Genomic DNA, 127542 nt, shown 5'->3' on the forward strand with positions numbered 1-127542 from the left:
TATGTGCTAACCAGCAGCACCCTCTGACTTTGCACCAAAATGGCTGCCGTCACCTATTACCTGGCTACATCCATGATATATAAACCTAAATCAAACCAGGTTTGATCATGTTCAATTACATAAGTCAGAGTCTGTCCATCCCTCTTTGAGTGTCAAGCACTCCTGGATCCTACTTCAGGGAAACAGTTGAGGTGAAACCAGTACATTTCCTTCCAACTGCATTTTGTTGCACTTTTACATATTGCATATCTCCAGTTTTTCTGTAAAAATGCAATGTTTGTTAAAAAACCTTTCTAATAAACATAGAATTCTGCATTAACACCAACCACATCTGTTTAATTTTGCTTTGACGGTTAACAATACGGAAACAAGGTTTGGCCGGAAAATGCATGTTTCTAATGTTCTAACCTCATTCCGGAGGACATACTGTCAACAAAGGGTGGCTTCACGTGTTTGTGGAAAATTGGAAATTGTTAACTGGAAAGTGATGATTCCAGAATGATTGGGAGCCAGTTTTTTAGAAGTGATAAAAAATCTTCAACCAATAAAATTTTTGCTAAATAAGTTTCATTGGTAATTCTAGTAAAATAGCTAGCTTAACACAGTAAGAATATGTTCAGAGAAGCAACATTTTGAAACAGATAAGATTGTTATTGTCAAAAAAAAGATTTTCTGTCATATTTTGTTTAAAGGTCAGTGGTGAAACGTTACAACTCTAGATCTCATGTAAACTGTAATTCCATCATATGTTGACATGTTTTACTTGGAACTAGGGTCTTCTGATACGTTTGATAGCCCATGAACATGCCAAAGTATGACACAAAAATATTTTATCATGTCACAGATATACAAAATGACAAGTGAAAGGATATAGGGGATTGCATTCAACATTCACAATGTTATTGGTTAAATCAGTGGCAAACACTGACCAATAGAATGGGATAACATGGTGGACTGATTAATGTCATACAGCATAAATGATATTACTTGACATTTAATCCTATCCAATTGCAGAAATACAATCAGATTACTTGTAAACAACTGGGCCCAGGGCACACCTGACTCAATTTTGAGGGGGAATTTTTGTGTTAACAAAGATGTCACTCAAATTGTGGAAACATTAATACATCTATTTTTACGTTTTTGGAAAATGGCAGTAATCCCACTTGTTTTGGATGAAGGATGGGACTGGGGAAATCTAACTGTTCATACAGGACTACAGCTACATATTTAGACAAGATTGCAGCTACAGCTTGTGAAGCCCACAAGACAATTTTAAACATATTTTGAAGCTATTATCAGATTTTAGCCTAGTCCAATATTGTGTAGATTAAGACCACCAAGACACACATTAACTTACTATATTCTTCTCTTTCAGTTTACATCTAATTTGTTCATTCATGTCCCAATTACATATAATTTACCATGCTGATTTAAATATAAACACAATATCTCCTACACATCAGCTAGAAAGATGGGCGACTATTGTACGTGTTTGTAAACAAGGCCCTGTTGGCAGCACTTTATTTTCGAGCAATTCAAATCAGAACTGCATTTTACACGAAATTCCTAACACAATAATAGGGCTTGGTAAGAGGGCTTTAACTTCCCATGATTATGGAACATTTGACAAAATATTTAAAAATGCATTATTGGATCGGTTCACTCTATTTATGCACTGATATAAATTATTTCTATTATTTCAATGGTATATGTTGAAACAACAGCGGGTATGTTAGATACAATAAACCCAGACTGCTTGATTGGCAAGGGCTCATTTGAATTAAAGATGTAAATATAGTATATGTCAGAAAGAAATGCTCCTAACATCACGATTGGCTGAAAATTCAAGCGAACGATTAAAAAAGCATTACTACAATTGGTGACATCCTTTTTGTCCCGCCTCTATCTAAACTGCTGTTGGTGTAAGCCAACTCACAGATAGAAGAGTCGAATAGGCGGTGCCTAAGAAATACAGGAGGCTAGAAAACTGCTGTTGACGCTGTATCAAGTGCATCACCTTCAGTTTCGTCGTGTTTCCTGACGGTTATTCATCATGTCGTCCAGAAAATTTTTCGTCGGAGGAAACTGGAAGATGAACGGTGACAAGAAGAGTCTGGGTGATCTCATAACGACCCTAAACACAGCGAGTCTACACGATGAAACCGGTACGACTATATTAATGCTCATTTTGTCTCTTCAGATCTCTTATATAAGTCTGAACTTTGGAACATAATATGATTCGACATACAATAATTACTAATGGCAATTTCCAATACTTGCATGTAAACATAAATGTTAAGGTATTTCCAGCACTAAACATACAGAGCTTTGGGGTTGTGTTGCGTCAAATGGCACCATGACATTGAAGTCACGTGAATCTTTTAACCGCTCCATCCATGCAGGGCTGCTGGCCTAGTGGCATCAGAAAGATGGAGGACGCTTCTCTGTGTATAGTATTTTCCAGTAGCTTCTGTTTTTCTGTCAGCAGCACACAATGGGAAAAAGTCCCAAAGCCTTTTTGCTATGGTACCTTTTACTGGAAATTAAATGTTTTTCCTCCATTGTAGCGCCCAACCCTTATTATGGACCACTGCAATCCAGTAGGTTTTCTCTCCAATCTCAATCCAGCCCACTTGACAGTAATAATTATCTGAATGCAAAGCAAAACTTGGTTAGTCGCAGCTGGAGTTGTAGGATGAAGGTTTTCAATGCAACCCCTAATTTGGAGTCTATTGAGCCTTCTTCCACTGTACTGATTTTTGGAGCCATGTGACCAACCTTACGCTGACAAAAGGCATCAGCAAGGAAAACCTGGCACCTAAACACACTGTCCTAGCTTTAGATTTCCATCGCAGGCACTTAAATGCCATATCCCTCCTCACCTATCCTCTGCGCGCGTGTTGACTGTTTTGCCACCAATTGGTCACTTGGAATTACCCAGGTGCTTTGAACCTTGAATGCTGATCATATACCAGGGTATTACCGTCCGCCTGGTGGTTTTCCGTTCTACCTCATTATTAATTGCACCAACTTCGTGTCCCAGGTGTAAATAAATCCCAGGGTTCCAATGAAAAAGAGTGGAACCAGAGGCGTTGCTAGGATCACAATACATTCGGGGCTCAGCCCACCCTCCCTCCCCGCCTGGGACAGAAAGTATAGGGTTTTGAATGTAGACGCTAGCTAGCGGCCCACACGTCTACATTGTCATAATGCGCCATTGGAATTATAGATGAGTAGATCAGGGGCTATTTTTTTATTATTATTATTTTTGTTCCATTTGAGATCCGGGGCTATTCATAAAAGAATAGCCCCAGAAGCCCAGGGCTAACGACGCCACTGAGTGGAACTAAACTTCTAGGGCTAGAGTAGGTATTACAGCCGTGGTATATTGGCCGTACACCACAACCCCTCGTGCCTTATTGCTTCAGTATATACTCCAAATCTGCCCAATTGCAGTAGTAGTTCTCACTTTCTGTCCGTCTTTCACTTACACAGAGGTGGTGTGTGGTGCTCCCAGCATCTACCTAGAGTTTGCCCGCTCCAACCTGGATGCCAGGATCGGAGTGGCGGCACAGAACTGCTACAAAGTGGCGAAGGGAGCATTTACCGGTGAGATCAGGTGAGGCTTCGCTCTAGCACACAAGGGCTCGTCTTCTGCATGTGTTCAGTGAATCCTAGTCAACAACGGTCTCCTTATTAAAATGGTCTGTGAATTCCATTGAAACAATTAGTGTTGTCCTCTTTCACAGCCCTGCCATGATTAAGGACAGCGGTGTTGAGTGGGTGATTCTGGGCCACTCGGAGAGGCGTCACGTGTTCGGTGAGAACGACGAGCTGATTGGTCAGAAAGTGGCGCACGCCCTGGAGAGCGACCTGGGGGTGATCGCCTGCATCGGGGAGAAGCTGGAGGAGCGCGAGGCCGGAACCACGGAGGAAGTGGTGTATGCCCAGACCCAGGCCATAGCAGGTAACAGGCGGATTCAAACCTGTTTGGGTCTTCTGGGCATCGCAGGACGAATTGCCCTGTCTCCTGAAGCTTTCTCATCATACAAGTTTAATTCACCCGAACTGTACATTTATAAACTATTAATTCAGTACTGAAATATTCAATGGGGAAATTAATAACAAATGGGAAGTTAGCCTTCCACCATCTCTAGTTCAGCATTGCTCTGTTGCAGCCTTTCCAAAAGTTGTATTTTTATTTTTGTATTTTCTTCTGCAAGTATTTGGTTTCAGTGGAAAATGTGGCCCCTGAATGGCTGTGGATGTTTCCTTGGGGACTTTTGTAGCCTTCATTCAGGAGGTATTCAAAGGGGATGAGGCAGTTCACAGAACTGGTCTTGCATAATGAGAAACCTTGCCTGAGATTAAATAAAACCATTTGGTCCACTCAACATAGAATCTTTTTTATTACACTTGCAATTACGGCAACCGTACTTAAACATTGTCTATGGTACTGTTCATTATCTTAACAATAGAATGTTGTGTTGTAGATAATGTAAAGGACTGGAGCAAAGTTGTGCTGGCTTATGAGCCTGTGTGGGCAATCGGTACCGGAAAGACAGCCTCTCCTGAACAGGTAAGACTCATCATAATAAATCTTAGTCATTTAACTGGCGCTCAGAGCAACCAAAGTATATTAGTGACAAACAAATTCATGTAATTGTAGTTCCTAGCAGATTTGTGGGAAAAGGAATGTTGGTTTTCTTTATCGAATACATAGAAAAAGTTATAAAGACCGCCGTCTGTACGTGGGACTGCAGTTGTTTAGTTGGAAACCTTTGCTAAGCCCTGTTACGTGAAAGGAACCAATTGTGTGTTGGTATTTTGGCATGGCCGACTGCTGTTGTGCTTTAGGCCACAGCACGTTGAGGTCTGAGGCACACTCACTGGAAACTAATTTGTCTGTTATGCAGATGTCAATGTAGCAAAGAGCTAACTTAACATTCTCACATACTACTGTTATTTGACAAGTTATGGAGGTATGCCTCAAGTCTTATTTCCGAGAACGTTCTGTGTACGAATGTACATCCATTTACTGTAAACCTCTCTGGTGTCATCTCAGGCCCAGGAGGTACATGAGAAGCTGAGGGAGTGGATGAGGACCAACGTCTCAGAAGCTGTGGCTGACTCAGTCCGCATCATCTACGGAGGTCAGTAGGGGACAATTTTCATTTAAGACACTTCTGCCCCCAAATGCGTCACGTCTGGTGGTACAAATGTCTCAAATTTGGCATTCTTCTACACAACGAGAAAGCTGTAAGAAATTCCTGGGGTCAAAGTCATTGGCCTATTCAGTTACCAACAAAAAATCCTCTGTCTTTCCCAAGATGTGTTTCTGTACCATTGTGTATGCTGTAGAAAGCATGTAGTGTCAGTAGACCGACAGACCATATTTGGCTAATCATCCAGATATTAAACTTATGAACCCTCACCTCAGGAGTGTTGACAAAATAAAGGCTTTTTTTTTTCTCAACAGAACTACATTGACATTTTAGTGATTTGGATTCCTCAAAAAGACAAAGTGGTTCCTCACACACTTGATGCATGTCAGAACTACCCACAGGATTGCAAAATATATACAGGTGCTGGTCATATTATTAGAATATCATCAAAAAGTTTATTTATTTCAGTAATTCCATTCAAAAAGTGAAACTTGTATAATGTATACATTCATTCCACACAGACTGATATATTTGAGGTGTTTATTTCTTTTAATTTCGATGATTATAACTGACAACTAATGAAAACCCCAAATTCAGTATCTCAGAAAATTTTAATATTGTGAATAGGTTCAATATTGAAGACACCTGGTGCCACACTATAATCAGCTAATTAACTCAAAACACCTGCAAAGGCCTTTAAATGGTCACTCAGTCTAGTTCTGTAGGCTACACAATCATGGGGAAGACTGCTGACTTGACAGCTGTCCAAAAGACGACCATTGACACCTTGCACAAGGAGGGCAAGACACAAATGGTCATTGCTAAAGAGGCTGGCTATTCACAGAGCTCTTTGTCCAAGCACATTAATAAAGAGGCGAAGGGAAGGAAAAGATGTGGTAGAAAAAAGTGTACAAGCAATAGGGATAACCACACCCTGGAGAGGATTGTGAAACAAAACCCATTCAAAAACGTGGGGGAGATTCACAAAGAGTGGACTGCAGCTGGAGTCAGTGCTTCAAGAACCACCACGCACAGACGTATGCAAGACATGGGTTTCAGCTGTGGCATTCCTTGTGTCTAGCCACTCTTGAACAAGACACAGCGTCAGAAGCATCTCGCCTGGGCTAAAGACAAAAAGGACTGGACTGCTGCTGAGTTATGTTCTCTGATGAATGTACATTTTGCATTTCCTTTGGAAATCAAGGTCTCAGAGTCTGGAAGAAGAGAGGAGAGGCACAGAATCCACGTTGCTTGAAGTCCAGTGTAAAGTTTCCACAGTCAGTGATGGTTTGGGGTGCCATGTCATCTGCTGGTGTTGCTCCACTGTGTTTTCTGAGGTCCAAGGTCAACGCAGCCGTCGACCAAGTAGTTTTAGAGCACTTCATGCTTCCTGCTGCTGACCAACTTCATGGAGGTGCAGATTTTCATTTTCCAACAAGACTTGACACCTGCACACAGTGCCAAAGGTACTAGTACCTGGTTTAAGGACCATAGTATCCCTGTTCTTAATTGGCAAGCAAACTCGTTTGACCTTAACCCTATAGAAAATCTATGGGGTATTGTGAAGAGGAAGATGCGATACGCCAAACCCAACAATGCAGAAGAGCTGAAGGCCACTATCAGAGCAACCTGGGCTCTCATAACACCTGAGCAGTGCCACAGACTGATCGACTCCACGCCACGCCACATTACTGCAGTAATTCAGGCAAAAGAAGCCCCAACTATTGAAGTATTGAATGCTGTACATGCTCATATATTTCATGTTCATACTTTTTCAGTTGCCCCACATTTAAAACATTTTTTTTTTTGTATTGGTCTTAAGTAATATTCCAATTTTCAGAGTTGCGGAATTTGGGATTTTCATTAGTTGTCAGTTATAATCATCACATTTAAAATAAATAAACATTTGAAATATATCAGTCTGTGTGTAATGAATATACTATACAAGTTTCACATTTTGAATGGAATTACTGAAATCAACTTTTTGATGATATTCTAATTATATGACCAGCACCTGTATATAATGGTGTGGGGGCAGCAGGGGGGGATATTTGGAGTTTGTCCCACGTTGAATATCTCTTGGGGCAAAATGCTCTATTCTTTTTCTCCAAATTGCTCAAGCTCTGTAAACTTGGATGGGAGTCGTTTAAAAGACCGCAGTGTTTTAAACCCTGTCCTGTTCAAGCGATTCTTTATCAGGATTAAGAATATACTCGTCTGGTAGGTTCAACCTCTCTTAGGAAGCCATTCTCGCTGGGCACTTATGTCCTTTGGTATCTTAGTTAAACAGTGATGTTAAAATTTATTTCCACAAAAAATAGTTGGAAATGGCACACTGAAATTATAAAAATCTATATTGTGCCCTTTTTGCATAACCACTTTATGAAAATCCCACCAGGAATCAGGTCTGTATGTTTTGCAAGTGTCTTAATTGTCTCCTAACTCCCACACAGTCTGACGGAGCATTCCAAGGCCCTACGGAGACTCCGGACAGCTCATTAATTGCTAAATAAACACACGCACACAGCGTTTCATTAGACACAAATTGATGTCTCTACAGAATCCCAGTGACGGGACCACTTAGGGATTTGAACTGTGGAGAAGAGTATTAAATACTTGAAAGGTATTGCACACACCTCCATGCGGTTTTTTCTGTAACACTCCCCTCTTTCTCCAGGCTCTGTGACTGGGGCGAACTGTAATGAGCTGGGCTCACAAAAGGACGTGGATGGCTTCCTGGTGGGCGGAGCCTCCCTCAAGCCAGAGTTTGTTGACATCATCAACGCACGTGCCTAGAGGGTTACAAAGGCAATCTAACTTGCTGCTATTATTGTTCTGTGACTGTCCCTATTCCCAGAATGTCTGTGTGACAATGGCTTACCTGTGTTTGTGTGTGTCAATAAGGGACTGTTTGACCTCACTTTGTGTTGCACTGTTGTTGCTGGGCCTTCCACAGTAAAAGCCCCACACTGACAATACATGTCCGTCAAGATCATTTCTTAATTGACACAATGCCCTGTGTACTATGGGTGGGACTTTTATTATGAAAATGCCCTTTGGATATAAGTTCCCTAACTGTTATAAACTAAATTCAATCAAAAATATATATTTCTGATTTAATGTGCTGATGTACTACTGTAAAAGGACCATTACAAGTCTCATTGTCAAGAAGCAAATGCTTGGTTTACCCCATCCCATTCTCTCCTATTGTTTGAATCACATGTCGGTTACATCTTTCAGTAAATCTGTGTCAAGACAAACCCACATGGCTAGACACTACTTGAATAAATGGTTTGGTCTGTGCTGTAAACTTGGCTGTGTTATCTTTCTGTCTCTAACCCAGAGATGTTGCATCTGTTTTTTTTTTTTGTTTTTTTGAACCAGCTGAATGTATTCTTCAGTAACTGTATGACTAACAAGACTATGGCACCTTTCACCCACCCAAAATGGATAATACTTTTTCTCTTGAACAGAATTATATGGATGTCGAACTCCTAAATGGTAACCATGTGGTGTAATCAAGTCACTCAACAAAACCGTGTGACTGCAAGTTTCTGTCATCTGTTGGAGCAGTATGCTTATTGGAATGGTCCAATAAGCATACTGCAGCTCTCATGTGGCTGAAATGTAGAACTACAAGCGGAGCACAATGTGCATGGGTTGAAGCAGAAGTGTAGACATTCATTCAACTCATCTCAATACAAACTTTTGAGTTCCATTTGTGGGTTGGTGATATGTAGGATGTATGAATAGATTCTATTGTCTTCCTGATATCATAGTTGCAAGACTGAGGATGTCCTGTTTATTCCCTATTGATTCTGGTAACAATCAAACTTGGATTCAGGAATTCTGTAACTTCAGTGAGCAGGTCATAAAGTACCAGTCAATAATTTGGACACACAAATTCACTTAAATGTGTGTGTCCAAACATTTGACTAGACTTGTATTTGTACAACACTCGTACACAAAAAACCCCCACAAAGACAATCGCTGAAACTAAATTACCATATTTTTATTTAACACTTAATGTTTTTTTCATGATAGGCGTTCTGTCTTTAAACACAGCAATTCAACTGACAGAAAACCCGAAACGAAGTAGAGAGAGGTCAAACAGGGGCTTAAAGCAGCGAAGGGAACAGGCTTAGTTCTGCAATCACAGCAACACCAGGAGAGGGAGTGAGGAGATAACCAATAAACAACGAGAACAGTGTCCAACCGCAGAGTAAGGGAGGGAGAGCGGGATGAAGGGAGAGTGCCATTTTGTGTCATCGGTGAGTAAGAACAATGACTGTGCGACACAATGTGAGTTTGGAATCGCTTTTTTCCTCAGTAAGCTTGTAGTTAGTCGGTCCACGTCAGCCATCAGTTGGAGCTTTTGTATGCATCTTTTTATTTCTTTGAAACTGGCTTAGTTGTGCTTCTGGCCTTATACATATGGCTGTGTCTAAGTGCATGGTATTTGTCTTGAATCAGAGAAACTATCTTCAATATAACCTTGTAGTTCTCTGCATCGCACATTGTTTGTCATTGTCTGTGTCTCTCTCTTGCTGGCTGGTCTCACAGGGCGGTGGGGTTTCTGAAGTTGTATCCTGCAAAGCGAGCTTGATCCCCCAACTCCTCCTCGATCCTAAAGAGAGCAACAGAACGGGACGAAACATAGGCGTGTTCAGTAACACAGCTAACAGGTGAATGCATCCGAGCAGAATTTGCATCTGAAACCTACAGGCTCAAGGTTAAAGCCCAGGCGATATGTGGATCAGTTACTGTCAGATGTGCATCTATTAGACCCAGTGATCTTCAGGACTTCTAGGCCCTAAATCCGTGCAGCCTCTACCTGGAACTGTTAAGACAGCGCTCAGGGGGTTACAGTGGTTGTTATAGGTTTATGCCACTGTGATTGGGTTAGACGCCCTCCCTCCCGTCCCCTGCTAAGAGCCCAATGAGATTACCTTGAGCGGATCCCAGGTGCTTGCCGCGTTCTGACTGGCTGTCACACGTGGGGTGACACTGGCTTGCATTAGCATGCATGTCAGCAATTAGCTCAGTGACGCTCATTTACGACTTGGGAAGTGCCTTCTTGGCTACGCTTTTGGCTCCCGTCGTGCTCAGGGTGAAAGTTGGACATATAGCTATGCTCAAACCCAGGTTCATATAGCAACCAAATGCTGTCGTAACCTTCGACCAATCGGGGGAGGTAAAATGGACGTCAAATAATTCAGTAGATGCGACTTCTACTCTGTTACTGTGGGATTGTTGACCACAGCAGGATGTTGTTCACTACATAATTTAAACATACATATGTTTATATGAAAAGCATATACTTGCAATAATGCAAGATTGGGTATCGATTGATTTACAAAGTCATTCTGAAGCTATTATAATGGATACGATTATTAATGCTTTTTCGTTGAGCCACTGGGTTGCATTCACAGGGATAGCTCAAGACGACAAGGTTTGACAACTGACCGCATAAGCTGGTTGTACTTGGCTAGCCTCTCAGATCTGCATGGCGCTCCTGTCTTAATCTGAGGGAAAGAGGAGTGAAGGGGAGATAGAAAATAGTGAAAGGTTAGGAGTGTAAGTGATACAATGTTTCCAGATTGGTATCATTGACCAGGTTGTGGGTTGCCTATGGGAGCAAACGTATGCACCTGTCCAGTGCAGAGCCCCACTACCAGGTCAGCGATGAAAGTGTCCTCGGTCTCTCCCGAACGATGACTAACCATCACCCCCCAGCCATTGGCCTGCGCTAGCTTACACCTGACAGACAGACAGACAGACAAAGAGAGAGAAAGTGTCAGGTAGAAGCATATACAGGAAAACAAACTGAGATGAATATACTGTAGAAGTAGATGGAGACAAAGAGAATAAAATTAAGACCAAGCCATAGAAAGACAGCAGGTGGGTTGAGGGTAATAAAGACTATGAGGCAGAGACACTAACAGGAGAGTTAATGTGGTGGATGTCTATATTAATGCATTTTGATTGTCTGACTGTTTGCAGTACTTACAGTTAAGGTTAATGACAACAGCCATTATGATAGATAGTTATATAAATACCAGTGATTGGTGGCTATAACATAACATTGTGCATACATTATTTACAGAGGGAAATAAAGTGTGGGCTATATAAACATGATAGGTGACATGAATGTTTTCTGTCATTTTCTATTTGTGCAGCCAAGTGCCCTAGAGATTGAAGCCTATTTCTTACGGTCGTCCGACCTCATCAGAACGAACACTGTCTCAATGATGGACGGCTACTTACGTAGGCTTGACTGATGTTCCGACACGTTTGAACCCCCACCTACATCAGAGCTCTACGTAAAAACCCATTTCATAGCATCATAAAGCAGTCCTCAAATATGTGAGGTGGTCGGGTGACCTTCTAGCCTGGCCCAGTGACTATGAGTACGTCAACATGATTGGTTTGACAGGTCATGTGATGTGGGTGCTTTACGCCTGGATGGCTTCGGTGACGGAGCCGATCTGGTTGACTTTGAGAAGTAGGCAGTTGCAGGCCCGCTCCTCGGCGGCCTTCTCTATCCTCTTGGGATTGGTCACCGTCAGGTCGTCCCCGACGACCTGGATACCCACAGAAGCGGTGAGCCGGGTCCACGCGGCCCAGTCGTCCTGGTCAAACGGGTCCTCGATGGACACCACTACGAAGCAGAGGAAGGGAGGAAGGTTTAGTGGGGTGAGCGGTGTCCCGGGGTCTTTGTCTTTGATTGTGACCTTTACATCTCATCGCCGGCTTTCATAGGGTTGAACGTTAAGGGTAGGCACTTGTCGCTGAAAATGGAGTAAAACCGATTGAACACAATCAAAGTCATGTCAGACTGACCTACTATCTACACGTGGTCAGACATCCGTGGTCCTACCTGGGTAGTCGTTGACGAAACTTTGATAAATGTCTGACAGCTCCTCTCCACTGATGTGTCTGTCAGCGTCAGGAGGAGACTTGAAGTCCAGGTCGTACTTCCCCTCACGGTAGAACTCGGACGCCGCCACGTCCATCCCAATCACCACCTTATCAGTGAACCCCGCTTTCTCTATGGCAGTCTTTATCAGCTCCAGCGCTGGAGGGGAGAAAAGGAAGAGGGATGGAGGGTGTAAGAGTAGACTCTACCTAGCCTGTGAAGACAGTTGGTTTCTGCTTAAGTCTGTTCTGCTAATGCTGCTGTATTGCTGAATGCAGAACTAGTAAAGCTAGAGGGGGTTTGAGAATAAGGCAGAAGGTTTAGAAAATGATTCCATTACAGATGCTACACAGAGATACTAGTCTGCATAGACCAACATTTATCTATTCTAAGACGCGACAGCTGGCACTCCTTCAGGCTTTTCACACTTAGTTTTTTTTTTATCTTGTCAGGTTTTGGACTTTATATACCAGCTACCACTTCTTCACATTGGAGGAAGGCATTGGAAATATCAACAGGAGCCTTCAGTCACTCCAAAGTCCATACGTATTGCCTGGGGTTAAGGGGTATGTGTGAAAACCAAGCCTTAAAGGAGCAACATTGTGTCAGACCAAAAGACTATGCGTTTGGCAGGAACTGTCAAAGAGGCAGGCTAGAAACACATCAAAGGGAAGCGCCTTAGATTTACGATGTCAACCATAGCACCATGTTAGATTCATGGTGGCTGTTTTTTGTAGGAAACTGTGGCCAATTTTAAGGATGGGAAGATTAAATATGTTTATTACTGTGAATGCCCGTAAAGAATGTAACCCAACATCCAAGTCTTGAAGATATTAAAATTGGTACAGTCCAGAATTTGTCCCCTGCATATCCTAGAACAGTTAAATCCTTGCCAGAGATTTGGTGATTGGGGCATGTAGCTTGTCCAGACTACTTTCTTCCATGGATATCCTATGGTATTGCAGATGTTTTGTTCATGAACCCAGCACCTTAACCGTTATCTGAAGGAAACGTTCCCGTTGTCAGGCTGATAATAAACGCTTACAGTTCTGATGCAGGGAGACCGCTCACAGGGGTGTAACTCTACTCGACTCCGCTACGCTCACCCTCACTGTTCTCCAGGATGTTGGGGGCAAACCCCCCCTCGTCGCCCACGTTGGTGGCGTCCTGGCCATACTTCTCCTGGATCACCCCCCTCAAGGTGTGGTACAGCTCGGAGCCCACCCGCAAGGCGTCCCTGAAAGACTCCGCCCCTACGGGTAGCACCATGAACTCCTGCATGGCTAGCTTGTTGCCCGCGTGCGAGCCACCGTTGATCACGTTGAATGCCTGGGAAGGAGATGAAAGGGGACAGGGGAGATTAGCAGCAATTAGCGACAAGTGGCCCATGTTCAGCGGGTGTTGTATAGCACATTCTAGTGCCAGATGTTACAAGTATATGGTCTTTTAGCGATGCTCTGCCATATGAAATAGATATTTACACATGGTCTGTTTCACTGGTGTTTTGTGATTATTATTTTTATGCTACACATCTCTGATAGTACTCCACTCAGATGTCGTGTCTTACTGGAACTGGCAGCACCAGCTCTGTGTTTCCCGCCAGGTCGGCAATGTGACGGTATAGGGGGACCTCTTTCTCAGCTGCGCCAGCCTTGCAAATGGCCAGTGAGACTCCAAGGATAGCATTAGCGCCAAACTGAGCTGTCGACAGGAAAGGAAATGTGAAACATTTCAATAGTACTAGAGACACCCGGGTTCAGCCGAAAGGCTAATTATTTTTGGTTAACGGTGGACCTCAACCAGTTGAGGGACACATCATCACACTCCAGAGACTTACACTTGTTCTCTGTGCCGTCCATTTCGATCATTGTGTTGTCCAGTTGCTCCTGCTCCACAACACTGATACCCTATGGAACACATAACATTTTCTCATTTAGAAGCGTACAATGGTTATTTTATTATTTTCCCCGGGGAAGACCTAGGACACGCTGGAGGGACTATGTCTCCCGGCGAGCCTGGGAACGCCTCAGTGTCCCCCCGGAAGAGCTGGAGGAAGTGTCTGGGGAGAGGGAAGTCTGGGCATCCCTGCTTAGACTGCTGCCCCCGCGACCCGGCCCCGGATAAGCGGAAGATGATGGATGGATGGATGGAATTCATTCATTTGATATATTACTTAAAAAATCATTGATGACCAATTTGATAGCACAACAAACAGAGAAATAGACCACAACAAACTGTGGCTAACAACACACAAAGCAAATCTAATATTGGCCAACACCTTTTAACAAGACTTTCTCTCTAATCTGGGAAGTACCACATAAGATAGATGTATAAGATCTGCTTCTTCATTGACTTGTGAGATATAAGCCTCATAATAAGTTATATTTTCTCAGGCCTTTTTATGCTTTATTTGACAGGAAAGTGTGGAAGGAATCTCATATAAGTTGCATCTTTCCTGCCTGACTGAATCCTAAGGAGTATTTCCACTAACATCTGCTCATTTTAATTCTCTCTGTGGCACAGATGTCTAAATCCAATACAAACACGTGCATACGAAATGTATACATGCATATATATATATACATACATACATCTCCGGAAAAAAAAAAAGAGACCACTGCACCTTTTTCTTTCCTTTTCAAAAAAGTTGAAAAAGAAGGTTTTGAGTGAGGAACAGAAGCGTTCAATTTGCAGGGGTCTTTTAATTTTAACCCTTCTGTTCCTAACTCAAAACCTTCCTTCCTTTTTTGGAAAGGAAAGAAAAAGGTGTAGTGGTATCTTAATTTTTTCCGGAGCATACATACAGTATCTCACAAAAGTGAGTACACCCTCACATTTTTGTAAATATTTGATTATATTTTTCATGTGACAACACTGAAGAAATGACAGTGTAAATTAGTGTACACCTTGTATAATAGTATACATTTGCTGTCCCCTCAAAATAACACAACACACAGCCATTAATGTCATAACCACTGGCAACTAAAGTGAGTACACCCCTAAATGAAAATGTCCAAATTGGCCCCAAAATGTCAATATTTTGTGTGAACACCATTATTTTTCAGCACTACCTTAACCCTCTTGGGCATGGAGTTCACCAGAGCTTCACAGGTTGCCACTGGAGTCCTCTTCCACTCCTCCATGACGACATCACGGAGCTGGTGGATGTTAGAGACCTTGCACTCCTCCACCTTCCGTTTGAGGATGTCCCACAGATGCTCAATAGGGTTTAGGTCTGGAGACATGCTTGGCCAGTCCATCACCTCTAACCTCAGCTTCTTTAGCAAGGAAGTGGTCATCTTGGAGGTGAGTTTGGGGTCGTTATCATGTTGGAATACTTCCCTGCGGCCCAGTCTCCGAAGGGAAGGGATCATGCTATGCTTCAGTATGTCACAGTACATGCTGGCATTCATGGTTCCCTTAATGAACTGTAGTTCCCCAGTGACGGCAACACTCAGGCAGCTCCAGACCATGACACTCCCACCACACACGCTTGACACCATCAGAACCAAATAAGTTTATCTTGGTCTCATCAGACCACAGGACATGGTTCCAGTAATCCATGTCCTTAGTCTGCTTGTCTTCAGCAAACTGTTTGCGTGCTTTCTTGTGCATCATCTTTAGAAGAGGGTTCCTTCTGGGACGACAGCCATGCAGACCAATTTGATGCAGTGTGCGGCGTATGGTCTGAGCACTGACAGGCTGACCCTCCACCCCTTCAACCTCTGCAGCAATGCTGGCAGCACTCATATGTCTATTTCCCAAAGAAAACCTCTGGATATGATGCTGAGCATGTGCACTCAATTTCTTTGATCGACCATGGTGAGGCCTGTTCTCAGTGGAACCTGTCCTGTTAAACTGCTGTATGGTGTTGGCCACCGTGCTGCATCTCAGTTTCAGGGTCTTGGCAATCTTCTTTTAGCCTTGGCCATTTTTTTCCAGATCCTCAGAGAGTACTTTGCCATGAGGTGCCATGTTGAATTTCCACTGACCAGTATGAGGGAGTGTGAGAGCGATAACCTAAAATGTAACATATCTGCTCCCCATTCACACCTGAGACCTTGTAACATTAACGAGTCACATGACACCAGGGAGGGAAAATGGCTAATTGGGCTCAATGTGGACATTTTCACTTAGGGGTGTACTCACTTTTGTTGCCAGCGGTTTAGGCATTAATGGCTGTACACTCACTACTTTACATTGTAGCAAAGTGTCATTTCTTCAGTGTTGTCACATGAAAAGATATAATCAAATATTTGCCAAAATGTGAGGGATGTACTCACTTTCGTGAGATACTGTACATACACACACACTGTATACATATATACAGACACACAAACCTGCATGGAGCCACACAGAACCTCCATTAGAATTAGTTGCACCAACACACAATTCCTGTGCACACTGTCCTTGGTCCATCTTCACACATTCCAACAATTTACTCCTATCGGCACAGGTTCATCTCATCCGCTCAGCTAACTGAAAGCCTATCTGGAAGGCGATAGTTGATTGTAGATAATCGTCGCCTGTTATAATATATCTGTCGCTTAGCTAGTTGACGAAACCAAATCGGAGAGCAGCCAACTCACCGATGCTATGAGGGCGGGAGCCAGGGTGTCGTTGATGTGGCCCACTGCCTTGAGGACACCTGGAGAATGCAGTCGGAAACAAAACGAGAGTGAAGTATGGGTGAAAGAGGATTCTGTTTATCAAGCATAAAGACACACACACACGCACGCCCACTTGTGTGTACACACAAACGCGCACACAAACCAACCTTTGCCCTTGTAGCGGCTCTTGTCTCCATCTCTCAGCTCAAGTGCTTCATAGATGCCTGTGGATGCTCCACTAGGCACTGCAGCCCTGAAAAGACCTGGGAGGGTCGAGAGACAATGGGAGAGAAAGGGAGGGGAGACAGAAATGAGAAAGAGAATGGGGAGAGGGGAGAGGGGTATACAGATTGCAATAGCAAGACGAACATTAGAAGAGAGTGATCCGAAAATAGAAAAAGAGAACAGGCCATGGACGCGGTTGCTTTCAACATTTTCCTCGTGGCTCGTTAGCTCGTTATACAACAGTATTTTGTATAGTCTTTAGAGACAGGCATGAGTCAGGTTACCTTTCTCTGTACGCAGGTCCACCTCCACAGTGGGGTTCCCCCGGGAGTCCAGGATCTCCCTTGCAACAATGCTCACGATCGACATCCTGTGATGGGCAAGAGAGAAGAGGGAGAGGGAAGAGAGAACTTAAGTATCCATTCTCACAACCGCGCTCGCACACAAGGTGTTGCATAATGGAAGAGTCCTTAAAATGTGTAGTGATGTTACGTTCGCTATATCCTAACCCATCGGCATTTGTAGAGTTCCACCACTCAAGTTCGCAAGCAGAGTGAATTATATTTAACAAGGCATTGTCTACCAGAAGGGGCTACTAACCTGGTTAAGTAACTGACCAAATTACAATATATTTCCATGACCCTTCCACATTTTGTACTGTTACCAGGCCTCCGGCAGGCCTAAGAGCCATGGTACACTGATCTGTGGATGATCAGTGACTCGGGGTGACAACGGCTCGATGGGGCACAAGGAATCCATCAGTGCCACTGGTCCAGATTGGACTGTCAGCACCCAGGCCACCATGACAAGCATTTCCCGTAAATACACAGGCCAAAATCAATGCTACGTAAGGTGAATGGAAATAGACACGCCCTATCGTGAAGCTATCCTGATTCGTCTCTGTGTTGTACCTTTTTACGCCATATGTATTTCCCTCAACAACTGGGCCCTTTGCGAGTCATTGCTAATAGCTGGCTTTTTTTCTTTTATTATCAAGAAAAAATATAGACTTGCAGGGTTGTTGTTTTTCTTCTAGATGGCCTTTTATATAACTGGGAAATAGAACTTCTTTTTTTATGTCATGTATTTTCCATTGGATTCCAACTGTATCATTGGGTGAGCTTTACTGTAAAATCCCCAATATCTTAATGCTTTTAGTTTTTAGTGGACCTGGGCATTTTTATCATGTCACAAAGTGTTATTCATTAACTTCTTGAAGATCTGCAAGACCTAAAAATACACGATATTCAAAATCCCTTTTCATAATTTTAAAACCCTACTTAAAATGTTCTCATATCAAAGATTTATCATAATGTATTATAATTGCTTTTAAGATTTGTCCCTAATTTCACTTTTCACCCTACATCAGCTACATTTCAATCAGAGTTTAATTTAGGCACCAAATTTCAACCCTTAGATTCCATCCTTTAATGGTAACATAATAACTCTACAGGATTTTGCATCTAAAATTAATTTCAAAGCCTTTGTTTGGCCAATATGGTTTTCAGAAAGTCAATCATGTACATTTTCTTTGAAGAGAATTCAAAAAGAAAAATTTTTTTAAATCACCACAGGATCTGAGGTTAAAAAAAAAATGCATAAGAAGAATGGCCCAAACCCAGGAACCTTATGTTACCTCCTGTCTTCACTGAAACACCGAAATATTACAGCAACTCTAATGACAACCTAAATGTTGTGCTGTGAATACCGTGCTACACAAGTACATCAATCATCTCCCCACCCCTTAGTTCTATCAGACACTGACATCAATAAATAAATGTATGAATGTCAGGGCATGTTCTTCATTGAAATGATTTGGGTGCAGAAATATACATTACATTCCTCTACACTTTGACGCGCATACATTTTGGTAACTCTTCATTTATTAAATCACACCATCGACGAAATGCTTGTAATTTAATGGTGCCACAAAATGCATAAATCCCTATCCACTTTCAGCCAATCAGGCCATTACTCTATCGTGACTCATACAGTATATATGAATGCAGCTGTAAGTTACATAAGCCCCCCCCACACACACACACCACTCCTACAGGGAGACTGCAGCGCTCAGCACAAATACCCAGAGAGAGTGTGATGGAGGGAGAGAAGGAGCGATTGTATAGGAAGGGAGGGCTTGGGTGAAGAGGGACAGGGTGAGCTGAGATGGACAGAATAAATAGATAAATAATTCAAGAAGAGAGGAGATTCAGAGATGAAAAGAGGGAGGAGGAGGAGAATGAGAGATGGAAGCAGAGGGCTTATTTTCGCATGACTGGCAGGGACTGGACAGTGGACACATGCTGACACAGATGCATGGGGAGCACTCTAAAGCACACACACACAAACACACACACACACACACAGTGCTAAATACTCACACACACACACACACAGGTGAATACACACATTGCTGAATGCGAACACTAACCCATACTATCGCAGACAAAGTGCACATATTGATACAGACATTCCAGGCTCACACCCTCCCCTTAACTGTCTTTCAGACACACATGCCCAAAAATACACTCTATCAAACAGCAATCACACAGCGAGCCACTGTCAACGAAAGCAGAAACTTTGCAAATACTCAAACCTTTACAAACATACACACAAACACAATGAATCAAACAAGCACCCCGAAACCATGGCATTATTCAGCATACACAACGGTAACACCTCCAATACAGAACAAGGCAAGCCACGGCATCCAACACAACCTCCTTCCTCTCCGCTACTGGGATGCAATCAATACAAGGTGCACAAATAGGACAGGGGATGACTGAAAACAAAGACAATGACAAAAAAAAAAGAGAGAAAGGGGGAGAAGGAAATTTGGATTTTCCGTCTTTACCTGTTTTCTGTGTGTCCGCCTAATAGGGCCAGCTAGAAAATACTGGATAGACAGTGTGGGAGAGGGAGAGTCGGAGTGAGGGAGAGAAACCGGGAGAGGGAGGGAGAGAGGGAGCGGGGAGGACAACAGGGGGAGGGGGTAAAGTGTGTGACAGAAGGGGGAGGGGATGAAGGCATGACTCACAGAAAGATGCTGAGAAAAGAGGAGAAAGCAAGGGAAGAGTGTGAGGAGGAGGAGGTGAAGGGGATTGATTAATTAGAGGTAAAGAGCATCAGAGGAGAGGGGGAGCAGGGACAGAAAGATAGGGAGCTGTGTTCTGAACTGCAAATCAGGGGTAAAAATAGAGACGGGTAGGAAGAAGTGGAAAGAGTCTGTCTACTCCATCATCTTTCTCTTGTTTCTCCTGTTTTTTCGCCTTTTACTGTTCTAGCTCACTTCTCTCTTTTCTAGAATCATCTCTCCCTCATCTGGCTCCATCTCAGTCTCATTTAGCTCCATCTCTCATCTAGCTCCATCTCGCGTTTAGCTCCATCTCCATTTCTCTGACTCTCACTCTCATCTAGCACAAGTATATCTTTTTCCCTCTGTCTCATCTTGCTCTATTGCTTTCAGGCTTTCATGAGACAGTAAAGGCTTTGGTAGTGCTGCTTTTATTATAGATGGCATCACCCCTGCTGTTAAAACTATTACATCATCCTATAATAAACACAGGCACAGAAACACCACTATTTTAAAATGAAAACTCTAAGCTGAGTAGATATTATAATGGACCAATATTCAAACAGTTTACTCTCTCCAGCTCAATAATTATCACCTCACTAAAAGCCATACTGTTCAGTGGGAGCTTTGAGAATTCCTAAAATTATGGATAGAAGGCTATATTTGCAAATGGTCTTTGATACCCTATTCAGTATAGTATACATATAAATTATGACTACACTCGTTTGAATACTGTGTTAATAAACGAGTTTCCATGCATGAAAAATACAGAAACATTTCAAATGCTATTGTGCTTTAACATGTCCTTATGCAAAACCATCCTTGAAATGTCATGCCTTTGCCGTTCCAGAAAAACATGGTTATAAATGGCAACATGCTGAATGTTACTGGAAGGGTTTTATGGTTTCAGACTACTTGACGGTTACTCAGATGGACAGGAGGTGAGGGTGAAAGCGACTGGTTGTAGTGTGTGTGTGTATTCCAGTGTCTGTGTGTGCTTGCTTATGTGTGTTAGTGGGAGTGTGCATTTCTGAGCATGCGTGTATTTGTGTGTGTGTGTGTGTGTCTGTTCCTGAAAAGCTAACATCCTGTACTGAATGTTTCCAGTGAAACCCTACTCTAGTGCACATGATTCTAATAAGTAGCTGATTGATAAGCGGGATCAGGTAAGTTATTACTTGGGTAGGAGCCATAACCTACAAGCTTTCTGTGCACAGAAGGATGAATCTCCAAGAACAGAACTGAGTTCAAACCTATTAATGGATAGCTCCCCATGGTCAGGATTTTAGTTATACAGGAGGGTAGATCTCTAAGGTCAGGGTTTTAATTATACAGGAAGTTAGATCTCCAGGGTCAGGGTTTTAGTTATAACATACAGGAGGGTTGATCTCCAGGGTCAGGGTTTTAGTTTTAACATACAAGAGGATAGATCTTCAAGGTCAAGGTTTTAGTTATAACATATAAGTGGATATATATTCAGGGTCTGGGTTTTAGTTATAACATACAAGAGGGTAGATCTTCAGGGTCAGGGTTGTAGTTATAACATATAAGAGGATAGATCTCTAGGAACAGGTTTGGAGTTAAAACCTGCAGATGGGAATCTCTCCGGGAACAGGTTTGGAGACCACTGGCCTAGATAGAGGAGTGAGAGAGATCAAATCTAATATTCTGTTACTAAATGGACACATTTAATATGATTATGTTCAGAGTAGAAGCACAACAACGTTCTTGATGCCCAAGCAGCTCTCAGAAAGAGGTTGAGAGAGAGGAGACAGATGCGGAAGATAAGAAGACAGTTTGATTTTCTTTTAGACATTTTGCCATTCACTATTTTATTTTCCAATTGCTTTGGAAGCCCTTTAAATGGAAAATTGTATTGGAAGTGAAAGAGAATAAAAACGGGCGTAGAGCAAACAGAATGAGAGAAAGAGAGATGGTGTTGTATTGCAGTTAGGTGGTTTTCTGCTGCGTTAAATCTGAAGGTTGCTTGACCTTTCTGTCCACAGGCCCTCCTTCCCTTCTGAAGCCAGTCCAGATAATTCCATAAAGAGAAATATGCAGCCTGAAAGCAATGATAACAGCTACTTTGTATGTGCCTTTATCCAACTGCTATTTTAATCATGGTTGACTGACGGTACATTCTCAGTCCCCTGGACATACGCCGGGTCCACCACCATCATTCAGCCAGCACAGCTGCTCCTGTCCTCCTCTTTCTCCTTCCCTCTCGTGTCCTCATTTCCTTGTGTAGTCAGCGTCTATGTGAGTCTGTGTTATTTGGGGGGTGAGAGGAAGCTAGAGGAGGTACAGATGTCAGAGGAGGCACGGGGGCCGCTGGATGAAGAGCTGGTATGACAGCTAGAGTCCAATACTCTCCTAAGGCTGTGGGTGTGTGTGTGTGTGTGTGAACAGGTTTTACTATATAAATGGGGACAAACATACGCCTAAACTCTGGATAAAATCAGGAGGACATCACTTTTTTGGTTTAGGTGTTAGGGTAAACATTACAATTGAGTTTAAAATTACAGTCAGGCATTAGAGGTTAGATTTAGGATTAGTGTTAAGAGTTAGGTTACATTAAGGTTATGGTTAGATTTTGGGGGGTTGATTTGGGATTGAATTAGTGTTAGTAAAAATCTGGTTAAGGGGAATCGGTTGTTATATTCTCAACTATATAGCAAAAATAGACATGTTTTTGTGTTTCTGTTTTATTATCTTTATAGTAGTGAAACAAAGAATATCATGCCAAGAAGGGACATTTGACCCATCCTCACTTTGATAAGAAGCTTTAACTTGGGGTTATGTTTAGGGGTATAGGGGCTAGGGAAAATGTAGTAAAACAACATATAAGTGTGTCTAAGTGTGTGTGTGTGTCTGTCTGTCCATGCACATGCTCACAGCTGCACAAATGAGAGGGAAGGATGGAGATTGAACAAGCCAGAGAAACTGGAAAGAGAGAGATTGCAAAGAAGATCAAGAGAACAAATTAATGTCAGTGTAGCGAGACAAAAATAAATTGTTAGAGAGACTCCAAATTGTATTCATAAGAATAATTTAATGCTCTTCTGTAGATTCTAATTTCCTTGTATTTTATCCAGAACATTTCATAAGAGTTGCTTAAAATAGTTCAAAACCCAATTGTCTCATCATAATTTCTTCTTATCAGTGGTCAGTGGGAGCTTTCTCCATCTCTGTCCTTTGTTTTGGTCTGGAAGTTGGATAGATAAAACAATAAGGTCGACCTAGTTTATGAGCCTTTGACTAGTGCTGTTTGTTAGTTCTTTAAAAAGCAGTGCAGATATAGATAATGTGTCAACAGTTTACATTTTCACACATATTTGCTGACTGACAGTTAATGCATTCAACCTGAGACAGCCACAGTAGGTAGGAAACCACACAACCCAGTTTCCAGTAAGAAGCCATTAGCAAAGTTAGTGCTGGAAGGAATAGAAAGTCAAATAATAAAAATAACAAGTATTAGTTCATGAAGGTAACTGTGAAGTTACTGTGGATTTATTAAATGGTTGAGTTTCAGACAGGTTTTACACATTATAAGTAAACAGGCAGGGGTTCTGCTGTCCTAGCTTTAAGAGGAAGCTGGTTCCATCAGTGGCCTTCCTGGACAGAGAATATCTTTGACTGGCCTGAACTGGAGAGGCCCTTCTATAGGGCTGGGACAACCAAGAGATCAGAGGTGTCAGAGTTTGTAGCTCAGGTGGGAAAGCATGGTTTTAACATTGCTCTGTAGACAAGAACCATGGACCCCACTACACAGGCTATTGAGTGTGTCTATAACCAAGCAGCTTCACATACTTCAGTGCCCTCTTGTGGTCATCTTCCAATAGTTGAATTCGGGTGTCCAACTTCTAGGGTTGAAGAATTCAGGGATTGTTTTATAAATTACCACTTTTTTCCATAAATCCTAGTTGGAGTATTTCAGTATCAGAAGCAAATTACCAGGAAGTCTGCAATCTGTCATTTATCTTTGCTTGTTTGAGGTGTTCTTGCCATAATATGGACTACTACAGGACAGACATTGTGATGTTCTTCTGTATGTTAACCCTACCTTGTCTTTCAACCAGCCACACCTGTTAGTCAAAATGCATTCCAGGTGACTACCTGATAAAGCTGGATGACTGAATGCAGAGAGTGTGCAAAGCTGTCATTACGATAAACGTTGGCTACTTTGAAGAATCTGCCTTACGAAATGTATTTTGATTTGTTTAACACTTTTTTGGTTACAACATGATTCCTTGTGTTATTTCATAGTTTTGATGTCTTCAGCATCATTATACAAAGTGGATAATTGTAAAAACATTGAAATACCCTTGAATTAGTTAGTTTGACTGGTTCAGTATATTGGGTTACAGCTGAAGGAATGCCTTACCACTGCCCAGTGGAAACGTCTCTCTAAAGGATTTCTCAGACACAAAAACTACAAATCATTTCTTTGATCCCATAAACTGATGACTCAACAAGCAGTTCAAGCATCTTAACTTCAAACATACAAACTCAATGTTTGCCACTGATCAGTAAATCTAATTATGCAAATTGATTTTTTTTAAATGGTGCAGCCAATGTCAAACTGAAGATCACCTGCCTTGCCTAATTGAAGGTATTTTATTGTCTTGCAAGTTGCAAAGGATGAGCTAAATGTGAATAATATGATAAAATAACGGGAAAAGAAAAATGACTAAGTGGTTTGACAGACTATCCATTTATTCCTGCCGTTCTTACTTTTGCTCTATAGATTTGCTTATATTAGTATGGGAGATCAGTAAAAAATTATAAGATGAACTCTCTCAATGACAATGATATGATTATGAGCCTGAGGATTCAATATCCTGAACATTGCCTGTTATGACACGCCTCTTTTCGAGTTTCGCAAGTGAAGCGACGCCCGGATGAAACAACGCCTGTGTGGTGGACTGATAAGGTAAGCTTTCGCTCTCTGTCTGTGATTTTATATTTAAAAAAGGCCATTAAGTGTACAGTAGGTTAAACAGTAAGGATTTACATCTCTTAACATTAATGTTTTACATTTGGGACAACATTGCTATATGGAACGTATTCCTTATAAAACCACCGCACTGCGAGTTGACAGATTGTAGCTAGCTGTCTTAACGTTGGAGGTAACAACCCTTTGTAGCTACTAATAGCTTGTTAGCTAGCTAGAAAGTAGATTGATACGTTCTGTTTTGTTTATTTTTGCTATTATGTGTTTAGAGTCCATTTAATAACATTGAGAAACTAGCGTGAGTTAATTAGTTTTTGCCCGTATCTCTTTTATTTCAGTGGCTTTACACTGCCAATGAAAATTAAGTTGCATGTAATACAGGCCTTGTCTGGAATTTAGCTAACGTAGTTAGCTTAGCGAACTGATGGGTTTAACGTTCACAAGCTAGCTGGGTAGCTAGCAAAGAGAAAACATTCTTGATCAAACTGTTATTTAGTCGGGTTTGCTAGCGCCGCACTTAAACCAATTCGCTTTGAACACTCGAATCGCGTTACGGTATGAGCTAGGATTCGCTATTTCTGGTGTTGAGTTGGTATTGTTTTGATAACCACGGTTACATTTGAAATTCTGACTTGTAAAAACCACAATTGTTTTACATTGCTTCCATCTAGTCAGCTACCTCACCCTTGTATGCGGAAGTGACAGCCGGCAGATACCTTACTGTGTGAATAAGGCTAATATGCTGGCTGTGATTGTTTCCATTATATTCATGCTTGTATGCAGACAGCTAGTATATTAAATCATTAAGGCACAAGGGGGTGTGGTATTCGATATACCACGGTTAAGATATGTTCTTAGGCACGATGCATCAGAGTGCATGGACACTGCTTAGCTGTGCTATATTGGCAATACACCACAATTACCCCCCCCCCCATGCATCATTATCATTTTAAGCCATGTGGTGTGAGGATTTAAAATGACCAGTTTAATTAATTACTTTTCTTACCTCTATCCCCCCTCCACTATTCAAAATCACGAGACCCTTGCTTACTAACGTATGGGTCATGGGACCTTGTGCTGTAAACAGTGCATAACACAGTCACTGCTGTTTGGGCTATCTGACAGCCTATTGTGTGTACTAGAGCTATCAAGATGTGACATTCTTACCACTTGTTTTTCACTAACAATGTCAGGGCTGTGGATGAGGGGTCGTACAATGGGGGTGTCTTCTGTCGCTCACGCTGTCATGTGTAGTCTCTTGTTTTTCTTCTATTGTCTTTCTTCGTTGGTTTGATAAACCAGTGGTGATGCACACCTCTTCCCTAAGTTCAATCTTTTTTAATTCCACAGTCGTCATCGTCCCCGCCCCCCCCCCCCCTTGTGTCAGAATCATAAACTCCGGTCTGTCTATTTTCCTCCTCCTTCCTACGTCCAGATGCAGACCATTAAGTGTGTGGTGGTGGGTGACGGTGCTGTTGGGAAGACCTGCCTGTTGATCTCCTACACCACCAACAAGTTCCCCTCGGAGTACGTCCCCACGGTGAGTGGGGCAGGTTGGGTGGTGTCGTCAAGAAAGGTCTCGAAGCCTGGCGTGGCCAAGTGATGTACCGCCAGTCGCCGTAGTTTGTACAGTTCATTGTTCAAGCCAGGTTTTAACACATCTGTCATTCAACATCGATTTTAGACCAAGGTTTAATGAATCTATGGGTTGTTAATGCTGGACAGGAATTTAAATCCTTAGCCAATTTCTGTAATTCTTAATATTTCTAGTTGCTAGTGAGTTTCTGGGGGATAATCTCAAATACATACATTGGGTTTGGAAGAGATTATTTGCTTTTATCTGAAAAAGAGGAACTTCTGGAGGAATAGCTGAAATCACATGGAAGTGGTAATCTGAACCAAAAGGCCTGAGTCAGGCTACAGACCATTTCACATGTTCTCCTCTTGGTCAAATGTGGAAGAAGAAAACCGAAAATCTTAGTCCAACTTAAACTGAACAGAGAGTCTAATCTTATAGCTCACTGGCTCGGGATGCACTGGCTTGCTGCTGCCTGTGTGATGAGCAGGCCTAGCATCACCATGGAGCCCATCTCTCTCTGGCACTCTCCAGCACTGTGGCGGTATTTGTGCCAGTCAGGCTGAACTGGGAGTGTTCATGTTGTTGGCTTGTAAAAGAGACCTGACTCCAGTGGGTTTGTGTGTGTCTCAGCACTCAGCACAGTGCAGTAGTGTGCTCCTTCTCATGGGGATCCCATGCGTGCTGGTTTTGATTGGAAGCAGATGACTCTCCAAATCTTGAGAAGCAGAGCACAGGGTGTTTACAACTGGTGGTTGATTTAATACCGTGTTGTAATGCACTTATGTAGATTCAGCTGAGACCCCTCTAATGGCCTGATGAAGCTACAGGGACAATCAGAAGTATTCACCCCCATTTCACATGGCCACATTTAGTGTTACAACATGAAATCAAAATTGATTTAATAAGGTGGGGTTTTTTTTGCCACTGATCAACACAAACAAGTCCGTAATGTTTACATTTGAATTGTTCTAAATTCATAACAGAAAATAATTTCTCGCATTCTTATTGAGGCCCCCCCCCCCCCCCCCCCCCCCCCCAATAAAAGCCATGAGTCAATTTGGAGATTTGGTAGAGATTTGGAAGTCTACCAGCTTTGCACATCTGGACACAACATTCTTCTTTGTAATAATAAAAGATTAAGGTCCGGGCTTTGACTGGGCCACTCCAGGACATTGATCTTTTTGTTTTTAAGACACAGCGTGGTTTATGTCTGGGGTCATTGTCTTGTTGGAAGATTTATCTTCTCCCAAGTCCCAGGTCTCTTGCAGGTTTTCTTTCATGATGTCTTTGGATTTAGTCTATTTCCACTGATCAAGTTTCATAATGTTAAAGTGAAAAATAATCTGCAAAGTGTTTGAAATTAATTACAAATAAAAAAACAGAAAATAATTGTTAATAATGAAAGATAATAACAGAAGGATTAACTCCATTGCTATGACACCAGAATTAGCTGTGTTGCAACGGCTGAATTGAGTGCACCTGTGCATAGTCATGGTGTTTCACATGATTTCAGGTTCAATTCACCTTGCTCTGCCAGGTCCCACTGTTGTTTAGTACACATTCCTAACAAAAACCACATAATGAAGACCGAAACATTCAAAGCTAATCTGGAATAAGGTTCTTTATAAGCACCAGTCAGTGTAGGATATTGGATCATTTCCAAGGCATTGAATGTCACCCAGGGCAGAGTAAATTATATTAGAAAGAAATGAGAATAAGGCACAACTCTGTCTGTTTAAAATCTGTTTACAACAAGTCATTCTCAAAAACCGAGTATCCCAGCAAGAATGGCACGAATCAGTGAGACCACCAAGGGGCCGATGGGAACTCTAAAGGAGCTAGTCTTTCAAGGCTGAGCTAGAAGACACTGCATACCGTAACGATAGCCCGGGTGCTTCACAAAAGTGGCCTTCATTAGGGAATGGCGAAAAAGGAAAGCCATTGTTGAAAACAACTCACATTAAATCTCAGCTAGGTTTTGCCAAAAGGCATGTGGCAGACACTGAAACCAGGTGGAAAAAGATTCTCAGCTTTTTCGGCCTCAACGTTAAATTCTGTGTTTGCCTAGCTCTGTCCAAACACGGCATCATCATGATATTGATGACTGCTCGGATGCTGGTCAATGTGGTGCCGTCTGTCTTCCCTCCTTTCCTGACTGTTTGCCTCGGCAAGTCCCTGTCTGAAATTTAACTGCCAGAAGAGGCCGTGCCAACATTGTTTCTCCAACCCAATTGAGAGCGAGACTTTACTCTCTTGATCAGAAAGATGACTAGCATTCTTCCCTGATATATCAACACGTGAGTAGGTGATGCCAAGGCCTATGATAGACGGCTGAAGTACCGTCATTTCCCATTTATAAACCGCGGCTTATACCCGTTTTTTTCCCCCCCTTCAAACACAGCAGTTAATACGTGGGTGTGGCTAATATGCAAGGTAACATTTTTAAAACCGTTTTCACCAGCAAACTTTTTCACATGATTGCTTGATGACATACAGGTCTGTCATTTAGCAAACATGATACAATGGGCGTTACAGAGTTTTACATTCCATTCTTCAACAAATTTTGGTAGCGCCGTATGACAGATGTTTAATGTTCAAGTCATAATTCTCCATGCGAATGCGTTTTATACATGGGTGCGGTTAATACTGGGGTCTGTATACACACAAAGCTATAAAATGAATGCTGTTTATACACCGTGTGGTCTATAAACGGGAATTACAGTAATAGTAGTCATAACTGTTACACATTCCGAGATGACAACCTTACCGTACTATCTAAATAGAATACTTATTAGTGTTTCACACTAGTCATTTTCAGAGCTGGGAAGCCAAAACACAAGTTATCAAGTACTACCTACAGCATTTCTTGTCACATTTTGCGCCCACCTAAGTGATGGTTATAGGATCACTGATTTGGCTGAGTAGAATGTTTTGCAAGCACAAGGTTAGGAATGTTCTTTAAAGGACACCTAATAACAAGCTTAGAATTGGTACTCCCCGTGACCCTGCCCCACGCAGTATTGCATTACGGAGACATAAGGTGACAAATGGCAATGCCATTCAGCCGCATTTGGACAAAGCGTAGAACTTTTCAGCAGCACATATACATGAGCTGAGTCAAACAGTTTCACATTCCTGCTGAACAGTAGGCAGCTTCATTGTCTCTACGGGGAGGCACCTTAAAAGAAACAAGAACGCTGTGAGACCCTGGCTGCTTAAATTATACCCTCTGCGCTCAACAAGAGCATTGCATTTTTAAATCGAATTAGGAATTGTTGGGCGGAACTGGTCGTTTCTGCATAGTTTTGTTACACAGCACCATTGTGCATAGCTATTTACAGCTTTTCCTGTGTACATAGGGTATAAACCCGACCTTTTTGACAACCACTCTTAATTTCTACCATTCTTAATTGTCATTAGGAAACCACACTCTGGGGTTTTCATGTTATATGTGATGACATACAGGCATAGGTTCTGAAACTGACGCTATCCACTGTGTGACCACATTGTATGCTGGAGGCCTATGGTAACTGGCACCCTGTTGAAATAAATGGTCCAAAAAGGAAACCATTTTCATTGTGTTAAAGGTACTGTACAGTAATCATTTAAAAACGACTCAAAAAAAGGAAGAGAAATGGAAGCCCAGTTTCAAAGTGCTTTCGTTTTTTTTAGGACATTTAGGCTTCAGTATAGTACAAGACTGTATTATTGGTTTGGAATGAGGTAAAACCTGTCCCCAACTCATCTGCTATCTAATAGTGAAAGATGACACTTAACAGAGGGACTGCCGGCTGTGTAGGAACATCAAATAGAAAGTATTGAAACACTTTTTCAGCAAAGCTCCCATCTCTGTTCATCAGACGGGACAAGTAACATATTACTTGGAAATTCCAAATGATTACAATCTTTTTCTGCTTTGTTTCTCCCCACTCAAGGTGTTTGATAACTATGCAGTTACAGTGATGATTGGAGGCGAACCCTACACTCTGGGGTTGTTTGACACTGCAGGTAAAATAAAAGGGCTGCCTTCTAGCTTCATTCGTAGTTTTTCCTACAGAGAAAGATGTAGGACGCTTTGGGTGCACAGAGGGCATCATTTGAGGGCTTTCACCATTTTAATATACTCTGGGAGAGACTTAAATTCCTTGGCTGGTCCCTTCCCGAGGACACAGTTTGCCATCAACAAGTCATGGCTCAACCCTTCAGTTAGGAAGAACTTTAACAGATGAACGGAGCACTTATCTGGGAAAATTTATTCAACCATGCATCTGTATGGAATCAGCCAGGGAAGCTGAAGGTTCTGCCAAGTTTACAACATTAAAATAGCTAGGGCTTTTATCATGTTTGAATAGAATTTCTCCCAGATAAGTCCTCTGTCCATCTTTTTAAGTTCTTCCTAAATCCTAAGGTTGAGCTATGACTTGTAATGCCTTGTATAAATAAACCCTGGCCTGCATACATTCCTTTGCTTACATGAGGATAGCTGTGAAGGTGTTTATCTTTGCATGGGTAACTCACCTCAGGTTCTGTACTGATGGCATGTACCATGGGGTCCAAACATGTTTTCGCATGTTTGTCTTTGTCTACTGATGTTAGTCCACAGGGCTCAAAGCCTAGTGATGGGTGTGGCATATGGAAGGTAATCTTGACAAATGTTAAAGATGTCGCTGTCTCTCTCTGTTGCCCTCCCCAGGTCAGGAGGACTACGATAGGCTGCGGCCGCTCAGCTACCCCCAGACAGATGTCTTCCTTGTGTGTTTCTCCGTCGTATCACCTTCCTCCTTTGAGAACGTCCGTGAGAAGGTGTGTGTGTTTGTGTAACAGACTTTCTATCCCAGTGTGTGTGGGACTGACAATTCAGTTGATGCGCTGTGTCTCATCTTGTTGAATTTTTTGTCCATGGTGTATTAGTCCAGAGAGAGGTGCCAGTCAGACCGAGGTCTTGCCCGTCTGATTTGCACACATTTCAGAACTAATCCAGTGCATGTTAGAACATTTTTGCTTTCTTTCTCCCGGACAGCAACAGAGTGGGGGAATGTTTGCCCAACAAAGTCTCAAAAATTAGACAGAATAACTTATCCATGGCTGAACGGGTGTCAAAGAATCTCACGCAAACTCCTCACTCTCAGAGTTTAAGATGAGCCAATTTTATCTATGCCGTAAAACTGAAACCAAAACTAAACTGGTGCCCCACACCCCAGCGACCGTGGCAGCCTCAGTACATGTCTGTCCACCTGACAATCAGGGTAAATAAAAAGTTAAGCCATGGCACCGCTGACATCAAGGCCTATTTTCCTGCATTCTAGAGCACTTTTAGTGTCTGCGTGTTAAAATGTAATTGTAGACCTTTGAAAGCTATCGCAACCCCAGGCCTTTTCTTATTAAAACAAGGAGTGTCTATGTACAGTGCTCTCTGTAATTCTTTGAAAAGTTCTTTATAGGTACTTTTCGGCAAACTAACTTTTTGGCTCTTGAAGCCGACTAGCAGTTTGCATCTAGTGTACTCTTTGAAGTGTACTGTTTTGCTTGTGGTAGTGTTTGGCACTTCAGTGTACCTGTGGTGTTCCGAAACTGTTGGAGTGCTGGGTGTTTTTCTTTCTGGATATTATTCAGTCATCACGCTACCTCACCAGTGCTGCTTCTTAATGTAACAATGAGTTGATTTCAGGACACGTATCATTTTGGCTATGTCTCTTGTTAATTTATTCTGATTTATCTGCATCATGACAGCTAGCTTGACTTGCATTGACGCTTCTTTGGTCGTCATGTTTTCAGACACCAGAAACAGACTTCAAAAGCAAAGCCTGTCATTTCTAAATGGTTAAAATATTTGGATAAAAATACTACAATATTTATTTTTCAAAACTGACAGTCTGCACTTTAAACCTATAGTCATTGTATCCAAAGTGATGAAATACATAACCAATGTTGGGTGAAAGTGATGTGTTACGGTAATAAAATTGCTTTTTCAGTAACAAGTTATATAATGGAGTACGGTTCCAGTTTTAGTATAACATTAGTTACCGATCAAAGATTGTTAATGTTACTTCATGGCTGCCTGAATTTTTGTTTATCCAAAAACTTCTCTCTTGCTAAACTAGTCCCTAGCTTATTGCACATCGCAATTGGTCAAAAGTGTCTGGGAACAAGATTACTGTGCTGCATTATTCTACCTATAATACTGCTTCCACAACATGTATTTTACTCAAGTTTGCATGTTGTTGTACAGGGGTGTGTACTGTTTGCATGCTTCTGCTGTTCATACAAGCTATCCTAGTCGCATAGGTGAAGAAATACTGAAAGTCAAACTAAGGCCTTTTATTTGGGTAGTAGGTTTTCATTTAAAAAAACAAAATACATTAATATACTTTTTTAAATTTTGAATGAACACTTACTATCCAAATATGACTTTAATTTGACTTTCAGGTGCTTAAGATGTTTGCACAGTACTGTATATAGCGGAAGTAAATCGCAACCTCTCCAAGGTAGAGCTTTTCAACTCGCTTAAACCATCAAAGGCAAATACAATATTATTTTACAACTCCTAGAGTTACTGATAGTTAAACTCATCTTGACGAGTCCTGTACTTGAACCTTTATTGTTGCCTAATTTCTGTCAAGTTTGGATTATTGGACTGGTATTGTTGTCCGAGTTCAGCGGGTCTGGACTATGGTTGCCTAAAACAAGCTTTTTATTAAGGGTGTTTTGGATATGACATTTTCACAAAATCTGAAAAAATTGCCTTAAAGAAATGACAAAGGATATATGAACATTTGTATGTATATTTTTGTACAGCCCTACTGTGGAAGTGTTAGTGGACCAACAAAACTTGTGTTATTGATGTGATGGAGAGCAGAAACATTGACAAATGTCAATGAATTTGTAATTGTTGAGTGTGAAGTTTTGGGGTATGTAACAATTTCTCCAATTGGATGTAAAGTAACCAGGAAGTAATTTAGTTACTTTTGGAGTATATAACATGACATATCTTTGAGGAACAAACCCAACACTATTTAGCTATATCCTGAACAAATCCTAATATCCACCAGAACTGTTTTATTTTATTATGTATCCCTATTACGTAGCTACTTAAAGTTGTAGCCAGCAAAGTATATTTTCTGTCCTGAACCTTAGGCATAATGCGTTTTGACTGTTACGGGAGGCGAATGTGGGACCTGCTGTTCCGGAGCCCGCGTCTTTAACCACTACGCTATTTAACAAGAGTCAGGCAGGCAGGCACATTTGCTCTTCTAGGCCTGCTCCACTTATGCGGTCCAACAAAAATAGAAAATGTTCACCCCTACTTCCGATTCCAAGAGTAACTCTCTAACCCCTGTCCCACAGTGGGTCCCCGAGATCTCCCACCACTGTCCGCGTACGCCCTTCCTGCTTGTGGGTACCCAGATGGACCTGAGGGATGACAGCAACACTGTGGAGAAGCTGGCTAAGAACAAGCAACGGCCCCTTGCCCCTGAGAGCGGAGACAAGCTTGCCAGGGACCTCCGGGCTGTGAAATACGTGGAATGCTCTGCCCTCACCCAGGTGTGTATTTGAAATACAATCTCTGTCGACTTTACCACTCTCACAGGTAAACAGGAAATGGTGTGTGAACCTTGTAAGCTTTCTAAGAAGTAACTTCCTCCAGCTCTGTCTTCAGACACATCATACTCTAAGGCATTAGCTGCTGATTGTTAGTGCCAAGCATTTCATTGTGCCATGTTGTCTGCGTAAAACTAGGATTGTGAGAAGCTTTGGATTTAAGGAAAAAAGGCGACTAGTAAGTTGACTAAATCCTCTCTGCCTTTTCCATTTTTCCCTTCTCGCTCTCAACCTTTCTATTTTTATCTCTCAGCGAGGTCTGAAGAATGTGTTTGACGAAGCCATCCTGGCCGCGCTGGAGCCACCAGAGACCAAGCCCAAGAAGCGCTGTGCACTCTTATAGGGCCGGGGATAAGGCACGAGAAATATAGAGAGGGGAACAGGTGGACACGGGGGACAGATAGACCAAACCGGTAGGACGTTAGAGGGAGGGAGGGGGGGAGCAAGAGAAGACTAGCGAGACATTTGTTTAACAGTGCCTTGAGCTATAAAAATTGGGCCGGGGCAACGTCAGTAGGGGTGGTAAAAAACAGCCGTAGAAATACATGTGATAGATGTGTAAATCTATGGTTCTGCCACCAAGCTTATGCATTCTCTTCCTAATCTGTAAGTAGTACTTCTTTAAAGGGCAGCATAGCAATAGGGAACAGGTAAAGGTTTTGTCTTACAGTACAAACAAAATGGGTTACACAAACACAGGGAGACGGTGTGGCATCTATTTTGCGTTTTGATCCTGACTGGAAATATTTGCTTGCTGCACAGTCTAGACGCACACGCCCAGTGCTTGACTGCCTTCGACCTTCTCCCGCTTTCTCCTGCAAACAGCCTGCCGTAGTTGTAAAAAAACCAGCTTCTTCCCAGATCAACTCTTCTGCTCCTGCCATCTGCCATCGCCGCTCCAATGGAAACTACAAGTGCTTCTTACTTCCTCTGGTTTTTCACCGCCCCCTGATGGCAATAACATGAACTGAATTTTCCCTTCCTTTTTGCCATTGTTTTTGAGATTAATGGTGTATTAATGATGATTATAAATGAGTATTATATATTTTGTGGCTTTTATTTTTTGGGATTACCCCTAGAGGTTAGCAGTTTGGACTCTAGTTGTTTTTTAAAAATATATATTTTTATTTTTTTGATGGTTGCGTGCCAATGTGTTGTCACTGGTTTCATTTGACAACAACCATAATATGCCTCTAATGACTATGTGGCTGGTCGTGATATCAGTAGTAATAACAGCAAAAAGCAATAATGGTTATAAGTAACAATAATGGCTCAATCGAAGCATCCTCATCCGGTTCTTGGAAATCAAGGGTTATTTGAAATAAAAAAACTTGAATTTGAAATTGTCTAACTTTGAACTCTTCATTTCCTCATGAAGCATGGAACAGAGTAATAAATAATATCACATCATAAAGAAAATGTTCTGGGGTAGGGAAATATTGTTATACTAATGCTGTTTAAAGATCAACAAAGTAAATATACTGTGCCAGCCATGTTTGCAGGCTTTACTGACAGGCTTTAACTGTTTGGTTTGACTTTATTTTTCACAATATTGCTACAAAAATGATGGAACTGCATGGCGATTGCAGTTTTTCACATAGTTATTTTGTGACATGTTTTTAGGTAAACCCTCCAGTTCCATCTATTGAAAAGGTGGAACTTTTCCGAAAAGGTATTAGGTGAGAAATAGCTAAAGTAGGATAGGAGCATTTAGTCAGAGACACATGTTGAAAAGATGAACTGCTTAGAAACCACCATTTGATCAGTGTACTTTTGCTTTGTTTTTACCTCATTAAGTGAAAATGCTAAATAGAATTACTGGGTTAGTAATGATCTACTCCCTAGTTCTAAGAGCAGTGGCCCTTTTACAACTACAGCCATTCTAATTGTGTAACTATGGCCAAATCCAGAGAAATCGAAACGGTTGTGAAAAACCGATGCATTATCTTTCAATATATCTGAAGCTGGACTGCTGTAAAATGTCTTTATATTGTTCAAAAAGTAAAAAATAAGCCTAAAAGTATGTGGCAAATACTGGAGATTTTAGAGTTTGTAATACATATGTATGATTGTATTAAGAAAAAATGAAAACAACTGTAATACAAGTACCATTTTCTCCTAGAGGTTAGCAGAGCTGATGTAATTTCATTTAACCAGTAGAACCAGTTTTTAAAATGTATGAAAAAGGGAATACTACTTGTACACTAGTAACCCATCAAGGTGGATGAGGTAATGGTTCATTTATTACAGCTTATTTCCACAAGGGGGAGATATGCCATGTGTTTTGAGTGGAGCTTATCATCACTCAAGTCCCATTTTGATTGGTGATCTAAAATGGATCTCATTCCATTGAAATGGATGTGATGAATTGGCTTTAGTGTCTATGAGGAAAATGTAGTGGAGAGGTTAAAGCAAAGAAATTGGGAGTGAATTGATTTGTGATTAGAAAAGGCTCAGGTGAGTTTCCCAAAAAGACAATTTAGTGCTTGTCCATTTCATTGTGCCAAGCCAGAGAAAGTGATGCACTTTGCCGATATATCTTGAGTGGTAATAGCTGATTTTGTCTCTATGCATGTGGGCCACAGAATTTAGGTCAGAATCACAAGTTTTTGTCTTAAAAGTTTAATCTAATTTGTGACATGAGCAATTGTTTGTTCTCCATGGGCTCCAATAAAGAAAACTTATGTTATTTAGTTGTAAGAAAGGTTACACTAGCCATGTATTCATGTCTGTGATAGATTAATGTATCAACTGGGCTAACATAATACGGGGATACAGAGTATACTGATAACTGGTAACATGAAAAGTAACACCATGTTTTCTAGGAATGCTGCCAAGGGGTAACATGTAAAACTGTATAGGGCCCGATATCAATCCTTGAGGAACACCAAAAGATATTTCTGTTTCTTGAGGCATGGTCACAATATATTAAATATTTTCTTAAAGACAACTCCAGTTAGAACCGAGCTAGATAGAACCACCTAATGTACCGGTACAGATATCATATTTTAATTATGTAGGGTTATTAAATTAGATAGGGTCAAAGAGAGCAGGTAAGTGACTGAGGGTTTTAGGAAAACATATTCAGCATATGTTTATCAACCAGGACAAAGAGTTCATAGGGTCTGAATGTGGGGGAGGGGCTCGAAGAATAGTCTTCAGTCAAGATGACGTTGGGAATCCCCTCACTAAGAATGACGGATTGAGTGAGCAAAGAACCATAAATGCTGTTCACATATAAATGCAAGTCTTAGTTTGACAAATTTCTACAACACAATCAAATGTTGTGTGATAGTAAATGTGTTTTGGTCTGACATACTGTTCTATTAACACTCAATGTACCTCTTGCTCTGTAAGTAATTGTCTTCTGTTGTAAAGCTAACTAAAGCTACTACATTTCCTCTCATCATTTATTTTTCAATTGAACGTCTTTCAACATTAAAGTAATTCCGACTTTGCCCTTACAAGTTAAGCTACATGAAAAATCGAATCTTCCTGCAAAAACTCTTTCCTCCATCGTTCTCCGCAGTTTCTATGACACTCAGCATTAAAAGGCCTAAAATATGTATGACAGAAATATCTCTGTTGCTATATAACCTTTTTAACAGCATGTAACCATGCACGCTGGTGGCCTACATGATATTCTTCAGGAATGCAAAGCGTCAATACGACGATATCAGTAAATACCCTTGTACCAACCCCGTATCTTCAGCTGTTGCATTTTGGATGCAAAATATTATGCATCGATCATTTAGTATTTCATAAGAACCCTACCACTACCCGTTGCCAAGGCAGCAACTACTCCTGGGATCTACAGAGAGCATGACTGCTGTGGCCTTGTATTTCAAACACAGCTTTCAGAAGAGTCATTACCACACGTCCCCAAGTGTCATGATAAGAAATATTTGTTAGCACAGTCCTAGAGACCCTTTTGTCTGAGGTGTCTGGTCCAATTTAGAGAATGCCCCCCACAGGCCACTCAATCTTTCAGTAACTTGTGGTTGTAGGACCACAGACTACCTGCCAAATACACTGCAGAACAGTACAGATGTCAGCTCTCTAACAACAAAGCTGATGAGCTTGATGTTAAGGACAGCCTGGTGAAGTGAGGGTCACTAGGTATCCACAGAGAAAGTAGACACAAGTCAGTGTTCTTGCATAGTCAAGTGTTAAGTGGGTGGTGTAAGCCAGTGACACATTGACTGCTGTTATGTCCCACTGCCTGAGTCAGAGTGGTTAGTGCATATTATGGGATGGCCATTTGACCTCATTATAAGTGTTACCATTGGCAACAGTGGGGGGTGAAGACAGGAATTATGGGATAGAAACCTGACCTCAGTTTTTTCTCTCTCAGAGGACAGACAGTTTGCTTAAGCAAACATAGGTAGAAAAAAGATATGCACTATAGAAGTGAAAGGCATGCTATATCTCTTTTGGACCAACTTCTATATCCAGGAACAATAGCCTTTTACGTGCAGTGACGTGCAGTATATTATTAAATTTTTTTAACAAAAATACAGTAATGAGACATCAAATACACAGCTAACCCTTGCATAGACACTGTACCAATGGAAATACTCATTGTTTATAGTATAGTGTGAACTGCCTAAAACTTGAATGCATTGGTTTGTATGTTGAAGTACAGTCAAGCTTCACAGTCCCTCCATCTCTGACATAACCGGTTACCATGCATACTGTGACGGCGAGGCGGCCAACGGGTGAAATTATGGGATGTTCTTTGTTTTGTCGCGACGTGTCCTGGTATGGGATGGGAAGGTGGGGGAAGGGGAGGGAGGGTTGTGTGTGGGGGGGGGGGGGGGTAGAGATAAATGTTGACGTGTGTGTTAGGCCTCTTGAGTCGAACAGGGAACGGAGAGAAAGCAACCTTTCTCTGGATGTAAGGACTTATTCAGATATCCGCAGCGTTCTCATGAAAGAATTCGTTACCCATCCAGTCACTAACCCACCACTGGCCATCTCCTTAAGGTGTCTTTTAGACAGTCAGGTTCATACAGCACACGAATAGCACAGACCATTTGAACACAGAAGGGAAATCCCACTGATTGTGACACTGTATACCAAATCTAACACATGAAAACGGGGCCCGATGAAGCCTATATTCAAGTCTGGTGTGTGAAATACATTCGTCCATACTGTGGTCTGCCTGAGAAAGTGAAGGAAAAAAGTGAGAGAAGAACCCTTTTGCATGATGAAGTCCGTGGCAGACGTCACGGATGGCACACAGGGTATTTTGAGCTCCAGGGCTCCAGTGTGCCCACAGTCATGTTTTTTTATTTTATTTAAGATGCACTGTACTCAGTGAGGAGTGCGTACGAGACAGTACTGAGAGAGAGCTGCGGAGGGCGAATTAGCACTCAGATTATTATGGAGTGGCAGCGGTGTGGGGGAGGGGGGAGGGGGGAGGAAAGGGAGGGCAGTGGCTCTGCATATTATGGGATGCCGGGTGTTGTTAGGCGGGGGGAGGGGTGAGGGCGGGGAAGTAAAGAGGGAGGTGGGGTGTGAGAGGGAGGAAGGGGGTGGTTGGTGGAATATTATGGTCTGGCCTAGGCCTGTTTTAGTGTGCTGTACCGTGGCCCTCCCTCCTCCCTGACTGAGAATGCGTCTGTGTTACCAAGTGAGCTTTGTATACGCATCAAGATCAGTTGAGTATTATGGGATGTTTATCCTCAGGTGTGGTTTGAATCAAAAATGGGACAGACCTGAAAGACAGAGAGGAACTCAGAAGGCCATTTGTCTGGCTGGCAAACCTCGGTCTTGGCTTGTGGGAAGAAATCTGGCGGAGTACTGTACATCCTCTCCACATACCCTAACACTATTCTTCAAATAGAGCTTGAGCAAGGGTTGGAGATCTTTGCTCTACAAGAAAAAAAAAACATATTCATACACTTGCCCCATTGATAAGAACAAAGGTTCATTTTTAACAAGCCAATGAAGCACTGTGTACAACAGCAGGGCAAAACCTTGACATTGAATTCCAGTAATGTCAACCAAAGAGTCCATCACTTCACTGGTTTTCAGACTACTTGGACTTCAGGTGAGATTGAAATCGTTATCAATGGTACTCAACTCCTTTACTATCTCTTGTAGTGAATCCCATAGATTAATTCAAATAAATAACATTCATCCTATTTTTGAAGATGAGTAATGATCAGGATGTTGGTAATAAATTATAATGATGGCAATGCAAATAGGTAAACAGTTTTGGTATGATTTCTGCTTTATCAGTGGGTGTATGATCAAATCCATATGCACTCCTTTGCCTAGTGACAGTGTAACATTAAAGGATGTCTGGAATGGAGGGGGTGTGGGGGTGTGGAGGGAGGGGGGGCTGGTGTGTGTGTATGTGTGTGGGGGGGGAGTATTATGGTCTGTATTTTGGCTTACATGGTAATCTGACCCAGCCTGTAACCCCCACCCCCTCGCAAGTGCTTATCTCCATAGCGACTACCAGCACAGGAAGGAATATTATGGTCTGTACTTTCTTTTTACTCAGAAATTATATTATGGGATGTGCAGTGGTGCGTCCGCTAGTGTGGGGGAGGGGCGGGCTGTGTGCTGGTTTCCATGACAACCACCCCATATCCTTCTGATTGGTGATTATGGGATGCTAACCAACCCCCCCCACCCCACCCCACCCCCCCCCCATTCCAAATGCACACACGAACACTGTGTCCATAGTGAAGGAGAGAAAGGGGGAGGGGAGGAAAGAGAGAGAGAGCGTGAGAGAGGGAACTTAGGAGTGTGCATGTGCTTCATTTCCGCTGTTCTTTGTGCTGGCTCTCTGCCTCGCCATGACAGAGAGAAACCCAGGAAAAGGCTTGTGTGTAAGGGGACAAAGGGAGGAGACCAAAAAGAGGGACGGAGTTAAGTGTTAAAATGAAGGTGTGCTGACTCAGAGTGGAGTAGTAAGGTAGAGGGTTATCATGGAGGAAACTTAAGGTACACTGAAGGTAGCCTAGCAGTTGAGCAGGTGACTGGAAGGTTGCTGGTTCGAAAACCTGAGCCATAAAGGTCATGAGTTAATCTGTCCTATAGAAGGGCACTTTATCGTAACTGTTTACAGGGTCCAAAAATGTTTGGTCTGAGTGGTATATGCCAAAACCTTTTTCAAACCCAAACCGTTGTACGTGTGTGTGTGTATGTGTGTGTGGGACAGGAAAGATTTAAGCCCTGTTTTCTTTTTTTTAAACCTGTATATACATATATATATAGTCTACTTTTTAGGTTTTGAGTACTACCTACAGAAAAGTAGTTCACTATATGAATGAAATGAATGAATTTTAGTTGTGGCATACTCACAGTGTGGCGCTTTGAAGAATGATGCCGCAAATTGGCTCACCAACACATAGGATGGACATTGTACAGGGTTGCCATCTCACACCGCATTCTGGCAACTCCTTGCGGTAGGTTGGTGCGTGAAAACTCAATTAGGATTGCTTAGAAAAGCTCTTCAAGCCTGTACAGTTCTGCGTGAAATACTAAAAGAAACACATAAAATCCGAAAATCTAAACCTCCAAAATATTAAACATCTCCTATACTCTCTGGCATATTTTTGGGGGGATTTTGCCCACTCTTCCGTATAGAACTCAGCCAATTGAATGAGGTTTGAGGGGTGTTTAGCATATACTGCCTGCTTCAGGTCCTGCCAGAGCATCTCAATTGGATTAAGGTCAGGACTTTGACTTGGCCAATCCTAAATGCTTTGGGTCGTTGTCTTGTTAGAACACCCATTTACGGCCTAGCTTTAGCTGCTTGACTGATTGCCTGACAGTCCATTCAAGAACCTCCTGCCAAACCTCAGAATTCATGGTTCCCTTGATGATGTGCCGTCAATCAGGTCCAGAGGTGCCCAGATCTTGACATTCCCACTACCAAGCTTGACTTTTGGGATAAGGTTATTTAGGTGGTAGGCAGAGTTGGGTTTTTACAAAGATAGCAGTTTTGATTGTGACCAAAAATCTATAATTGCACCAGGAACTCACATACTGTCAAGCAGCACTGTATGTGCATGTGAATACTTCCTGGTTGAGTGAAGCATTGTAAAAAGAAATACAACTCGGCTAGATGTGTGTTGAAGGAAAAATCTTATTCTTTCAACTCTTCAAAAACCTGCTATGGTGTTGTTGGATTAAAAAAAAAATTATTTAGTCTATTTGTGTATTTGCAGTTGTTAGCAACCAAGGTGAGAATTACACTTTTTGTCCACCACAGGGAGAGCTAATGTCATGGTTGTTTCTAACCCTATCCTAATTTAGCTCACTTGATTCTATTAATTAGACAGTTAATAACTGAATTGGGCAGCATCTACATGGGGCTGGAATGGAAACTACCAGGACAGTAGCTCTCCAGGAACTGGAGAGCCCTGGTCCAGAGTATGGTGGAGGCCTCAAGCAACGCCCCCTTCCCAAAAATAAATCACAGAGCTTGTTTTTATTCTTTTTAGTAAGCTTTTAAAAGGGGGACAGCTGGTGTTAATTATTTCCCACCATTACCTATACCACTACTGTGCAAAAAATAGCTTGATCTGAAATAGTACATTCAGGTTTTGTCCTATATGCATACAAAAATAATATCCACATTTGGAGTCATATCAATTGAAATTCAACGCTATTGAAGAAAACATATTTACCTGAAACAAATTATTTGAATGATGTGTAAAATGTGAAATTCATGTCACATCCTTGATAGACTAGTGTTGTATTTGAATGGCTTAAACCATGAATCTGGATAAGAATATAATCAAATTCATTTCCAGTATGATGTTGAGCAGTTTCAACCAGGGCCCCCTGTTTTACATTCAGACCACCACAAAACAAATCTGATAATCCCAGAAATGAACATATATATTTAATGTGTTGTATTTTGAGTTTTGTAAATTTTTTTGGTGTGGGAGTGAACAGAACAGGTAGCAGGCTTGCTAGCAACAGTTAACTGACAGTAATGTTTACTTATGTTGGAAGGACAGCTTTGGCGTCCCAAGTGAGATGTTCAGTGCATTTTCAATTTCAAAATAATATTAGAAAATGTACACAAGATATCTGCAGTTATAGTGGAATTATACACCGACCAGCCATAACATTATGACCACTGACAGGTGAAGTGAATAACACTGATAATCTCATTATCATGGCACCTGTCAGTGGGTGGGACATATTAGGCAGCAAGTGAACATTCTGTCCTCAGAGATATTGTGTTAGAAGCAGGAAAAATGGGCAATGTAAGGATCTGAGCGACTTTGACAAGGGTCAAATTGTGATGGCTAGACGACTGGGTCAGAGCATTTCCAAAACTACTGCCCTTGTGGGGTGTCTGCAGTGGTCAGTACCTATCAAAAGTGGTCCAAGGAAGGAAAAGCGGTGAACCAGCGACAGGGTCATAGGCGGCCAAGGCTCACTGCTGCACGCGGGGAGCGAAGGCTGGTCCGTGTGGTCCGATCCAACAGACAAGCTACTGTAGCTCAAATTGCTGAATAGGTTAATGCTGGTACTGATAGAAAGGTGTCAGAACACACAGTGTATCGCGGTTTGTTATGTATGGGGCTGCGTAGCCACAGACCAGTCAGGGTGACCATGCTGACCCCTGTCCACTGCCGAAAGCACCTACAATGGGTACATGAGCATCAAAACTGGACCACGGAGCAATGGAAGAAGGTGGCCAGGTCTGATGAATCACGTTTCCTTTTACATCACGTGGATGGCCGGGTGTGTGTGCGTCATTTACCTGGAGAACACATGGCACCAGGATGCATTATGGGAAGGAGGCAAGCCAGTGGAGGCAGTGTGATGCTTTGGGCAATGTTCTGCTGGGAAACCCTGGGTCCTGCCATTCATGTGGATGTTACTTTGACAAGTACCACCTACCTAAGCATTGTTGCAGACCATGTGCACCCTTTCATGGCAACGGTATTCCCTGATGGCATTGACCTCTTTCAGCAGGATAATGCACCCTGTCACAAAGCAAAAATTGTTCTGGAATGGTTTGAGGAACACAACAACGAGTTCAAGGTGATGGCTAGCCTCCAAATTCCCCAGATCTCAATCCAATGAGGATCTGTGGGATGTGCTGGACAAACAAGTGCGATCCATGGAGGCCCCACCTCGCAACTTACAGGACCTGCTGCTAATGTCTTGGTGCCAGATACCCCAGCACACCTTCTGAGGTCTAGTGGAGTCCATGCCTCGAGGGGTCAGGGCTGTTTTGGCGGCAAAAGGAGGACCTACACAATATTAGGCATGTGGTCATAATGTTATGGCTGATTGGTGTATTGTTTCACAAGGTTTATTCTCCAAAAATGATTGAGTGAATACAAATGCACATCCTAAAATTATATATTTGTACTGGTCAAATGGAAAAGATTCTCTTCCACTGACATCACTAGGACATGCAATCATCTCTCCTCAAATGAACAATGGCAGACATGGGAAAGCAAAATCCCCTGGTCATTTTCTGGTTGTTCACATTTAGCTCACTCAGATTCTAATCAAGCAAGAAAACAAGCACTGTATATTGTATAATATTGTGTAGACAATAATTGTCCCATCTGAATAGCTTTTTTTTAAGATCAGAAAATACCTTTTTTAAAGTGTTTGTAAGTTGGTCAACCAAAACTGAAAGTGAGTGTTGTGAGTTTCAGTATGCTTTGCTGTTTTTATTGTTCCCAATCACAACTGTGTGCGCAAGTATTATGATGAGATTTTGTGGCAAATGTGGTAGTTTCAGACATATTTTCAGGTGTTCATGCATACAAAATGTTTCCTTCAGACAACTTGATATCTAGTGCTCAAAGTCTGAGCCCTTTTATTTGGTTGTTCAACTTCGGCAGTGACCTGAGTTTGAATATATCGCTATACGGAGAGTTGGTTTGAATAATTCAGTTAACTTCTACAAGGTGGGAGCAAATTAGGTCTAATTGAAGTTTACATTGTCAGTTTTATGAGTGAGTTGTTTTATAACAATAACATAATAAATGTAATTACTCATGACATTACCTTTGAAATAAGAGTTAAGAAATAAGAGATGAGCGTGTATCTAAAAAAAAAATTCAGGTAAGGCCCAGGGTCCTCCCAGGAAACTAAGGTGACCATTTATGGGTGAGGGCCAGCCCATAGGTTGGGATACCCTGATATAGGCACATCCTCTCCCATTAAATTATGATATGTGGTATACTCACAAACACTACATTTGACACGCTGCAACACTAACTCCAAACTGTTAGATATATTTTGTCAATTTGTAAGTACTTATAAAGCCCCAATGCACTGCATCAGTTGTGAGCAAATTGTGTAAGCCTACATTCAATATTTACAATATGCATTGTCAATGCTTTGGCTTAGCTTCATATGGCACACTTTTGACCTATAATGCACATTATCTGTAGCACTGGAGCCCAGTTAGACTGGCAAAACATTTTCCCACCATGCAGCTCAGGGTCTCAGCTGTTGGTTTTGCTGTGTAGGCTAAATGTAACTGGGACGATACAGAGGCCCTGAATGAGACATGGCTTTGAATAAGGACTTGACCTAATTAGGGACTATGATACATGGTGACTTTTGAACCTAACTTATCAATACACTCTACCTAAGGTCATCTTTAGACCAGGATCTCCCCAAGGGCCATTCTCTTGTTTTGTCTTTGTGTCTGTCTGCTTTGACTGGAACCAACATGTTTCAGTTGACTCATGGTGGTTGGGATGTGTGTAAATAATCCATTGAGGGTAGAGCAATTCCACCATAGGAACCAGTCAATGGTTTTCAAATGGGCCACCCAAGTTTGCAGTACAGTGTTTACCTGAGTGTGCCTTGTAGTGAACCTACACATTGAATGGATGGTTTATAACTGCTTTTGTGCACATCATGTGTGTGCCAGTCAATAAGGATATGCTCTCGTAATCTGTACAGTACAGTGTCTCTAGTCTTCATACATGTAGATTGTGAGACTGAAGTTAAATGCAGTCATGTGGCGCACAGTTGCCATGTGACGTCTTTTTTTCATCCCTCTCTGTTTTTGGAGTTATGCTTATTGTGGCATGTCAGTGACTGGGCTCATTATTATTATGGGATGTTGGGTGGGGGTGTAGGTGTTTCCATAGTAACATTGGTTGCTAGGGGGGGCATGGAGGAATGGGGAAGAGACTGCATGTGTGGGGGGGTGGAGTATTATGGTCTGTACGTTGCAAGGTAACTATGCAGAGTGGGGGAGGGGTGAGTGTGTGTATGTGTGGGGGGGTTATTATGGGATGTCTGCCCCCTGATCTCTTTGTGTGTGTGCGCGCGGGTGTTTAGTGCGAAAGAGGGAGACGGCGACGTCGTGTGCAACGCCGGGCACCATAAGAAACATACTGCATTTAAATTATTGGAACTATTGCCCAAAAAGCAAAATTACAGAAACCAAGACAACCATCCCGTATCGTTGTTTCTAATTTCAAACACTGGAATCATTCAACTTGTGAGTAGTGTAACGTTAGTTTTCTCCATTGTTTCTACATTGATTTGTGACAGGGGTACAGATATGTTACACATTTCAGTTGGTGTGGAACTGAACAATCGAAGTTAGTCATATCATAGTTATGTTTTGGGATGGTTTGAGGAGTCGTCTTTCTGGACCTAGTCGGCTATTAAGTTAACGTTAGCGGGCTAGGTAGCCGAGTGTGGGACGGAAAACTAATAGCTAGCTAGCAAGATGGCATGTCAAATGGCTACCGTTAATTATAGCTAGCTACTGTACTGTAGCTTGCTAGTATTTAGCTAGACTACGCATAGATTGGTTGATTATCTTGGGTACTTCTGGTTCAAACAATTGACATGAGAAGTTGCACACTTTATTGGATAGCAATTTGACTTAACTGCATTTTGTTTCATATTGTTCAATGCATTCATTCAACGGGGTTTGAATCTTGAATAAGTTCTCAATATTCACTTCCGTTTTCTTTTTGTTTCGTTTATTTCCACCTTGCCGACCTTTCTCCACGCTCGACCTGGATGGGCTCAAGACTGGGAAATCACTCGGGAGGCGAAACGGATTTTCACACAAAACAACTTTGTTTAGTTAGCTGCTAAAAGTTTAGCTAACTAAATTTAAAGTTTTTTTTTACAATTATGTCTGGTAGCGAGGACGATAGGGATGATTTTGGAGCCCCAGAGGACCGCTCTCTAATGCAAGGTAAGACCATTTTGACCGGTTTACGTTAATAAACTATCGTTGTTAATTACAACAGAATTGCTTAGCATTTATGAATGCATTTTTAAAGTTATGTTAGGTACTTTGTTGTACATGTGAGTCAATCACTACAGAGACCAATAATACAGTACTAAAAAACAAACCTAAGCTACATGCACTGTTTAACGTTAATTTAAATATTTAGCCTTAATTTGTTGTAACTTGCCTGTTGATGCTGCTGGTCGTGATTAACATCGAACTAATTACCTAATTACAGTCTGTAGTTCACTTGTAACGCGTTAGCAGAACTACCAGGCAGTACAGACGGTCAGTACTGTAGTTATGTTATGGACTAATACATAGCCTTGCTAAACATTTGATATAGTTATGTAAAGCTAGTTGCTGAAACAGGGAAAACAACATAACTGCATTGTCAAAGAACAAGTAGCTACCATACAGTAGCTGTATTAACTGAGCGACTAGCTAGTTAGCCAGAAGTTAGCATTGAAAGCTAATGCTAACCTAGCTTGCATGTGCTAGCTAAAGTCTTCACTTTTTGATGATTTGTTGCCTTGCTAGTCATTGCGGTTTACATTTTAGTTTGATGACCTAGTGTTGTTCTATAACGAAACAACTGAGCTGCATTACTAAAACTTTCAATTACAATAACCATGCCGACGCACCGGTATATTATTGCGGCCTAGCTGCAATAATGACTTTTACCGGTATTTTTACGTGCGGATGACAAGATGGAGACAGCCAGTTAGCTTGAAAGATGGCAGATGACGACAGTGGCATTCTCCTCCTCTACCGGGTAGTTGGTATCGCCGCTTTTTGCGTGGTGTACAGTACATAAATGCAGCCATTTACAGTACGCTTCTCTTAGATTTCCCGAGAATGTAATGCCTTTAACCACATTTTATAAATAGAGCTAGCTACAATACCTGGGGAAGTAGTTCCAATAAAAACCGTTGACTTTGCTGGCTGTCTATGTACGCTGCACGTTCGGATATTCCATTAGACTCAAACAGAGGGATTTAAGTAGTAGAACGTTATGAATTTAAAAACACGAGGAAGCTTTTTACATAATAGCTCTAGGTATGGATTTTTCACGATTGCTGTTATGGAACACAATCACGTAGGCTATAGAAAATGGTTTAATATTGCAACATTTATTTTTGTAACGTACTGTGTGCGTAGCAATAACTATTTTCTGTACATTCAACCCTTCACGTGGAGATTGACAATAACCCTGCTAGTCAAATACAAGTATTTTGACTAAATGGAATTTTTAAGTTATATTATGAATGACTGTCATTTTGATTGCAATCAATTGGTCACACAGGATCCTTAATTTTTACATTGACTGCATATCAAGTCAGACCATGTCAAAAACCATTTGCTCATTTACTCTGAATATGTAATAGGCTTTGACCCCTCCCCACCCAATATTACATAGTGTATGACTTTGCAGTTACCAAGGTTGTAAGCATATTGAATTGCGGAAAAGAGGGAAGTATGTAGGCTATTCTATGGTACCCATGTTCGTTCACATGTTTAGTTGTTTATTTGCTGTCCGCTTTTCATTTAGCAAATAGGCAATCTGAAATAAACACAGTATTTGTTTTCATTTTGCATAGGAAGGAAATGGGAAGTAATTTTTCCTTCTTCTCTGCAATAGTTTTTACTAGGGCTATGCCCTGGACCTCTTTTCTAGAAGCACATACAATGAGATGTGTCGCTATTAAAGCTAGTATCATTTCTACATTCAAATCAAATGTTACACAAAAAATAGTTCCATGTGAGTAAAATCAGTCTGTATTAGTCAGTTGAGCAGCTATGTTATACCTTTGATCATGTTGCAGATGAGGAAGAGGATGATTTGTCTGAGACTGAGGCCCCGAAGGTGAAGAAAAAGAAGAAAGCCAAAAAGAGCCGGGAAAGCAAAAGTAGCAAGCGGCGTACCTCTCGCAGAGAGGTACTGTTATATGACATTACTCTTTCTGCAACAGCATTTGTCATCAGGATGCAACATCATGTTTCTCTACTACTATTTTGTGCTGGAGTCAACTCTATAAACCTGTTTTCTGAGTAATTCTTTCAGAACGACTATATTGTTTGAAATTTCAGTCAACAAACTGGCCCAAAAACCAAAGGACCATTGTCTCAGAGCAGCTGTCTCTTGGTGGATGGGAAATGTCATGGATGATGCGCTTGTAAACCCACAGCCACCTTTTTCTACCCGCCCCCCCCCCAGGATGTGCCCATGAGCTCCCCTGAACCCATGGAGACTCACGAGCTGGACGAGGAGCGAGTGGCGCCCCACTCGGATAGTGAGGGCAGCGACTACAACCCTGGGAAGAAAAAGAAGAAAAGGCCCAGCACCTCCTCCAAGGAAAAGAAGAGGAGTAGCACGAACATGGACAGGAACTCATCCGGTGGAAAGGACAAGAGAAAGGAACCTGAGCCAGAGGAAGAAGACGACGACGATGATGATGATAGCTCGGTGAGTTGGGTTTGAGGATGGTGGCGCAAATAAAAGTGGACCAAATACTATTGAATGGTTTCACTTGAGTTGTCTTGAACTGAAACCCATTAATAGCTGCATAGAATGTGATTGAATAAGCTGCTTGTAATCTTCAGCTGCAGATGGCACTGGCAATACCACCATCTTGAGATTAGACTAGGTTGCCTGGTGGTGGTAATTGCAGTTATGCAAGGACATATTGTCACCGTGGCAACACAGAACTACCTGCCATTGACCCGTTGTCAAGGCAAACACCAGCCACATGGGATAGCTACTATGCTGCTCAAAAGATCCATTAATATGCTGCTCAAAAGAAGCAATGGTCCTCAATGGGGGCCGAAAAGTGATTTTTCCACAGCCATGTTTTTGTCAACAAAGCTTTCTTTAAACCTAGTAGCCATTAAACACAACAGTACGACTGGGAGGGCCAGTAATAGTCCAACTACTGTAAGCCAGGCAGCATGCAAAATAACTTCAGTGGCTTTAATACTTCAATTATCCTCTAGGAGCCTAAGACGTCTTCCCAGCTCCTGGATGACTGGGGCATGGAGGACATTGACCACATCTTCAGCGAAGAGGATTACCGCTCCCTCACCAACTACAAGGCCTTCAGCCAATATGTCAGGTAATTCTAGTTTCCTTATTGGAGTCTTCCGCATCAAATTATTGAAGGGCTGCTTCTTTTCACAACAGCTTTAATTGACTGTTTAACCTCTTTTTCTGACACGCTCTCATCCCCAGACCCCTCATTGCGGCCAAGAACCCCAAAATTGCAGTTTCCAAGATGATGATGGTGCTGGGCGCCAAGTGGCGTGAGTTTAGCACCAACAACCCGCTGAGAGGCTCGGCTGCCGCCACCGCCGCCCTGGCCGCCGCCAACGTGTCCGCCGCCGTGGACAGCATGGTGGCGGAGGTTGCCCCCCCTGCTGCGCCCGTCCTGGTCGCCGAGCCCCAGCCACCACCTGCCCCGCCCCTGAAAAAGGCCAAGACCAAAGAGGGGAAAGGCCCTAACGCCCGAAAGAAGTCCAAGCCAACCCCCAAGCCAGCGGAGAAGAAGAAGGTGGCTACGAAAAAGGTGGCTCCGCTCAAGATCAAACTGGGTGGTTTCAACAGCAAGAGGAAACGTTCCTCGGTGAGTGCGTTCACTTGTTTCTTCTTGTTTGGATTTCTTCATGGTCATCCCCAAAATCTCTCACATCCCTTTCAAACACAGACCTCAATTCCGCTTGTTTACCATGTCTGCGTTATCATACAGGCAGTTTTCTGTGTAGGGTTGGAAAACGTGGCCAAACCAGTCCCCCGAAGGCCTAGCAATGCTTCTTCCAGGTGTCGGGTCTGTGCGATTGTTTCTGCCCTGTTCTGATCCCTGAAAGGGGAGTTCCTAACCCTTGCGTCTCCCTCACTCAGAGTGAGGAGGATGAGCCCGAGGTGGAGAGTGACTTTGACGACGCCAGCATGAACAGCGTGTCCGTGTCGGACGGCTCCAACAGCCGCAGCAGTCGCTCCAAGAAGAAGCCCAAGAGCAAGCCCAAGAAGAAGAAAGGTCAGCACTCCCTCTCTGCCTCTGTCTCTGCGTGTGGGTGTGTGATTGTGTCATCCTTGCTGCGGTGCTGTCTCATATTCCAAGTAAAAGTGCACTTGAGTTCTCCCCAGCTGTATGTGTTTGTCCTAATGGCCGTGACTCAGTGGTCCGGTACTGCTCGTCCGTACCGACTCACTAGAAGAACCCGTTTCCAGGAGTGCACCATTGATTTGTTTGTCACACGCTCTGACGCAGGCTGTTGACATTTGCCGTCAGAGCATTGATATGTATTTTGAAGTGTATACAAAGTTTTGTACCACAGTATGCCTTTTTCAATAACAAGTTTAGTTGTTTGCTATATTTTGTTTCCATGATGTGTGTTTATAGCTCACACTGTCTACTTATTCATGGCTATCGCGGTCTGGGCTTGATGGCCAGTCCTTATTCGTTCTCCCCTGATGTTACATAGAACATGCAAATAATGCCTAGGAATGTTGAAATGAAACTAAAGGTGAAATGAAACTAAACATTTATAATCCAAGAAGGTACTGGTGGCTTCCATCTATAAGAGAACGTTCTCTTACTTCAGCTGCAACTGCCAGTATTTGTCCAGATCCTAGTTACTGTTTGTGGTGATATCACACAACATATGCTGATTTCGAACATAATTCGACCCTTTGTTCAACCTGCTCGGCCATCTGTCTCTTCTCCTTTTGGACAAACTCTGCCTGTCATAATATAGCATTTAAAAATAATTATTGTATTTACCGCCCAAATATAAAGGTAACCAATATCCTTTTCACAGGGCCCTTGGAAATATTACGTTACACAAAAAATGGCTGTTTCTTTCTCCCCTTTCAACTGGGTTGGTGGCCGGTAAACACCTCCCGGTCGTTGACTCTTGTTTCTCTCCCTCCAGTGGACGAGGATGCCGACGGCTACGAGACGGACCACCAGGACTACTGTGAGGTGTGCCAGCAGGGCGGGGAGATCATCCTGTGTGACACCTGCCCCCGGGCCTACCACATGGTCTGCCTGGACCCCGACATGGAGAATGCGCCCGAGGGGACCTGGAGCTGCCCCCACTGTGTGAGTTGGTCAACTGTGGTCTTAAACCTTGTTCTCTCAGGTTGCCTGGGATATTCTTACTTTTATGTTTCAGTTAACCCTTTCCGGTTGTGCAACTCTTCTTGACATTTACCTCCCTCCGGTCCGCAGGAGAAGGAGGGAAAGCAGTGGGAGGCGCGCGAGGAAGGCTCCGAAGAGGAGGAGGAGGTGGAAGCGGAGCCAGAGGAGGACGACCACCACATGGAGTTCTGCCGCGTGTGTAAGGACGGCGGTGAGCTGCTCTGCTGCGACTCGTGCCCCTCCTCCTACCACATCCACTGCCTCAACCCCCCCCTGCCGGAGATCCCCAATGGGGAATGGATATGCCCCCGCTGCACTGTGAGTGAGCCAATGGGCTTCCACTGAGACCGTGCATTGAATTTGATGCTGAAAATTGCAACCTAGACCCTACTGTAGTTTTATAGGAAAAAACCACAGTGTAACAGTAACCGGCTCATCTATAGACCTCAAGCTCTCACCAAGCTGTTAAATGATCACTGCCATGACTGATGCTACCGTTCTCCCCTTTCCTTTCTCAGTGTCCGCCCATGAAGGGCAAGGTTCAGAAGATTCTGACTTGGCGTTGGGGTGACCCGCCTCCCCCCACGCCCATCCCCCGCCCCCCAGACCTCCCCGCTGACCAGCCTGACCCCCCTCCTCTGGCTGGGCGTCCAGAAAGGGAGTTCTTTGCCAAGTGGAGCAACATGTCCTACTGGCATTGTTCCTGGGTGTCAGAGTTGCAGGTATGGATGGGGACACACACCGTTTTGCGCTTGGCTCTCGCACTCATACACACCAAGCTGCACTTGTGCTGTTGCCCTGCTTTTCAGTCTCTCTCACACACACACACACACACACACACACTTCCCTCTCTGAAGTAACCTTTCCCTGTCCCCAGCTGGAGCTGCACTGTCAGGTGATGTTCAGGAACTACCAGAGGAAGAATGACATGGACGAGCCTCCCTCCATCGACTTTGGGGAGGGCGACGAGGAAAAGAGCACCAAGAGGAAAGCCAAGGACCCGCTCTACGCCAAGATGGAGGAGAAGTACTACCGCTTCGGCATCAAGATGGCTTGGATGATGATCCACCGGATCCTGAACCACAGGTCAGACCCGAGGTCTCATCGGCTGGGTTTTCACGCTTTTTACGCCTCATTGGCCTTTTGACCAATCCCATCAGTTTATTTTTGCGTCAGATGTTTTTTTAAAAGCTCATCTGTTAGCGGGGAAAAAGACCCAGGCTGTTTTGTCAAAATGCAGCCATTGAGTTGAAAATGTCGTAACACATTGTGAATACAGGGTCTGGTTGGGATTCTCCAGTCAGCGGAAACAGCTGATTACCTCTGAATGGGTTTTGTCAGATAAAGCAGTCCCTCCAGGATTCTTTGAATCTGCAGTCAATTTTCAAAATCAACCATTCAGTGCATGTAATGCCTGCAACAATTTCTGCATAAAACTGAGTTATTATTGCATATCTCAGAACAGAAGGGATGTCCGTTTCAACCAATCGCTGCACATTTACTGCATAAGAGGGTTCAATGAAACCGGGCACCAAAACACTTTTTTCCTGGTCAGTGCTTATTGCCGTTCAAAAGACCATCAGTGCAGCAGTCAAATCAAGCATTACTGCAGGTGTCAAAAATCTCATAGGAATTCTGCAGGGGCTGTTTTCTCCTCGTGGTGCCTGTCAGCCATTGGTTAAAACCATTTTAAGTTCTAAGCCAATCAGCTGCAAATGCCTGTGTAATTTGTAATGTTACTAGTTATGTTTGTTTGTGACCTTCAGTCAGGACAAGAAGAACAACGTCCACTACCTCATCAAGTGGAAGGACCTTCCATACGACCAGGCTACCTGGGAAGCAGAAGACATGGACATCCCAGAGTTTGATGTCTTCAAACTGCAGTACTGGAACCACAGGTAAACTCAACCTGTCCGGATCAACTCGTTTAACCTATGGAAATATTAGATTTGATTAGCTAAATCTGGGTAGATGCCTATACAGTAGGTTTTTACATGCATTTAACTTATGTAAAACGAATATTCAATATATGCAAAACCAGTTATTGGTAATGCAGAAATAGAAACCCATCACTCCCTAAAGGCCCATTCTGATAAAAAAAAAAAAAGAGAGAAAATGTTGGGTAAATAATGTATGCGTAATTGTGGAGGAAACCGTGACCATACAAGGGATATCATCATCTGAAGAGGGGACTTCTCACGCCCTCCGTCCGTTTCAGGGAGTTAATGATGGGAGAGGACGGCAAACCAGGGAAGAAGATCAAGGTGAAAGGCAAGATGAAGAGACTGGACCGGCCTCCTGAGAACCCTGTGGTTGACGTAAGTGGAGATGTAACTTTCACTGGAGTCTTGTGTCTTCTAACAGAGATCAGGTTGCCCTCGGTTCGTCAGATTCCTGATAGTTATTCCGTAATCACTCAGGGCGAAGTAGACGGTTTGCCTCCTTTGCCATACTTTAAGTCCTATATGGGACCTTGTTGACTTCAACGGTAACTCGCTGTTTTCCATTCTTCCCATGTTTAGCCCACCATCAAGTTTGAGCGGCAGCCTGAGTACCTGGACAGTACAGGGGGTAACCTTCACCCGTACCAGCTGGAGGGGCTCAACTGGCTGCGCTTCTCTTGGGCACAAGGCACTGACACCATCCTGGCTGACGAGATGGGTCTGGGAAAGACTGTGCAGACTGCCGTCTTCCTCTATTCACTCTACAAAGAGGTGCGTGCGTGCGTTTGAGAAACGGATCTAGTTTGTCTAGGTTTAAGTGTGCCCTAGCGTCCTCGACCGAACTCTGAACTTGAACTTTCAAGAGTTTGTAACTATAGCTTTTAAACAATTACTTGTCGATAAATGTCATTATTTCATGAATGTTTTGGTTGTGATCACCGGACAATTAAATTACTGCCATTAGTTTAACTTGAACGGTTGGCAAATAGCAACTTGGCAGGTAGTTCCATGTTGCAGCAATATAGACCAGTACCGGCCAGCCATTTTGTTTAAGATAGGTGAAATCTGACGACATTAAGCTTAAGCTTTGTGTCAACACACATGTGGAGGGGGTGGGGGGGGGTGGGGTATCACAAGGAGACTACTGCCATCTGTTGGTCAGAGTGTGGAATGCAATGACTAACAACAGTATATCTGAATTACGGAAAGGTGTATATTATATTACATTATATATTTAACAATGATGGGTGTAGTATATGGTCAGTATACCATGGATAAAGGCTGTTCTTGATCATGACTGAATGCATAGCCCCTGGGTACAGAACAGAGCTCTTGGCGATACCAATGCAACAGTAAAAACAATATATTTTCTTTAAGCATACCTGGGGTACATATGGCATTCGGGGTTCGAACCATCCTGTTTAGTTAAATATTAGCTGTGGAACAGCTGGTGAAGCGTAGCATAACAACAATTTTGGAAATGGATTGGAATCCAGTTGCAGCCAACCATTCAAATAGCCTCCTCCCAAATAGGGTCATTCCAAGGGCCCGTTCCTGGTGAGCGCCCCCTTGTCCACCATCATTAACTGGGAGAGAGAGTTTGAGATGTGGGCACCAGACATGTACGTGGTGACCTACGTCGGCGACAAGGACAGCAGAGCTGTCATCAGAGAGAACGAGTTCTCCTTCGAGGACAACGCCATCCGCGGAGGCAAAAGGGCTTCGAAGATGAAGGTGAGAAAATCTAATGACTATGGTTTTGTCAATAATCAAGTTCTATTGGAAATAAGCACATTTAACCCCCCTCTCCCCCCTTGCAGAAAGACTCCTCTGTGAAATTCCACGTGCTGCTGACGTCCTATGAGTTGATAACCATCGACATGGCCATCCTGGGCTCCATTGACTGGGCCTGTCTGGTGGTGGATGAGGCTCATAGGCTTAAAAACAACCAGTCCAAGGTGAGCCCTTTGGAGTAGATAAACCTCCTATAACCCTTCTTGAAGTTAACATAAAGGTTCCATTCTGAACACGTGTGTTGGTGAAGTGTGGCTCACCTGTTCCATTCAGGAAAACCTCAATTTGGAAGTGTAGAGGTATTGAAGCATAACAGATTTACTTTATATTTTGGATATCCTCATAATATTTTGTACATTGGAACTCACTGGAAGTCTCTTGTTGATTAACATTGTTTTCTGTCCTCAACAGTTCTTCAGAGTGCTGAACAATTATCCTCTTCAACACAAGCTGCTATTGACGGGTACACCTCTACAGAACAACCTGGAAGAATTGTTCCACCTCCTCAACTTCCTCACGCCAGAGAGATTCAGGTGTGTGCTAATTCTGACCACAACACTACCCAAACGATTCTCCCCTTGGCACCCCCACAGATCTTAGACCGTTTATTTCTGAGTTAACTTTCTGAGTTTCCATACTCTTGCTTTGTAGTAACCTTGAGGGTTTCCTGGAAGAATTTGCTGACATCGCCAAAGAGGACCAGATCAAGAAGCTACACGACATGCTGGGACCCCACATGCTCAGGAGACTTAAGGCTGACGTCTTCAAACACATGCCCTCCAAGACGGAGCTCATCGTCCGGGTGGAGCTCAGTCCCATGCAGAAGTGAGTAAACATGGGGAGGTGGGTAGAGGAGGGCTACGGTGTCAAGAGGTGGTTAATTGAACAGTGGTAACTTGATTTCATGTGCTGCATTGCTTCAAGTTAGAATAAGTTATTCTATAGATGTTACTTTTTAACACATCTTTAGAATGGCATCTAAACTTGTGCCGTATGCTTTGTTGCAGGGTATTATGAAATACCCACTGGATAGTTTTCAGTGCTGTTTCATGGCTTTTTTTAAAAAAATAATTACCAGCAGTCAACTTGTGATATGTTGGGACATTAAGCTAATTTTTTTCACCTGTCACATAGTTTAGAATTATGAAGCTTAGTAATGCAATAGTTTCCCAGTACAATTGAGACGTTCCACGTGACCAGTTGCGTGTTAGATTAATTTGGTTCAATTTGCTAGCCAGGTGAGTGACTTAGCTAATTTATAAGAAGCATCAGTGTTACCTTTCAGCTGGGTTTGAGAAGCCAGGAAGCCCACTGTTATCCTCTACGCTTTCGTCTCGCCTCTTGCTGTGCTCCTCCCCCCTCTGCTCACTCAGGCCCACGCTTAGACGGCCTTGCAGCCTGTTCTGCCTTTGGACAATGACCCATGCTCACTTTTGCTTGTACATTTTAAACTCACCAAATTAAGGCAGTAGCTACTTCCTATACTTGTACATCTATGAGCTGGATTGACCGACTTTGCAATTCATTGGTTTGCATGAAGCATTTCTAGCTAGAGTTGCTGCCCCTGATCAACACAAAAAACTCAGTAATGTCAAATAGACAATCTCAATGTTCTAAATGAATTATGAATGTGCAAATAGTATTCACCCTGTTTGCTATGAAACACCTGAATGATCTGTGATGCAACCAGTTGTCTTCAGAAGTCATGTAATGATTTGAGTGGGGTCTACCTGTGTGAATTTGAGGCATTTCACATACATTCAAGTACAATACACCTGTCTCTGGGAGGTCCCACAGTTGGTTAGTACAGTTCCTAACAAAGACAATGAAACATTCAAAGCAAATCCAACATTTTATTTTCAAATGTTTATTTTTTATGGACAATTTTCTTATTGGGTTGATCAGATTTTAAATACATTTAGATTTCACGTTGTAGTATAAAATGTCTATGGTGGTGAACTGTTTGGAGAGGCACTGTAGTGTAGTCTATTGCAGGGGTCTCCAGTAGGTCAGCCTGTTTATGAGTAGCTTGCGTGTAGTGCGCACATTTGATCAGCTTATCAAACACCAGGCTTGTGCGTGTGTGCACAATCTAACTGTTAGAATCTACATTTCTCTAGGGATATACTAACTCTGGTTCTATGTGGTTGAGTGGATAGTGTTAACTTAGTTGGACATAGCTATCTACTTTGCAGGGTTAACAAATTCATTGTCATGGGTAAGGCAAATGCCCATTGTTTGTTTTGTTTTGACTTGTGCTTTTACCAATACCACTTCTTCTCATGCTTTCACCTTTGACAAACAGTACCTTTTTATTTTTGGTTTCTAGTACAAAGCTGAGTGTTTGAGGTGTCCGTAAAGCCTTTTGAACTGTGTTATTCCCGTCACTTTAGTGTTGTTGTTGAACGCATGAATGCAAGAGAAATATACTGAATTCACAGCAGCAGCTCAAGGTAAATGCTTAACGCACATTAACCAGTCTACTAGCTAATTGGAGTCTATCCACTCTTCATCACTTCCCCCGAAACCTTATCAAAACTAAGTTGTCTTACCGAGATACAGAATTTTTTGTCATGAGTAAGTCATTGGGATCTATTATTTGTATTTATGTACAAAAGCAGTAGGCTAAAGATTAATCAGGCTTTCCTCTTTTGTTGTACCTGCAAATCATAGGCCAGACTTAATATTAAATCAGAGGCCAGATTTGCTATTAAATAATAGGCCAGACTTGCTAATAAAGGGCAGTGAAACAGTATTTTTATTTTTCATTCTGATGTAATTGAATCATTGAAATTAACTCATTTTGTTTTTGCTCTTTGAATATTTGTAATATTTATAGAGAAGAATATTTAACATAATACAAAACCAGGTAAAATCCAACTGAAGTGACTTCGACAAAAGGTTCTAACAAATTTCATAGGCCCCCCTTTAAGAGTAGTATATGGGCCGGGTTTTTTCTCTCCAGAAAACCGAACGTGCCCAAATGAGAGCAAAAAAGAGTACCTTGTGATGTTCCAAAGTAAATCTCATGCCCGGAGAGGTTGAAGACCCCTGGATGGAATATCATTGTTTTTCCCACAGTCATTTTGTTAGGATTCTGGGAATAGACTGTAATAGTAAAAAAAAAAAAGTGGTGGTGGGGGAAGGTCATGCCTGTCCCAGTAGGAATTTCTCACATTGTTTCTGGTAACTGAAGGCCAAATTTAGCACATTGTTTCCCCGGACTTTCTGTGTATTTGGGCGTCAGAGTCTAGGAACGAGAGAACTGAATGCCTTGGAGGTTTTTAAACAACACATTATTTTTGCATAGTTTGCAGTGGGTGCACTTAAGATGCCCTATGCTTTGGTTAAAGTAACCCTAACCCTATTAACCTTATGCTTTGGTTAATGAAATTGTTCCATTTTTGAACCATTTCATGTGTCTGAAGGTGCCAACTCTGTTTGTGGGCACAGATCGCAAATTAAGTGCATCCCTGTCCATTTCGGCTGCTCAGATAACCGGGGGTTTCACCATGTTTGACGCTTTAAGCCTGCAGCTTACTAGAATCATATGATACCGATAAGCTGCAGGCTTGAAATTTCAGGCAAGGTGTTCTAAGCAACCTAATTAGCCAGTGGTAGGTGCACTTGATTTGGTCTTTGGGCCTGCTGGTTCAACTGAGTTTGTAGTTTCAGTATAAAATTACCTAAATCAATGAACTGTTTTAAGATGTCATTCAGCAGCGTCAGCGCATTATGAAATCCTTTTTGAAAACTCCTTCTACAGCCTCTCATTTACAAAATGTATTGACACAGGACTGGCACATTATTGGTGGCTTTGTTTTTTTAATATCTGGATTGGTTTCACGTTCTCTAGTGGAATAACAACATGGATTGGTGCGCCAGACAGAATTCATAAAGTGCAACTGGTGTTTGATTATGTGAAGACAGTGTGGCCTTTTAAGTTGGTCCCAGTGGAAAAGGAAAGAGCAGGGGATTGTAAGTGTCTGCCTCTGCAGAGAAGACACTCCTGGAGCAGATTTACTGTATGTTCACTTCTAATCTCCCTGCAACTTCACCCCCAAACTCCATTTTGTGTAACTCTGAACGCTAGATTTCCTGGTGATTTTGTAGTGAGGGGTGAGAGAGTGGTTTAAAAGTTTTACCACTTAGAAGTTTACTGTGGAATAGCTAGGGAATGTGTGCAAGGAAAGGAACCTTAGTGATAAATAGGGAGACATTTGGACTAGTGAAGGGGTGTTAATTGTAACATTTTTTCTTTCTTTTAGGAAATACTACAAATTCATCCTCACTCGTAACTTTGAGGCCCTGAACACACGCAGTGGTGGAAACCAAGTCTCCCTGCTGAATGTGGTAATGGACCTCAAGAAGTGCTGCAATCACCCCTACCTCTTCCCGGTGGCTGCCATGGTACGACCCTGATCCCAGTGCTGGGAGCAGAGCATAGAGTGGGATAGTGGTGGATGGGCGGGGTTACCAGGTGTTATATGGTGCTGATTGTGAATGGTTCCTCCCGAATAGGAAGCCCCAAAGATGCCCAATGGGATGTATGACGGCAGTGCCCTCACCAAGTCCGCTGGGAAACTGACACTCCTGCAGAAGATGATGAGGAAGCTGAAGGACGGGGGGCACAGAGTACTCATCTTCTCTCAGGTTAGTCTCACACACACACACACACACACACACACAGACACCACTTGGACACTTCGCTCTTGTAGATATTTTGCCTCACTTTGACTATTCACATGCCATTCACTCCTTCAGATGACTAAGATGCTTGACCTGCTGGAGGACTTTCTGGAAAACGAGGGCTACAAATACGAGCGCATCGATGGAGGAATCACCGGGGGCATGAGACAGGAGGCCATTGACAGATTCAATGGTGAGACTCACTCTGCACTGACTTCCTCATTCCCCTGCCATGTCACTAACATTTATAGCCCGAGTGTCTATTAACATTTATAGCCCAAGTGTCTATTAATATTTATAGCCCAATGCTGCATTTCCATTGGTGCTTTACCGTGGTACCAGGCCTACACTGGTGATTTATGCTAATGCTGACTCTAGACTTTACTATTTGGACTATATGTCTGGTACCAAAGATTTGGGGTGTTCTGATGGGGGTGGGAAGAGTAAACTTTCAACACGATTTGGCTTTTCAGTTACAAAAAAATAAAAGGTGGAATTTTTCTGGTAGTAAAAATTTTTTTTCTATCCCCAGCACCTGGAGCACCCCAGTTTGCCTTCCTCCTGTCGACGAGAGCTGGCGGTCTGGGTATCAACCTGGCCACTGCCGACACTGTCATCATCTACGACTCTGACTGGAACCCCCACAACGACATCCAGGTAACGTGCTAAAAGCCCCCTGCAATATGCCACATACCACTAGAAATATGGCAAAACGTCCATAAAGCCGTTTGGAGGACAAGTTGAAAGTGTTGTCCATGCTGCTAAAAGCTGTATAATCCAATCAGATCCCCAGAAGTGCTTAAGGATTGATTGAGGACTGGGCCATTGCCACCCTCTTGTTCTCAGTCATGTCAACTTCACCAAGGTGTTTGAGCAGATGAAAGGCTCCTGAAGTGTCTTTCTGTCTCCTCATCACAGGCGTTCAGCCGAGCTCATCGTATCGGTCAGAACAAGAAGGTGATGATCTACCGCTTCGTCACCAAGGCCTCTGTGGAAGAGAGGATCACTCAGGTACAGTCACCTGCTCCCTCACAGTGACCTCCTACTACTCGTCTACTCATTCCATTCCTGTGGCCGGGTTGGGTGGGGGCTACGTGTAATGCAAGCATTGAGACGTCCATGTTCCCTCGCTCTCCAGGTCGCCAAGAAGAAGATGATGTTGACCCACTTGGTGGTGCGTCCTGGTCTGGGCTCCAAGACGGGCTCCATGTCCAAACAGGAGCTAGACGACATCCTGAAGTTCGGCACGGAGGAGCTCTTCAAGGACGAGCTTGGAAAGGGGGACAAAGAAGGTAAATAAGCCCTGCTCTTGTAAAGGTGGATGATGGATAGGGATGAATTGATGATGGGTGTTGTTAATTCATCACAGTGACCATCAGTGGACATGCAAGTGAACAATGAAATGTCCTCTCGTTTTATCTGAACACAGCTGGTCACTTAGAATCGTTTTGCAGGTGAACAGAGACAGCCGATATGAACAGTCGTATATCTTAGTTTCCTACCCTTGAGCCTTGTTTCAGTTAGTGATTACATCTTTACAACATCATTTACTGATTATTATGAAATGTTTATAGCATTACTATGTGGTGGTCATCTCTAACACAATCTCTCAGACAGTTTCTGACCATAAACTGTGCTGTTGACTGGTTGAGTGCAACAAGCACGAGTCCCGCTGCTTAATTGGACTACTGACAATTTGACTTTTTTTTTTGTTCTGGGTTAAATGAGATGAATAGCGTTGTACCATGTGATAACATTGCAAACATGTTGTGAAAATGTTGGGAGCTTGTCCTGATCACGTTTAGATGGTTTTCAACATGTTATGAGAACATGGAGTGCTCTAGGCATTATTGACTAATGAACGAAATTTACTCGAATTAATCAAACTTTTTACTGAACTATTCGACAAGATCCGAGTCAGAAGACGAACTTCCGAGTCGAACTTCCCATCACTAGTAACTGTAATGGTAATGTTTGGTGCCGACATGTGAATGCTTTGTGCCCTGGCATTTGGTCTTTGTACCCTAAAAGTTTTTTTGACACCGAAGGCCATATCTATCAATCTAATTTACATCAGCAGTTGCCCTTTTTACATCAGCAGCTGTCACAAAGTGCTTTTACAGAACACCCAGACTTAAACCCCAAGGAGCAAACAACAGTAGTGTTGAATTTCAGTGGCTAGGAAAAACTCTCTAAGAAGGCCGAAATTTAGGAAGAAACCTAGAGAGGACCCAGGCTCAGAGGACCCAGCCTCTTCTGGCTGTGCCGGGTGAACATATTTAAGATTACAAATTGTAATAATTAATAAATGCATGTGGGCTGAGTCCAGAGTCTATTTAAACTTCAGTCCAGGTTGGAAAGCAGGACCAGGACAGGGACAACATGGGGGAGGGGGAGGTGTCAGAGCAGTGGCAGCTGAATTCGTCAGGCATATCCTGATGATACGGGATGACAATGTGTGGAATATAACGTGGTGGCAACATCTGGAACCTGTCCGTAATGTGAACGTGGCATTCCCCAGGGGAGAACAAGGAAGAGGACAGCCAGGTCATCCATTACGATGACGAGGCGGTTGACCGACTGCTGGACAGGAACCAGGAGTCAGAAAACCCAGAGGAGACTGAGATCCAGAGCATGAACGAGTACCTGAGCTCCTTCAAGGTGGCCCAGTACGTGGTCAAGGATGAAGAGGAAGCGGTAAGTGGGTTTAAAAGGGACATGCATCGCCTGGAAAATGTCATTAGCAGACATCCAACATGGCAGACCGTACAGGAAACACTTTTTATACGTCGGTTAAAATCATCGGGCGGCAGTTAAGCTTGATCTCCCTTGTCCCATGGCCAGGAGGAGGAGGTGCAGAGGGAGATCATCAAGCAGGAGGAGTCTGTGGACCCAGACTACTGGGAGAAGCTTCTCCGGCACCACTACGAGCAGCAGCAGGAGGACCTGGCCCGGAATCTGGGGAAGGGCAAGCGCATCCGCAAGCAGGTCAACTACAACGACGGCTCCCAGGAGGAACGAGGTAGTAGACGGGGTAACAGCAACACGCGCCAACGCCATAACTTACGTGTGTGTGTGTGTGTGTTTGTGTTTAAAGAAAAGCATGGAGGTGTGCAGAGTGTTGGACGCATGGAGGTATGTACATGGGAGGTTGTGGTGTCTCACTGTTCAGAATGACATTTGGAGAGCACACATGTCCATGAGTTAGAATGTTCTTTAGCTTTGGAAAGCTAAAGAACATTCTGCGCAACCCACAATGCATTGTCAAGCTGCCATGATCTCCGGGTTCTCGACAAGAGGAACAAAATGTCGGCACCCGCCCCCACACAGTGTGGCACATAGCCGTCTTTTATTCCATACACCCTGAACCGTTGTAGTGGGAGGGAGCGTTTGAATGACAATTTAGTTTGGGGCCTTTTGTTTGTTTATATACACACCTACTCAAACAACCTCCCATATGTGGCTAGTCACGTGTTGTGTGGGTGTGTGTGTGGGCATGTTGAGATGCCACATGTCTGTTTGTAAACCATTCACTCTGAAGTTTGTATCCTCGTGGAATATTTCCCTCCACTTCCAATATTACTGTTTGAACATCTCCCAATGAAGCGTGTGGACTGTGTACTGAAATTGCTCCTCGTGCCTCCTTCTGTCTTCAAGCAGACTGGCAGGACGACCAATCGGACAACAACTCTGATTACTCTGTGGCTTCGGAGGAGGGCGACGAGGACTTTGATGAGCGGGCAGAAGGTAAACGCGAGTGTGTGTGGACAAGCGTGCGTCCCTGTCAGTGGGGTTAACCTGGGGGGGGGGGGGGGGTTGTAAGGCCTAAGAAAATAACTTTCCATGTCTTCCTTTTCCTGGCGGTGCAGCCAACTCTCGGAGACCCAACAGGAAAGGGCTGCGGGGCGAAAGGGACAAGCCACTCCCCCCCCTGCTGGCCAGAGTGGGAGGCAACATCGAGGTCAGTTGTCAATCACCGCACTCGGAGCAAATTAAAGGGCATGGTTCCGGATGTGTTTGTAGTATTAGCTTGTTATGACGGTACGGTTGGGAGTCAACCACGCGCTGCCTGTTAATGCCACATTAACCTTGCCTCCTCTCCAGGTGTTGGGCTTCAATGCCCGGCAGAGGAAGGCCTTCCTGAACGCAGTGATGCGTTATGGGATGCCGCCCCAGGATGCCTTTACCACCCAGTGGCTGGTCAGAGACCTGCGCGGGAAATCTGAGAAGGAGTTCAAGTTAGTACCATCACTACTGTTATATTATACCGATATATATAATATGTGTTTTAGACTGAAAACTAAAACTTTAATTTGGGTTGCAATATGCCTTCTGTCTTTCTGCTCAACTTTCTGTCCCTGTGTTCTTTCTCTCAGGGCGTATGTCTCACTCTTTATGAGACACTTGTGCGAGCCCGGTGCCGACGGTGCAGAGACTTTTGCAGACGGCGTTCCCCGCGAAGGGTTGTCGCGACAACACGTCCTCACGCGAATCGGTGTGATGTCACTGATCCGTAAGAAGGTAAACCCTGTCACACTTTCCAGTGCCTGGTCACATTATAACATACGATACTTGTCCTGACGGTGATGTGTTCCGACCATGTGATGACCGTGTTTTCCGACCAGGTCCAGGAGTTTGAACACGTCAACGGCCAGTGGTCCATGCCCTGGATGATGGAGCTGGAGGAGAGTAAAAAAGCTGCGGCGGTGGCAGCAGGAGCCCACCCTGACTCGCCGGGGAAGACGCCGTCGACAGGCACGCCCGCCGACACGCAGCCCAACACGCCCGCCACAGGTACCGACCGATACACTCTGTTTCCCGCCACTTTTCCACCCGCCAACTTTAAGTCCACTGGGACACAGCCAGTGCTCAGGGGGGAGGTGAGGAATGGGAGGTCTCGTTTGACGGTAGATAATGACAACCACGATCTTACCGTTGGTCCAGCAGACGACTCCTCGAAGAGCGAGGACGCCCTGAAGGATGGCGAAAAGGAGGTCAAGAAAGACGGCGAGGGGGAAAAGGAAAGAAAGGACCTCGGAAAGACGGAAGACCCGGAGGTATTGATCTGTACTAGTCCGATGCTCACCAAAGCCAACCAACTTATCGCAATTTAATGTATTGATTCTACATTATACAACCAGTCATTTGAATGCCAGTAGGCTGGAAGCCAAGGTATTTCAGACCACACTGTTGTTAGTGTGTTTGGTAACCTGTTTATGAAACGATAAGGCACTTCTGTTGTTGTTGACATGCACAGCCCTTAGTCATGGTATATTGACCTTTGACCACACCCTCTTGTCTTATTGCGTAAGTGTATCATATAATTACAGGTTTTGAGGTGTAACCTCTTGTATGTGGTCAGTTGTCCAAGTTTGAAACTTAGTTCTCTACGCTTTCGGTTTGTAAGAGTTCCTTTTCCCTCCCTCTTTCAGATCATTGCGATCCCCGATGAGGACGAGAAGTCTCCTTCCCCTAAAGCGAAGGAGAAGAAGGAAACCGCCGAAGAGGAGCCCATGGAAACAGACAAGCCCACCAACGGGGAGACGGAAAAGGAGAAAGAGGAGGAGAAAGTGAAGAACGGGGAGGCTGCAGAGAAGAGCGCGGAGGGAGGGGAGGAGACCAAGTCTCCAACAGCGGACGCCAAGATGGAGGTGCTGGAGGTCAAATCGGAAGATTCCGGGGCCAAAGGTGAACTTTTCTGAACGGTTATTTAAATGCAATCATTTTAATAATTTATGATTCAATCATTGAACACTGATGTTTCATCATCTAAAGTATTCTATTAAACACCTACTTGATGGTTGCTTATTTGTCCCCACCCCTTCTCCCTACCTGTCTGGATGTGCAGCAGAAGATAAAAAGGAAGAGAAGACAGAAAAGATGGACACCAGTCCTTCCTCAGAGGAAAAGAAAGGTAACTCCTCTCCATGTCTCGTTTTGCCCTGATGAGACGCGCGGTCTGAATGCTTTGCCTTGGTCAGTGGTTGCCCGCTGTTACCGCTTCACTTGTGCGTCCTCTCACCCCCATTCTCCTGGTCCCTCTGCAGAGCAAAAGGAGGAGAAAGACGCCGTGAAGGCGGAGCCAGCCAAGCTGCAGAACGGGGACAGTGTAAAGGAGGTAGTGGCCGCCGGAGGCAGCGAGGAGAAGAAGAAAGCCAAGACGAGATTCATGTTCAACATCGCAGATGGAGGGTTTACTGGTAAGAGGACCGGAGCGTGTTGAGGAAGGAGCGTTACAAACGGGTTCTGATTTGTTTTCACAGGAAGTGCTCTACATTGTTACTTCAGGGAATCAGTATTGAACCCCCTGCTTTCTCTCACCCACAGAGCTTCACTCCTTGTGGCAGAACGAGGAGCGGGCCGCCACAGTCACCAAGAAGACCAATGAGATCTGGCACCGTCGCCACGACTACTGGTTGCTGGCCGGCATCATACAGTATCCTTTCATACCATTTCTGAATCTCCAGGTGTAGATAGTGGGACAGCATTACAAATGACCTACCTCCGCGCACTGTTGTGTCTTTGAAGTTATCTGAACATGCGTATTGACTATGGCCATCTTAAAGTGTTGGTCAGTGGTTTTTCACATAGAGCCTGTGTTGGTCATGCCACAAACAGCGGGCCAAGCAGTGTTTGTCGTTCCCTTGACTCTGGTGCTCTAGACATGGATACGCACGCTGGCAGGACATCCAGAACGACGTGAAGTATGCCATCCTAAATGAGCCCTTTAAGGCTGAGATGAACCGGGGCAACTTCCTGGAGATCAAGAACAAGTTCCTGGCCAGGAGGTTCAAGGTATAGCATGTGGAAACGGACAAATTATTTTGGGGGTACACTTGGAATATTTGGTGTATTCTGTCCCTAAATGTTAACACTAGGACCGCCAATTGCCGTTTGAGTTTGTAATTAAAACTACCGTTTTGAAAGCTACACCCTGCTTCCTAAATAGGTGTACACTGAAGTGCCAGAAAAACTGGTACACCAGTCTAATACTTGGTAGGCATCCCACTGGAGCGCAGAACTGCAGAAATACGACGGGGCATGGACTCCACAAGCTTGCCGAAGTATTCTGTAGGCAATGCACACCATTCTTCCTGCAGAGCGCTCCACAATTCGGTTGTATTCCGGAGCCACCACCAGCCTGTACAATGCCCTGTTGACATGTGGGATCCATGGGGTTTTCTCCAAACATTTGCCCTGAAACAGTTGGCAATGTGAGTCGTCAGACCAGGCTACTTGTTTCCAGTCAAGTGTCCAGTGAGTGTGTTCCTCAGCCCAGGCGAGGAGCATATCTGTGTGTCGAGTATTCATCAGGGGTACTCAAGCCCATATCCCGGAGGGAACGTTGCACGGTCCTCATGCTAATGTTTGTTGAGGGCCCTGCATTGAATGCAGATGTTATTTGAGGCAGGGTTGCACGCCTATCGCGTGAAACAATTCTTGCCGGCTGACGCTGGTCACGTTCTCCCACATTCTTTTTATGGCCACACTGCTGTCGTAAGTTAGATGTTTCGCCTTGTATTCACAGTACAGCCTTGAAATGGTAGTATGTGAAAATCCAAACTTCTCTTCAACCAACGAAATGCATCTCACAAGCATTGAAAATCGCTCAGATCTTGATAGCTTGCCATTCTCATGACGGAAACAGCTCTAGATGCTTCTACAGATGTCTGTCATTTTATATACACGCTGGCAGACACAACCAGTGACGTGCATGGGTGGCATTGCTATGTATTTTGTATGGGCTCGTCTGTATCAGTTTGTCTGGCACTTCAGTGTTTATTACATTGTTCCATTGTCAGAATTCTGAACTGACAAACAGGAAACTATTTAGAGACTATTGTCTGTCTTTGGATTTTCTCTGCCTATTTTACTGAAGATTATTGTTCTACAAATGTATTAGGCTAAATAACTATTGATAAAGCGAAATGTCACTGATATCGTTTCGGACCTCGTCTTTTTCTAATAACTCTTCTCGGTTTTTCGATAACTTATTCATGTCACCTATGATCTCATATGCCAGTAATCTAGGAGACTAGAGTTATGCATTGGTGTTGAAATCAACTGATAGTGCCACTTCACCCCTGGGAAAGACCTGCTAAGACATGCCATTCATATAGCCTATTCTCTGCTTATTTTACTGAAGATTAAGATTCTACAAATGCATTAGGCTACATAATTATTCACAAAACAAACTACCAAAGATTTTCATTTTTTAGACTATTCTATATAGTTAGATGATGACCCATTAGATGAACTGATGCTCTGGCTGGGTGGTGATGCTGCTGCGGAGAATGTCCATGCGAATAGGGACAATTAGTATGCTAATGACGCCAAACTGTGTTCAGGCTCTGGCAGATACTGGGGGTCTGAAAGGCATGGCGGTTCTAGTGTTAAACCAAGTAAATATGGTGTTAAAAAAGTTTTAAAAAGTAAAGATGGTTCTGTTGTAGCACTTCTGTATATGTTCGCAAATGGAGATGAACGTGACGCAAATGTAACTCTGTTCTTCCGTGCGTGAAGACTTCCTGTTTTTGCTCCCGTAGCTTTGCACTGTCTATCGTCCGTGGTGTGTGCCTCTGTAGCGCTGTATACTGAACCCAGGCTTCTTACCCCTCCCCCCCAGCTGCTGGAGCAGGCCCTGGTTATCGAGGAACAGCTGCGCCGGGCAGCCTACCTTAACATGTCGGAGGACCCTTCCCATCCCTCCATGGCCCTGAACACGCGCTTCAGTGAGGTGGAGTGTCTAGCTGAGTCCCACCAACACCTCAGCAAGGAGTCCATGTCGGGGAACAAGCCGGCCAACGCCGTCCTGCACAAAGGTAGCTAGCTAGATTGCACTTGTTGGAAATGAGCTCATTAGGGTCAGTCGTAGCAAAACGCTTTGGAATGGAAATGCTTTTTTCATTATTTTTTTTCATTGGATATGTTAAGAATTTTTTTCCACCAACATTTTGTCTATTGAAAGAGGCCATTCATCAACCTAACCTGAATGCTTACTTGAAGGTTTATGAACTGGTCTATGTCTTTGTCACCCTCAGTGCTTAAACAGCTGGAGGAGCTACTCAGTGACATGAAGGCGGACGTGACCCGTCTCCCAGCAACCATCGCCCGGATACCCCCCGTCGCCGTGAGACTACAGATGTCGGAGAGAAACATCCTGAGCCGCCTGGCCAGCAGAGGCCCCGAACCTCAACCTCAACAACAGCAGGTACATACTGCAAGGGGGGAAGGGGGGGGGGTTCTAATTTACACAAATGTTACTGATGTTTGGATTAGTGAAAATGTTCAAGGGCAGTCCACTTTGTTGTCGCTTTATAGATACTTGTGTGTCTATTTGTGCGCACTAATGTTTTGTTCACAACTGTCATGCTTTGTAATGCACTTGTTGCCTTGTCTTGTCTACAGATGTCACAACAGTAGCCTGGCTTGGGCTTGCCTCCCTTTTGAACCCCATCACCTCTACATTCCTGATCGGCACAGCAGAAGTTGATGCGGCCAAGCTTGAAGCCCCGCCCCCTTACCTATATATATGGACTTGCAGCATTTCTACAGGCTGACCCCCTGGAGACTGTGGAAATAATAGCTATTTTATTTTTTTCCTTTTTTTCGACTTCTTTATTAATATTATTGAAATGTTATTATGATGGTTTTTTGGGACCTAAATAAAAATGTAATAAAGGATTTGGTTTCTGTGTATGGTCAAAGCTGGTGGGAAATATGACTGGAGTATATCGCTTCATGCCAGAGACATTGGATATAGCGTTGAGGCCAGGTTCTTAAAACATCTTTAGGCTCAGTTCATTATTGGAGCCATTGTAAGGGAATACAGATGTCCTGTTGCTCACAGATACCTTGGAAAAGTAGGAGAATGGAGCATTGAACATGTAGAACACTATGTTGCATGCCCATCTCAACGGGGGGGTATAGCTGGGGCATTGCCCCTCCAGATGGAATCAGTGCCCCCCTCTGTTTTGTTTCCCTATAAACACTGAAAATGGTATATTAATTAGATATGCCCCCTCATTTATAAAGGATGCCTGGGCCTGATCTGGTGTGACCACCATTTGCCTCACATTGTGCCTCCTCTGCATTGAAGCAGTCTGTTGGTTGGAATGTTGTCTCAGTCCTCATTACTCAATGGCTGTGTGATGTTGCTGGACATTGGTGGACATTGGAACACGCCAATCCAGAGCACACCAAACATGCTCAATGGGAAAAATGTCTGCAAAGTGCAAGCATAAATTCTCACTAACAGGGATGTAAATTGTGTCCAAAAAAACATAAGCAATAAGCTTTTTGTCTGTATTGAAAATGTCCTGGATCTTTTATTTCAGCTGATGAAACATGGGACCAACATCTTTTTTGTTGCGTTTATGTTTGTCCGTTGTAAATCAATAACAAACATAACCAAGCTAGTCAAATACTGTAGCCCAGTTGGCCAAAAAAAGCTGGTAATAATTTGATAGGTCTGTATGCTGTATGTTTTCCATCAATCGCAGGGCTTTATTGCTGCGCAACCTTCCAGTTGCAAATGGTCTGGAAGTAGAAGGGTATTTACATAGGATGTAAATATTTTCCAAATTTAAATGTTGCCATGGGAACTTTTGTTGTTCTGAATAGATTCCTAATCTGTGTCTAGGAAGCAGCCTTTGTTAATGTCCTATATCTGAATTCCATTTACCAATTAAATGGTTGATTCATTGGACATTTCATATGAATTTGTTTTGTGACAAAATTACAGATCTCAAATAAAAGGCTATAACATTTCAAAAACGTTGATGGACGTTTAATACAGACAAACAAAAAGGATGTTTATGCAACAAGCCAAACAAATCTGTTGTTGTGCCCTTGGACAAGGCACTACGGTTTTACTCCAGTGACTACTAGAAAAACATTTTAAGAACATAATTCTTGAAATCACGCGTGACTGCATTGGTTTTAATAGGAAAGGATTACTTTCTTACCCCAGGTATGCCACGCGCACAAAACGTTTGCCTTGGCCGCACACTCCAGAACAGTAAGTGGCAGTATCAGAACCTTAAACGATTTCCCAATAGAAATGTAAAGAAGAAGAACCTAATCAGTCTTTAGTTGTATTAGCGATTAGCGTCATATTGGCAACATTAGAGATTCCGTAGCAACAATAAGACTTCCGGTTTTCGGATTTTGCCTTCAAAATAGAAGTCCGCGGTAAAACGCGATTTTAATAATATTAAATGTATCGATTTGACACTTTGCTTAGTGTATATGGTAATAATGTATTGTAGGAAATGTTCAGGAGAGTGGATAGAATAATTATATGCAAAGAAATCAAGTGACACTGTGTATTTGCAATTGTTGCTGGCATTTTACTCCACCCATCCTAGATCCTATTGGCCACAATGTAACTCAATGCATATGAAATATATATTGGGCTATAAAATAAAACTATTCTACATGCCGCAGTGATTGTATTGTAGGAAATGTTCAGGAGACTCTATAGATTGATTATATGCAAAGAAATCAAGGGGCACTGTGTATTTGCAATTATTGCTGGTGTTTTACTCCGCCCACCCCATTGGCCACAATGTAACTTGATGGATATGAAATATATATTGGGCTATAAAAAAAATCTATTCTATATGCTGCAGTGAATGAATTGTAGGAAATGTTCAGGAGACTATATAGATTGATTATATGCAAAGAAATCAAGGGGCACTGTGAATTTGCAATTGTTGCTGGTGTTTTACTCCGCCCACTCCATTGGCCACAATGTGACTGGATGGAAATGAAATATATATTGGGCTATAAAAAAAAATCTGTTCTATATGCTGTAGTGAATGAATTGTAGGAAATGTTCAGGAGACTCTATAGATTGATTATATGCAAAGAAATCAAGGGGCACTGTGTATTTGCAATTGTTGCTGGTGTTTTACTCCGCCCACTCCATTGGCCACAATGTAACTCGATGGATATGAAATATATATTGGGCTATAAAAAAAATCTGTTCTATATGCTGCAGTGAATGAATTGTAGGAAATGTTCAGGAGACTCTATAGATTGATTATATGCAAAGAAATCAAGGGGCACTGTGTATTTGCAATTGTTGTTGGTGTTTTGCTCCACCCACTCCATTGGTCACATTCCAAATTGCTGAATAGCCTTTAGATCCATTATTCCTTTTGTTAATGGAGGTGATTATCACCACTTGGTGATTACCTAACAATTCAGCCAATGATCTAATGTAGTTGTCAATCACATATATTAACTAGTCACCATCTTTAGAGATGTAGGTGAGTCCAAAAGACCATTTACAGTTTTATACCTTTTAGATTAGCAAAATAATTTTTACAACAAGGTCAAATCATAACCAATTTCCAACTATTAAATGCTAGAATAAGTTCAATTTCATCAACTCTTTTAGAAGGAGATATTTTAATGCAACTACATTCCAGCTATAGCTTAATTTGAGAAAGAAATATGTATTTGTCGTTATATTGAAAGATACATGTTTTAATTGAGACGTATGAAGGCTTGTATTGTACAGTGAGGGAAAAAAATTATTGATCCCCTGCTGATTTTGTATAAAAGACACCTGTCCACAGAAGCAATCAATCAGATTCCAAACTCTCCACCATGGCCAAGACCAAAGAACTGTCCAAGGATGTCAGGGACAAGATTGTAGCAGCTTGGTGAGAAGGTGACAACAGTCGGTGCGATTATTCGCAAATGGAAGAAACACCAAATAACTATAAATCTCCCTCGGTCTGGGGCTCCATGCAAGATCTCACCTCGTGGAGTTACAATGATCATGAGAACGGTGAGAAATCAGCCCAGAACTGCACGAGAGGATCTTGTCAATGATCTCAAGGCAGCTGGGATCATAGTCACCAAGAAAACAATTGGTAACACACTATGCCGTGAAGGACTGAAATCCTGCAGCGCCCACAAGGTCCCCCTGCTCAAGAAAGCACATGTACAGGCCGTCTGAAGTTTGCCAATGAACATCTGAATGATTCAGAGGAGAACTGGGTGAAAGTGTTGTGGTCAGATGAGACTAAAATCGAGCTCTTTGGCATCAACTCAACTTGCCGTGTTTGGAGGAGGAGGAATGTTACCTATGACCCCAAGAACACCATCAAACATGGAGGTGGAAACATTATGTTTTGGGGGTGTTTTTCTGCTAAGGGGACAGGACAACTTCGACTGGTACCCGTCAGCTGCCTCAGGAGTCCCACAAGCCAACCAGGCCTGATAGGACTCCTTCAGCTTGACAGCATCCCTTACTTCCGGTGTCCACCACCGGTTTCGTGGATTGCCGCCTCGACAGGCACCGGAGACCTTACGACCACAGCTCCGAGCGGCCGCTTCGACAATGGAGGTGGAGAACATGGTCCACTTGGACTCAATATCTCCAGCCTCCCTCGGGATCCAGTCGAAGCTCTGCCGGAGGTGGGAGTTAAAGATCTCTCTGACAGGAGACTCGGCCAGTCTGTCCAGCTTCCTCCCCCGCCATCGGATCCAACTCACCACCAGGTGGTGATCAGTTGACAGCTCCGCCCCTCTCTTTACCCGAGTGTCCAAGACATACGGCCGCAGGTCAGATGAAACGACAACAAAGTCGATCATCGACCTACGGCCTAACGTGCACTGATGGACACCCTTATGCTTGAACATGGTGTTCGTTATGGACAAACTGTGACTAGCACAGAAGTCCAATAACTGATCACCGCTCGGGTTCAGATCAGGGGGGCCGTTCCTCCCAATCACGGCCCTCCAGGTGTCACTGTTGTTGCCCACGTGGGTGTTGAAGTCCCCCAGTAGAACGATGGAGTCCCCAGTCGGAGCACTTTCCGGCACCCCTCCCAGAGACTCCAAGAAGGTCGGGTACTCTGCACTGCCGTTCGGCCCGTAGGCACAAACAACAGTGAGAGACCTATCCCCGACCCGTAGGCGCAGGGAAACGACCCTCTCGTTCACCGGGGTAAACTCTAACACATGGTGGCAGAGCTGGGGGGCTATAAGCAAACCTACACCAGCCCGCCGCCTCTCACCATGGGCAACCCCAGAGTGGTGAAGAGTCCATCCTCTCTCAAGGAGTGTGGTTACAGAGCCCAAGCCGTGCGTAGAGGTGATCCCGACTATCTCTAGTCGGAACCTCTCAACCTCACGCACGATCTCAGGCTCCTTCCCCGCCAGCGAGGTGACGTTCCACGTCCCTAGAACTAGTTTCCGTGTCCAGGGATCGGGTTGTCGAGGCCCCCGCCTTCGACTGCCGCCCGATCCTCTACGCACCTACCCCTTATGGTCCCTCCTGCAGGTGGTGAGCCCACGGAAAGGCGGCCCCACGTCGCTCCTTCGGGCTGAGCCCGGCCGGACCCCGTGGGGAAAGGGCGACGTCACGGTCCTCAAAATGGTTTCCATCATTAAAGGGTTTTTGATAAAAAATCCTACAATGTGATTTTATGGATTTTTTTTCTCATTTTGTCTCTCATAGTTGAAGTGTACCTATGATTAAAATTACACACCTCTCTCATCTTTTTAAGCAGGAGAACTTGCACAATTGGTGGCTGACTAAATACTTTTTTGCCCCACTGTAATTACATGTTGGTGTTTTCAGTAGTAAAGACATTTGGTACTGTTCTGATGGAGCTAAAACCTGGAACAACAATAACATTTCTTACAGAGAAAGTATGCAAACATACCCTTTCTTTTCAGTATCACATTCACACATTAAACATTAATTTTATATTTTTACAGATAAAATCCTACATCTACATCTCTAAAGGTGATACAACAGGCTAATGGCCAGTTACTATAAGTAATTGACAACTGAATTGTTAAGTAATCACCAAGTGGTGATAATCACCTCCATTAACAAAAGGAATAATGGATCTAAAGGCTATTCAGCAATTTGGAATGTGGCCAATGGTATGGGTGGAGTAAAACACCAGCAACAATTGCAAATACACAGTGCCCCTTGATTTCTTTGCATATAATCAATCTATAGAGTCTCCTGAACATTTCGTACAATACATTCACTGCATCATATAGAACAGATTTCTTTTTATAGCCCAATATATATTTCACATCCATTGAGTTACATTGTGGCCAATGGAGTGTGCGGAGTAAAATACCAGCAACAATTGCAAATACACAGTGCCCCTTGATTTCTTTGCATATAATCATTCTATAGAGTGTCCTGAACATTTCCTACCATACATTCACAGTGGCATGTAGAATAGTATTTTTTTTATAGGCCAATATGTATTTCATATCCATTGAGTTGCATTGTGGCCAATGGGGTGGGCGGAGTAAAACACCAGCAACAATTGCAAATACAGAGTGCCCCTTGATTTCTTTGCATATAATCATTCTATAGAGTCTGCTGAACATTTCCTACAATACATTCACCGCGGCGTGTAGAATAGGTTTTTTTTATAGGCCAATATATATTTCATATCCATTGAGTTGCATTGTGGCCAATGGGGTGGGCGGAGTAAAACACCAGCAACAATTGCAAATACAGAGTGCCCCTTGATTTCTTTGCATATAATTACTCTATCCACCTTCCTTGACATTTCCTACAATACATTCACCGCGGCGTGTAGAATAGTTTTTTTTTATAGGCCAATATGTATTTCATATCCATTGAGTTACATTGTGGCCAATGGGGTGGGCGGAGTAAAACACCAGCAACAATTGCAAATACAGAGTGCCCCTTGATTTCTTTGCATATAATTACTCTATCCACCTTCCTTGACATTTCCTACAATACATTCACCGCGGCGTGTAGAATAGTTTTTTTTTATAGGCCAATATGTATTTCATATCCATTGAGTTGCATTGTGGCCAATGGGGTGGGCGGAGTAAAACACCAGCAACAATTGCAAATACAGAGTGCCCCTTGATTTCTTTGCATATAATCATTCTATAGAGTCTCCTGAACATTTCCTACAATACATTCACTGCGGTGTATAGAATAGTTTTTTCTGTATGAGTCAATATGTATTTCATGTCCATTAAGTTACATTGTGGAAAAAGAGGGTGTGGAAATATTGTGTTGCTAGATGTAGCACACTGTTCCCCATGATTAGACAGGTTTGTCTTACTCTACACATTCTCCTGGACATTTCCTACACTGCTTTCTCTGTGGAATATTCAATAGTTTATTAGTTATGAGGCAATATATATTCCATATTCTGTCATTGGCATTGTCTGAATTTTACCCTTGGAACGTGTTTTAACACCCACTAACACCCACTTTTTATCGAAATTACTCTTAAATATGATCATATTTGAATTGTTGTCAATGTTTTGAGAGGTACATGTTCTCAAACAATTAATAAACTCAATTTATCTCAGTTTTTAAGTAATTCGTTGGTCTCTTTTATTTTGAAAAATTCCAGATTTTCGTGACCCGGAAGTGTTTCTTTAATGTTGCTCACAAGACGCAGATCAGAAATCTGTTGAGCGTAGGTCTTGTCGCTTGTCATGTATTGCTATCGAATTGACAATCTAGAGAAACAATGGCATTTGCTAACGATTTTACAAAAAAATTGTCTTTAGAGGAGACAAAGGCTCTTATCTCAATTTGGTCGAACGAACGGATTCTCCAGAATTTGGAACATAGTTATAGAAAAAAACACGTGTATAACGAAATGTCAACAGTGGTTAAACGACCATGTATTCAAGAAGACGGGGAAACAGTGCCAAATAAAGATAAGAGACATAAAGTACTTATACAGACTTTCACGGAGGAAACCAGGTAATAGTCGACAGTTGACAGTCTTTGCTGAATTTCTTAGCGTTATGCCTGATATGCCCAAGTCTAAGGAAACTGGCGACAAGGATGATCATGACGATAATATTGATGGTAAGCAAATTCACCTGTGTTAACCAGTGTTTTTGATAATAAAGATGAGAACAAACATGGTGAAGTCTGTTCTGAATTACAGCTATTAATCTTAAGTTGGAAACGCTACATTTTCAGAATGTAGCTCCGTTATTTTGGACTATGTACACTAAATGAGCAACTGTGAAACTAGTCGAGTCAGTGTCAGTATCTACTGTAATTACGTTGGACTATAACGTTAACTTGAAGGGATTGGATGATTTTAAAGCAATTGTCTTAAGAGGCATTTGTAAGATGTCCACAATGAATGCAAAAAATAAAAAAACATGCTAAATTGGACTGTTAAAATATTTGAAACGAAGTACACTATTCTGTTAATTTTTGTTCTGGTTGCTGTGTAGCGTTCTCAAAGAAATTGTGATGAAGTTCTTGAGATCCCCTCCCTCCAATGCCTTTCGGGGGAAGAGTCCCTTGCTTGTTGTTGACTCTCTGTTGCGCACTTGTGCAATTGGGCTGTACGCTGTTGGCAATACTCGGCCCTCATTCAGGGGGGTTGCGGTTGGTGGGTTTCTCTTTGATTGATGCCTGGCAATGTGGGTGGATTGATTTCCTGCCTGTTGGGCCCTGTCCGTAACACTGTCTCAGTTCCAAGGTGTTACGCTGCTATATTATTGTGCTGGGGGATATGAGGAATGCACTTTCTAACTTTTCTCAGACTCCTCCAGTTTAAAATTTTAGGAGGAGATGAGGTGCTGGTCCACACCTGCGGAGTACCTGGTTTGGGGGGCCCGTTGCTGTCCCTGTCCTTGTCCACCTGGTCATACTTTTGACCTAGTCTAGAATCAAATAGACTCTGGATTTTGCCCAGAGAAATGTATTTATTATTCTAATTGGACTCTTTAATATCAAACCCGGCACAGCCAGAAGAGGACTGGTCACCCCTCTGAGCCTGTGTCCTCTCTAGGTTTCTTCCTAAAATTCGGCCTTCTTAGGGAGTTTTTCCTAGCCACTGAAATCCAACACTACTGTTGTTTGCTCCTTGGGGTTTAAGGCCAGGTGTCTCTGTAAAGCACTTTGTGACAATTGCTGTTGTAAAAAGGGCTTTATAAATACATTTGATTGAAATTTGATTGATTGAGATAACGCAAATATAAGCATTGCTTTATTAATCTGGAAGTACTGTACTAAGCTTCTGACAGCTACCTCGCTACCCATATATTTGTCCATCTTCACTAGCCCTGTGAAACACAAAATTCCATTGGTTATAGTTCGACCAGGGACTATATTTGTAGGCTATACAAATGGTTATTCTGAACCATATGGTGTATAACGTTAGCTGTCTAGAATGCTAAGCTATAGTTAGCTGTTTTCTAGTTAGTTCCTCAGGCTGAATCTAGAAAGCTAACTAGTCACTTCTAGGAGAGTATACAAATAGTTTGCTCGTATATTTACAGTGTGGAGGATTGGCTGTATAAATGTGAATTACAAACCAGACATGCCAGCTAGTAGTAAATAGTACATGTTTATTAGATTTTGTTACCAAAATGTTATCTGGGAAACAATTTGTCATGCCATGGTGTGGCAATTTTGCCATCTTTTTGCAAAACCTAAAACAAACATCCTAGAATGTCAGTAAAGTTTTCCTGTCCTACCAGGTCCCCCTCTTCCTCTGTCGTCTCTGCGTCTTTTTGTTCCTCCACTGCGTTTGGTGTCGGCAGCTCTATGGCAAGTTGTTCAGCAGGGAGACATAATGGACTATGGCTTGGTGGAGGAGTTTGTAACCACTGTGTTGGAGGTGGTCCCGGATATGATGAGTTACCGAGAGAAAGTCCAACTCGCCATGGGGCTGCGGGCAAAGGTGAGAGATATCGTTCCAGCAGGACTGGGTCTTCACTGCATTGTCAGCCTTGAAACTTTTCCATGGCAAAACCAGGTAGTAGCACAAGCTGAACATGAGACACTTTATCAAGTGGCAAACTATGCCACTGAAAAGCTGTCTTATGTGTTTCAAAGTTCTTTTTTGTAAAGTAAATTTTATTAATACATTTACAAATGTACTTTTCTTCCTATGTTTTGTTGGTTGTGTGTCAAATTCAGGAGAAAATAATACATAGTGAAATGTTATGCTTTGTGTCACATAAGCATAATGATATAGCTGCTATGGCCTGCTACACTGTACTGTCACAACAGGTCATATTTTTACCGGTTTCCCAGTCTTACGGTACAAGTCATTCTTTTGCAGAAATTGCTCCTTTTCAGTGCTTCAGTGTTTGTTTTTGACAGCTGGTTCTGGAGTTGTGCGAATCGGTTCAGACAGTGGACCTGGAGGCCATCCAGCCACACCTGAGCAGGATTAGGGCCATCACTAATATAGAAAAGGTGTGTGCCTATTTATCACTGCCTGATACTGAGACCTGTAACTCTGCTGGACACTCACTAACTGGGTTATGCATTCTTGATGTAGATGCCTGATCCAGAGGTGGAGGCATCAGAATCAAAGTTCTTGGAACTTGTCCGAACTCTTCTAGATAACCCAAATAAGAAGATCTTTTTTTTTAAGGTGGGTGTAATAACAATATGTGTGCTTATCAGTCATTTTAATGGGGTACCACCCCCAGAAATGCAAACCGTTGCGGCCCAGGGAGAGGGGTGTATTTAGCTGTGTATGAAGATAGATTCCAGGTGAGGAGAGAAGAATTCATACAATATAGTTACATACCTGCACCAACCATGATTTACATAAAAACAGTCTCTGCCACCCCTGGATGTGTTGCGTAGGTCAGTCATGTTATTTCACGTCAGGGGCTGCAAAGACTGGCAACTGGACTCCATGAAGCAGGAGAAAACAATTAGAAACAAGTACTTTTTTCTGTTAGTGATTGTAGCTCTTCCATTTTGTTGCTGAAAGAGCAATAGAATTGGTTTTCATGTCATCATTTTGGGTAATTGATTGATGACAAAAAAAGTAATTTAATCAATTCTAATTAAATCTGTAACGCTGTGAAATGTGGAAAAAGTGAAGGGGGTTGAATTCTTCCTGAAGCCAATGTATATTTGGAATATTTAACTATGTATATTGTAATTATGTGTGACTTCTCTATGCTTTACAAAAAGTCTGCACATTGGCTTCAAACAAGAAAACTAGTAGTAATTTAATGCAAAGTCCATTGTTCTAGGAGGTTTTTCCAGTAGAATTCGGGCCCATGTATGACACAGCACTGCAGACTCTAATGTGGGAGTTCCTCTCCAGGCTGGAGAAGCTGCTTCCAACACCTACATTTCAAGAGGTGTGTTCAAATTGTTTAGAGACAATAATGTCAGTCTTGAATTTCTGATCCTGCTCAAATCTGGTAATATGCTCAGGAAGCTGTCCCACAGTGTGTTGTAATTTATCTTGTCTAGTTTATGCTTCTAATGAGTCTCATACCTTATTCTAATTTAAAATGTGACACGTCTTTTACATTTCCTGTTGTCAGACTGCGTCGTGGCTCAGACCTGCTCCCTCTCTGCTAAAGGAGTGTGCACAGACTGTAACTCAACCACATCCTTTGAAGACTCTCCTACTGCACCACAGATGCCACGGTCATTTGTTCACTAATGGTAGGCTTTTTGTTTAGATGGTTTTCCAGTTCTATTTTCATACAATGGAAAACATATTTGGTTAGTTCCAATTAAATCATATTTGCATATCAGTCATTACTGACATGTCAGCCTCTACTGAAAGGCTTCTCCTACTCAGTGACACTTGGTACACTGGTCGCAGAGTAAAACTGTAAAACTGACAGTGTATTCCTTTACAGAGAAATTGTCATACAATTGCAATTACAGTAGGGAGAACAAGTATTTGATACACTGCCGATTTTGCAGGTTTTCCTACTTACAAAGCATGTAGAAGTCTGTCATTTTTATCATAGGTACTCTTCAACTGTGAGTGGCGGAATCTAAAACAAAAATCCAGAAAATCACATTGTATGATTTTTAAGTAATTAATCAGCATTTTATTGCATGATTTTTGTTTTAGATTTTAGAGTCTCTCACAGTTGAAGTGTACATATAATAAAAATTACAGACCTCTACATGCTTTGTAAGTGGGAAAACCTGTAAAATTGGCAGTGTGTAAAATACTTGTTCTCCCCACTGTATATAGTAGTTTTGGAGGTACAGGGCTGGGCAATATGGCCCAAAAACTGATGCCACAGTATATTTTTTGAATCTTTTGGATATGGTATGAATTGTACATTCTCAATTCTGAGAATATAGAGGCTGCGCATCTCCTACAAGTCTGCCTCGCAGGACAAATGCTGGTCCATGCAGACCCACAAAATTTTACTTAACTGAGTTTGCCCTATAGAAATGATGTCATTGATCAAATTAACATTGTATCAGAACCCTTTTTAATGGCAACAAACCATAATAACAAATCTAACGTTTGAAGGGAGCTTTGTGATTTTGCTGATGTCCGTGCATGAGCTCATCACTATAAATGTGTCAGTCTTGAACCCTGCACCTGACCTGTGCCATAGCCAATCCGATCTACAGGGCCATTTGCAGTCACTGACAGGCAGTAGCAAAAGCATACATTTAGTTAAATAGCTAAAAAGCATTTAAAGCCATGAAATTCCCCTGAATGTTTAAAACACTTTAGTGCTGTGACAAATGGAACAATTTGCATAATTAGGATTTTTTAAATAAAATGTCAAGTCACTTATCAGCTGTTGTTGTGACAGCCTTATCACATTGATGCATTTTTTGGAGATGGCTAATCAATGGAAGATATTAAATATATGAAAAAAACATTACTAAGGCCCCACACAGGTAGGCCTGTTTCGCTACTAATGAGCTGGGAGGGTAGAAAACTGTTAGTTTACAGTAGCTGAAAGTGATTTATACTCAATTAGCCAATGCCAGCATATAGCTTCTCTCAGTTGGATGCCGTGACATCTACTAGCTATGTAATCAGATTTTTTATTTTCTTTTACCATGGGGACATATTCAATCAACCAAATATCAGCAGTTGTCACGAAGTGCTTTTACAAAACACCTGGCCTTAAACCCGAAGGAGCAAACAACAGTAGTGTTGAATTTCATTAGGTTGAAAACTGCGCTGTACCGTTATTGTAATTTGTTAGAAAATTTTAAAACAGCACCTTATTAAGGCCCTGTAAAGGTTTGAACGTTGTCTTGTAAATTGCAGCAACAAAGAGTTAGGGAATGGTTAGGTCTACAAGTTCAAACCCAAGTTCATCAAATTTATCTGACAGTTTGGACACCAATTTCTTGATAATCTGGTTTTGTAGGCTTTTGCTTGCTGGCTATTGCCTTGTTGATAAAGTTTAGACATTAATGGCTGGGTTGTGATATTTTGAGGGGACAGCAAATTTACAGTGTTATACAAGCTGTACACTCACTACTTTACATTGTAGCAAAGGGTCATTTCCTCAGTGTTGTCACATGAAAAGATATAATCAAATATTTGCAAAGATTTGAGTGGTCTACTCACCTCTGAGATATTTACTCTGCTACTAGTATGAAGACAGACAAAAATGACCAGTTGACATCAGCATTTAATGATTTAATTTAATGTTTCTACAAAAAGTAGACAAGTTAAGTGTTATTCTATATATTCAGCCTTGTAAATATTAGAGGCAGGATTGTACACCGTGTCCATTTAATGTTAATTTGTATTTATTAAAATTTTAAATAGTGTTTTAAGAGCAAATAAACACAGGGTAGTCATTAAGTTGTACAGTGACATATGTTTGGTTTTGGTTTCTATACTTCAGCCCTTTGTATTTGAAATGACACAGTAACACTGACTAAAATGTTAGATTGCAGACTTTCAGTTTTTTTTAGGGGGGTGGGGGTGTGTGTGGGGGGAGGGGTGTGTGTATTTGAATAAACCATGAACGATATTGGAATTGCAGTCCTTATTTCCTGGTGATGCTCTCTCTGTACTGCACCAATCTTAAGATCCTGTTTGTTTCTGGGATTTTTTGCATTTCTTCAACAAGTCAAAGCACATGCCCAATTTGATTCCAGTCAGGTGATTGACTTAGCTAGGTCAGTGACATTCCACTTTTTACACAGAACTCTTTGATTGTTTAGCAGTATGTGTAGGGTCATTGACCTGCTGCAATGTGAAGTGCTGTCCAATAGATTTTGAGACCGTGTTTCCTGCTGGATTTTGTATTTGCAGCTGGTGCATACCCCACCTGGGAGATTTAGTTTTTTTTCTACTTTAGCTGACAAGTAGTCGCTTTCTGTGACATTTTGACACACAGGCAAATCAGTTTAGCTTTAGTTTTTTTCTTTTGTGTGACAACATCTAGATAAATATTCAGAGTTCCACCTGGTATAAATATTGATTGGAATAGAAATCTACAAAAAATGTGATAGTAAGACATTTTAATAATAATAATAAACGTGCTGTAGATATGAATGGAAAACACTAACCCTTATTAAATAACTACAAAAATCCCAGTTCAGTCAGTGGCAAAGTTTGCAGCCCTCTGTAGAGCACAATTCATCTTGGTTTCTGTAGAACTGCTCCAATGCTCTGGAATATGGAAACTAATCCGCAGGTGGCCCATTTATGGTTATCCTTACTCAAGCTACCAGATGCTCCCTCTCCAGCCTGTCCTTGATTTTGTTTTCACCTGCAAGTAGTTACGTCAGCTAATAAGGCCCTATCACAACAGGAACAGTCAGTGTGATGGCAGCAAGTTGGGACAGGCAATGGTAAAGCTGTGACCAATCGACTGCTTTGTCAATCTGTGAAGCAGTCGTCATCATTATTTATGTAAGCTGAAAATGTTGTCCATAGTTCCTCCGTGGATGTGGTTGCTGGGACTCGTCTTCTCCTGTGCCTCACTTTGTCTTTCATCCCGTGAGCATATAGGCCTCTGGGGTCCTCCAAATCATCATGGAGTCCAGCCAGGAATGAGCCAGGAGGAGAATGGTTCTCACCTGAATCCATTGTGCTGTTCACTGCTGCTATTGTCACAGGGACCTGCACAACAACGTTTGTTTACTGTCATTTTATTCTCTAAGGGAGTACTGCCAGGTATTGGCTTTTAGAATAAGTAACCTGATTAAGGTCTTTGGACTGAAACGTTGTTCTTATTAAATCTTTTCGTTATTGCATGTGGTGTAAACTGGGCAGGAGGTTTTTGTTCTACTATAGTCTGCTTTTGGTCTTCTCCGATGCACCTGTCGATCTGCAGGTGTGCACTAGTTTGGTTCCTAGAATTAGATGAGGAAAGGTATAATTACCTTACCTGCCTGGTCCTTTAGTGCCAAGATGTTCCCACATTCCCCCTGAAACACCCATAAAGGTATAGTTTGTGGCAGAACTGAAGGACAGAATGTATACTGTGGCGCCAATGGCATATTGCACAAATGCGCCCCACATGTTGAGCTGTACCTCATCAGGCAATGCTGCCAAGACCAAGCTGGTGGGTGATTATGGCCTGATGCTGTGACAGCCACTGTGTGTCCTTCACCACCTGTAAAACATTGTTACAAAAAGAATGAGATACATGAACTGAGAAGCACATATCTTATTGATTGTAATTATAGAACAGACATATGGTCAAGTTTACGGTTCCAGTGATTTCTGTATTGGAGAATGGTTTATTTAAAGTTTGTGGTTACTAAGTCCCACGGCCACAGAAGCTGCTTACAACTGTTCTGTCGTGTAGGGAACCTCAGTCACAGCATCCTCACAGACAACGGCAAGGCGATGTGCAGCACAAACAACAGACACCATCCACGGAAATGAGTCTTTATAGCTGTGTGGCTACAACATTTACTCTGCCTATTTGAGTTGGGGAAATTATTATAATTAACCAAAAATATTTAACTATAAACAGAAAATATTGTGTTTGACAGAAAAAAATATATGGTCAGACAAATGCATGGTAAATTGCATAACCTAGAGTCTAGACCATATGGCCCTCTGTGCAGTTTTGATGGCCTTTCCATCCTCAAGGTGCAGCAGGTCTAGAAACTGATGTACAGGTTTCCCCTCCAAATACCTGTCTGATAGAATAATACTACCTGACATAGTTGATCAAGAACAGGTTGGTTGATGAAAACCCCCTGAAAACACTGATCGGTAAACCTGTACATTACCAATGTGCAAATCCAGCTCTCTCCATATGTCTACCTTCGTCAGTCTCAAGTCTGAGATGCCTGGGCCTGAGGTGCTCAGTGGACGTATGCTTGTCCAAGTATTCCAGACGAAATAGTTTACTGCCCATCTCAATAAAGGACTGCTTTTCAACTGCTCTCTTATCCTTCCTAAAATAAAAGACCATGTCATAGTGTATATTGCAATAAACTGTTAAGGAGAACTGTTCCTTTTATTGTATCTAGCTAGATATTGGCAAAAATAAAACCATGAGTGTTGTAGAGCCAGGCCTTGAACTTAGGAATGACTTGCTATTTTGGGTCACATTTGCAAACTCGGTTTGAGTTTATAGTTTGGAATGCATGTTTGTTATGCATGTTTCAACTTTTGGGTACTTTATTTGCCCTTGCACTGGGGGAATATGAACAAATCATGTTGTTTTGTCCAAATGGTTCATCTAAAATGGATGAAAATACACTAATTAAACCTGAAAGTCTGAACTTTTGCCCATTTGTCCTATCATTTAAGAAATCCAAAGTGCTGAAGTACAGAGCCAAAACAATAAATCTTGTGTCGAATAGTATTTAACTCCTGTACTGACCAGATCAATAGCTTATTTATATATTGGACTTTTATATTATTATATTATAAAACAAATATTTGATAACACACTTTTTTAAATATATATTTTTTTTACTTTCAGTTCCTTCATCTTGTGTCAATGATCACATCCTCTCTTCACTATCTCACTCGCTCTCAGAGAAGATGGCAATGGATATTGATGAGGCATGCACTAAAACAACTTATGTACCCAGATATTGCCCTGTATATAGCACTGACTATGAGGCTTTGAAAGAGGAAAATTATACAGATGAGGAGCTGGACAGGAGTTTGGACACTGTTAATATGATGCCAGTGGAGTTGATGGATAAAGGGATAGATGACTGTGGACTGGCAACTGAAGTTGCCAAAGTAGAGACTGAAATGGCAGAAGAGGTGTCCCAACCATCATCAATGCACAGTGGGGTTGTTGGTCCCTGGTCCCTGGAGGAGACAAAGGCACTGATCACCATATGGTCAAAAGAAGAGATTCTTCTGAAGTTAAAACAAAGTTATAGAAACAAACATGTGTATAGCGAAATATCCAACTTGTTAAACACTCTTGGCTTCCAACGGACTTGGAAGCAGTGTAAAAAAAAGATTAGAGACCTGGAGTGCAGCTACAGAAAAGCACTGATAAACCCATCCAGCAGTATCCAAGGGAGCTGTTCGTTATTTTCTGAACTGCGTTGTTCTACGCTTGATATTGCTGTGGAAACTGGACAGGTTTCTGATGGGGAAGAAATGTCTTTGGAACATGATGAAGGGCCTTCTGTGGATGTTTATTTAGAAGATCATCAACATGAGGAAATGGCTTCCAGCAAAGTGACACCGATGACACTCGCCACAGAGCAAAAAGATGAGATAGAAGGGCATGAAGCATTTCACAGTCCTCAAAATGATAGGATCAAAATTGAAGGAGAAACCCATTGTTGCCAACCGACAGTTAAAGACGTGTCTAATTTGGATTTTGAGTCTGTAGTGCCTCTACCCCAACTTCATGACAATGCACTTATGACATGTGAGTAAATCCTTTTGCGACATAAACATTATACGAAAGGTGCCTCCCCAAAAATGTTGTACTGTGTCATGTATGTGTCTGTGCCCCATGTTATTACACCAGCCAAAATGAAAGGTTTAAGAAACTATTTTTGCAAAATCACAGCAAAGCGTATTTAATGCAGGAAAGTACTGTGTAGAAGTTTTGTACAGGACATTCCAAGGCTTCAATTAATGGTGAGACTTACATCCGGTATTCTGTAATAATGGTTCTTTTAACCTGTCGGAAATAACACTGAAATGTTTGGTTATTATTGTTTTTATCTTTCAGTTCATCCATGTTGTTTCAATGACCACGTCCTCTCTTCACTGCCTCGCATGGTCTCAGAGAAGGTTGAAACGGACATTGGGACAAATTCCGAATTCTCTTGTGCACCTAGAAATTGCCTGATGTATAATAATGAGAGTGAGGCTTTGATGGAGAAAAATAATACAGAGAAGGAGCTGGGTATGAGTTTGGACACTGTTGTTAAGTCAGTGGAAATTACTGATAGGACTGAGGAAGGAGTAAAAAACTATGAAGAGAGGCTTCATCGTCAAAAACAAACTGACGCAGTTGTAAAGGTAGGGATATTATATGCAGAAGACGTGTCCCAAACATCATCACCAACAGTCTACCTTGGACGGCCATGGTCCCTGGAGGAGACAAAGGAGCTTATCGCCATTTGGTCAGACAAACAGATTCTTCAGAAGCTTAAGAAAAGTTATAGAAAAAGAAATGTGTATAGCGAAATATCCAAGTTGTTAAACAACCATGGATTCAAACGGACTTGGAAGCAATGTCAAACTAAAATTAGAGACATGAAGTACAGCTACAGACGAGCACTGAGAAACCCAAGCAGTGGCAGCAGTGGCTCAGTGACCTGTTTGTTTTTTTCTGAATTGCGTTCATTGCTTTCTGCCATGCCTGATGATGATAATAATGAGGGAAATGGACAGGTTTCAGATGGAGATGAAATGTTTTCATATCATGACGAAGGTCCTTCTGTGGACGTTTATTTAGAAGAGCATCAACATCATCAACATGAGGAAATGGCTACTGTAAAAGGGACGCCAAAAACACTCACCACAGAGCAAGCAGACGTGAATAAGGGTCATGAGGCAGTTTATAGTCCTAAATGTGAAGGGATCAAAATCGAAGGAGAAACCCTTTGTTGCCAACATGCGGTTGACGACATGTCTCATTTGGATCTACAGCCTATAGTGCTTCTACCTCAACTTAACAACAGTGCTTTGATGACACGTGAGTAAAACATTTAGATACATTATAAGAGTTCAGATGCCTGACCAATTCTTTCATCTTGCTGAATTACAAATGGTACATTGAAATGTTTTTCAGTTTGATATTTTATAAGAAAATAAAAAAACGTCCTTGCATAGGTATTCAACATCCACACATTAATATTTGATTGAGCAACCTTTCGATTAAATGTCAGTTTAAGGTTTTTTGGTAAGTATGTACCAGGATTGCACACAAGTGATTTTAGCCTATTTCTCTTCAGATTTGCTCCAGGTTATTTAGCTTGGTTGGATGTTGCTTAAAGAACCACATTTTAATATATTGCCACAGATTTTCAATGGGTTTGAGATAAGGAATTTGTCTGTACCATTGAAGAACATACACCTTTTTTTCTTTCCAATATTGCTTTTGCCATTGCTGAAATGTGAATTTCCTTCTGAAGTTCAGTTTTTAAAAGACTTGCAGTATACCCTCCCATTTTGCTTGATTCAATAATCCTTTAACAAGATCAAGAATGTGTCCCACATAACAGCAAGGACTTTTTCATGCTTTCAGATTGTCATTTTTGTGTAGCATCTTCTTTCTTGCCACCTTCCAATTCAGGCAAATGTTATGCAGAACTCTTGATGGTTGACCAATCAACTATCAATCTACTCCCAGCCACTGAACTCTGTTGCTCCTTCAAAGGGATTGATTCCCACTCTTTGTAACTTCTCTCACAAGTCTCCCTGTTTAAGTGCTGGGTTTTGAGGGACAACCTTTTCATGGCAGTTGGTGGGTGGTGAGATGCAGCTTCTGTTTCCTCCAACAGTGCTCACTGGGATATCCAAACAATTTGACATGTTGTACCATTTTCCTTATCTATGCGTTGTATTACTTTATCTCTAACTTTTATTGAATTATTTTGTTCTTAATTTTTCTTCAGATTCATAGTCTGACTAATGATCTGTCAATAGTGGTTTCATGTGGACATGTCTTTAACTTGACTATGTGACAGAAACCTTAATGGTTCACAGGTGGAAATCCATGTTAAGGTAATTGTGTCATTTTACGGCAATTTCTTTCATCTTTCTAAACTGGGAGCTTCCTAAGCACAGGGGTTGAAAACTGAAACAGGCAATATATTTCTGTGTTAAATGTTTATGACAAATAGTTCCCAACATAAAACCAGTGTTATCTTATTACCATTTATTTTTATTGTCAGTAAAAAATAAATCAAACTAAACGAAATGTACCATTTGTAATTGTAAAATTAGAGAATTGGTCAGGGGTCTGAACATGTTTGCAAGGCACTTGCAAAAAAAATATACAAAAAAGTATTCTGGGATTTTCAACCACTGGTTGTAAATGTAGTACAACCCAGCTAAAACAGGTCCCTTACAGTCGTGAACTGTCATGTAAGTTCCCATGTGCTCAAAACGCTTAACTCACTTTCAATCTTGGAATTTCATGGATACCTGTGATATCACAGGTGCAGTGGTCCCCCTAATTGTTTTCCGGGGCTCTATATAAGACTGGAATATTTGATTACTCATGTTTTTGTTTTTCAGTTCATCCGTCTTGTGTCTCTACACTGCCTCGCTTGGTCTCAGAGAAGGTGGACATGGACATTGATGAGACACGTTCTGAGTCCACCATTGGGCCCAGAAATTGGCACATATATAATCGTAAGGCTGAAACTTTGAAAGAGGAATGTAATACAGAGCAGGACCTGGGGATAAGTTTGGTCAGTGTTAACAAGATGCCAATGAGCGATAAGACAGAGGGAGAGAACTATGACGAGAGACTTAAACATCATAATCCAACTGATGTTGTAAAGGTAGGGATTGTAGATGCAGAAGACATGTCCCACACATCATCAACGGTGCAGAATGTTGGACGCAACTGGTCCTTGGAGGAAACAAGAATGCTTATTGCCATATGGTCAAATGAACAGATTCTTCTGAAGTTTAAACAAAGTTATAGAAACAAACATGTGTATAGCGAAATATCCAAGTCGCTACATAACAATGGCTTCAAACGGACTTGGAAGCAATGTCAAACTAAAATTAGAGACTTGAAGTGCAGCTACAGACAAGCACTGAGAAACCCAAGCAGCAGAGTCCGAGAGACCTGTCCATTCTATTCTGAATTGCACACATTTCTTTTCGCCATGCCCGATATGCCTGAGTGTAAGGAAACTAGCCAGGTTTCAGATGGAGAAGAAATGCCTTTGGATCTGGATAAAGGGCCTTCTGTGGACGTATATTTAGAAGAGCATCAACACGAGGAAATGGCTTCTGGACAAGTTACACAAATGGCAGTCACCACAGAGCAAACAGACAAGATAAAGGGACATGAAGCATTTCATAGTCCTGAAAATGATCAGATTAAAATTGAAGGAGAAACCCATTGTTGCCAACAGGCTGTTGAAGACGTTTCTGATTTGGGTTTTGAGTCTGTAGTGCGGTTACCCCAACCTCATGACAACACTGTTGTGACAAGTGAGTCAAACATTTCTATACATGAAAACAATACTAAAGTACGTTCTGTAACACAAATATTTAATGATTTTTGTTTTTCAGTTCATCCATCTTGTTTGAATGACCCCATCCTCTCTTCACTGCCTCACTTGGTCCCCGAGAAGTTGGAAATGGACTTTGAGTCTGAATCCATTTGTGCACCTAGAAATTGCCCCAGATTTAACAATGATAGTGAGACTTTAAAAGCAGTAAATAATGTAGAGGAGTTAAGGATAAGTTTGGACACTGTTGTTAAGTCAGTGGAAATTACTGATAGGAATGAAGGGGGAAAGAGAAACTATGACAAGAGACTTAAACATCGTAAGCCAACTGACGCTGTAAAGGTAGGGAAATTAGATGCAGAAGACGTGTCCCAAATATCAACAATGGTGTACCTTGGACGGCCATGGACCCTGGAGGAGACAAAAGTGCTTATCGCCATTTGGTCAAAGAAAGAGATTCTTCAGAAGCTTAAGCAAAGTTATAGAAAAAGAAATGTGTATAGCGAAATATCCAAGTTGTTAAACAACTATGGATTCAAACGGACTTGGAAGCAATGTCAAAGAAAAATTAGAGACATGAAGTACAGCTACAGACGAGCACTGAGAAACCCAAGCAGCAGTGGCTCAGTGACCTGTTCTTTCTATTCTGAACTGCATACATTACTTTCTACAATGCCTCATAATAATGAGGAAACTGGCAATTTCTCAGATGAAGAAATGTCTTTGGATCAGGATGAAGGGCCTTCTGTGAATGTTTATTTGGAAGACCTTCCACACAAAGAAAAGGCCTTTGTGACAGAAAATGCATTTGCTGAAGAGCCAACAGAAGAAAGAAAGAGTGATAACACTTTTCAAAGTTCTCAAAGCGACAAACTGATGAAAATCAAAGAATCCCATTGTTGTTTAAAACTGGTTGACGAACTGTCAGAATTGGCTCTTCAGAGTGTCAAAGAGCTGTCAGATGAAGATATATCCTCAACGTCTTATAGAGTTTTAAATGATGAGAGCTGGACACAGAACTATAAATGGACCTTGGAAGAGACACAGACACTTATCGCCATATGGTCAAATGAAGAAATTCTTAAGAAGTTAGAGCAAAATTTCAGAAACAAACACATTTATAGCGAAATGTCAAAGTTGTTAGATAACCATGGCTTCAAAAGGACTTGGAAGCAGTGTCAAACAAAAATTAGAGACCTGAAGTACATGTACAGAAGAGCGCTTAGGGACCCAAGCAGTAGAGTGAACTTCTCGTTCTTTTCTGAACTGCACACATTTCTTTCTGCTCTGTATGATAGGAGAAAAAATGATTGTATCACTCAAGTGCTAGAAGATGTATCTGTTTTGGATCTTCAACCTGTAGTGCTGCTGCCACAAGTTCACAAAAATGTACTGATGAAATGTGAGTATATTGAAAATATAATACTGATAGTAAGTTGGAGGTACCATACTGTGCAAAGGTTTCAGGGCACTTTAAACATTGATTAAAGCTATTTATTCTAAAAGATAAAAACGCTATATTACATTAAAGGAAACATAGAAAACATGAATACAACAACAAGAAATATAAATCTGTCAGTAGTTTCTATAGGTCTCCTTAGAATGCAATTTACTTTTAGTTGTTATTTTTCAAGTAGTCTTGCTTCATACAGGATTTTCCCATAACTTTGTTTTTTGTTTTTTTTACTTTGGCTGCTTTTTGTTGTGCTCTGTGTCCAGCTTATCCAACACAGTTTAAATCTTGTTGAGATTAGGGCTCAGAAATGGCCAACCTAATTTTGCACATCCTCTGCAACTGGCTCTTAATTGTTTTTGCCGTAATTTGTGTAAATATTGTGCTGAACCTTTCTGACAATCAAAGAGAGACATTTTTTTGCAAGTCTTTTCACAGTTGAAGCATTTACATTGCAGTCAGAGGCTGAGCATGCACTTAACTGGATTTGCTTCTGTCCCCCAAAGATGTTAGGTACTGTGGTTTGGGTGCATGCTGCTTTTTGGTATTACTGAGTTGTCTCTGTTCATGCAATATAGTGTTTTTTTACAAACAAATAAATATTGCCCACAAAAACTTAAAATATGGTGAACTCCAGTAAAGTTAAAATTACTATTTTTGCATTGCAATTGTAAATTGTGAGGCAAACTCGAGGAGGAAAAGCTAGTTCTGCATGAGTGGTGGTATGGGTAAATCATGTGTGTTGAAACCAAAATAAAATATGACATTTTGTACTTTTGCCTCATGTAATAAATCTTTTAATTTTGTTTTCATATTCTTTGAGCGTACAGCAAAAATCACAATTTAGAATGTAATGTCCCAACACTTATGGAGGGCACTATTTTCCTAGGTGGCCTAAAACTTTTGCACAGTCCTGTAGTTGTGCGTGGAAACTGCATTCCAATAACTAAACACTGGGTGAGATTGACATATGCATCCTTTAAACAATGGATCTTCTTTCCTGTCAACAGGTCGTGCACCTCGTTCATTTTCCGGCACCATCAGACATTCTCTTAAAAGAAGCAAGTGTGACAAGAAATGTTCCTTATGTGGGAGGAGATTTGTTGCAGGAAATGATTTGATGAAACACATGAGAACTCACATTGAGCAGAGCCCTCACCAGTGTACCAAGTGTGGGGAAGGCTTTGAACATCTGGACGATCTACAAAAACATCAGCAGAACGAGTGCGAGGAGATGAACCAACAGGAGGTTTGTGAACAACCACTTGAAAAGGACAGGGTCTCAAGACTTACCAGTGCTGATCCCAAAAAGTGCCCTCTTTGCCATAAGACTTTCACATTTCAGTACTTGTTGAGAAGGCATCTTTCTATATATCACAAAGGAAAAAGCCTTTTCAAGTGTTCTCTGTGTCAGAAGGGATTTCCTTTCCTCAGTTATTATAAGAAACACCAGGAAAACAAAAGAGATTGCCTTTCAAGTAAAGACATTAAAGAAAGGAGGAACATGGGGCCCAAAAAAAACTTTGGTCATGTCATAAAAAGGCGCATGAAGTGTCCCTGTTGTTTGAAGGCTTTTGTATCTCATAGTCAATTAAAAAGACACCAGGAAAACAAAAGATTTTGTCAGATTGGGAGACTTGAAAAAAATGGGAGGAAGCAGACATGGACACTGACTCCTGGGGAAAATAGTAAAGACATTCCTCAGTCTTCCAGTCTAGCAACTGAGGAACCAACTACCTCCTATGCCCTCACCACTTCAGCACATTCCTCAAATAAAAAGACTATTCCCAAAGCATGTCCTATCTGCCATAAGACCTTTACATATGAAGCTACCATGATTAGACACATTGCTTCTCACCAAAAGGAAAGTCTCAACAAGTGCCCTGATATCTTAAAGTGCAACTTTTGTAAAGAGATGTTTTCTCGTGGCATGGAACTCAAGATCCACTACAGTCGTGTTCATCAGTTTACGGGCCCATTCCCCTGTCCTTCTTGTCAGAACACTTTTGTTTCATTATCTGAGCTGAGCATACATCAGAGGAATGAGCCCATGCCGTACCAGTGCTCTGTTTGCCAGCGGTTCTTCAGAACACAAAAAACATTAACCATTCACAAACGAATTCACACTGGGGAGAAACCATTTGTCTGCGCTGAGTGTGGAAAGGGTTTCCGGATTCAAAGTCTGCTACAATCCCACTCTGAGATTCACGTTGAGGGAAAGCCATATGCCTGTTCAGCTTGTGGGAGACGATTCAAGAGAGAAGCGCTATTGAAACAACATATGTTGCATCACAAAGATGCATCTTTCGTCTGCCCAGACTGTGGCAAAAAGTTTTTCCAGCTGACATGGTTAAGAAGGCATATGTTCATGCACACCGGTGAAAGGCCGTTTCTCTGTGATGTCTGTGGCAAGGGTTTTAAATCAAGGGCTGAATTAAAGCTACACACCATGACCCACACAGGAGAATTTCCGTTAAAGTGCCCAGAATGTGGCAAAGGCTGCAGGCAGAAGAGTGAGCTGCAGAGGCATCGGCAGAAGCACACAGGAGAGCGTCCGTATCCATGCTCCTTGTGTGATAAACGTTTTTGTAGCAACAAAGATAGAAAACGGCATATAATCACCCATACTGGAGAGAAGCCGTACAAATGTCAAGCTTGTGGCATGGCTTTCATGCGTCGAGCACTTTTGAGTGTGCACCAGAACAGGTCGTGCATGTGAGGCCCTCCTGCCAAAAGACAACGGGTCTCAAATCTCAAATGCCTGGCCGATGGTTTACTATGGTTCCAAAAAACTTTGATCTAGCCTTTTGATGGAGGTTGATCAGCCTGCTCCTATCACACCTCATCCAGCCGGGAGACATTTGACCCCGCATCAATTTCATATAAAGGCCACTTGAATCAAAGTCGTTGTCTTATCGCCTCTGGAATTATGACAGCATTCACATTCCTCTGCCTTGGAAGCAGCAGGAGCCCCTGGGCGGATTGGGATTAAGTGTCACGTGAAAATACACCTGTTAAATATCACATGTTGGTGTTACAAATTCACATGGAGTTTTTACAACATTCCACATTATGTATTTCACGTGTAATTTAACATGATTTCCCATGTGGAAAGAGATTCTCTTTATTATGTGTTTCACATTCACATGTCAAGTTTTTAGAACATTCCACTTTTGATATTTGACATTTCACACTTTATCATAGGAAACTGCACATTACAAATGATATTAAAAACAGAACACCATTCTAAGTACTTTTACCTGCATTTTATTAGACTTTTGTGATGTTCTTCTAACTGTGTTAATGTAAGGTATATGAGACGCAGTGCATTGATGGAGATCTGTGTATTTATCTAGGTCTGGTTCTTGTTGCTGTTGTAGAACACCATCTAATGGACTGTTTTCTAATCTCAGCTTCACTCATTATTGTTGCTATTACATTTTCAATCCATGTCATATTAAAAGTTTTACCTGAACTCCTCCCTTTTGTCATTTATAAGGCGGACATCCCCTCAGCTTTGACGCCATGCAGGCTTTCATCTCTATCTCTGGGTGAACTTGTTTCAGACATGTTCAGAAAAAGAAAAATGTTTTCAGGTAAAGGTTTTACAATGGCACTCAAAGCAGGTGATGTGCACAGTAGATGTTGATGCTATAAGAGGTCAAAATACTTTCAAATGACAGCAATGCTTTTTCTTTTTCAACTAAATTAAACTTGCTTTCCAGGATAAATGGTAATAAAGTATTGACTCTGGAGGCAAAAAATGAATAAATAACAGAGATGTTCGATCAGGTTGAAGTCCGGGCTCTGGCTTGGCAATGTAAAGACACTCTCAGACTTGTCCCGAAGCCACTCCTGCATTATCTTGGCTATGTGCTTAGGGATGTTGCCTTGTTGGAACTATCACTCTAGTGTGAGGTCCCGAGCTCTGTGGAGTAGGTTTTCATTAGGGTCGGTCTGTACTTTTTTCTCTTCATATTTCCTTCATCTTTCCTGACTAGTCTCCCAGTCCATGCTGCTAAAAAACGTCATCCCAGCTTTGTACTGCCACCACCATGCTTCACCGTAGGGGTCGTATTTACCCCGGTGATGAGTGATGGCTGGTTTCTTCATGATGACATGATGCTTGACATTCAGGCTGTGGAGTTCAATCTTGGTTTCATATCAATCATTTTGTTTCTCATGGTCAGAGTATTTGAGTGAGCTCTGTCAGAGTGACCATCAGGTTCTTGGTCACCTCTCTGACCAAGGCTCTTCTCCAGAGGTGTAAAATTACAAAGTAAAAGTACTCCACTGTGTTTGGCTGTGTTCACCATTTTGGGGAAGTATCTAATTACGATCTAAGTAACCAGGTAAAGGGAGATTCAAACTAACCAGTGATCAATTAAATAAAAAGGAAGAGTGTAGATTATCTATTAAGGTCTGGTTAGTTATGTTTACCAGGGTATTTAGCGCTTCCTGGTGTTTGGGACCGTTCCCCAGATACAGTGAGGAGAGTATTTGATACACTGCCGATTTTGCAGGTTTTCCTACTTACAAAGCATGTAGAGGTCTGTAATTTTTATCATAGATACACTTAGACTGTGAGAGATGGAATATTGTATGATTTTTAAATAATTAATTTGCATTTTATTGCATAACATAATTATTTGATACATCAGAAAAGAACTTTTCTGTATTTGGTACAGAAACCTTTGTTTGCAATTACAGAGATCATACATTTCAGGTGTTCTTGACCAGGTTTGCACACACTGCAGCAGGTATTTTGGCCCACTCCATACAGACCTTCTCCAGATCCTTCAGGTTTCGGGGCTGTTGCTGGGCAAAGATTTTCTACAGGTGCTGGTCATAATATTAGAATATCATCAAAAAGTTGATTTATTTCAGTAATTCCATTCAAAAAGTGAAACTTGTATAATGTATACATTCATTCCACACAGACAGATATATTTCAAGTGTTTATTTCTTTTAATTTTGATGATTATAATTGACAACTAATGAAAACCCCAAATTCAGTATCTCAGAAAATTTGAATATTGTGAAAAGGTTCAATATTGAAGACACCTGGTGCCACACTCTAATCAGCTAATTAATCAACTAACCCAAAACACCTGCAAAGGCCTTTAAATGGTCTCTAAGTCTAGTTCTGTAGGCAACACAATCATGGGGAAGACTGCTAAATTGACAGCTGTCCAAAAGACAACCATTGACACCTTGCACAAGGAGGGCAAGACACAAAAGGTCGTAGCTAAAGAGGCTGGCTGTTCACAGAGCTCTGTGTCCAAGCACATTAATAGAGAGGCGAAGGGAAGGAAAAGATGTGATAGAAAAAAATGGACAAGCAATAGGGATAACCGCACCCTGGAGAGGATTGTGAAACAAAACCTATTAAAAAATGAGGGGGAGATTCACAAAGAGTGGACTGCAGCTGGAGTCAGTGCTTCAAGAACCACCACCCACAGATTTATGCAAGACATGGGTTTCAGCTGTCTCATTCCTTGTTTCAAGCCAATCTTGAACAAGACACAGCGTCAGAAGCGTCTCGCCTGGGCTAAAGACAAAAAGGACTGGACTGCTGCTGAGTTATGTTCTCTGATGAAAGTACATTTTGCATTTCCTTTGGAAATCAAGGTCTCAGAGTCTGGAGGAAGAGAGGAGAGGCACAGAATCCACGTTGCTTGATGTCCAGTGTAAAGTTTCCACAGTCAGTGATGGTTTGAGGTGCCATGTCATCTGCTGGTGTTGGTCCACTGTTTTCTGAGGTCCAAGGTCAACGCAGCTGTCTACCAGGAAGTTTTCGAGCACTTCATGCTTCCTGCTGCTGACCAACTTTATGGAGATGCAGATTTCATTTTCCAACAGGGCTTGGCAGCTGCACACAGTGCCAAAGCTACCAGTACCTGGTTTAAGGACCATGGTATCCCTTTTCTTAATTGGCCAGCAAACTCGTCTGACCTTAACCCGATAGAAAATCTATGGGGTATTGTGAAGAGGAAGATGCGATACACCAGACCCAACAATGCAGAAGAGCTGAAGGCCACTATCAGAGCAACCTTGGCTCTCATAACACCTGAGCAGTGCCACAGACTGATCGACTCCATGCCATGCTGCATTACTGCAGTAATTCAAGCAAAAGGAGCCCCAACTAAGTATTGAGTGCTGTACATGCTCATACTTTTCATGTTCATACTTTTTCTCAACATTTCTAAAAATCTTTTTTTTGTATTGGTCTTAAGTAATATTCAAATTTTCAGAGATACTGAATTTGGGATTTTCATTAGTTGTCAGTTAGAATCATCACAATTAAAATAAATAAACATTTGAAATATATCAGTCTGTGTGTAATGAATGAATATAATATCACTTTTTTAATGGAATTACTGAAATAAATAAACTTTTTGATGATATTCTAATTTAATGACGAGCACCTGTATTTGGTTCAGGTCTGGAGACTGGCTAGGCCACTCCAGGACCTTGAGATGCTTCATCTACTTGTTTAGGCGTTCATGTCGTGAATCGTGTTTAATTGCCACTTTGTAAACCCCTACCTAGCAGTGACAGTACACATCTGTTAGAACACGATGTGAGGACATAATATCTCTCTGTCCCGCTTTTCCAACTCCTGCGACACTGCGTGTGTGAATCCATCTGCATACTGTGCATGGAAGCTAGTGTTGCTCGCGTAGAAAGAGCGAGACTCATCAGGTGGGAGCGTATAGCTTATATTAATGATGATGAACAACGGAATATGTTCAGTTTTAACTCCAATTGCATGTAGTATGGCAGTGGCGTCGTTAGGCGGGGCGTCCGGGGCTATAGTCTCAAATTTAAAAAAGAAAATGAAAAATTGCCCATGATCTATTCATCTATAATTACAATCGAGAATTATGACAATGTAGAAGTGTAGGCCGCTAGCGTATACATCGACATTTTCCGCATGTACATTCAAAACCCTGTACTTTCTGTCCCAGGTGGGGTGGGAGGGTGGGCTAAGCCCCGAATGTATTGTGGTCCTAGCGACGCCTCTGTAGTATGGTAAGTTATTATAGGAAGGTAAGCATTGTTATCATTGCCTTTCCACCAAGACATTGTAATGAAATTAATGAACATCTTCCATGCTGTGTACCAGAGGATGTGTGTAACGAATGGTAGGCCTGCTGTTCAAGGTAGGCATTAAACAGGCTTTGTATTAACCTGATGCTTATGAATAATTTATACATTTGCACAATTATATAATATGTGAACTTGTTCATATCCTACTGCCAATGTTTGTGAGGCCTCTGCCTCTTTGGCTTTGGTGTGATTTAGAACGTTAGCACTGATATTATTATTTTGGGAAGGGTCTAGGTGGTGGTCGCCGCTTGTTTTTAAAGTGGTATTTTGCTGAAGGAAGGCCATCCATCTTCATTTCAGAGAGATTCTCCTGGTATCCCTTTTTATAAATAACGTACATTTCCTAAACAATAATGTCTGGGTACTTGTTCACATCCCGCACAGTAGGTGGCAGTAATACACATAGTATTTGTTTGTAGTCCGCTATTTAATCCCCAACGAAGAAGAATCATACCCATCTTCCCACTACAAAATAATGTATGTACTACTGTATAACTTACTGTCAACAATTTCTAACAATGGCATTTGCAGACAATTCCACACAGACATGGTCCCAAAAGGAGACAAAGGTTCTTATCTCGATATGGTCAAACGAAAAGATTCTCCAGAAGTTAGAGCGTAGTTATAGAAAAAAACCTGTCTATGGCGAAATTTCGGAGAGATTGAACGAACATGGATTCAAAAGGACTTGGAAACAATGCCAAATCAAAATAAAAGACTTGAAGTTTTTATACAGACGAGCACGGATGAAACCAAGCAATAGCCGACCGTCGCCATTCTTTGCTAAACTGAAAGAATTTCTTGGGGACATAGACGGTGAGCACATTCAGCTGTGTTGTTAAAACAAGCGTTTGCAATGTAATGTTGATGGAACATAGTGAGAGCTGATCTAATCGATTTGAATTGGTAGCGATTACATTTAACGTGTACTATTAACATATGCAGTTGTGAAACTACAGTTTCCGTATATAGTATAATTTTAAACTGTAAGTGCAATGTAACGCACAGCAGTAAACTTTAAATGACTGCATTAGAGCAGTGGTATTAACAGATTTTTGCTGCTGTTGCTGAGATGTAAGGCCTATCTAAACAATTTGGCAACAGTATTGACAGTAACTGTGCATTTGTATTTGACTAATGAACAACCCACCTTTTCTACTGATACACTGCGTGCATACTATGTTGGAAATACTATGATGAAAAATGTGTGTGTGTGTGTGTGTGTGTGTGTATATATATATTTTAAAGGTTACTCATTTATACACATTTCATAATGTTTTTTCTTTATTTCATTTTTCTCCCACCCGCGACCCATTCAATACCACGACCAGCGACCCATTGAATACCCTAACCCACGAGTTGAAAGTTACTGTAGACAACATACTAAAGTAACACTAGGTTTATGAGTGCCAGCCACCTTGGTCTCTCATGTCAACGTCTAGCCCAACCAAGTTTGCCTTCACATATACACTTAGAACTGTTCCCTCTTAGGGTATTGCATAGGAATTGTGCAAGAGACCTCTGTTCCAACAAGGACTAAATGTTTTAGCTCCCAACGGTGTCCAGTTCTGCACAGTATCTGTAATCTTTCAATGGTTAACAGGGAAATTTGCATTGCGGAGCATTGCAGAAACTAGTGTTTTACTTATTGGTTGGACACTTGCTCCCCATTCCAAATGAAAACCAAACATGGATGTTATTTTGTTTCACAACATGATATCTATGCGTCTCGCTTATCACACACACCTGTTTGTGTTTTACCTCAGTTTGTCTAGTCATTCGCCCTCACAGGAAAAATAACAATCTCTACACACAAACATTGACCCCCATGTTTTATTTTTAATTTTGAGGGGGGTAACCAGATTAAAGAATAGGATTTGCTACTTTTTTGGGAACTGATTTGATGCAAACAATGACAGTTTATCTCAAATGTCATCCAATTGATGATGCTACAAATTCGCAGACCATTTGCTGCTAAACATAAGCAACGTATTGTGGTCTGAATCTACATAGCTTTTGTTAGACTGTTATTAAACTGTGTTTCAGTTGGTTAATGTATGCTCTAAGGGCTCTTTTACACTACCAAGTTAAACCAGAGATAATTTTTTTATTTAGCATAATTTTCATTGCATTTCAATTTACATTGGCATGTACCGTCAGCCCAAGGCTCTTACACTGCTAGAGATAGGGAAAAAAGGGAAGAAGGAAATTTGACTTATTTTGCATAATAATTTCCATTCCATTTCAGTCTGCATTGGCATGTTTTTCCAGTTGAGTTAAGATGGTTGAGGTTTGGAATTGCCAAAACTTTGTATACCTTTATTTTTGTTAATTCATTTTCACCCTTATTTTACCTGTTTAGCATCAGATGGGCAGCAATGCACAGTTAACTAGAATGCACAGAACAATGTACAGTGTTCTGTTGACATTTTATAAAATGATTTCCAATTTCTCAAGGTAACCATTTGTGGAAAGCCTATGTATTAAGTTACCAAGTCAAAGAATTAAGACAATGCAGGAAAAAATGTGGAGAAAGTGGAGTGTGAATACTTACCAAAAGCACTGTATATACACTGCTCAGACAAATTAGGGGAACACTTATATCACACATCGGGTCTCGATGAATGGAAAATATTAAAGATCAAAATTTTTACTGCACATTGTGTTATTGAACAAAATGATGTAACAATAGTCAATGGAAACCAAAATCTCCAACCGATTGAAGGCTGAATTCAAGCTCAATGTAAACAATTGAAATCACATACTGTTCCAACTTGCAAGATTTTTATCATGGCTACTCAATGTGACTCAGTAGTGTGTATGGCCCCCATGTGCCTGTATGTACTCCCAACAATGTCTGGGCATACTCCTGATAAGACGGTGGATGGTGTCCTGGGGGATCTCCTCCCAGACCTGGATCAGGGCATCAGTGAGCTCCTGGACAGTCTGTGGTGCTACTTGGCGGCGTCGGATGCACCGATACATAACCTCCCAGAGGTTCTCAATTAGATTCAGGTCTGGGGAACATGAGGGCCAGTCAAGGGCATCAATGACTTTGTCATCCAGGAACTGCCTACATACAGTTGTGCTCATAACTTTGCATAGTTTCTGTGTATAAATAGTGAATGAGTTTGTTAGCTCTCACGTGGATGCACTGAGCAGGCTAGATGCTGAGCCATGGGGAGCAGAAAATAACTTTCAAAAGACCTGCGTAACAAGGTGATGGAAGAGGATATAAAAAGATATCCAAAGCCTGGCAAATGCCAGTCAGTACTGTTGAATCACTTCTCAGTAAGTGGAAAATTCAGGGATCTCTTGATACCAAGCCAAAGTCAGGTAGCTCAAGAAAGATTTCAGCCAAAACTGTCAGAAGCATTGTTCGGGATACAAAGAAAAAGTAACCTCAGGAGAAATACAGACTGCACAACACGACAATACTTAAAAAAAAAGCTGCATGGTCGAGTTGCCATGAAGAAGCCTTTACTTCAGCAATGCCACAAAAAATCCTGGTTACAATACGCTCGACAGCACCTTGACATGCCTAGCAGCTTCTGGCACACTGTAATTTGGAGTGATGAGACCAAAATAGAGCTTTATGGTCACAACCATAAGCGCTATGTTTGTAGAGGGGTCATGTGATGGTAATTTTATCGATCAGAACTCTTTAAGAAGGAAGTACAGAGACGAAATTCTCTGGGCACAATAAACAGTTTATTTATTTGCAAATAAGAGAGACGCGTCAACCGCTTACAAACATAATCATCCGAGGAGTCTCTGACTCCATACATGCAGAATCTGTATTTATTACAGCGAAAAGGGGTGTGGTAAGTTGTTGCCCATCTGTCTTGTGTCACAAAGGCTTTACCCAAAGGGCGGGCTGTCCCCCCACCTTATCCTTCCTGCTGTTTGATATCGGTGGTCAAATAACATAGAACCCATATTAAATTGAGGGAGAAGTTCGCTCAAGTTTATTGGAAAATTACAGCACAGATGTCATTCGGTGAACGTTCCATTACCTTCTCACTGTAATGTTGGTTACCAGCTAGCCTATACATTAAGGGCGTTTCTAACTAGCAAAGATCAGGTTTCCAAGACAGTAACCCCCATGACAAATGGCTATCGTAAACATTCCTTTGGTCATTAAAGCACAACCTACAGAGAGAGAATCTAAACAGAGATGTTTCTGTTGTTCTCATTACCAGGAACATTTCCAATGAAACGTACATTCATATTGTAATTGTTAATGCTCAGATTCCACACTCCCATAATGTTTACTGCTGTGTTTACCTAAAGGGGCCAACTAACCTTACTCCCCCCAAGGACCACATTCCTGAGGAACAAAAGACTGACACCCTTCTTTATCTAGGCAGGAGGACATGGCCCAAATACCTAATAATCCTCTGATATTATACAGACATGTGTGTCACAATCAAAGTAAAGATTTACATACCAGCCAATGGAAAGACAGACATTTCTCAAATGCACCTTAGTTAAAAGGTTCCATAACAGTCAATAAGGCCTATAGTGAATAGAATACCATCCCCACTGTGAAGCATGGGGGTGGCTCATGTTTTTGGGGTGTGTGAGCTCTGAAGGCACTGGGAATCTTGTGAAAATGTATGACAAGATGAATGCAGCACTTTATCAGAAAATACTGGCAGACAATTTGCATTCTTCTGCACGAAAAGCTCTTGGACTTTCCAGCATGACAATGCCAAGTTGACCCTCCACTGGTTACAGCAGAAAAATGTGAAAGAGTGGCCATTGCAGTCTCCTGACCTTAATATCACTGAGTCACTCTGGGGAGATCTCTAACGTGCGGATCATGCTAGACGACTAAAGACTTTGCATGACCTGGAGGCATTTTGCCAAGTTGAATGGGCAGCTATACCACCTGCAAGAATTAGACAACTATTACAAAAGACTGCCTGCTGTCATTGATGCTAAAGGGGGAAATACACAATATTAAGAACTAAGGGTATGTAGACTTTTGAACAGGGGTCAGTAATTTTTTTTCTTTGTTGCCATGTTTTGTTTTATGATTGTGCCATTCTTTTATGACCTACAGTTGAATTTAAATCCAATAAGAAGTTAAAGATGTTTTGCCTGCTCACTCATGTTTTCATTACAAATGGTACATATATTACCAATTTTCCAAGGGTATGCAAAACTGGATATGCAAGAAGGATAGAGCACAACTGTCCTCTGGCCACATGAGGCTGTGCATTGTCCTGCACCAGAAGGAACCCAGGGTTCTGACGATGGGTCTGAGGATTTCACCCGGAACCTAACAACAGTCACGGTACTGTTGGCTAGCACATGGAGGTCTGTGTGACCCTCCAAGGATATGTCTTCCCAGAGCATCACTGATCCACTGCCAGACCGGTTGTGCTGGATGATGTTGCAGGCAGCATAACGTTCACCACTCCAGACTCTTACGTCTGTGTGAACCTGCTCTCATCTGTGAAAAGAACAGGTTGCAAAGGGCAGACCTGCCGATTCTGGTGTTCTCTGGCGAATGCCAATTGAGGTGCACAGTGCTGGGCTGTGAGCAGAGGTACCACTAGAGGACGTTGGGCCCTCATCTATGGCCCTGTCCAGGTCTCCTGGTGTAACGGCTCCTGGTATCTCCTCCGTGCTCTTGAGACTGTACTGGGAGAGACGGCAAACCTTGCAACGGCACATATGGATGTGCCATCCTGGAGGAGCTGGACGACCTGTGCAACCTGAATGGGCTGCAGGTACCACCTCATGCTACCAGTACAGGGCTTTTCTTGGCTGAAAATGTGTCAAATAATGGTTAAATGGTTAATTGTATATTTGTACACAGTATATTGCATATAAAATGTTGTTGGGGACAGTAGCCTACATACCCAAATCTAATCGTCTTTTCACCAGTCTCGCAAACTCTATTGACAAAAATTGGTATTTCTACTAGACATCATCTGAAACATTAACAAATGTTATGCGGATTGGATGTAGTTTAGGAATTACGTTTTATTTAAATATGTTGACATGCTTGGGTGTAAAAGAACTAAGATCCACTTGTTTTTCCCCATAATACTCATCTATGCGACTTCAGGACCCATTAGGTCTGTATGCAAAGTTTCCAGATCATTGACAGTAAACCGTGATATCTGCATAAATGCTATATCTTCTATACAACCGTATCAGTAAATCAACCCGCCCAAGCCCATTAAAAATAGCCCAATTTGAGGGAAACCCACCCATCTGGCAACACTGCCAATATGAAAAACGTTTCATCCTACGGTCACATTCGCTGCAGTATTTTGCTAGTAGGTTATTTAGCGTATGAGCATAAAATTATATTTTACACACAGAGGCGATGCAAGATTTTGGGAAGGTGGCCGACTTTGAGTTTGATATAAAGGAAAATCCCAGCAGTAGTGACAATGTCACTATCAAAACACAAAACTAGAGAAGAATCAGTCAGGAAGGATAAGTAGAGAGCAAATGTCTGTGGCCACCACCTGCATAACCATTCCCTTTTGGGGGGTTGTCTTGCTGTTGCCTCTCCAGTGCACCAGTTGTCACTTTAATTTGCACCAAAACAGCTGACATTGATTCACAGTCGCTTATGCTTCATAACTGGGCAGATTGATATCCCTGAAGTTTAATTGACTTGGAGTTCTACTGTGAAGATTGTGTTCCCTTAATTTTTTGAGCAGTGTATTAGTGCTGTCCTAGGATTAAGGGATACACTGGTGTATCAGCCAGGAGTTGGTATGAAACACAGAACTATGCAAAATAGCCTACCTACTGGAAAAGGAGTAGTGCAAGCAAACACCCAGACATGGCAAGGAAGACTCCAACCTGTCCATTTGATGCAATACATCACTGATTGCCAGAGGAGAATGGGGGATGTCTGGGGTTCCTGTGCCTCCACTAGATATCATTGGATATAGTTTTGATAATATTTGGGTTATAGTGTTGATAATATTTTTGATAATATCCATTCTCTACAGTGTACAATGTCCTCTACAGATATGTCTTCTGGAGAACATCCAATGCTGTTCAGGTTCTTTTACTGCTTTCTCAACCAGGCAGTCTAGATTAGAATCCTTATCCAATTAAGAACTGCACTGTCCAGACTCCTCACCAAGAGTCTGGGGAAAAAAAACATGCACCAAATATCTGAACGTGTGGTTCCTCTCGTACTGAGCAGGATTACTATTGCAACAACATTTCACCAGTAAGGTAAAACGAATCAGTCTGACGACGGTGATGAAGCTTCTAACTGTGAGGCACAGGCTATATTGCTTTGTCATTTAGGGTCACACCTTCTGCTGACCTTTTGTGACTACATTTGTTCTGTCAATCAAGCCCAAAGCATGACTATGCAAAATGTATCTATAGTTTTAGTGTAAAAGGGCCCTTAGATATCTTTTGTGAAATATTTTCTTTTGAAAATACGCTTTAGTTGAGCTAGTCAACTCCTTACCACTAATTTTCATGCAATTTTCTTTTTTCATTTTTTTTCTTCCTGTCCTACCAGATCCCCCTCTTCCTCTGCCGTCTCTGCGTCTTTTTGTTCCTCCACTGCGTTTGGTGTCTGCAGCTCTATGGCAAGTTGTTCAGCAGGGAGACATAATGGACTATGGCTTGGTGGAGGAGTTTGTAACCACTGTGTTGGAGGTGGTCCCGGATATGATGAGTTACAGAGAGAAAGTCCAACTCGTCATGGGGCTGCGGGCAAAGGTGAGAGATGGAAAAGTAACCTGGTAGCAGCACAAGCAGAATGTGACACACTGTATCAAGTGTTATTGGGCGTTTGTGTTGACTGTTAAAGTGTTTGCTGTAGCCTACCATTTCCTCACACTTCTGGAACCCAGGAACACTGCTTCACTATGACGTGACCGACATCCGTGACATTATCCTGACCAACTATGCCACTGAAAAGCTATTCATTCCTCGGGCATGGGTGGATGTTGGCTGTCTTTTTGGCCAGTCTTTAAAAATGTACATTTTATAAAAGAAAATGTTCCATTACCAATTGATTCTCTTGTTGCATTATATTATTTGTGTTAAATGTATGTGGGGGGAAAAATAGCTCCTTTTTATATTTTGTGTCACACAACAAGAGGTGATTCATCTGCTACACCATGATGTCAAAAAATATAGGTTCCTTTGAATTTTTACACATCCAAATTACCAGGATGTAGTAAAAGAAAAAAGTTGTTGGAAATACTTATGCAAAAATTGGCTCAATTTCAGTTTTATCTGTTTGCTAGCTGGTTCTGGAGTTGTGTCGGTCTGAGCAGTCAGCTGACCCAGAGACCATCCAACCACACCTGAGCAGGATAAGGACCTTCATCATGACTCATACAGAAAAGGAGGTGAGTGCCAGTAAGTGGCTGATGGGGACCTGTAACTCTTCTGGAAAGTTTCACTTACTAACTGGGTTATGCATTCTTGATGTAGATACCTGATCCAGAGGTGGAGGCATCTGAAACAAAGTTCTTGGAACTTGTCCAAACCCTTCTAGTTAATCCAAAAATGAGGGAACACTTTTTCCAGGTTGGTGTGAGAACACTATTTCTGCTTAACAGACAATTAAACTGAAGAGTTCCACTAAACAGCTGTGCATCTACACATTTTTGCACATCCTGTTCAGTTGAAGTTAAAATAGTCTGGGACTATTATTGTGTAACTTTCAATTTCATTGGGATATGTAATATGATGTTGTTAGCCATGAAATTCCAAGTTTTAAAGTGAGTGGTTTTGGTGACACGGGGCACAAATCAGCAAATATATGACATTACAAAATGTTAAGGATCCATTTTAGCTCCAGTGCCTCTTTTACAACCATTGGCCAGTAATTGCAGACTGTATCGTTAATAGAATTGTGAGTAAAACTAAATCTTGTACACATTCGAAAACATGCAAAACAATGGCAGGCCAATGGCTTCTAACCAGAAAAGTAGTTGTAATTTAATGCAAAGTCCATTGTTCTAGGAGGTCTTTCCAGTAGAATTCGGGCCCATGTATGACACAGCACTGCAGACTCTAATGTGGGAGTTCCTCTCCAGGCTGGAGAAGCTGCTTCCAACACCTACATTTCAAGAGGTGTGTTCAAATTGTGTAGAGACAATAATGTTTGTCTTGAGAAAGGTTTGGTAGCTTTCTCAGAAAGTTGGCCCACTAAGTCTGATGTTGATACATTGTGTCTAGCACTGAGTATATACTTATGTTGAGTCTCATACTGTATTTTAACTCTGTGAGTTTAATTTGTTCCTGTTGTCAGACTGCGTCGTGGCTCAGACCTGCTCCCTCTCTGCTAAAGGAGTGTGCACAGACTGTAACTCAACCACATCCTTTGAAGACTCTCCTACTGCACCACAGATGCCACAGTCCTTTGTTCAGTAATGGTATTGCTTTTTTTAAAGATGGGTTTTCCAGCCCCATTTCATACAATGGCAAACATTTGTTTTACAAATTACATTCAAATCATATTTGCAGAGACCAGTAAAGAGACTGGCACGTTAGCCACAGCAGAAAAGCTTCAAATAATGAGTGACCCTTTTTACACTAGAGACTGAAGACATGCCTGTCAGGCATAACAAGTGTTTATTCTTTTGAGCTGTCTAACATTGTTTGTGTAGTATATTTCTTTTCAGAGAAAGTGCAATTACATTGTCATTATAGTTTAGTTTTTGAGATAGATATATATATATATACAGTACACATTTTTATGTTTATTTTACTTTATTTTTTACCAGGATAAATATTTGATTATGCATGTTTTCATTTTTTTTCAGTTCAGCCGTCTTGTGTCAATGACCACATCCTTTCTTCACTGTCTCAAATACTCCCAGAGAAAGTGGAAATTGACATTTATGGGATACGCTCTGAATCCACTTATTCCCCTAGAAATTGCCCCATACATAACAATGATGGTGCGACTGTGAAAGAAGAGAACAATGTAGAGAATGAGCTGGGGATGAATTCGGACATTGTTATTAAGAAGCCAGTGGAAATTACGAATGTAAGGACAGAGGATTTGGAGGAGAAGCATTATGAGGAGATACTAAGTCATGATAAACCAGTGGATGTTGTAAAGGTAGAGGTTGTAGATGCAGACGACGTGTCCCAGACATCATCAACAACGCACATTGTTGGACGTTCCTGGTCCCTGGAGGAGACAAAAGCACTTATCACCATATGGTCAAATGAAGAGATTCTTCAGAAGTTCGGGAAATGGTATAGAAACAAACATGTGTATACCGAAATTTCCCAGTTGTTAAACGATCTTGGCTTCAAAAGGACTTGGAAGCAGTGTCAAACAAAGATAAAGGACATGAAGTACAGCTACAGAAGAGCACTAAAGAACCCAAGTAGTAGCAGCCCTGTTTCCTTTTCGTTCTTTTCTGAACTACACACATTTCTTTCCCGAATGCCTTATTTGCCTGGTTCTAAAGAAACTGGACAGGTTTCAGATGGAGAAGAAATGTCTATGGATCAGGATGAAGGACCTTCTGTGGATGTTTATTTAGAAGAGCCTCTACACGAGGAAATTACATCTAGAGAAGTGACACAGAAAACAGTCACTGCAGAGGAAACAGACAAGATAAAGGGACATGAGGCATTTCATAGTTTTCAAAGTCATAGCATGAAAATCGAAGTAGAAACCCCAAGTTGCAAACAGGCAATGGAAGACGTCTCTGAGTTGAATCTTCAACCTGTAGTTCTTCTGCCCCGAATTCATGACAACATTCTGATGACAGGTGAGTAAAACAATATATATAAAAACATGTTAATGCAGGTGTAACATGCAGTGGATATAAAGTCTACACACTCCTTTGAAAATGCCAGGTTGATGTAAAAGAATGAGACCAAGATAAATCATGTCAGAACTTTTTCCACTTTTAATGTGAACAATTCAATTGAAATACAAACAAATCTTCGAGGGGGAAAAAATTTAAATCAATAACCTTGTTGCATAAGTGTGCATACCCTCTTATAACTGGGGATATGGCAGTGTTCAGAATTAACCAATCACATTCAAACTCATGTTAAATAGAAGTAATTATACACCTGCATCATTTAAAGTGACTCTGATTAATCACAAATAAAGTTCAGCTGTTCTAGTAGGATTTTCCTGACATTTTCTTAGTTGCATCTCAGAGCAAAAGTCATGGTCCGCAGAGAACTTCAAAAGAATCAGAGTGATCTCTTTGTTGAAAGATATCAGTCAGGAGAAGGGTACAAAATAATTTCCAAAGCATTAGATATAGCATGCAACACAGTGAAGACAGTCATCAGCAAGTGGAGAAAATATGGCACAACAGAGACATTACCAAGAACTGGACGTCCTTCCAAAATTGATGAAAAAACGAGAAGAAAACTGGTCAGGGAGGCTTCCGAGAGGCCTACAGCAACATTAAAGGAACTGCAGGAATTTCTGGCAAGTACTGGCTGTGTGCTACATGTGACAACAATCTCCTGTATTCTTCATATGAATGGGCTATGGGGTAGGGTGGCAAGACGAAAGCCTTTTCTTCTAAAGAAAAACATCCAAGCCTCGCTGAAGTTTGCAAAAACAAACATCAAGTCCCCCAAAAGCACATGGGAAATGTGTTATGGTCTGATTAAACCAAGGTTGAACTTTTTGGCCATAATTCCAAAAGGTATGTTTGGCTCAAAAAGAACACTGAACATCACCCAAAGAACACCATACCCACAGTGAAGCGTGGTGGTGGCAGCATCATTCTTTGGGGCTGTTTATCTTCAGCTGGAACCGGGGCCTTATTCAGGGTGGAGGGAATTATGAACATCCCAGAGGCACTGTCCCCGACTGCCACGCGATGTTGCCCAGGCGTGTCAGCCAAGACAGCCCCACAACATCCAGAGACTTGAGGTACTCAGGGCGGATCTCATCCACCCCCGGTGCCTTGCCACCGAGGAGTTTCTTAACCACCTCTGTGACTTCAGCCCGGGTGATGGACGAGTCCACCTCTGAGCCCTCATCCTCTGCTTCCTCAATGGAAGACGTGACGGCGGGATTGAGGAGATCCTCAAAGTACTCCTTCCACCGCCCTCAAGTGGAGGAGTTTAAGTATCTAGGGGTCTTGTTCACGAGTGAGGGAAGGATGGAACGGGAGATTGACAGACGGATCGGTGCAGCTTCTGCAGTAATGCGGTCGATGTATCGGTCTGTCGTGGTGAAGAAAGAGCTGAGCCGCAAGGCGAAGCTCTCGATTTACCGGTCAATCTACGTTCCTACTCTCACCTATGGTCATGAGCTTTGGGTCATGACCGAAAGGACAAGATCCCGGATACAGGAGGCCGAAATGAGCTTTCTCCGCAGGGTGGCTGGGCGATACCTTAGAGATAGGGTGAGAAGCTCGGTCACCCGAGAGGAGCTCAGAGTAGAGCCGCTGCTCCTCCACATCGAGAGTGGTCAGCTGAGGTGGCTTGGGTATCTGTTTCGGATGCCTCCGGAGCGCCTTCCTGGGAAGGTGTTCCGGTCCCATCCCACCGGGAGGAGACCCCGGGGAAGCCCTAGGACACGCTGGAGGGACTATGTCTCCCGGCTGGCCTGGGAACGCCTCGGTGTCCCCCCGGAAGAGCTGGAGGATGTGTCTGGGGAGAGGGAAGTCTGGGCATCCCTGCTTAGACTGCTGCCCCCGCGACCCGGCCCCGGATAAGCGGAAGATGATGATGATGATGATGATGATGATGATGATGATATTAGTTATGTTCTGTAGCCTAATGCTAACATACATGCAGAGTCTGATAGGAGCTGCTTTGCGCTGATGAGAGTTTGATGACTCTGCAGGATGAATTAGTAATATTGTATTCCCTATGACTGTCAATTGCATTTCAATAATCCTTTGATTCAAAGTGTAACTTCACAAGATGATGTGTCCTACCTCTACTGCACAACGGTCAGATCTCAAAACTTGCTGCAGGCTCAAGTTTATTTGGGACACTGTCTGCAGTGGCCAAAAACATCCTACTATTCTAAGTTTTGTTCTGAACCAGCACTAACCGATATTAAAACATATTCGCTATTTGGCCCTGGTGTCACAATTTGCATTTGTATTTATAACCAAGCCTATCCAAGCCATTGAAACTTTGTTTAGGTTGGTGTCTAGTGAAGGTGTGCCAAATGTCTTGCTGTCATTCTTCAAAATTGCAGTGCAAGTTCACACACACTTTAGCCCATTGCTCAATCTTGGGACTTAATTAGCAGCAAAAGATGGACGAACCAAATCCCTGCAGGTAACAAGCAGTATTGCATCAGTAACTGTAATATTATTACTGAAATTAGAACCAGACTCTTATATTACTCATTACAGCAAAAAGGAGTATCAACGTTTCCCCAACACTTGTGTGTGGAGGTGTGTATTCCAGGCTTCCATGGCACTCACCGTGGATTCCTTTAACAATGGTACTTTTCTGCTGTCTTATAGAATAATGAAATACTTGATTGACTGTTTCTGTTTTTCAGTTCATCCATCTTGTGTCAATGACCCCATCTTATCTTCTCTGCCTCACTTGGTCTCTGAGAAGTTGAAAATGGACATCGATGAGACATGTGTGGAATCCGGTTGTACACCTGGAACTTGTACCATGTATAACAATGAAAGTGACACTTTGAAGGAGGAAAATTGTGCAGGGAATGAGCTTGGGGTGTGTTTGGAAATGACTGATGTAAGCAACAAGGATTTAGAAGAGGACTATGGTGAGATGCTTAAAAATCATAAACCAGCTGATTTAGCAAATGTAGGGATTGAAGATGTTTCCCAGACATCATCAACAACGCACATTGTTGGACGTTCCTGGTCCCTGGAGGAGACAAAGGCACTTATCACCATATGGTCAAATGAAGAGATTCTTCAGAAGTTCGGGAAATGGTATAGAAACAAACATGTGTATACCGAAATTTCCCAGTTGTTAAACGATCTTGGCTTCAAAAGGACTTGGAAGCAGTGTCAAACAAAGATAAAGGACATGAAGTACAGCTACAGAAGAGCACTAAAGAACCCAAGTAGTAGCAGCCCTGTTTCCTTTTCGTTCTTTTCTGAACTACACACATTTCTTTCCCGAATGCCTTATTTGCCTGGTTCTAAAGAAACTGGACAGGTTTCAGATGGAGAAGAAATGTCTATGGATCAGGATGAAGGACCTTCTGTGGATGTTTATTTAGAAGAGCCTCCATGTGACAAAATGTCTTGTAGAAAAGCTACAGAAAAGACAGTAAACGGAGAGCAAACAGAAGAAAGTAAGTGTGATGAAGCTGTTCAAAGCCCTCAAAGTGACAGCAAGATAAATTTCAGTAGACAGTCCCATTGTTGTGACCCAAAGGTGGAAGACCAATCTGAATTGCCCCTTTCAGAGAAAGAATTAATGTCCTCAACATCAGTGACGTTGTCAATCGATGACAGACGGGCGCAAAACTGTAACTGGACTACTGATGAGACAAAGATGCTTATCTCCTTGTGGTCGAACAAACCCATTCTTCAGGAGTTGCAACACAGCTATAGAAAACATCATGTGTACCTCAACATTTCAAAGCAACTTAATAATCTTGGTTATAAGAAGACCTGGAAGCAATGTCAAACAAAAATAAAGGACATGAAGTACAGCTACAGACGAGCACTGAGGAACCCAAAGAGCAGTGGCCGAGTTCCCTGTTCCTTCTATTCTGAACTACATGCATTTCTTTCTGTAATGCCTGACTCTAAGGAAAGGGGCGTGGTTTCAGGTGGAGAAGTCATGTCTTTGGATCAGAATGATAATGTAGATGTTAATTCCGAAGATTCCCCACTTGAGGAAATGGCTTCTGGAAAAGAGACACGTAAGACACTCAGAGCAGAGCAAACCGAAGAGATAAAGGGGGATGGAGCATTTCATAGTCCTCGAAGTGATGAAGTGATATGCATGGAAAGAGAGACCAACACTTGCCAACAGGTCGCTGAAGACTTCAAGCCTTTAGTGCTTCTGCCCCAACTTCAAAGCAACGTTCCGAGGACACGTGGGTATTGTAAAAGATATAATAGTGCAGGCAGATGTATCGTACTGTGCAAATGACTTCGGGAACCCACATCTTTTAAAGCTGTTTATTTTGAGCATTGTTTTTGTTAAAGGTGCCAAATGTAAGATTTTTACTGTACTACTAGCAAAAGTACAAGCACAAATGACTAGGAGACGTCTACCGAATTGATCAGAGTGCCTGAGATATACACTTTATAGCAGGTCTGTCTCAGTTTGCATTGACATGTAGTCTCCTGATGATGGCATTTGACTCTCTCAGTACTATCCTTCCAACTCTAAACAAGCAACTACTATTTTGATCTTGTTTGGTAAGGGAAAAGAGACAAGTCGTGTTACTGTTTTAATCCCGTCAGACAAGTCGTGTTACTATTTAAATCCAGTCTCTTAAATGTTAGAGGAAGGATTTTACACAGCTCCCTTTGAATAAAAACAACTATATAACATTAACAACCATGAATATGATGAAAAGGTCCACCAACATCAGTATTTTCTGTCACTTTCCCTTATATGCAGCCCTGAAGCAATTCACTCTGGTTACCATGCATGTTTTTAGGTAGTCCTCTGGTAAATTCTTCCAAGCCTCTTTCAGGATTTGTAATAATGTCATTTAAATTTTTTAAATCAGCTTTTTGTTCTTTTCAATTTCCAACTAATCCCACACAGCTGTCATGTTGAAGTCAGGGCTCTAAAGTGGCCAACCTAATACTTTGAGTGTTCAATCTGCAGACCTCTGCTTTGAGTAGGTCTTGGTTGTCTTTGGGGTCATTATAATGTAGAAAGTTTTTGCCAGTCAGTCAAAGAGGGTAATTTCATGTGAGACTATGGTCAAAGCGGGTACTTTACTGCCACAGGCTGACCAAACACTTCATTGGATTTCCTTTTGTCCTTCAAAGAAGTGGCCAAGAAATTATTTTCATTAGATGCAGATAGATTTTGGGGTCTTCCACTGTGTTTTCTGTCTTTGTGTTGAGTATTATTTTCACACACAAAATAATTCAAAACATAAATAGCTTTCAACAGTTTTTTCAGATGGCCTAAGACTTTTGCACAGTACTGTAGTGTTAAGAATGTAGAATAAATTTCAAGGATTAAACTTGCATAAGATTGACATCTGCATCCTTTAACTATGGATCTTCTTTCTTGTCAATAACAGGTGATGCATCATTTTCCCACTCCATCAGGGGGTCTCTTAAAAGAAGCAAGCGTAACAAAAAATGCTCCTTATGTGGGAGGAGTTTTGTTACAGGAAATGATTTGATGAAACACATGAGAACTCACACCGAGCAGAGCCCTCACCAGTGTACCAAGTGTGGGGAAGGCTTTGAACATCTGCACGACCTACAAAAACATCAGCAGAATGAATGTGAGGAGATGAACCAACAAGAAGTCAATGAACCCCAGCTTGGAAAGAAGGACTGGATGTCAAGACTGTCCAGTACTGATTCCAAAACATGCCAGCTATGTCATAAGACTTTTAAATTTCAGTATTTGTTAAGAAGGCATCTTATTTTATTTCACAAAGGCAAAAGCCTTTTTAAGTGCCCTCTGTGTCTGAAGGGTTTTGCCTTCCTCAGCGCTCTGAAGAAACACCAGAGTAACAAAAGAGGTTGTCCTACAAGTGAAGGCATCAAAAAGAGGAGGGAGCTAGGACCAAAACCCTCCTTTGGTCATGTCATCAAAAGGTGTTTTAAGTGTCCCCGTTGTTTGAAGGCTTTTGTATCCCACAGTCAATTAAAAAGACACCAGGAAAACAAAAGAGGTTGTGGGATAGAGAGAGTTGAAAAAAATGGGAGGAAGCAGGCATGGACACTGACTCCTGGGGAAAATAGTAAAGACATTCCTCAGCCTTCCAGTCTAGCAACTGAGGAACCAACTACCTCCTATGCCCTCACCACTTCAGCACACTCCTCAAATAAAAAGACTATTCCCAAAGCATGTCCTATCTGCCATAAGGCTTTCACATTTAAAGCTACAATGATAAGGCACATTGCTTCTCACCAAAAGGAAAGTCTCAACAAGTGCCCTGATATCTTAAAGTGCAACTTTTGTAAAGAGACGTTTTCTCGTGGCATGGAACTGAAGATCCACTACAGTCGTGTTCATCAATTTACGGGCCAGTTCCCATGTCCTTCTTGTCAGAAGACATTTTTTTCATTAACTGAGCTACGCATACATCAGAGGAATGAGCCCATGCCATATAAGTGCTCTGTGTGCCAGCGTTTTTTCAGAACACAAAAAACCTTGACCATTCACGAGCGAATTCACACAGGGGAGAAACCATTTGTCTGCGCTGAGTGTGGGAAGGGTTTCCGGATTGAAAAACTCCTGCAATCCCACTCTGAGACTCATGTTGAATCAAAGCCGCATGATTGTTTAACTTGTGGGAGACGGTTCAAGAGAGAAGCGCTATTGAAACAACATATGTTGCATCACAAAGATGCATCTTTCGTCTGCCCAGACTGTGGCAAGAAGTTTTTCCAGCTGACATGGTTAAGAAGGCATATGTTTATGCACACCGGTGAAAGGCCGTTTCTCTGTGACGTCTGCGGCAAGGGTTTTAAATCAAGGGCTGAATTAAAGCTACACACTATGAACCACACTGGAGAGCGGCCATTCAAGTGCCCAGAATGTGGCAAAGGTTGCAGGCAGAAGAGTGAGTTGCAGTTGCATCGGCGGAGACACACTGGAGATCGTCCGTATCCATGCTCCATGTGTGATAAACGCTTTTATTGCAACAAAGATAAAGAACGGCATATGATCACCCATACTGGAGAGAGGCCTTACAAATGTCAAGCATGTGGCATGGCTTTCAAGCGCAGAGTGCTTTTGAGTGTGCACCAAAACAAGTCATGTATGTAGGAAACTCACACCGTAGGCCAATCTCATATGCCTGGCAGATGATCTACTGTGGTTTCAGATTACTGAAAACAATTAGATTGTTTTAATTAAGTAAAATGTGGGCTCATGACGTCAAAATGTTAGGATATTTTGTATTATTTTCTCTTGCAACAACTTTCCATACTTTCAATGACCATAGGCCAAATGTCACTCCATCATGTTGAGAATATCTTAACTTGAACATTTGGCCAACTCCCATGATTGAAAACAATATACATTTTGCTAGAAGAAGGTTACTTTTCATTGAAGGCTGGACGCCATCTGATAAAGTGTCAGCAACGAACCTATGAGCAAATGAGGAGGTAAGCTTATTGACTTGCCCAGCCCTAACTTTATTTTGAATGAAGTTATTTATTGCACCTCTGTCACTCAGTTTTTAATGTCTTCATCATGATTTGTATTTTCAGAATTGTGTTCTGTTTATTGAATAGAAGCCTGCTGAAATACTATCCAAAGTCCAGTGTAATAAATGGACTGCGTTAGACTAGTCCAAAATTGCCTTAGACTGAAATCGAAGTACACTGATGCATAAAGGAAACGAAGACCTTGGGTTCTGGAGCCCCTTTTCTTAGATGTGATGGTTGGTACAACATAAGTCACCAAGTTTCAGTCAATCTTATCTATGGTGAAAGCTACAGATGACTCCAATGTATAGTTGCTTTTGTGTATGTCTGTTTTGTGGTCTTTTCATTTGGTGCGGAACAGACACACACACGGTGTGTTTTCACTTGTGTAGCTCTGTTTCGCCCATTTCGCTCAGACAATTTATTGTAGTTGGCTGCCTTTCTTAGCAAAGGAACTTGTTGCTAGGTTTTAAAGTCCTAGCAATATGCCGAAAGACAAAAGGTCTAACTGTTCTTATAAAGAGACATTTTCTTTGTCGGTATGGGCATAAAAGTCTGTCCAAATCAGCGTGATGACTCAAAAGAAGGTATTCAATTCCCTGTCGGCAGAACTCAGAGAGCTGGGGTACCATTGGTCTACCAACCAGATTAAAGGCAAACATGAAAAATATAAGAGAGTACAAGGACATGAAACACAAATCCTCAGGGGGCAGCTTGAGAAGTTTGTCCACACTGAATTCCTCAATAAAATATTAAAAGGCCAACCTAGTGTCGAACCACCGTTTAATGTGGAAACAGCTGAAGACTTCACGCTACCTGAGGATAATCATGCAACTCGTGGACGAGGGATGGCCAGAGACTGATGGAAAGTCAGGGTAAAAGTGGACCTGGAAGTGGACCTGGAAAGCGACGCATGCGATTCATCTCACTCTCAGGTAGGCTTCTGTATTAACGTTAACTGTGTCAACAAACACTGTGCAAGGATAAATTAGCTTGTGTTTTTTTGTCACACACCTTAAAAAGCAGCCTGTGATGAGTGATTAGTGGTTTTACAGCGAACAACAAGCATGCTATTTTTTATTTATAGTGCTCGACAATGACAAACACAAAGGCACATGAGATTACTCAGTAGATGTATAAATATTCACTACACAACCGCGACCACCAACTAATATTGCAGGTTCGATATTAGGTTCTCCATAGCTAGATGTTGCGGTGAAATTCAAACATATAGGAATTCCTTAAACATTCAAACTAATTATTTCTTTACTGTTTACTTAGGATTCCCTCACCACCTATATATCCTTAACAACACTTCATTGGTAGTTAAAGCTCACCTGCAATGACAAACACAAAGGCTACATGTGGTTACTGAATGTCATATATCTCAAACTCAAGGTATAGTTCTAAAGGAGGAGAGGGCAATCATAAATGATTTGCAGGCCTGAAAGGGCAAAGATTAAATACATTTAGTCCAGATTCGGATGTATAATAGGTTCATATTTAAGTTATTTTTTATGTCCCCCTAAAAAGTATTTTATTACCTGCCGTGGGTTGGATCCGTCTGCGGTCCTTCGTTTACCTACCCATGTGAAAGGATAAAATACCTGCCCATTGAACCTTAGCTGACCCAAATTGCCTGAGTATCATAGTCATCTACACCTGAATAGTTCTGCTTTACAGATCGTGTGAAATCGCATTCTATGTAAAAATCCATACACAAATCAATGTAATAAGATAGTTGCTTCATAGTTTAGTGTTGGTTCTAATGTGCTACTTTGAATGTTTCTTGATAGTTGCTTCATGGTTTAGTGTTCTTATGTGTGCAAGGTTTCTTGCTTGTTAGTACTATGTTGTTCGTCTATGCTATCTGTGTCGTCTGTACTTTTTGATTTAATCTCCTAAACCCTTTCCCTACAGGAGGCCTTTTTTCCTTTCCTCCTGCAAGGCCGTTGTGGTAAATAAGAATTTGTTTTTATTGACTTGCCTGGTTAAATATGAAATCCAAAAATATATATAAAATAGCAAAATATTAAGGAAAAAGTGGGGTTTACATTAGTGCATCACATTGACCCAGGGCCCTACATTAGCTACATATTTTAATTGTGTGTGTGATGCATTCGTTATAAACTAGAGGTGCAAAATGTTCACTCTGAAATATAGGATTTGGTTTAAAAAGGTATGAATGGTCAAAAGTCAGTTATTTAGGTATCCCCTATGTCTTTCCCTTACAGACACCAAGTTCAGAGGAGAAGCAGCATGGATGGAATGATGGAACATTTTCCTGGAGCATCAGGACAGGTCAAAGACGGAGTTTATGACACTTATGACAGTGCAGGAGGAGGCGAGAGAACAGAGTGGCAGAACAAAGAAAAAAGGAGAGGCAAGATGCCACTGTTCTCCTGGTGAAGCATCAACATCTAACTACACCTCTGACAACAGCACCAGCTTTTCAGATGGAAGGTCTAATACATCTCTGTAACTGCATTGTAGTACACTGATCAGCCATAACATTATGACCACCAGCCTAATGACCTGTCGAGGCATGGACTCCACTAGAGATCTGGCACCACGACTTTAGCTACACAGCCCCAAACGCAACAAACTGCAACGCAGTGTATTCCCTGACACCTTTCGATCAGTACCAGCATTCACTTTTTCAGCAATTTGAGCTACATTAGTTTGTCTGTTGGTTCGGACCACACGGAGCCGCCTTCGCTCCCCACGGGCGTCAGTGAGCCTTGTGCGTCCATGACCCTGTCGCTGGTTCACAGCTTTTTCTTCCTTGGGCCACTTTTGATAGGTACTTTGAGATGCTCTGACCCAGTCGTTTAGCCATCACAATTCTAACACATCAACTTTGAGGGCAGAATGTTCACTTGCTGCCTACAGTTTCCCACCCACAGACAGGTGTATAATGTTATGGGTGTTCGGTGTATAATATAACACATAATTTACCCGTGATATGCAGCATACACATTTTATCGCCAAGTAATATATTTTTACATATATTTTTTATTTATATTTATGACTGATCAATTATTTCCTTGTACATTATTCCAATTGAATTGCCAATTAAGTGATTTATTTACTCCTAAATCTGTGCTCTTACCCACTTAAGTGTTCAACCACTGACAATCTCTTTGTGAAAATGTTTTTATCTCACAAATAATGAGAACTGTTCATATTTAAGAGTTTTTGGTTAGAAACTACTGTGTTTCGCTTAAAGCTGCAGTGTGTGTACGTGCGTGCGTGTGTGAGTGTGTGTATAGGTGTAAAATAGTGCAGTTCATTGACTGAATAAACTGTTTTAGTAGCCTTCATCAGGCTTATTCATGATATTGTTAGTGTTGGGCTGCCTACTGTCAGGGAAAGGCTTCATAAGCCAAGGCAGGAAGGATGTTCTGTAACGCCTGGATCACTGCTGGTACAGAACTCCCATCCTGTCTCTGGATCGGGGCACAGGTTTCCCTCTTGAAACTGAAGATAATGAACTTGTATTGATGATCAACAAATCCCTGAAGCACTACATAGTGGAACCATTCTGGTTGTAGTAGAAACTTCTTGAATAAAACCTTTATAATAATAATATTGGTAATGAAGTTCTGTTATTTGTAAGAGGTAGGTACGTGTGAGTTTCACAGTTGTGTAGGTTGTGAGATTGACATGTTTTTATCATTCCTACCCCCAGCCAAGGGATCAATCACAATTGACAGTGACTCTAAAGCAATTTGGGATATGGATTTGCACAAGGGCAGATCAACAAATCACCTTGATGGTTCTGGCTTTTTAAGCCAGCAACCTTTCTGTTACTGGCCCTTTAACTGCTAGTTAGGCTACCTTGCTATCCCATCTTGCATTAAGCTTTTATGTTTTTGTTGTCAGGACATATTTTTTTAAAATCAAATTACACATTTAAATTAAATGCTATTACATAGCACTAAAATTGAAATAGTGCTGTGTGTTTGTGGTGATCCCTTACTAAACGGGTGCGCAGGTGTGCCGACCCGAACCAAACAGCTGTGCAATGGTTCTGTGTTCAACGCTGGTGGCCAATAGAGTTATGGCCACTCATGTTCAGTTGCCGGATGCCGTGAAGTGTCTGTCCTCTTGTTTGCTGGACGCACTCGGTTAGAAAAGTAGATGAATGTTGTCTTTTTCATATGAAAATGTTTCACCCAGTCTCTAACACTGAAGGTTTGGTTGATGATACAACACCACCAAGGATCTAAGGTAGAGACCAAATCCATTCAGGTGCAAGATGTCTTCTAGTAGCTAATGTCATTGCAATAAAGTATTCTTTGCCTCATATTTTCACGTTTGTTGCTTTTCACTGACAAGTGTAAACATTGCTTGTCAGTGATGTACATACGATTTGTCACGTGCCAAAGAGAAAGTAACAATTGTATCTTGGGAGAGCTAGAATGTAAAATGGTCTCTTGTCATATTTGTCTGTTAGCCTAGCCCTATGGTTTAGGAATACAAGTGTGAATTCTTAGTCCGGGGTAAACATTTTCTTGAGTTCAGAGCCTGGAACTAAGAACATTGCAGTGAGAAGGGGCCTATAGTGGTGCCATCAGGTCTGTCAGCTCTGACCTAGAGCTGTGGTTGCCATGACAGTGTAGATGTCATTTCCATGCTTCTGTGATGTCTTGTTTTTATTGTATGTACCTTGAACAGGAAACATAATCTTTTGTGAACTGATTAGGGAGGTCTAGACGGGTGACACATTAAAAGGAAAAACCTGACTACAGTTAGGTCTGGAAATAATTGGACACTGACAAGTTTTATTTTGGCTGTTTACCTAAATATATTCAAGTTTAATTTGAGGATATTCACATCTAATGGAAGGGTTTAAGAATTACTGCTCTTTAATATGTAGACCCTCTTTTTCAAGGGACCAAAAGTAATTGGACAATTGACTCAAAAGCTATTGCTATTCCTTCATTATTTCATCATCATTTAAGCAGATAAGAGGTCTGGAGTTGATTCCAGGTGTGGCTTTTGCATTTGGAAGCTGTTTCTGTGAATTTACTATGTGCGGTCAAAGGAGCTCTCAATTCAAAACAGCCTCTCCTTAGGCAGCTAAAAAAAAACTCCATCAGAGAGATAGCAGGAACATTAGGAGTGGCCAAATCAACAGTTTGGTACATTCTGAGAAAAAATGCACTTGGGAGCTCTGAAACACAAAGGCCTCGGAACACAACTGTGGTGAATGATTGTAGGATCCTTTCCATGGTAAAGATAAACCCCTTCACAACATCCAGCCAAGTGAAGAACTCCAGGAGGTAGGCATATCGTTATCCAAGTCTACCATGAAGAGATGTTTTCACAAGAGCAAATACAGAGGGTTCACCACAAGGTGCAAACCATACATAAGCCTCAAGAATAGAAAGGCCAGATTTTGCCAAAAAACATCAAAAAATGCTTGGAAGGCTTGGAATGGCTCATGATCCGAAACATACCACATCATCTGTAAAACACGGTTGGGGCAGTGTGATGGCATGGGCATGCATGGCTTCCAATGGTACTGGGTCATTAGTGCTTATTGATATGACAGAAGCAGCCAGATTAATTCTGAAGTGTATAGGGATATATTGTTTGCTCAGATTCAGCGATGATGATTGGATGGCACTTCACTTTACAGGTGGAAAATGACCCAGAACATACAGTGAAAGCAACCTAGGAGTTTTTTAAGGCAAATAAGGGGAATATTCTGCTAAGTAAATCACCTGATCTCAACTCGATCGTGCATGCATTTCACTTAATGAAGACAAAACTTGAGGCAGAAAGACCCACAAACAAACAACAGAATGTCCATGCGTTACAGAATTCAAGCAGTCATTGCCTGCAAATTATTCTCAACAAAGTATTAAAAACGAACATTTATTTATGATTGTGTTAATTTTTCCAATTAAATTTGAGCCCCCGAAGGGCACTATGAAAATGGTTGCAATTCATAAATGTTTCAGAAGATATTTTTGTTCAGCCCCTTGAATTAAAGCTGAAAGTCAAATCCATTGCGGTGGTGTACAGAGCCAAAATTATTAAAATTGTGTCAGTGTCCAAATAATTCTGAACCTAATTGTAAATTAGTGGAGGAACATCAAGAATGCAGAGGCTTCCAGACAGATATTCATGGTACAAATAACTTCATGATCTATAGAGAAAATGCTGACCAGGCCCAGTTGACCTAGATTTTTTGGATCAAGATTGCAAGAAGAAAGGATCTAGTGACTTTGAAAGAGGGGTTCAGTATTGGGTCTCTTCCAGTATGGCCAAGCTTTCGTTGTCTGGACGCACCATGTCTATCTAAAGTGGTTACTGAGCTTCTAACACTCAGGGGGCCAGATAGCACGATGCATCATGCAACTCAGCAAGTACAATTTCCTGACTTGTCACCAAGCCAGCTACACAACAAAGCCGATCCCCTCCATGATCAGAAGATGATTGCCAATGCTGTAAGAGTTGGGAGAAGAGAGAAGAAAACCCACATGTTCCAGGTAGTGGAGGAGACAGACTGTATGGAAGGTCACACCCTTGAGGACCTGAATCAAAAACAGGCGGGTGACATTGACGCAATGAGAAAATTGAAGATTCAGGGACTTTGGCCAGATGGGTGTGAGGTGGTTGTACTGGGACCACCCGTGAAGAGTCTCTGGTCCATGTGGGACTTCAAAGATGGTGTGCTGTACCGAAAATGGCATCATAGCGTGCATGGAGAATTGATGATTGCCATTTTAAGCATGGTTAAGGTAGCTAGCTAACTGTGGACTATCAGAGCAAGTGTAATATGTTTTTGACACACCATTTTCGAAGGGAGCTGCAGACAACACCCTGGAAACGAGACCGATATTCATTGTTTGTGTAATGGAGGTTGCTTGGATATGTTTTATGGTACAGTCGTATGAAAAAGTTTGGGCACCCTTGACATTTCCATGATTTTCTTTTGTAAATAATTGGGTGTTTGGATCAGCAATTTCATTTTGATCTATCAAATAACTGATGGACACAGTAATATTTCAGTAGTGAACTGAGGTTTATTGGATTAACAGAAAATTTTCAATATGCATCAAAACGAAATTAGACAGGTGCATCCCAACAGAAAAATTACCTCAATATTTAGTAGAGCCTCCTTTTGCAAAAATAACAGCCTCTACAAGCTTCCTATAGCCTCTAATCAGTGTCTGGATTCTGGATGAAGGTATTTTGGACCATTCCTCCTTACAAAACATCTCCAGTTCAGTTAGGTTTGATGGTTGTCGAGCATGGACAGCCCGCTTCAAATCATCCCACAGATTCTCAATGATATTCAGGTCTGGGGACTGGGATGGCCATTCCAGAACATTGTACTTGTTCCTCTGCATAAATGCCTGGGTAGGTTTTGAACAGTGTTATGGGTCTTTATCTTGTTGAAATATCCAGCCCTGGCGTAACTTCAACTTTGTGACTGATTTTTCAACATTATTCTCAAGAATCTGCTGATATTGAGTGGATGTGACACTCAACTTTAACAGCATTCCCAGTACCGGTACTGGCCACACAGCCCCACAGCATGATGGAACCACCACCAAATTTTACTGTAGCTAGCAAGTGTTTTTCTTGGAACGCTGTGTTCTTTTGCCATCATACATAACTCCCCTTGATATGACCAAATAACTCAATCTTTGTTTCATCAGTCCACAGCACCTTATTCCAAATGTGCGTTTGCATACCTCAAGCGACTCTGTTTGTGGCAGGTGTGCAGAAAGGTCTTCTTCCGCATCACTCTCCTGTACAGCTTCTCCTTGTGCAAATTGCAACATTTTTCGGTAGTATCTTTTTAAATATGCACAGGAAGAAGTGCTTTTTCTTTGAAGGGGTGCTTACTTTGACCCGGGAGAACGGAGCAGGTATGTCGCCTCAACCCAGAGGTGCCAGATTTGTGTCTGTTGTATGTTTATACTTTTGCACATTTGTTGCAACTTACAAAGTCCAATTCTTTACCATTTTTGTCTCTAATAATTGAGAAATGTGTCCAAATATCAGACTTGCCTTGCTTTATGTTTGCCCAGTCCCACCCGCAGCAAAGTTAAAAACGCCTGCTCCCGTGAGATTTGTGACCCACGGGATACCAAATCCAATGCAGTCCTCTAGCGTGGAGTGCCTTGCTCATTCTGTAACTGTTGAATGTTTACATGTGGTGAAATGAAGCTAACCCGCAAGCACGTTAGTAAAATGTGGTTGTAGTGTGGCCTGTAGACACCATCTCATCTATTATGCAACTCCTGAGAGGGACAGCTGCAGCAGGTGTCACATTTATTTTCTTTGTGGGCCCTGTAAAACAGGTTTTGATATTCATACTGTCATTCTTTAAAGTTTTCTTTCTATGAATTGGTTATTGTGTCAATCCCACAATCAGTAGGCTAGCAGTAATTTCTTGGTCATTGATTATAATAAGGTTTGTTGGTGGTTATTTGAACATAATATTAAAGTATTAAGTAACTTCTCATCACTGGGATGTCCTCTCTCCAATGCCATTCAGGGGCGAAGTAACTAGCTTACTGTTATTTCTCCGTTGCGGCCCTCTTGCAAGCTGAGTGAATTCTGTGGGCAATACACTGCCTTCTTTCAGGGTGGATGCGGTTGGTTGGTGTCCCTCTGGTTGATGCTTGGCAAAATGGGTTGAGTGCCCTCCTGCCTGTTGGGCCCTGTCTGGGGTTACCCCGTATCAGCCCCAAGGTTTTATTCTGCTATATTATTGTGCCGGGGGAGTAGGGTTAGTTCTCCTTCTCTGTTGTAAATCCTTGTTAATCTAAGGAATGCGCTCTCTAAATGTTCCTTATCTCCTGCTCAGTTTGAACTTGAGGTATTGGACCACACCCCAGGAGTACCAAGTTCAAAACACTCATAGCTTTCCCTGTCCAAAGACCTCCTGGTTGTGTTGCAGATCAAGACGATTCCAGCTGCCACCCCGCTGACCATTCCACCCCCGGATTGTCTCTGTCCTTGTCCATCTGGTTATGCTTCTGACCTGGATTATGTTTTATAGACTCTGGATACAGCCCACATGCATATATAAATTACTACAATTTGTACTCTTATAATTGTTCACCTGGCACAGCCAGAAGAGGACTGGCCACCCCTCAGAACTTGGTTCCTCTCTAGGTTTCTTCCTAAGTTTCAGCCCCTTTAAGGGAGTTTTTCCTAGCCACTGTGCATCAACACTTGTTGTGTGCACCTTGGGGTTTAAGGCCGGGTGTTTTGTAAAAGCACTTTGTGAAAACTGCTGTTGTAAGAAGGGCTTTATAAAAGAAATGTGTTTGGATGATTGATAACTTCCAGTTAGGTCAGTCTTTCTCAACTAGAGGGACAGTTGCAAAAGACATCACAACTTTTGTTTTTCTTTGTGTAAACTAGTGAATGTGAAATTAATCAGAACCCAGACAAATGTGAA

General features: G+C 42.0%; 7 protein-coding genes across 26 annotated transcripts in view; 6 read left to right on the forward strand and 1 right to left on the reverse strand.

Moving 5' to 3' along the window:
• Positions 1 to 325, forward strand: part of gnb3b (guanine nucleotide binding protein (G protein), beta polypeptide 3b) — a 6010-nt gene extending 5685 nt beyond the window's left edge. The window contains exon 8 of the mRNA XM_010896845.4: positions 1 to 325. This exon is cut by the window's left edge and continues 828 nt beyond it. The gene's annotated coding sequence lies outside the window, so the exon portion shown is untranslated.
• A 1610-nt stretch (positions 326 to 1935) lies between these two features.
• tpi1a (triosephosphate isomerase 1a) lies at positions 1936 to 8478 on the forward strand. Its single transcript, XM_010896846.4, has 6 exons — positions 1936 to 2168; positions 3499 to 3622; positions 3753 to 3970; positions 4497 to 4582; positions 5069 to 5156; positions 7846 to 8478. Exons 1-6 carry the CDS (start codon positions 2057 to 2059, stop codon positions 7962 to 7964), a joined length of 747 nt encoding a protein of 248 aa, XP_010895148.1. The 5' UTR covers positions 1936 to 2056; the 3' UTR covers positions 7965 to 8478.
• A 681-nt stretch (positions 8479 to 9159) lies between these two features.
• eno2 (enolase 2) lies at positions 9160 to 19899 on the reverse strand. Its single transcript, XM_010896848.4, has 12 exons — positions 19777 to 19899; positions 17207 to 17292; positions 16865 to 16960; positions 16677 to 16735; positions 13925 to 13994; positions 13655 to 13788; positions 13194 to 13416; positions 12049 to 12246; positions 11628 to 11829; positions 10820 to 10928; positions 10635 to 10693; positions 9160 to 9795 (listed from the first exon to the last, which is right to left on the reverse strand). The coding sequence occupies exons 2-12, from the start codon at positions 17289 to 17291 to the stop codon at positions 9726 to 9728; spliced, it is 1305 nt and encodes a 434-aa protein (XP_010895150.1). The 5' UTR covers position 17292; positions 19777 to 19899; the 3' UTR covers positions 9160 to 9725.
• Positions 19900 to 24827: 4928 nt separating this feature from the next.
• Positions 24828 to 35470, forward strand: LOC105025850 (cell division control protein 42 homolog). The gene is made up of 6 exons (XM_010896849.4): positions 24828 to 24928; positions 26385 to 26489; positions 30464 to 30536; positions 31222 to 31331; positions 33873 to 34070; positions 34381 to 35470. The coding sequence occupies exons 2-6, from the start codon at positions 26385 to 26387 to the stop codon at positions 34468 to 34470; spliced, it is 576 nt and encodes a 191-aa protein (XP_010895151.1). The 5' UTR covers positions 24828 to 24928; the 3' UTR covers positions 34471 to 35470.
• A 10910-nt stretch (positions 35471 to 46380) lies between these two features.
• chd4a (chromodomain helicase DNA binding protein 4a) lies at positions 46381 to 71631 on the forward strand. Of its 10 annotated transcripts, none has more exons than XM_010896853.5 (40): positions 46381 to 46593; positions 47138 to 47307; positions 49170 to 49282; positions 49562 to 49810; positions 50338 to 50456; positions 50573 to 50963; positions 51239 to 51374; positions 52273 to 52442; positions 52572 to 52799; positions 53000 to 53203; positions 53359 to 53567; positions 54248 to 54379; positions 54700 to 54799; positions 55004 to 55195; positions 55958 to 56158; positions 56245 to 56382; positions 56630 to 56751; positions 56870 to 57043; positions 60487 to 60628; positions 60740 to 60871; positions 60983 to 61100; positions 61440 to 61564; positions 61826 to 61918; positions 62046 to 62199; positions 63429 to 63604; positions 63752 to 63929; positions 64568 to 64654; positions 64777 to 64868; positions 65012 to 65145; positions 65284 to 65428; positions 65533 to 65701; positions 65855 to 65964; positions 66340 to 66595; positions 66756 to 66821; positions 66955 to 67107; positions 67235 to 67343; positions 67570 to 67702; positions 69534 to 69729; positions 69949 to 70118; positions 70316 to 71631. In XM_010896853.5, the coding sequence occupies exons 2-40, from the start codon at positions 47244 to 47246 to the stop codon at positions 70328 to 70330; spliced, it is 5895 nt and encodes a 1964-aa protein (XP_010895155.2). In that variant the 5' UTR covers positions 46381 to 46593; positions 47138 to 47243; the 3' UTR covers positions 70331 to 71631. The 10 variants fall into 10 exon arrangements, with proteins under 10 accessions (XP_010895155.2, XP_019905882.1, XP_019905881.1 ...); XM_020050323.2 differs by having other exon boundaries at positions 46382 to 46593; positions 63752 to 63941; positions 64565 to 64654; ... (2 more) ...; positions 66759 to 66821; positions 70316 to 71630; XM_020050322.3 differs by having other exon boundaries at positions 46382 to 46593; positions 63752 to 63941; positions 64565 to 64654; positions 64768 to 64868; positions 70316 to 71630.
• Positions 71632 to 77354: 5723 nt separating this feature from the next.
• On the forward strand, positions 77355 to 96218 carry LOC105025853 (zinc finger protein 493-like). 9 transcript variants are annotated; one of them, XR_002197305.2, is made up of 11 exons: positions 77355 to 77765; positions 79400 to 79602; positions 80028 to 80123; positions 80209 to 80304; positions 80921 to 81031; positions 81221 to 81344; positions 86579 to 87496; positions 87806 to 88777; positions 90325 to 90441; positions 92576 to 92679; positions 93741 to 93850. XR_002197305.2 is itself a non-coding variant. In XM_010896859.4 (10 exons), exons 1-10 carry the CDS (start codon positions 77702 to 77704, stop codon positions 95447 to 95449), a joined length of 4410 nt encoding a protein of 1469 aa, XP_010895161.2. In that variant the 5' UTR covers positions 77355 to 77701; the 3' UTR covers positions 95450 to 96218. The 9 variants fall into 9 exon arrangements, 8 of the variants coding, with proteins under 8 accessions (XP_010895161.2, XP_034150687.1, XP_034150688.1 ...); XM_010896859.4 differs by lacking the exon at positions 92576 to 92679 and having other exon boundaries at positions 93741 to 96218; XM_034294796.1 differs by having other exon boundaries at positions 90325 to 91257; positions 91339 to 93832.
• Positions 96219 to 100297: 4079 nt separating this feature from the next.
• On the forward strand, positions 100298 to 121695 carry LOC105025852. Of its 3 annotated transcripts, XR_003782293.2 has the most exons (11): positions 100298 to 100659; positions 107360 to 107562; positions 108096 to 108200; positions 108286 to 108381; positions 108820 to 108930; positions 109109 to 109232; positions 109623 to 110588; positions 113318 to 114844; positions 116018 to 119041; positions 120027 to 120063; positions 120341 to 121695. XR_003782293.2 is itself a non-coding variant. In XM_029122655.2 (9 exons), exons 1-9 carry the CDS (start codon positions 100323 to 100325, stop codon positions 116019 to 116021), a joined length of 3477 nt encoding a protein of 1158 aa, XP_028978488.2. In that variant the 5' UTR covers positions 100298 to 100322; the 3' UTR covers positions 116022 to 116095. The 3 variants fall into 3 exon arrangements, 2 of the variants coding, with proteins under 2 accessions (XP_028978488.2, XP_019905818.3); XM_029122655.2 differs by lacking the exons at positions 120027 to 120063; positions 120341 to 121695 and having other exon boundaries at positions 113318 to 114848; positions 116018 to 116095; XM_020050259.3 differs by lacking the exons at positions 116018 to 119041; positions 120027 to 120063; positions 120341 to 121695 and having other exon boundaries at positions 113318 to 115045.
• The last annotated feature ends 5847 nt before the right edge of the window (positions 121696 to 127542 follow it).

The sequence above is a fragment of the Esox lucius genome, chromosome 10 (assembly GCF_011004845.1).
Source record: "Esox lucius isolate fEsoLuc1 chromosome 10, fEsoLuc1.pri, whole genome shotgun sequence".
Classification (NCBI taxonomy): Eukaryota; Metazoa; Chordata; class Actinopteri; order Esociformes; family Esocidae; genus Esox; species Esox lucius.

Excerpts from the sequence above, each read along its gene's own strand:
- LOC105025852 (XM_020050259.3), top strand. The coding sequence starts at position 100,323 with ATGTACTACTGTATAACTTACTGTCAACAATTTCTAACAATGGCATTT. Across the intron at positions 100,660-107,359 it reads ATTTCTTGGGGACATAGACG|ATCCCCCTCTTCCTCTGCCG; the intron begins GTGAGCACATTC and ends CTGTCCTACCAG. Across the intron at positions 109,233-109,622 it reads CAGTCCTTTGTTCAGTAATG|TTCAGCCGTCTTGTGTCAAT; the intron begins GTATTGCTTTTT and ends ATTTTTTTTCAG.
- LOC105025850 (XM_010896849.4), top strand. The coding sequence starts at position 26,385 with ATGCAGACCATTAAGTGTGTGGTGGTGGGTGACGGTGCTGTTGGGAAG. Across the intron at positions 26,490-30,463 it reads CCTCGGAGTACGTCCCCACG|GTGTTTGATAACTATGCAGT; the intron begins GTGAGTGGGGCA and ends TCCCCACTCAAG. Across the intron at positions 34,071-34,380 it reads AATGCTCTGCCCTCACCCAG|CGAGGTCTGAAGAATGTGTT; the intron begins GTGTGTATTTGA and ends TTTATCTCTCAG.
- LOC105025853 (XM_020050256.3), top strand. The coding sequence starts at position 77,702 with ATGCCTGATATGCCCAAGTCTAAGGAAACTGGCGACAAGGATGATCAT. Across the intron at positions 77,766-79,399 it reads TCATGACGATAATATTGATG|GTCCCCCTCTTCCTCTGTCG; the intron begins GTAAGCAAATTC and ends CTGTCCTACCAG. Across the intron at positions 88,778-90,324 it reads CAACAGTGCTTTGATGACAC|TTCATCCGTCTTGTGTCTCT; the intron begins GTGAGTAAAACA and ends TTTGTTTTTCAG.
- chd4a (XM_013135628.3), top strand. The coding sequence starts at position 47,244 with ATGTCTGGTAGCGAGGACGATAGGGATGATTTTGGAGCCCCAGAGGAC. Across the intron at positions 56,159-56,244 it reads AAAGGGCTTCGAAGATGAAG|AAAGACTCCTCTGTGAAATT; the intron begins GTGAGAAAATCT and ends CCCCCCTTGCAG. Across the intron at positions 60,872-60,982 it reads GAGTACTCATCTTCTCTCAG|ATGACTAAGATGCTTGACCT; the intron begins GTTAGTCTCACA and ends TCACTCCTTCAG.
- eno2 (XM_010896848.4), bottom strand. The coding sequence starts at position 17,291 with ATGTCGATCGTGAGCATTGTTGCAAGGGAGATCCTGGACTCCCGGGGG. Across the intron at positions 13,995-16,676 it reads CTCCCGCCCTCATAGCATCG|GGTATCAGTGTTGTGGAGCA; the intron begins GTGAGTTGGCTG and ends TGTGTTCCATAG. Across the intron at positions 11,830-12,048 it reads TTTCGTCAACGACTACCCAG|TGGTGTCCATCGAGGACCCG; the intron begins GTAGGACCACGG and ends TCTGCTTCGTAG.
- tpi1a (XM_010896846.4), top strand. The coding sequence starts at position 2,057 with ATGTCGTCCAGAAAATTTTTCGTCGGAGGAAACTGGAAGATGAACGGT. Across the intron at positions 3,971-4,496 it reads CCAGACCCAGGCCATAGCAG|ATAATGTAAAGGACTGGAGC; the intron begins GTAACAGGCGGA and ends GTTGTGTTGTAG. Across the intron at positions 4,583-5,068 it reads AGACAGCCTCTCCTGAACAG|GCCCAGGAGGTACATGAGAA; the intron begins GTAAGACTCATC and ends GTGTCATCTCAG.